Source organism: Electrona antarctica, assembly GCF_951216825.1.
Source record: "Electrona antarctica genome assembly, chromosome: 15".
Taxonomy (NCBI): domain Eukaryota; kingdom Metazoa; phylum Chordata; class Actinopteri; order Myctophiformes; family Myctophidae; genus Electrona; species Electrona antarctica.
The window spans coordinates 42,340,537-42,478,245 of record NC_136796.1 but is presented as its reverse complement, the minus strand read 5'-3'; the positions used below and the strand labels follow the sequence as shown (position 1 = coordinate 42,478,245).

The following is a 137,709-nucleotide window of genomic DNA, read 5'->3' as shown; positions in this document are numbered from 1 at the left end:
TACCTCAGTGAACATTTTCATAAATATTTCATATTTTCAGTCGCTAGTTTAATGTCTTCTTTCAATTATCATGATGGGGTTTTTTTTGTAAATTAAAATTTACAAATTATTCCTGAGTGCACCTCAAGTACAGAAACTGACATTTGAATATATCCATATTTGTCCAGTTATTTTTGGTCCTCCAATTGAAAGTAAAAGTCGATGCTGTATAGTCGTCGACACCGTCATGCGATGGGTTATAATTTAACCACTTAAACCCTACACACTTTATTGGCTGGGGTCCACCATGAGGGTCTATATTCTTGGACCCCTCCCGTTTCACCTCTAAATCTCTTTGACAAGTACAAAGTACAATCGACAAAATCACAATACAATGCTTTGTGAGTTTGGAAAATGGACTGTAGATCGCCCCTTGCCTATATATCTTCACTGAAAGTTTGCCTGGTATGACACGGCCAGAATAGACAGTAGAGTTAAAGGAGAATTCCATGCTAGAAGGATTTCTCACCTTTATTTGTAGTTGTTACGTCCTCACCAAAGAGGTCCAGGTGTTATTTTGTGCAAAAGTGCATTATTGGCTATTTCCCTTAATATAAGCCCTCAATGGGTTTTGGGTTTTTGTGCTAAATCGCTTATTTCCAATCGAAATGAGTAGTAGGCTAAAGTGTGCCGCTTGGGATACTATTTACATTATGAAGAGAGGATATATACAAAAAAAAGATTTTTGAGCGATGGAAATAAGCGAATTAGCACAACACCCCAATGCCCCATTCAATTCAATGCAATTAAATTCATTGAGGCTTATGGTAGGGGAAATAGCCAATAATGCGCTTTTGCACAAAATAACACCTGGACCTCTTTGGTGGGGACGTAACAACTACAAATAAAGGTAAGAAAGCCTTCTAGCATGGAATTCTCCTTTAATGTGGTTAAAGCATATATAGAGAGATTGGAACAGCCATGGAGACAGTGTGTGAAGACCAAGGAACGCAGAGAGGAGGAGGAGGGAATCAACGGCAGCTTTATGATCCTTTGGATTTGTTTAAAATACGTTACGAGAAAGAGCTTGTAACAGTTTTAAAGAGCCGATAAGTGCATGCACTTTGTGTGATCGATTAATTTCTTTTGGAGGGGGTTGCGGGAGATCGTCAGCAAAATTCTTAAGACAATTTTTTACATTTAATTTAATTATATTTTTTTGTTATATTTTGCTACAGTCTGTGTAGTCATGAAAAGGGGCAAACTTTGGCAAGTCCTTCCCTTTTATCAAAACAACAACAAAACTAAACAAAAACAACAAAAAATTATGAAATTTGTTCTCAGGCTTTTTGGTTATTATAGGTCCCAAACGTAAACACATGGAGGGCAAATTAAATCTGCCAAACAAAGCAATGTACATAATTATCAAAATGCTTCTTTTCAAAGTGTTCGGATGTTTCCAGAGAGAGATTCTTGAGATGCATCATCTCCCCCGTGGCTTTGTGTCTGATATTTACTACAAGTGATGTGTTTTTTGTTTGTTTGTTTTTTTGTTGTTTCCTCATTATACGGGCATCATACTATTATTGCTGTTGGCCGCAAACTTTGTATGTCCAAAACCGTTTCAGCATCCATTTTCAGGAAATGGAAAAAGAACACACATGTGTTCCAATGCAATGTCAAATTAGTCACAAGCTCAAGGAAATCATTTTCATTGGTTGAAAATGTGTAAAGCCCACAAGTCAGAATTAACAACTTTTACTTAACATTAAAACAAAACAAAAAACATTCCGCTACTCCTGCGTGACACTATTGTACGCCAAAGTAGGGCATTACAAAAAAGAAAAGAAAAACAATGTTTAAATATGGAGATACAAGGTTGCTGCCATCGTTATTAAGTTTGAGCCGGAACGCAAACCTGAGCAATTCTGGACACCATTTTAGTTGATTAGTCCATTTTAATGCCTATTAAACCAGAGAACACATGCAGCAACATGCGGCCTAGATAAGACAGCAGACAGCTGATTTTACCAGACTTGAGACAATATTTTCGTAGTCACCAAACTCTACATAACAGGACTGACATAATGTGACCAATTTATAAACGTTTCTTGGGGGTTGTAAATGTTTCTTTTAGATTTGTATTCTTTCAACAACAACAAAAAAACACTGAAGCAGAATGGACCTTTGACTTACACTGGAGTTACCCTTGAAAACTGCAAAGAGATTATTATCCATTTGTAAATCCTATCCGTCAAAATTCAAATAATGTTTATATATAACATAATAAAAGAAAACGTAATAATCTTGATTGGATCTTTACAGGACTAAAGAATCCATTTCAGTTTTCACGACACAAATAGGCTTCCAACCTTAATATCGGGAATCTACATGTGCACATACTGTACCTCAGTGAGTCGCGTATTATTCAGGCAAATGGCCAAATGCCAGCCGGCCTCGACAGGAATAATAATGCTTAATGTCAGAGATAAGCATTGTTTCATTTGTGAAACCCCATAGCTGGGCTTATCTGAACACACCGACTGTACAATATCGATAACACACTTTGGAATAAAGAGGCCTATACTATATCCACGGACGAGATGCCGATGTTTTTTCACATGTTAGCATATATACGTATGTGCCTTTTGAGAAACATTGACGGTTTCTATGTAAGCAGGCACGTTGCGTTGACTCCTACAGTTGGAGGCCATCGATATTGTCCTTTTCTTTTTTGCTGAGGTTTGCGTGATCTGCGCAAAACCCCTTTGTGTTTTAAACATTATGTTATAATTTAGCTATTGAAAAATAGCAGATCTACAAGCTCATAGCGTGCCACCGAGTGGCGCGCTACGAGCTTGTAGGTCTGCTATTTTTGAAAAATCGTGAAAATATTTATTTCAGAAATTAATTTTGAGGTCAGGCCTAAATGGGTCAAATGATAAGGGACAATATCGGTGGCACCCAACTGTATAGCAGCAGATCTGTTTTAGCCACTTAAACCCTCATGTCTTAGTGAAATGGACCTGAGTTACAACTGTAGGCATATATAGACTTTCTTGGGGTTATTTTTTTCCAGATACACCCGTTTGCCCCTCTCAGAAAAGGGATGCCGGGGTTCAAGCAGATAGTGTGTGTGTGCTAAATGTATACATGCAGCCAAATCCACGTCCACGCAAAGTTACAAGTACATGAGGATGTAAACAAAACAAAACAATAATACAACACCTAACATCTATACCATCTATCTAGCGAGGAGGACCAGCATGACTTTGTGTGATAGGGTAATGTAACGACATCATTTTTGTTTTGGGGGGGAGCGATGATCGGGTGGGGCATTCAAAAGCTTTTATTTTGCCTTTTGTCGGGCTATAGGGGTTGGGGTGGGGGGGGGGGGGGGGGTAGTACCATATAGAAGTAACTGCCTACGTTGTCAACGGTGGCTATAACCACATTCCCCCCCCACACCACCCACCTCCCTGTTCTGCTCAACCAGTAAAACTCTCAGAGACATGTTTATTTCCTCGGTGGAATGTATTAGCCATATCATGTCGGGATTTCTGTAAACGGGGAATAAGCAAACGAATGAGCTCATTTGTGCGTCGTGATGAGCGGCAAGTCAAATTGCGTCGTTTTTCAGGGCAGCCGGAAGACGCGTTTGTCGTGCTGAGAGAGAGAGAGAGGGTCTTTGCCGTACTGATGGCCTGTCATCCCTCGCTCATTCCCAGACGGTGCCACGGAAGAGAACCATACATCGTCCGTGTCAGGCGTGCGACATTTTATAGTTTTGTGTCATCTCCAAGACTCCATTAAACCAAGCATACAGTACGTCGCTGCTTCTCATGTGATGTCTGGGGGCCCACCCAGGGGTTGCAAATGGACCCTTACAGGGTCTGTAACTCCGAGTGTACAGACCTGTAAGGGTTCAATTAATGTTCCATTTTGTACACTCTCAGAGCTAATATTAACAGTAAGGACTGTGCAGAGATTAAAGTAATGTGGTAAAGTGATACGTTGAATAGTTCTTTGTTCTATTATGATAGTAATAGATTGTTCAGTAACAGGGGTCTCCGTGTTTTCAGCTCTTTAGAAGACAGACAATACATTTTCCGGTTGGGATACCAATTGTATCAAATCAGGTGATCATACAGGGTAAACTAAGTGTCCAACGTGAAAATGTACATCATAATTGTTATTTGTTTATTAAAGAGCAGGAGATACAGAGACCCCTGTTACTTAACATTCTAGTATAGTCTATACTATAGTAAATAGAATAAAAAGAGCTTTTAACTTTTTGTTTTAACCCAAAAATATCACTTTACACCTTAATAGTTAAAACCAGCTAAATTGACGATGTAGTTTATAGGAACCAAATGCAGGACCCTTGTGGGCCTGTAACTCTGAGAGCATACACATGGAACGAAATGGGGGGGGGGGGGGGGTTTGTGGCCTGTTGCATATCAAACTGAGGGTCCTTGAAATTAAAATGTCGGAGAACTACTGGCCCGTTACAAGTCATACTACTGGGGGTCCTTGAAAAAATAATTAAGAATCAGTGCTGCAGACGAACTTGATTTCAATTCGGAGGGTTGTACTGGCAATCATTCCCTCATGCATTTCTCATTTCCATGGCGTTTGGCCTCCGGGGATACAGTTAAAATATTCCCATGCTGTCCATCTCTGTCAACAGCGCCCTACTATTCCCACAGCAGGGATCAAGGAGACACATATTGCACTACTATCTGTGTAAGACAATACGCTACTGAAGGCTGCATAAGGTTTATGATTTCATAATTCAATTTCTGTACAAAAAAACAAAAGAAAAGTAAATGCATCCGTTGCAATATAGGTTCTTCTTTAATCTTCTCTAAATGAACAAAACAAACACACGTCCTATGTTTCTTTGGTATAGCGGGTGAAAAAATCAGCTCGATACCCTTTCTGTCGAACCGTTTGGCGTTTTCCGTCAACGGAATAAAACGTTGAACTCCCCTGATGTTCGCGCGCAGTGGGCGACAGCTGGCAAAGTGTCGGTTGGGTTTCTTTGTGCTGAAGATGATTGTGGAGGATCGTTTTCCAAAGTGTAAACCAGTGGTTCTCAAAGTAGGGTCCAGAGACCCTCATCCCTCACCCCCCCCCCCCCCAAAAAAAATTTAATAAATAGCACCGACATCCACTTTAAACCCATATATAAACTACAAGCTCACAACTCGTCGCGATGCCAATGCACTGTGAGCTTGTAGATCTGCCATTTAAAAAAATATATTTGAGAATCTTTTTGAAACGTTTTAACAACACAAATCTTGTATGGGGGAGGGGGGGGGGGGTCTTTGGCACAACATATTTTGAGATGGGGGGGGGGGTCTGTGGCCAAAATAATGCATACTAATTTGAGTGTCCTTGTCCTTGACATGAAACCGTTTGAGAACTACTGGTGTAAGCAAACATTCTACATTTGTATGATTTTGTTTTATTTTTTTTCCCGTTTGTTTTGTCTGTTCTGTTCTGTTAGATTTTGTTTGTTTGTTTGTGTGTTTGTTTGTGTGTGCATGGTTTGGTGTGGCTGACTCTCTGGCTCGTGTGAGCAGGATGATGATGTCATGATTACACACTTGAATAAAAAGGAAAAAAAACAAAACAACAGCTGATCCTCCTTCCAACACGACCTGCTAAATCCTTTCTTCTGCTGCTTCCTTCCAAGTCTACACAGTGCTTAATTCCTAAATTCTTAGGTGCCGGAGCTCGGGTGCGTGCACGCACGCATGCACGCACGCACGCACACGTGCACGCACATGCACGTGCAAAATTCGTTTTTTTTAATCCCTGATGTTTTTGCCTTTTTTTAGCACAACCAACGGCCAGCCCACCCATCAGAACACAATAGAGTAGGCATATAGACGTTTTTATATGTCTTTAGTTTAAATGTGCTGATGAATTGAAAATGGAGGACCCTGAAGTAACAAGTCTTAAAGGTATATTCAGTGATTTGACTTAATTCAAATATCACTTATTTTTTATTTTTTTTCTGGATAATCCTCCCTACTATAGAGTGTGCTGACCATATAAGGAGTTCCTCCCTGTCCCCAGTGAGCCCCTGGGGTCAAAAAACCCTAGTTTCAGTTTTGGTGGCGGGTGGCAAAACCGTCATCCAATCAGGATGAGAGGGGCCTACCTCCAATCATGATCGAGTGGGGGCGGGCCTTGGTGCACATGCTGTTGGCCTGTTGCACTTCACCCCACTGTAGAGCGTGCATGTGCATATTTTGTTACCGGGCGGACTGGGTGGTTTTCCAAATCACCCAAATCACTGAATGCTCCTTTAAGCTTTTTCTGGTTTTATACTCGTAGCAGTCAGATTTTGTATTGACCTGTGTAGGCTACCGGTACTTTGGTTTGAACTGTACCCATTCTACAAACGGAATAAAATGTCCAATCAATCAATCAATAACATTTGCAGCAGCTGTTTACACAGGGGCCCGCCGGCTCACAACACACAACTACAGTAGGCATTTGCAGTTCAGTTGGCACAGCGGCTCAACGTCACTGTCTACACCAAATCTATACATACGTGTCATGGTAAATGCCACACATTGTGAGCTTGTAGATCTGCTATCATTGCTTCCGTTTTTAATCTCGCTCCTCCTGACTATACCCCCACATTGCAATTTAAAAACTAAAACTAATACCTAAACGAACCGATCAAACAAAAAAGAAAAAAGTAAAACTAGGCCTGACGTCGAAATTAAAAAAACGTTCGCTCTGAAAGAATATATACCTATATTCAAAGATGTGTGCCGCATTGTTACGATTTTTCAAAAATAGCAGACCTACAAGTTCATAGCGCGCCACTCGGTGGCGCGCTATGTCGTTATCAATGTTTGATAACGACATGGGGCTGTATTTTGCGTGTCTTAAGTACCAGGTCTTATTACTTAACTTAAGACCTGGAGGCGTGATCAATGCCATTTGGCTATTCTGAGTGGCCAAACAGCATTGACCACGCCTCTAGGACTTAAGTTAAGTAATAAGACCTGGTACTTAAGACACGCAAAATACAGCCCCATGATGGTGTCTTAAAAGGTGGTTCTCTTACAACAAAATAACTTTTCCTGCCTTTAGGAGGATGACATGAGAGAGTGAGTCTTCACCGATTAATATAGGAGAGAGACCGATTAGATATGGAGCCTCCAGGCATGAATTAGAACACAGTAAAATCGAATCTTTAGAGAGAAGAGGGGGAAAGGTGACAGAGTCCTGTGGGACTTTTCATCACATCATCAGTGCAAGTCTGTGGAGTAGAACGATTCACAGAGCCAGTACGCAGCTGTAATATATCCTGTATAATGGTGCAACAGTTGATGGAACCAATCAATTATATTGATTATATAATATCCAGTGATTTAATAAAATAATATATTGATACTTGATTCCCATTTTGGGCATGCAGTACAGGTGAAAGGTTTTCGTTGATATTTTAAAAAAAAAAATAGATAGATAGAATAATTGCTAAAGAAAATATCAATAGTCGCATCGGCCAGCCCCTACTTTAGAATGCCTTGTACGAGTTAATTACTAAATTAAACCATGACATTATACAGAAAACTGCATATGGTATAGAGGTCTTGTGGGTGCAGAGCAAGGACTTTGACAGACAAACTCAGTCACTCCTGCCCGCCTTGCCAGTGCCTGCCCTATAGCTGCATCTCTGCCTCATCGGCACCCCAAAGCTTGTGTTGCAGCTGCTGGGATGCGAGGCGATGTGAGCCGCACGACATCGCTTTTCATCGCTACCCACACCTCGGTAATTATACTGTCAGCCATGAACGTCATGGGATCGCAGAGAAGGGCGACACAATAAGAACAGAGAGCGAAGAGGCGTGCGTTCAGGCCCCTCTCACGGCGTCAAAGCCTGTAATTTCACATCTTAAATGATCATGTAAGCGGAGCCAAGTTGTTCTGTTGCGGGACTGTATTCTTCAACACGCACCCAGTGATATAATGGAGCTTTGCAATAAGCAGGTGTCGGCGTTGCACTCTACTCCATTTTTTGGGGGGGTGGAGGGGGGGGGGGGGGGGGGTGATAGAAGGAACCACGGGGGTTGGGGGATGAGATTGAGGAGAGTTGATGAGGTCTGACTGTCAAATGAAAGATGGAGCTACTTAAAGGGAAGCAATGCAACGAGGAAAAAAAAGATTAAGATCTGCTATAAATCAACCCATAGATATAGACTAGAGAAGTCGGATCTGGATAGGAATGAGCTGATGCTATAGATATAATCAAAATGCTAAAATAATATATATGGGGGGGGGGGGTTCAAGTCCATAAAGCTGGCTGCTATCCAGAACTTATTTCAATTTTAGCGAATAAAACTTTGATTTAACCAATCTGTACATGGTAGAGTATAGCATGTCTGCAGAATGCAGTGGTTGGAGCCGGCCTCTTTAATAATTTACAAATGTAGACCCTGTTGTCAAGTAGGCCTGTACAGTACAGTACACACTCTAAGGACATTTGCATAGATTCCGTATTGAATGCACCTTTGAAGTAAGTACTTTTACCCCACTACATCATTCTCAGAGGAAACATTTTTACTTTTTACTCCAACTACTTCGCAGATACAGTAGATTATAACAAAACATAGGCCTGCTCATGCCTGCATTAACCAATTAAACCCTATTGTATGGGCTATTCAAAAATAGATCTACAAGCTCACAACGTGTGACAAGGCAAGCTTAAGTTGGACATTTTTATGTTTGAAAGATTGTGAAAAATGTTTGAATTTGACTTTGGGATGCAATATGTACAGGAGGCTATATATGCACGTATGTTTTGATGCCTTTTTTGTACTTTTACTCAACTAAAATACAGAACTACTAGAGTACATTGTGGTATTGTATATTGCTAGAAAAAATAATCTCTTCCACCATGTTAGTATGACGACATTTTGATTGTAACTTTGCATATTTACATAGAAGTATGAATCTGGAAACTACAATACAGTTGGAGGCCATCGATATTGTCCTTTTCTTTTTGCTGAGGTTTGCGTGATCTGCGCAAAACCCCTTTTGGTGTTTTAAACATTATGTTATAATTTAGCTATTGAAAAATAGCAGATCTACAAGCTCATAGCGCGCCACCGACGCTACGAGTTTGTAGGTCTGCTATTTTCTTTAAATCGTGAAAATATTTATTTCAGAAAACTGGAGGATTTAGAAGGATTTTTTTAAATGTTGAGGTCGGGCCTAAATGGGTCAAATAATAAGGGACAATATCGGTGGCACCCAACTGTACATCGCTGTCAGGTGGAAACCTCCTATGAGGTAAAATAGTGAAAATAGCCGGTATGCTATAGATTGCATGGCCTGACTGTTATTTTCACTGCCTTTGCGCTATACTTGAAATAATGGAGATGCAAGACTTCAGCCAGACGGCAATATTGTATGCAGCATCTTGACTCTTGATGCAGACTGCGTATATATAGTCTTGCAACATCCGACTCGATTAGATACACTGCGGGTCGTAATAGAAAATGTATTATTTATTATCGTTATCATACCTTGAAGGCAGCGCGCCATATTGATCTGTTTCAACAAAAGAATAATGGAAACGCGTGCAGCCTGGCTCGCAGCTTTGATTTGCACAGATCCATAGTCTAGCCATATACAAAATCCATTTCAGAGAGTTAAGATAAAGCTTTGTTGCCTCTGTATAACTATACAGTACCTTGACAGCTACAGAGGCTGTGGTCTGCCATACTGATGATGATGATGGTGAGTCTGTATAGGCTGCCTGCCGCCACGCTGTGGAGGCGTCTCTGGCTCCATCTAGTGGCGAAACAACAAAACATAACAAGACTCAATGTTATTAGGCTATTTTTAGCCAAAGCAAAAGGCCATGCAATTGATTTACAGTGGTGGAAGAAGTTGCCTACTCAGACGTTTTGCTCGGAAGCTAAATCACAATATAAAAATGCTCTGTTGCAAGTAAAAGTACAAAAGTATTGGTAATGCGTTACAGTACTCTTCATCCCTTTCTTACTTTGTTCATGAGATGTATGTATGTTGTATAATGAAAAGAGCGCCCCTCACTTCACACGGGTGTGATTTTTGTATACACAAAAGGGGCTGAAGTGGGCTCTGTAGTAAATTAACCCATTTTGGGCGGGAACCCCTTTTGGTGTTAGCATTATGTTATGCTTTAGCTATTGAAAAATAGCAGATCTACAAGCTCGTAGCGCGCCACCGAGTGGCGCGCTATGAGCTTGTAGGTCTGCTATTTTTTGAAAAATCGAAGAACCACTGACCTAGAAACATAGCTTTTTCAGACAACTGTCAGGATGTAGAAGACATTTTTAGAATCTGAGATGTGGTGGAGTCAAGACTAGTAGTAGTAGGCTACTTGAGGAAATTAGTTACTTTCCGCCCCTGAATTGTATTACCACGAGTCCATGAATTTAGAACAACAGTGGTGGGAACAGTGAAGGTATACGGCCTACGGGCAGTGGGGTGCACAGATAGACACTAGGGGGTGCTAGAGCACCCCCTGCCCTTTTGGCAATGTGCCCTTTTGAAAAAAAAAGAAAAAAAAACTTTTTTTTTCTTCTTTTTTTTTGATTTTTAAAAAATAGCAGACCTACAAGTTCATAGCGCGCCACTCGGTGGCGCGCTATGAGCTTGTAGATCTGCTATTTTTCAATAGCTAAAGCATAACATAATTCTAACACCAAAAGGGGTTCCCGCCCAAAATGGATTAAGGCAACCGGCCGGTTCCACGCGCTGCACAAGGTGCCCTTTTTTAACTTGAGCACCTGCCCCTCTAAATGTCTGTGCACGCCACTGCCTACGGGGCATGCATAGCATACGCCAGCTGCTTCTAAACTGGATTGGAGATCAATGGAGATCACCCTTCTGCACGGTGACCAGGTGACCCTAATCTCTTTAATTACCTTAGGCTGCTAAAACCTTCCAGTGTGCAATGTGTCCCTGCCTGGCATTGACAGAAAGGGCAGGTGATAGTAGGAGCGCAACGTGGAGAAGAAAAACAAACATTCTTCCCTGCAAGCAGGGAGCAATACAAACATGATGCAACAAAGAATCAAGCAAGAAGTCTTTGCCAAACCGGTGAGTGTTATCTAGACTATAGGTTTTCGACCCTTTTCATATCGAGGCCCATTATTTGAGCCACGGACCACCATTTTTTTTTAAAACATATGTTTATTGAATTTTCATAGTACATAGTAACATAGTAATTTCAAAGGAATTATTGACATATATTCCCCAACCCACATCCCCATGGCAGCAAATACAAAACAAAATCTTCGAAGAAATATCAGGAAATGTCCATAATTACAGAACAAATTAAAAAATAATAATCACGGACCACCATTTAATGAGATTTAGCCTCTCAGATCCACTTTTCCATGCTGTATTGATGTTGGTGCCATTAGGAGAGACAACAGGCAAATGATCAAAATAACAATTCTTCTACATTCTGTAATTGTGTAGACTTCTTGTAAATTAACTAATGGAGCAGATATTTAACAATAATGTGATTTTACGCTCTCAAGAGTCAAAGATCTATAAGAGTCCATTTGTGTTAAACGTTCCATCATTTAGATGGGGACCACCTGGAACCCCGTCAAGGACCAGCAGTGGTTCCCAAAACCTTTTAGCTGGAAGCAGTGTTGTTTTTGGCAGCAAATTTCTATTTTAGTTTTAGTCATAGTCTCTTGAATAGTCACATTTTAGTCACCTGGAATGTTTTAGTGTTAGTCTAGTTTTAGTCGACTAAATATCATAAGATTTTAGTCGACTAAATCTACAGTTGATTTAGTCAACTAAAATGTATTTTGGCGGGCCTTGATGCCGTCGTAATGGCAGTTTTTACACTTGCTAACAATAGCAGATCCAGCTTGTAGATCGGCTATTTTCAGCATGCAGCCAATTGTAAAATGACTTATATTGGATCTCTTGTCCACTATTGTCGCTTCCTAACATTTTAGTTTTTATTTGTTGACAAAATCAACAGTATATTTAGTCATAGTTTTAGTCATCATGGCTTAGTTTTTATTTAGTTTTTTCAGTGAAAAAAGGTAGTCGACGAACATTTTTCGTCATAGTATTAGTCGACGAAAACAACACTGGCTGGAAGACCAAAAAAAGAAATGAAACGTTTGCCTGTGGGACCAAAACTATAGGGGAAATAGCAGAAGCTTGTAGATCTGCTATTTGCAATCGAACCTTAGTGTATTATATCCTTTGTCACTGGGTCTGAGAGTTGATGCTAATGTGATTGAGAGTGCCCAGTGAAAGTTAACTTGCTTCCCACGCTAAAGGTGTTGATTGGAGAATATCAATGCTGTCGGGCAGAAACCTCTCAACTTTATCAGTGGTGGAAAAAAGTAGTCAAAAGTTAAACTTAAGTTTACCTATAAGTAAAAGTATCAATACTGCAATGTAGAACTACTACCGTTAGGAAATGTAAAAGTCCGGAATTCAAAATGAAATTGAGTACAAAAGTATCGGCATCAAAATGTACTTAAGAGTACCAAAAGTAAAAGTACTCATTATGCAGGATGTTCCATTTCAAGTTTTACTTGAAAGTAGCAGATCTACAAGCTCACAATTTTCCGCATCGCAACACATTGTGAGCTTGTATTGTGAGCTTGTAGATCGCCTATTTTCATGGCTGAAATGTATATTGGGCGTAAGTGGTTAATATATGTTTTGTAATAATAATCAAAATTAACAAAGTAACTCAAATAAATGTAGTGGAGTAAAAGTACAATACTTGCCTCTGAGATGTAGTGGAAAAGTACTGGAAATTATACTCCAGTAAAGTACAAATACCTCAAAAATTTACTTACATATACAGTACTTAAGTAAATGTACTTGGTTACTTTCCACCACTGATATCTATAACAATATTTTTACCTTTTTGTGTTTATCATACTACAGTGTTACACATAAGTATAAAAGTAGCAGATCTGCAAGCTCAAAAAACCTCGAAGGGACGGTTTTGAGCTGTCGATCCGATACTCCGAAATGTTAGTATTGAATTTGAATCCTGAAGAGTAACAGTTTTGGACATAATGTGTGAGACTTCTACCAATAGTCTGTATGGGTCTTCTGATACTGTATGTTTAGACTGTGAATAGCTATTCAGGACATAATAATAATACAGTAACTGTTTACAATACAGTGCAGCATACAGGAGTTTAAGGTATATTCTCATCTCCATTGAAGCAGCAGACTTCAGAGATGTTGCGATTGCTGAACACATTTTCAGATAAAACCTGTAATGAATAAATAAAATCGCAAAAAAAACATTTCAATGTAACTATCTCACCTTGAGGCACCATTTATTTGGTCTACTGAAATAAGATTTATGGGGTTCCTTGAAATAAAAAAAAAGGTTTTGAGAACCACTCGTATTTAAGCAATATTACACTCGAGGGTGTGGGTTAACGTGATTATTGCCACGACAGGGATGCGGTGAGGAACGAGACGAAGTCGAGTTCCGCAAGCATCACTGAAGTGGCAATAATCACGTTAACCCACACCCTCGAGTGTAATATTGCAATTATACAACAGTTACCCTTAAAACTAAGAAAATCGCTGAAAGAATATATTTTTTTAATGACAGATGTAGTCACTACGACCACAAATGTCCCAAGAAACTAGCTAGCCTAGCCACCGAGTTTGCTAGCGCTCTGGGAAAACAGAGCAGCTGAATTTTGTTTTGATTAGGTGGTGAATGGTGCTGGTTTAACCCACGGCTAGAAGGCTGTTTCAACCAATCAGATTGCTTCCTCGAAATGACCTGTGGTATAATGGGCTATAATTGTCATTGCAATGCCAAGTATGTTTCTTTGATGTAACTGAACTTGGAACTTTGAACTGAAGCACGTCGTCTCTTTTGTTTCAGCTGGGGGCGCCTCGGCCAGACGAGCTGCCCTCCCCCCACATTAAAAATACCCCCGCCTGTCTCAACGGTCAGCACTTCCGGCTCACGCCTAAAAGTGGCCACAATCCAAAAGCACCTGGCGCCCGTCTGTCAGCCGCGCCGCACCGGGACGAGGCCGAGGCTCGTCTTACGCCGGCATTCCCGACCCTTGAGTGCGCGTCACAGATGCCTCTCAGGTAGGTGTCGTGGGAATTCTGGATCAATCGATGAGGCAATAGGAGTCGAGAGAGATGATATTCTAGTTGGTGATATGGTTGATTTAATGTACAAGACAGCATGGGGAGAAGTACAACACTGGGTGGGGGTACTGGTACGGTAGTTCTGCCAAAGAGCACAGGTCTCAAACCAAACATACTGTACAGTAGGCTGTACCCAAAACAATAGCTATCAGGCTTAGTGGATTGATTGATTGATTGATTGATTGATTGATTGATTGATTTAAATATTTATTAACAGTTTTACAGTACAATTCAAGCACAACTCAATACAAAGACTGTTAGCTGTGCATGGACGACCCAATAAAGCATTACACTTGTTTACAAGAGGGTCCACCATGTTCGAGACATCTAGGCTCTTACAAGCTACAGAAGCCTACAATAATAAGTGATGGCAAAAATATAAAGGTTAGATTTAAACCATGATAACAATATACTATAATTAATCATTCTTCTGCTTAGGCCTGTCACAACTACATATCTGTCTTGTTTGTTTCCTCAACTATTGTAGCCACTTCCTTCTAAAAGCTTCTATTATATTAATTCATTGATACTGATCGCCATTATTTGAGATCATTGCAATTATTTTGCATCTGTGTGCCTACATTCTGAAAGTATGCAATATTGAAATGCATGGCCTGTTTTGGCCACAGCACGTCATTGAATTTTGAATATTGCTAGCGATCATCATCAGCCATTTCTTCGTATATTGTATAGTTTGCGTCAACAGAAATGTCATGATCGTGACTTTCTCTCTGCTCAGGTTCCCCGTGCCCGACTCCGAGAACCTGCCTCCGCGACGCCCGCTGAAGCTGGCGCCGCTGGAGCTGCCGGAGGTGGTGAGGGAATCTCAGAGGGAGAAAACCCGAGGCCTCCCGCAGGAAGCCACGATCAAGGCCGTGTCCCGGAAACTGGACACGGGAGGGAACGGGCCGTGTCCCCGCAAGGTGAAGGCCTGCGCTCGAAAGGGTCCGGTCAAGGCCCCCGCGTGCCCGTCACTGATGTCTTCCGAGCCGGTCAAAGGCCTGCCGCCACCGCAGCAGCAAGGGGCGGCGGCTCCGCGGGCCCGGCTGGCGCGAGCACGACCGGTGGAGCTGTCCGCAGATCACCTGGAGGCCGTGGTGTGCAGGGGGACCCCGGCCCCCAGCAAGCCTGCCCCGCCCTCTCTTTTCCCCAGCGTCAACGCCAACGCGAGGACCTCCGCTGGCCGCGCCGCAGAGGGCACGTGCCGGAATGCCAGCGTGCTGTATCAGCAGCAGGAGCAGCAGCAGCAGGAGGTTGGCAGGAGGCGACTGCGTCTCAGAAGGGCTGAACGGCTGGAAGAGGATCAGGGCAAATCAAACACGTCAACAGGGGGATTATCTGCAGATGAAAGCAAGGTGGCCCAAGGGCTCCAGCAACGCAGAGGGCAGCAGCAGCAGCGGACAGAGCTAGGGACTCTGAGGCTTCTGGAGAAGCCATCAAAGAGAAACCCGGTGCCCCAGCAGCCTGGGAATATGATGGAGGTGTCAGGGAGAGCACTCAGGAGGATTGCAGTCGGCAATCTGCAGGGTGCAAGTCCTCTCGCTGTGTAACCACCAGCACACTGTGTGAGTTCACGGGGATATATAAGGACTGAGAAATGAACCCGAAAATATATCCCCTCTCGAATAATTGAGAAGCAAGTTTTTCTTTCAACAAATCAACATGAATCGACTACTAAATTGATTAGTGTGATTAACCATGTCGCCCAGTGTCATACTTTTTTGTACTGTACAATGGTGACGGACAAACATCGCGAAAATAGCTCACTACGCATCGCAGGCTTTTGTGGGCTTGTTGTAGATCACCTATATTCACCATATATTCACCACGAAGAGCCCAGGAGGACTGCAGTCAACTCTGACCCCTGTAAAACCACACTTGGAAGTAGTGGGAATGCACTTGACCGCGTTAAGCCGAGTGTGAAAGTGACGCTTCTAACAGGAGATTAGAGAGGAAAAGCCCTGCCCGGGGCCTCTGACAAAAGCATAGCGATGCAGTCCATCAGCCAGGACTCTTGCCATAATTAACAGTAACTCTATCTAGCTAAATAGTGTTAATACACTCGTTTGTCTTGCCAACCCTCACTCTGTAGCCTAGTCACAAACAGGGTTGGAAAGTTTCAATCCGGGACTTATTTGAATTAATACAACATTATTGTAAACCATCAATGTGGTGTGTTTATCCACTTTTAACTATCACATTGGGGGTGTTTGAGAGATGCAATATATGAGCACAATGAAAACATGCCAGTATCGGAGTTGCCTCCGTTACTGCCTAGTCTCGCGTAGGCCAGACAACTATTCCACAATCTCCGAATGCTATATAGAGTCTGGAACTATAGCCCCCATGAGCTGAGTAACGGAAGCTGCCATTTACGTTCACGAATATATATTTTTTGATTTCCTTTTCTGCTAAGCAAAAAGCTATATATGCTTAGATGTTTTCTATTTATATTAGGATAAATGTGCGCGACTGTAAAGACGAAACGGAAGTGGCGAGGAGGCTCCACTTCCGCTGTATCCCATACTCATGAGACCTCTTCCATTGGCCAAAGCAAAGTTACTATATTTACCCAGGGTAACTGGACTAAGCATCAGATACTTGTTTACAGCCAGGCCCTGCTCATAGAACATTTCATGGTAGTGGTTCAATGCCTTGCTCAAGGGCACTTCAGCGGTGGTAATTTTAACGTGCCGAACGGATACGAACTGGCGACCTTCCGGTATCAAGACCGCTCCGCAAACCGCTCGGCCACCGCTGCCACCTTATCACCTGTATGATGTATGATGAAGCGTTTGGAAATCACAGAGGCAACAGTGGTAACGCGAGACTAGTTACTGCCTAAACTGCTAGTATGTCGGCGAGTGTGAATACAGCAGTTCATAGCAGCTGAAGCAGTATGTACAGTGTCGAGTGTCGACAAAAGTGAATAAAGGAAATGATAATCCTCTTTTGAATGTTATTTAAAGTAATCTATTCTTTAAATCCTGAAGTTACCAGTGGTTCCCAACCTTTTGTTCTGTATCAGATCAGGGCTCACTTGAAAATCTTGAAGGTGTTTTCTCCCTATAACCATCTGACCTCGGCTGCTGCTGTGGTCTGATGTGGACTAATAAACCCGTAAGGGTCCATGACAGTGTTGTTTTCGTCGACTAAAACTAAGACGAAAAATGTTCGTCGACTACCTTTTTTCACTGACGCAAAACGAAATGGAAACTAAATGAAAGCTAAGCTACGATGACTAAAACTGAGACTAAATATACTGACAATTTCGTCAACAAATAAAAACTAGACTAAAATGTTAGGAAGGGACTAGTGGACAAGAGATCCAGTATAAGTCATTTTACACTAGGTTGCATGCTGAAAATAGCAGATCTACAAGCTCACTAACTTGTAGATCGGCTATTTTCAGCAAGTGTAAAAACATCAAGGCCCACTAAAATACATTTTAGTTGACTAAATCAACTGTAGATTTAGTCGACTAAAATCTTAACACTAGACTTAACACTAAAACATTCCCAGGTGACTAAAATGTGACTGAAACTAAATGAAAACTATTGAAGAGACTATGACTAAAACTAAAATTTGCTGCCAAAAACAACACTGGTCCATGATCCATTTTGTTCCTTAGTATGGTGACCCCCTGGAACCCCTTTGAGGACTCCCCTTGGGTCCCCGGAGGCCACTGTGAGAACCACTGGGGAGTGGTTGTTGCAATAATGGAAAAAAAAAACTGATGGCAGTTTCTTAATATAACTTTGACTAAAAGTGTTTTCGCCACCAATAAGCCATTGGCATCAAAAGCGTCCGTTCCGTTTAGTAATGATGTTCACCCCAGTGTTATTTAATTAAATCAGATAACAAATAAATTGTATTACAGTGCCAAACCACAACGAGCTGTCTCAAGAATCTTTACATAATGGAGCAGAGACCCGACATCTTCCCCACGCATCCAACAAACATTTGGCGACCATGGCAGGGTTGAGACAATGGAAAATAAATAAATAAAATTAGGTAAAGTAAATTGCATCAAAACACTTGCCAGGAATCCATGTTAGCTGTGCGTCTTGTTGTCCCTTCTCCAGATCAGACGTTTGTACTGATTCAATTAGACAGAGCAGGTGCAGGTGGTGGCATATCAAAAGCAAATTAGTGTTAGAGGGGGTTCGGCCAAGGCATTTAAAGGTGTAGTTAAATGTACGTTTTTCACACCTTTAGACCATATCTGTTGTCATCAATATGGGCATACCTAACAAAGGATGCCAAAAAAAATGGGAAAATTCTCATTTCTGTGTGTTTTTATATCAAAAGTCCATAAAAATATATTTTTGTATTACTTCCTGAAAACGAAAACGTGCTGCGTGATGACGTGTCGAAGCCCACATCTATAAAAGCCCATTGCTTCTTTGTCCTCCTCCACAGCTGGTTTTGATTAAAGAACTATTCCGTTTTTAATCTCATTCAAGATGACATCCAGACAGTGTGTTACTCGTTTTAACTTAATCATCACGCTAAAATATGTATATAGGTTCTGTATAGGTTAGAAATAATCCCCTGGCTTTTCCCCACGTCTTTGTCACTTACTTTGTCTACAAACGTGAGAGGAAGTCAGACTCAGAGACCCCATAGCCTGGAGGGATGCGATGCTCTGATTGGTTCAGAAACTTCAGAGCCAGCGTTTCAAGCGGAAAATTCAAAATAAAATGCCCACCATTTCCGTTTCACTACACCTTTAAACCCCATACATACGACATTGTTGAGCGGAGTCCCTCAGGGCTCTGTACAAGTGTTTTTGCTCAACATTAAATGTTGTATCAAATGTTCTATGTTGTATCATTCCAGCCCTCATAAATGCTGAAAGTTGCGGTGATTCCGACGTATGATAAATGAGGGCCATATAGTGTCTATTTTAAGTCATGATGATGTACTGTACAATGATAAGAGCGCCTCACTTCACACAGGTGTGATTTCTCTTTAACCTTGAAAATGTTGTTTTCATTAGACTGATTATTAACTTAAAAGTATACTACATTGGTTCCATTGATCCAAGTCAGAATCTGACCACTTAATAAGGCAGTGTTAATTTTTAGAACATGTTTATTTTGATCAATGAGCAATTGTGTTCGGGCTTGGATCAATGTAACATGGCTTTAAGTTACTCTTTATTGGTATCACAATGAAAACAAAAATGTCAAGGTTTAACCCATTTAGACCTGAGACCGATTCTACTGAATCGTTCTCAAACATTTTCATGTCAAGGACCCCTAAGAATTATATGTAATTGGCCACGACCCCTATCTGATAATATGTTGTTCCAGGGACCCCCCAGAAGCAAAGATTTGAGTTAAAAATGTTCGCTCTGAAAGAATATATATTCAAAGATTTGAGTTAAAAATGTTCGCTCTGAAAGAATATATATTCAAAGATTTGCGCCACATTTTGCGATATTTCAAAAATAGCAGGCCTACAATCTCGAAGATGTTGGCCTCTCCAGTGTTCATCTAGGGGCCTCTATTGTGTACTATAGTGGCCCCTCAGTGGTTCTCAAACTTTATCATGTCAAGGACACCCAAATTGATATGTATTTGACCGGGGACCCCCATCTGAAAAGGCTTTGTGCCAGGGACCCCGAGAAGAGAAGATGTGTTAAAAATATTATAATAACATTTTTGAATAGCCAAAAGTATTTTGGTTAAAGTGGTTAAAATGATTGTGGTGCTACAATAACTACAATTGCTGGAGACCCCCTGGACCCCTAGCTGGGGGTCCCTGGACCCCACTTTGAGAACCAATGTACTAAATGCTGGGTGTCACAGCATTTAGGTGTGGGGGTGTGCTAGGGTTTCACAGAGAGAAGCAGATAAGAGCAGGGGTGACCTTCGGTGACATTAATCGATTTTGACATGCTTTTTGATTTATGTTTCAAATAAATGAAGAAACCTCTGTCTGTCTGGAACCCCCCCCCCCCCCATTTGGTTCCATTTGTACGCTCTCAGAGTTAAATTAGCATTGATTTTACAAATTGTATAAATCGGGGGTCTAGAAATGTCATTAAATAGGGGACCGTACTAATGCATGTCAAACTAGGGGTCCTTGAAATTAAACCGGTTGAAAATCACTGCTAGAGACATGAAAATCTTCTTTTATTGGGGTCCCTGGCATATCTCTTCAAATAGGGGTCCACGGGGCTAATTCGTGACAATTTGGGGGTCCTTGACATGGAAAAAGTTTTGGAACCACTGGGCCAGATGATTCAGACCTGTCTGGCAGACAGATGACAGCATCACAGTGCAGGAAGGTCTATCTCTCTACTGTATTATCGGTCTCTCCTGCCACGCTGGGCACAGCCTCAGCTCTCTCTCTCTCTCACACACCAGGCGACAGACGGCTCCTTGCACTGACACCATCGCTCATACATATATACTGTAGTGTAGTACATCTGCCCCAGATCATCAGCAGCAGCACACCTCTCATTCACTTCACACTGAGCCTATACATAGCCTCATGCATGGGCCCTGCAGTCCCACAGTCTGTCTACCCTGGCTATACAAACACCCTAGAAATAGGACCGGATGTGACGATGATGATGGCCATTTATGATAAGATTTCAATTCCAACAGCATGGTTTTACAGGAAAACAAAGCGCCTGCGGCTATATTGTCGCCGGGCAGAAACCTCGTATCTCCATATTCTAACGTTTTGTTTGTTGTTCGGAAATTAACGCCCTACTGTACTTGTATGATCATATACTACAGTGTCACTCAAATGCATCAAAAGTAGCAGATCTGCAAGCTCAACACGTGGTATGAAGTGACGCGCTTCGAGCTTGTAAATCTGCTACCTTTGAATTTGAATCCTGAAAAAGGCCCCAGAAACAGACGTTTCCACCAGACAGGTATAAAGTACTACATAAAGCATTACAATTTCTCACTGCTCAGCTTAAAGTATTTTCTTCAAATCCAAACAAAAACATTCTTTAAACCTGGGATTGTTGATATGAATAAAATCCTGAAAACAAGTTCAATAATCTCTTGCAATAAGTAAAAGTAAATTGCGATATGCATTCAATATGCAGCCCTATAGCCCACTCTTCCATTCATTTAGGTCAAGACGGGTGGGCCAATAGTCAACGATTTCTTAACGATAGTCAAATTTCGTATCGTTCTCCACATGACACATGATACAAAGATTAAGTTTGAGAAGTACTACATGTTATATAAATTATACAATTGTCTTTATGTGTCTCTTAAATGTGATACAGTGCAAACGTCAGCTTTAGTGTGGCTGTCGAAATGGGTTTAAGCATTATTTGTGGAAAGTGAGGAACTACAACTAGAGAGAGGTGGGGAAGAGGGAGAGAATGAGAGGATGGAGAGAGGTGAGCGAGAGAGAGAGAGAGAGAGAGAGAGGGGAAACTTGCTGATGCCTCATCATAACTCCATTTTTGAGATTTATTTTGGCATAAATCAGTGCTATTGAGCACCCTTTAAGTCTGTGTGTTGTTTCGAAAATATTGAACCAATGGAAAGTAGTAAAAAGTGCTTTGGACAAAACCTCTTAACTCCATTGGACCCTCAAAATGTCTACTAAAGCAACTAACTCCACCACCTCTCCCCCTCTCATGGAAGCAATTGACAATATATAAAGTTACAACACCAACTTTGATGAGGCAGTATTGCCATGTTTTTAAAAAATATATGGTTTTCTTAATTTCCGGAGTTATGAGGTTTCCTCCCGACAGCAGAGATATACTGTATATGTCATGCATTGTCTGTCTGCCTTGCCTGCCTAATACGGTAAAGTGCAAATTAATGGTTTAAGAAAGTGCTTGCAGAGACACCCTACAATAAGGTAAGTCACCAAAATTAGCGGAACACGATCACAGTGGAAGCAGTATAATAACACGTCACGCGCAGCAGTAATGCCACCTCTCTCCATTGCGTTCCTCTAATCAATTGGCCAACATAAGTACAGCCTTCTCCAGGAGTGTGCAGCCTAGGCATGGTGGCTGGGCCCAGCCCATGCCCGGGGCCCGCCAGAAAAGCCTCAGGGCGGGCGGCGGCTCCGCTGTGGCTATCTCTCTCCAGTGGGCAGGGTTGGACGGCAGAGCGAGGAGGCAGCATGCAGTCGCCAACAAAGCTGTGCCTTTTCTTTCGGAGGGCAACACTTCAGACGGGGGACGGGTGCAGCCATGATGGAAAGGAAAGGAGGGAGGGAGGGAGGGAGGGAAAAAAGTGGAGGGACAGAAATATCCAAGAAAGTTGGTTCTATAATTGGCCTGGTGTCTCAGGCATTTTCTTTCTTTGTGTGTCTGTGCTGTGAGCGGAAACCAAGCCACAGTGGTGGACTTATGTGACAAAGTACATGTACTTGGGTGCAATTTTGAGGTGCTTTTACTTTACTTCAGTGTTTTCCTTTATTTCCACCACACTACATCTAAAATACCTCGCAAATATCTAAGTGTATATTTAGTTACTAGCTAGCGCTTCATTTGAATGATTAATACAAAACACATTTACTTAATTGCCACTACTTTTGTACTTCTATACGGTATTTGTACTGTAAAAAAAACACCACTGAAGCCCAGCAACCAACACACACACACACACACACACACACACACACACACACACACACACACACACACACACACACACACACACACACACACACACACACACACACACACACACACACACACACACACACACACACACACACACACACACACACACACACACACACACACACACACACACACACAGAGAGCAGTGAAAGCTTACACTCTCCCCACTCAGGTCACTCCCACTCCAAACCAACACCATCCAAGACGGCTTCTGAGGTCTCTCACCTCACTTTTCTCAACAAACAGAGCGCCGTGCACTGGGCTTGACACCCCCTGGATTATAACCGTTTACTTGTCTCCCTGATTCAGACTCCTGCATGTCCCCGCCGCCTGCCATAAAGGAGATATTGGATTAATAACACCTGGAGACAAGATGCAGGCCCCTCTCCAATGCTGCTGATCTAGGGACCCCCCCCCCCCCCTCCTGAGTGTATGCGAGGCTGGCTCAGAGGCAGGGTGTCACAGGGAGAAGCAGAGAGGAGCAGAGGTGACCTTCGGTGACATTAATTGATACGTCAGGTAAGGATGGGAATCAACGAGGTGTGTGTGTGTGTGTGTGTGTGTGTGTGTACTGTATAACGAACACCATCTGTGTGAATGGCATGCTTTCTTTGGAAAGAAGAATGTGGAGAAAACGTATACAGTATATTTTGGGTTGTTTTGCAGTTTTGAGGCTGTGAGAATATTGAGAAGTGCTTTGTAGCCACATGCTGTTTGTATACTTAAAGGGATAGTTCAGATTTTTTGAACTTAAGTTGTATGAAATACTTGCCATTAATATAGTGGTTGCAACTGTATTAATTGATTGCCCGAGTCCCATGGTGGGAGTTCTGCTCTGGTTTTGGTCAATATTAAGTAGTTCCGGTCATTTTGTGGGGGGCACTGGGGCCACGCAGTAAAAGTAAATGAATCCACAAAACGAACGTAATTTGTATTGTTGACCTATTTCTAAAATATTAGCGCGACTTTCGTTCAACTTTGACCCCTCTATCACATGGAACTATTTTTTGGGCGTAGTGATATGGACACAAAAAACATAGTTCTGTGTGATAGAGGGGTAAAAAAAGAACGGAAGTTGCACTAATATTTTAGAAATAGGTCAACAATACAAATGACGTTAGTTTTGTGGATTAATTTACTTTTACTGCGTGGCCCCCAGTGCCCCCCACAAAATGACCGGAACTACTTGATATTTCACCAAAACCAGAGCAGAACTCCCACCATGGGACTCAGGCAATCAATTAATACAGTTGCAACCACTATATTAATGGAAAGTATTTCATACAACTTAAGTTCAAAAAATCTGAACTATCCCTTTAAATGAGTTAAATGAACCCTCAGGAATTTTTATAGTGCAGATTGAGGGACTCTTCTGGGTCCCAAATGAACCCTCACCGGGGTTTTACAGTGAATTCGATAGACAGACAGTCCTTGGTCATTTGTTCTCATGTTTTTTGTTTTAGGCTTGCTTTTTGTGTCATTGTTTTTCTTGACCACAAATGTTAAAATTCAATTTACATAGCATGTTACTTACACAGAAGCTAAGTTCATTGTTTACCTGCATGGTATCCTATAGTTTAAATGTACAAATTATTGTTTTGAGAGTATATTGGATTTATACTGATGTAGGTTCTTGGTTTACCTGCAATAATAATTTTCGTAGGCACTAGTCTCTCTGCATTTGATGTATGTGATTATACTTTGCTTATTGTAAGTCGCTTTGGAAGAGCGTTTCCTAAATGGCTAAATTGTATATTGTAAATTGTGCATGCCCCATCATCGTCAGAGGAGAGACGTTTGGATTGCATGTCGGAAACAAACCGCCTCTGTTTTTCCCATTTCGGTGGATGATGAAGGGGGGGGGGGGGGGGTTCTGGTAGAGACATCTAGATTGCAGTCCCAGGTGGTCTACCGTCGAGAGAGAGGAAATGGAAACAGGGCCTGGGGTTCGAGACCTCCACTTTGTAGAGGAGGAAGTGAGACTTAATGCAGCTTTGTTATAAAAAGGCAAAATTTCTACCTTGAATCAAGTACATGTGCACAGTAACAGTACATGATCCTTAAAGGCCCACGCGTACGGTTTTAAGCGATAACCCGACTCACCGCAAAGTGGCTGGGAAAACTACAACATGACGTCACTTAAGCCGCTATGATAAGCGACTCTCACCCCAACACATCTCTCTCTTTAACTAAGGTGCATCACCTAAAAGTGGAGTATGCATCCAGCTTTCAAGTAGTGGAGGAGGCTGAACAAACAGTCAAAAAAGACACGCACATCTATACCTTTTGGCTGGGTGCTCGATCAAAATGAAGTCATATAAGAGATGAAAAAATCGGCACACCAATTTCGGCTCCCAAGTTTCTTTACTTTATTTCCGGTAACGTTTCGGGCCGCAGCCCTGGAAGGTCTGAGGAAGGGCTGCGGCCCGAAACGTTACCGGAAATAAAGTAAAGAAACTTGGGAGCCGAAATTGGTGTGCCGATTTTTTCATCTCTTATATGCATCCAGCTTTCCCCTCTCTCTGCTACAGTATGTGGGTTGGATTCAATTGCAGTCAATGATTACAATGAATGGGCCTTTATCTGGTCGGAAAGTGGAAAGGGAAAACCATTCATTGTATTACCGTAGATTAAAGAGACAAGTGTGACAAGTGTGCTAAGTTGAATAAAAAAAAAGAAACAATCATGCACAAAACTGGTTTCTCTTCAGTTGCATTCAGAGGGGGCAGTGAAGAGGTATTTTCATTGACTTTGTGCCAGAGTGAAAGTGCTTAGATTTAAAAAAGAATAAATGTACTCTCATTATAGGCAATTACAGTCATTCAGCGAGTAGCCCCGTTAATGGCACGGGCGAAACCACGTGGCTAAAATAGCCTGCTGGGATATCAGATAAGGTCACTCGCACGAGGGACAAAGATTACAATTACTACTGAACAAAACACTCTTTTCATTTTTGCAGGCTTCAAATTGTAAAACACATGGTCATCATTCATCCAGCGAAAGCAATGAAAGAGTCAGCCTAAGCGATATGTTTCAGTTATTGAAATTGACATATAATGTCAGGCTTTACAGCTCCTCCTAATACTGTAGCTCAGGGGTTCTCAACGTTTTTGGCCGGGGACCCCCGGAAATGCTTTGGCAATGTCTCGGGACCCCCGCCCCGCCCCCTCCCGACCCCCAATATAAATTGACTGCTACAATAACCTTAAACCATTTTGGGCGGGAACCCCTTTTGGTGTTTTAAGCATTGTTATAATTTAGCTATTGAAAAATAGCAGATCTACAAGCTCATAGCGCGCCACCGAGTGGCGCGCTACGAGCTTGTAGGTCTGCTATTTTTGAAAAATCGTAAAAAAAAAAAAAAAAAAAACTTTTTTTTTTTTTTTTTTTCTAAAATAATTTGGGGACCCCCTAAAATAATTTGGCGACCCCCCGAGGGGTCGCGACCCACGGGTTGAGAACCCCTGCTGTAGCTCAAGGCAGGAGGATGGAGGAATATACTGCATGAAGCCTGGCTCATATAGTTTGTCCCTACGACGGTGCTGCTCGCCAAAAATAGCAGGTCAACAAGCTCAAGATGCACTGCGGTTTCACGTAATTGTGAGCCTGTAGATCTGCTATCTTTGGCGTGTGACAACCTTTGTGCGATGCATATAAGGAAGAGCCTTCATATCTCAATGAAGAACAATCATATACAGTGTAGTCCTGGAATCCTTTGTTTTGTTAGGATATAGTCACGCTAATTCACACAGTCCTCTACTCCAGTGTTTCTCAAATGGGGGTGCGCGTACCCGTGTACCCCCTAGGGCAGGGGTGCCCAAAAGGTAGATTGCGATCTACCAGTAGATCACAAAGGATGAGCAGGTAGATCACATGACATGCCCCTAAAGAGTATTTCATTTAAATATATTGAAGAAAAAAACGATAAAAAAAAAAAAAACATTTCTTTATTTCCCATTCCAAGTGCATTTGTCTTATACTGTACAGAATGTAACACCAACTCTACTATTCCGAAGCCCCCTCAGGTACAATGGTAGCAATGGTATAATAATTGATTTAGTGGGTAGATCTTGCCGAGCTGGTCATTTTGAAAGTAGCTCTCAAAAAGTGTGGGCACGCAGAGGTACTACAGGGGGCGAAAATGGCAAATGGAAACATTGATTTTACCGTTGATAAAACATTGACAAATGTATGTGAACACGCTGCTCTGTAAAGCTTTAAACCAACGTTTTGACTATAGCACAACTGTTACTGAATAGAAAACAATTAGGCTACATTTATTTTCAACATGATTGACATAAAAGTATCAAAAATGTTGTCGTCGATTAAAGGGGGTACTTGGATTCAGTAATCACATCAGGAAAAGGGGGTTCTGTCTGGCCCAAAAAGTTTGAGAACCACTGCTCTACACGCGTGCTGTGAAGCAACCCATTGACAGCGCGACGACTTTATTTGGAAACTAATCCGCGTGGGTTCACGTTCTGAAAATGAACCAGATTCAATTAAATTGTAAATATCAACCGCCATAACACATTTAGGAGGGTGTATAAATGTTTCACATGCTGTGCATAACACAGACTCAGTCTTTGCACCCCACACCACAGACATCTAGTGAGTGTATACAGCAAGCTGTAATTGTAGGACCCGAGGCAGAGAGACAGTATGTTCTGCTTGAGGACGAGTTCCCGTTGTGTCTGTGCTGTGGTCGGTGACACATCCCTCCTAATGCCAAGGCTGCACAACAACCACTACTGTACAATATACAGTGTAATGTGTTTATTTGACCAGGAATTCTCCATCTTTTTCATGTCAATGACAGCCAAATTGATATGTAGCTACTTGGCCGCGGATTTGAAAAGAAATGTGTCAGAGACCCCCAGAATAGAAGATTTGATCCGTTTTTTGAATAACATTGAAAATGTTTGGAAATTGTTGAATCATTTTGATATTTTTTTAACACAGGTCTTCTCTTCTGGGGCTGCCTCATGGGAAAAACATTTTCAGATGGGGGGCCTGCGACAATATCAATTTAGGGGTCCTTGGCACGTAAAAGTTTGAGAACCACTGGCCTAAGCGGTAGTCCTATAGCATTTACTGCAGGTTTCCTGCAATGCATGAAGTGCTTCCTTTGTGTTGGCTTCCTCGCTAGAGAGACATCGTTTGCAATAAAAAAACGTTGTTCCCTTTGCTTTTTTAGAGCATGTGCCAAGAAATGGAGAGGATATCAAACAATTGAGAACACGTTAACTATGTATTCCAACAATATGTCCAACAAAACCGAGAAACCATCTGTGGTATTTTAGCCATATTTTATACTTTGACAATTCAAAATAGCAGATCTGCTATATTTTGAGAAAATGTGTGCAAATGTTAAAGCAAAAAAGGTTTAACTCAAATCTTTGCTTCTGGGGGATCCCTGGATGTTGGGTGGTCGCGGCCAAATACATATCATTTTGGGGGTCCTTGCCATGAAGGAGTTTGAGAACCAGCAGCGTAACCTTTTCGGAAAACAAAAAAAAGGATTCAGCAGACTAGAATCGGCCTCAGGTCTTAAGCTCTGGGGGGGAGATAGTGGCCAATGGGATCGCAGAAGAAACACGGTCAAGTTGACCTGAAATGCATCTGAAATCTGCTTGTGTACGTCGTGGTACAGTAGGTGGGTTTCAAGTGATAAGACAATGGTTATCAACATCAACCTTTAAGCCAATTGTACAGCGCGGTTATAAACTTGACTGAGAACCTGTAACGGTATAAATCACTGATTATGTCCAACGACATCTTCACAGCTTGGAAAACTTGATGGTGGTCGCAGCCTAGAGGGAAAAGGAACTGACCCGAGGCCAAGAAGATGGAAGTACGACTGGGATTTAGGATCAGCCTGGTCTTGATCACTCTGGCCGTAACTCTTTTAGGAGAGAGAGCAGAGGCACAGAGCAGGGCAGGTAAGACCATTGATTCTGCATGAATGAACATTACTGTACACACAGACAAAATAAAGCCCCCCCCCACACACACACACGCACACACACACACACACACACACACACACACACACACACACACACACACACACACACACACACACACACACACACACACACACACACACACACACACACACACACACACACACACACACACACACACACACACACACACCCTATTGACGAGCGTGCCCTGGTATGCTCGTTTCCCCCCTCTACACCTACTCTCTTCGTTTGCTTACTGTATTAAGACATGGCCAACATTGGAATTAACCCTTTCTCTAGAGCCATAATTATGAGGAGCACAATTGAGTACCACAGACGAAAAACAGTCCAAGTCCAAATTTCATTCTGACCCCTCCACGAAAAGGCCTCGTTGTCCTGAACCCTTATCTATCATTTATACATTATGGACCATAGTGTGGACTGTTTTTCGTCTGTGGCATTCAATTTACAAACCATTCACTAAATAACTTGGTTGTTTATGTGCGCTACGTATTTAACCAAAATTCTTAACCACTTGAACCCTATAGCATCCCTATTCTGGATTGAACATAAAGTACAGGGTTTAAGTGGATAAAAAAATATGCCCCTTTCTTTTCTCCAGGGTGTAAAAACGTCCACTACGACTTGGCCTTCATCCTGGACACCTCCTCCAGCGTCGGGAAAGAGAACTTCGAGAAGATCCGGCAGTGGGTTTCCAACCTGGTGGAGTCTTTCGACGTCGCGGCCGACAAGACGCGGGTGGCCGTGGTCCGCTACAGCGACCGGCCCACCACAGAGTTCCAGCTGGGCCGGCACAAGACGCTGGCGGAGGTGAAGCAGGCCGCCCGCAACATACGCTACCTGGGGGGGAACACCATGACCGGGGACGCCATCGGCTACACCGTCACCAACATCTTCACCGAGAGGAACGGCGCCAGGCCCAAGGCGCGGGGCGTCCAGAAGGTGGCCATCCTGCTCACGGACGGCAGGAGCCAGGATTACGTTCTGGAGCCTTCCAAGGCGGCCGCTAAGGCCGGGATCAGGATGTTCGCCGTGGGCATTGGGGAGGCCCTGCGCGTGGAGCTGGAGGAGATCGCCGCCGAGCCCAAGAGCGCGCACGTCTTCCACGTCGCGGACTTCGACGCCATGGACAAGATCCGGGTCCGCCTGAGGAGGAGACTCTGCGAGAGTAAGTGACCCGATCGAGATGACATTCAATTAGCTACAGCGAGTGGTTCTAAAAGTGTGGTCCACGCTCAGGGACGCTCAGGGTTACTTTAGTGTGGTCCAAATGGACACTTACAAGTCTCTAACTCTGAGAGCGTACATTTTGAGTGCAAACAAAAAGGTACTTTTTGTGGCTCGTTCGTCTCGTTCCTTACCGCATCCCTGTCGTGGCAATAATCACGTTAACCCACACCCTCGAGTGTAATATTGCTTAAGTATATGCCTATGCAAATTGCCTGCACTATTAAAACACGAAGCCCGCCAGAACCATAGAAACCATAGATAAGCTTTAGTCTGTCCGCCCGCCAAGACCGTAGACTACGTTAAAAATGTCTTTATATTCTTTAATCCATGTTTTGATACGATCGAGTCGATAGCGGTCTCCCGTTAGCATCCCAGTGTAAAGTGTGACACTGGCCGGCGCCATTTTAAGATCCACTTGCACTCAATGTGCTGCTTTCAATGACCTGTATCTCCAAATCGGCGCAATGAATGTCGTTTCTGGTCAAAACAAGGTTTTTCAACTGCCCACAGCCGGCGCTGTGATACTCGCGGTCAGGCTTTTTCTGCAACTAGCGAGAGAACAACAACCGGTCAAGACACCACACACACCATTACGTCATCGTAACATCCGGTTACGGATATTTGGCTCTTCAAAATAAGGGTTGAAAAAAGGGGGAAAACCTTGGCAATGCGTGATCAATAAATGTATACATTAATCCTGGCGGGGGATGGTTAAAGGGGCATTCCATTCATTTTCAACATTTTACTATGTCATTAATATACCTTAGCTGTGGAAATAATAAAAAAGACCCCCCGATTCTGTGTTTCCTAGAACTAGAGGTCTGAAAAAAAATCATTAACATGGTGAAACACATCTTGATGATGTCATCTAGATTCGTTTCACCATGTTAATGATTTTTTTCATACTTGCAGTTCTAGGAAACACAGAATGGGGGGACTTTTTTATTACACCTCTAAGGTATATTAATGACATAGTAAAATGTTGAAAATGGGTGGTTTTCCCCTTTTAAAAAAAGCTGTGTCATCACAGTATTCATGGCACAGAACATACCCCGATACTGTAGCCGCCACTGCCGAACAAAAACAACAGCGGACCCGGCGACGCCCCTCAAAGAATTGATTGGTGGCATCACTCACAGCTTTGTGTGAAGTGGGCAGATGGCTCAGAGCACACATGTAATTGAGTTTGACTCTTATTTTACCCCTTAACCACCGACCAAGCTTAACCACCAAACCCCACCCCGAAAGACGTGGTGGTGGACTGCACATGCACAGTGGTGGAAAGTAACTAAGTACATTTACTCAAGTACTGTACTTACAGTACAATTACAATTTTGAGGTATTTTTACCTCCTATGCCCCCGCTTTGTGTTGTACCCCCCATAGCGATGATTTGATTGGCTGAGCACGAAATGCAAGGATAAAAAGTGAGGACAGAAAAGTGAGGACGCCAAAAGTGATTGGCGGTAAGGTGATGTATGATGATGTATGATGATAACCCTCACCCCTCACCCCTCACTTCACAAGTGTGATTTTTCAGGGGCGCTAGCCCCTCCAATATTCAGCGATTAGTGTCAATATTCGTCTTACACAAATTCCCATTAACAATGAATGGAGAATTTACGTCATACAGTATGTGTCTGAGCAAATTGGCTTAAGGTGGCCATACACTAGCCGATAATCGGGCATTTTTTGACGCTCGGGGGTGCCCGACTCAATCGATCTGCTCGGGGCCGCTCAAAATGCGATCGGGATCGGCCCGATCAACATCAAGAATGTTTGATATTTGCTCTGCCCCGCTCCGATTATCCTGTAGTGTGTGGTGCTATCAGATTTCATATTGAAAAAAATCGGCTAGTGTAAGGCCACCTTTAGTGTCTATTTTTGTCCTACACAAATTAAATTCCCATTGACAATATGAATTTCATGGACAATTTTACATAATGTCTGAGCAAATCGGTTTAGTGTCTACATTAAATTCCCATTGACAATGATAGGACAATTTTACGTTATAGTGGCTGAGCAAATTGGCTTAGTGTGGATTTTCGTCTTACACAAACATTAAATTCCCATCGACAATGAATGGAGAATTTACGACATATGTGGACAAGCAAATCGACATGTTACGTCATGATGATGTACGATGATGATAAGAGCGCCTGTGTCGACATTTTCAATAGATTTTTATACATTGTATTCATTTGAAAACTTGTGAAACGGGACATTCTGCATAATGAGTACTTTTACTTTTGGTACATTTCGATGCCAATTATACTTTTATAATTTTACTCAATTACATTTTGAATACTTGTCTTGTAACAGTAGTCTGCATTGCAGTATTGCATTTTTTACTTAAGTAAAACATGTGAGTAATTATTTCCACCACTGCACATGCATTAGCGCACACAGGCTTCCATCCTGCCTCGACTGGAGCGTCCATGTTTCCCCGCTGCTCCCATGCTTTGCTGACAAGAGATGAATCGTGAGAGGGTGGTGGGATATGCACACAGTGGCGTGCACAGATAGACACTAGGGGGTGCTAGAGCACCCCCTGCCCTTTTGGCAATGTGCCCTTTAAAAAAAAAAAAAAAAAAAAGATTAGATTTTTCAAAAAAAGCAGACCTACAAGCTCGTAGCGCGCCACTCGGTGGCGCGCTATGAGCTTGTAGATCTGCTATTTTTCAATAGCTAAATCATAACATAATGCTAACACCAAAAGGGGTTCCCGCCCAAAATAGATTAAGGCAACCGGCTGGTTCCACGCGCTGCACAAGGTGCCCTTTTTTAACTTGAGCACCTGCCCCTCTAAATGTCTGTGCATGCCACTGTATGCACACAAGAAAGTGCCTTGTAAATGACAACTCTCTAAACCAGGGACATTTCTGTGGTATATGAGCTTGCCCCTCTATGTCTGGTGCGGAGGTGTGAAACACTGGAAAGCCTTAGTTATACTGTAACCTCAATTCTGTTCTCCCCAGAGCAGAGCACACCAAGAACGTCTCTCAGCACAGAGACACACACACACACACTTACAGAAAAATAATCTAACTGTGCTTTTGTTGGGCCATTACAAGTACTACTAATACATTGGAAATAATAAGCGAACAAAAGACAAACGTGGACTTTTCTGTCCTCAAATAGCGGTGCGGAGAAGTGGCAAAGAGTGTGTGTGTGTGTGTGTGCTAGGGCATTAAGCAACTAGTCGACTAGTTTACTAGTCGACTAGTAAATCCACTAGTCGACCTTGTTGGTACTAGTTGACTAGTTGATGAGAAAAAAACGAAAAAAAAACGTTTATTTTTTTTATTTTTAATTTTTTTCCCGATTTTGTAGGCCTCAAGATCAAGTAGATTATAGTTATAGTCACCATGTACACAGTTTTTCAATGTACAAATATTTATTTCCCAAAAAAAAAATATATATATATTTTATTTTTTACATAATAGGTAGTTAAACAACTAGTCGACTAGTAAACTAGGCAACTAGTCAACTAGTAAAAATGACTAGAAGTGAATGCCCTAGTGTGTGCGTGTGTGTGTACTGTGTGTGTGTGTGTGTGTGTGTGCGCACGCTCTCTCTTGAAGAAGATATAGATGCTCTACACTCCAGCGTTTCGAATTCCTGACTAAAATTAGCCGGACAGAAAAGCAAAGGATGCCTCGCCACTCCTCGCCACAAACACTAAATAAAGCGGAAAGGAGGAAACGACATGATTGCATGGTTTAGTGTATAGATAAGCGGTGACACGCTGTCAACGTGCACTCTGATCTGGCTCTGATGTTCGTTTGACACGGCGGAGGGAAAATGAGTGCGGAGAGAGTTCACATTATTCACAACTGGACTGATAAGCGTCGATCTGATCCACTGAAGAGAGAGTGCACGACTATGATAACCCTCTGATCCACTGGAGAGAGAGAGAGTATATACACACAAAAAACACAAAACTAATTGGGAGGGAGTTCACAACTAGACTGATAACCCACTGACGAAATGGGAGAGACTTCACAACCCGACCAATGTGAGAACCCATCGTCAAAAAAGAAAGGTGCCCTCTTTTCCTTTGAATTTGACAGAGTCAACAGTCTGTCACTACAACCTGACTGACTGTACTGTACCAGTGGAACTCCACGAGGAGCAGATAATGATAAACCACAGTGTCACTTGAGCCCCGCCGGGAGAGGTGCTGTGTATTCATTTGAAAGCCCTTAACCTCTGACCTTGCCCCTTGACACCACAGACTCCGATCCATTCCAATCATAGTACCGAGGGCTCAATAAAAGCAGCCTGTTCATTATTTATAGTGACACGGTGTGTAGAGGAAGCCATTGCACATTAGGGAGCTGTGTTGACAAAGTGGGGGTCCAGGGACCCCCTAGGTATCCTTAGGGTGTTCCAGGCGGTCCCCGGCCGGCCAGCAGCAAAATGAGGAACAGTTAAGCCCTACTTGAGCCTTCTTAAAGACTTGAGCCCTATTATATATTTCAGCTATTGGACTTTATTTTGAACGATCGTGACAAATCTTCCCTGTCCTTGGCACAAAATATTTTCAAATGGGGGTCCACGGCTCTATGCAAGAACTCTAGGGTCCTTGACATGAAAATGTTTGAGATCCACTGGTGTAAAGTTGATCCACGACTTAAAAATATATCTCAAGACAAGACGAAAAAAGCTTCATGGTCATCCAGTGTTTTCCTTCTGTAATCTCTAAGATCACCATGTTTTGAGTGTAATGCTAAGTATACCAGTGGTCAGTGTGACTCTGGCTTGCCAAGCAACGCATTGGTTATTTTTGCCCTGGAAAATTACAGCTCTAATGTTTCAAGTGGGTCTTCTTAACATTCAGCCATCTCCATGTCCATGTTTTAGACGCTCTCACTTTTTAATCAAAAGCTCTTTAACTACAGGCCTCTATTTACTCAGTCCTACGCTTACCGGTGCCATGGAGAGCTAGCTGGCTTAGCATCACAAAACTAGGTCATTAAACGGACATATTTTACCCTATATAACCCAGCAATCTGGCCAGTTCCCACATGCAGCCAGTGCCACAAAAGACGCAGCAATTGTCCAATGCTGACTTCATGCTAAATCAAAGATGGCCTAAAGTTAAAAAAAATTGCTTGCATCAACTTGACATTGAAATGGATGCATTTAATTCAGTCTGACCTGAAGCAGGGACCATTAACATATCGTCTCTGGAAACCTCATTATGTCAAAAAACTTACTTTTTCAGGATTTAAATTCAAACAATAGCAACAGTAGCAGATCGGTAAGGTCAAAACGCGCCGCTTCACACCTCGTTTCGAGCTTTTGTGTGATGCTGTAGTACAGTATATTCAAGTATGGAGATCTGCCTGACAGCAACGATATCCTCCCCCAGCGAAACCGACGCTTGGACCTGTTCTACACATCCAACATGGCTTTACGTTTCTTCCATTTTAACTCTAGGGCACATTCGTAAATTATAGCTTTAGGGCCACAAGAGCAGGGAGTTGCTCAGCTATGCTGCATGCTTTGCTATGTACGTCTCAGTGTTCAGCTATAAGCGACGTCTTTAAAAAGAAAGGAGTGACGCACTCGCACCCATTCACGGAAGTGTAATTTTCGGTGAAACTCTGGCTTTATAAACAATACAAACCAAGAATCCCTACAGTGTTCTTCCCGAGAGCCTGCCATTATCTCTTTTAAAAGACTTTTAAAGTGTTTTTTTTACGCAGACAGAGGAAGAAGGAAAAAAAGCACACCTTCAATTTCAGTTATAAGTAGATGAAACCGGCAGGAACAAATATCACAATAGATCAGATCAGGTCAGACAATGAGATTTTACGGTACGGTACAAAAAGAAAAACACAACATCTCTATCTCTTCACCAAAGTCAGCCTGTGAATACAGATACTTTGAGGCTGCAGTGAAATGCTTGGATTCTCTAGAAATAGACACAGCAGTAGCGTTTGCGTGTCACAGGAAAACAAGCCATATCAACAGAATCTTCCCCATAAAACAGACACCGCAAAGGTTGAAGACTTCAAACTTGACAATTTTACACGCCTGTGATTTATGGAAATTACAGGGTGCACATATTTGGGCAGATACGTGATCCACTACAGCACTTCTGGGTGTCTGAGTATTTGATTTCAACAATAGACACCGTCAACAAAATGTTGTGCGTACATTGAATGAGAATAATGTGAACATACCTATGTATGCTGTACGTGTATACGGTATGTAATGTATACTGTAACGACAGTTGTGTTCAGGTTCTGCGCAGTGGTGGAAAGTACATTTACTTAAGTACTGCACTTATTAAGTACAATTTTGAGGTATCTGTAATTTACTTGAGTATTTCCAATACTTTTACGTCTACTCCACTATACATCTCAGATCCAAATATTGTACTTTTACTCCACTACATTTATTTAAAAACTTTAGTTACTAGTTACTTTGTAGATTTTTTATTATTATTACAAAACATACATTAACCACTACATACATTTCGGCCATTTGAAAACAGCTGATCTACAAGCTCAGCCGTGTCGTGATTTGCGACGGATTTTCAAAAGATTTGTGAAATGAAAACTTGTGAAATACATTCTGTATAAGGAGTAGCCTACTTTCTAATTTTGTGACTTTAAGTACAGTTTGATACCAATACTTTTGTACTTTTACTCAAGTAAATGTTTAATTCTGGTATATATATCCATTGCAGTATTGATAGTTTTACTTAAGTAAAAAGAAAATTGAGTACTTTTCCCACCACTGGTTCTGTGACATCGCCCATCCCACCTTGCACGTGTTAAAATAACCCAAATCATTCTTGTACGTTCAAAAACACAGAAGGCATTGGTTGAAGGGGAACTGAATGACGTGGTTGTACTGCACTTTGTCCATCGTCTTAATTTACTTATTTAACAACATGAACCCTATAGTGTCACAATACTGGGGTGAAAGTTCTGTGAAAAGTGCCATTTGTGACGTGATTTGAGCTTGTAGATCCTGTTACTTTTCGTCCGAAGAGTTGTGCAGGGAAAGTGCAGACCTAATGGACTCTAGCTGTGCATAAGTGTCATGTTTTTTCCGGTTCAAGCCACAGAAACAGTCTGTGCAAAGCTTGAGTCCAAGGTTTTTAGGAGGTGATGGCATATCTGTTTAGTTGTGGCCCACAACTAAACAGATATGCCATCACCTCCTAAAAACCTTGGACTCAAGCTTTGCACAGACTGTTTCTAATTGAAGTTAATAGGCGCCGCACAGTGCTAGCGTAACAATCTCAATCAAAGCCTCTAAGGCTTAAGCAGTTGTTCAAAAGTGTCTTTAGCCATAAACGTGGCAGCTTGACACAAATAGACCCACCAACATAAACTACACAAACTAACATAAAACTGTAGATTTTTGTACTTTTTATTTGGTATTGTAAGTCTGTTTTGATGCCAATACTTTTGCACTTTTTACTCAAGTCAGTTCTTAATAGCAATTGAAGTCTCTCGAAGACTTAAGCAGTTGTTCAAAAGTGTCTTTAGCCAATAAAAGTGGCACCTTGACACAAATAGACAGAAAAGGCGCCGCCAACATAAACTCACCCCACATGGCATCCCATGGTTTTGGCTTTCTCACTGTCACCACCAGCATGGCTTGGGCAGGCCAAGCTTTTGAGCTATGGCTGTGTGGTGATGGACATCTAAAAGTGTTGCCTCCAGGGGTCTGTGCCCTCGACTCCCCAGGGGACATTCTCTCAGTCTGTCTGGGCCTGGGGGCCACGTCGGGTCGGGTCGGATCACATGACACTGCTCCAAGTGGGACACCTGCTTCCTGAAACCATCAAAAACATAGTGTCGCTGTCGGCTGAAAACCTCACATGTCCTGTTCCTTCAAAAACAATGACAATAAAATAGCAGATCTAGAAGCTCACAACATGTCACACTGCGACACGTGAGCGGCTATATTCACTGCTTTTGTGTGACACGCTTGTATGATGACATAAGCATTAATTTAAGAAGAAATCAAAAACAAAAAAGTATATGGAGATACAAGGTTTCTGCCCTGACAGTGATGATAGTCTAACACAGTCAGTCAAACTGCTTGTAAACATTTTCAAGAGCTTGTTTGCTTATTGTAAAACGGTACATAGTCACTGTTATTTATTTCAAAGGCATGTAAAAGCTATAAAGATATAGGCCTAACTACCTCACGTTCGTTCGCCCACTTAAACCCTATACAGCAGCATACTGAACTTCATTGCCTGGCTGGAAGCCCCCCAGGGGGCTAAATTAGGCCCTCCCTTTTTTCCGTCTACACCAAATCTCTGCCGAAATACATTGATTGATTGATTGATTGATTGAAATATTTATTAACAGTTTGCAGAATTACAGTACATTTCAAGCACAAACTCAATACAAAGACTGTTAACTGTGAGTGTACGACCTAACAAAACATTACACTTGTTTACAAGAGGGTCCACCTTGTTCAATTCATCAAAACATTTAGAGACGTACAAATAGACACTTCTATATAGCCAAAGAACAGAACAGGAATTCATCATAAAGGCGGTAAAAAGGGAAAATAAACATATACAGTGAGGGGGAAAAGGGGTGGGTGGTGGGGGGGATTCAGATTTTACGGGGGCCAGTTTCGAATTGCAGCCGTCCGTAGGTGTCCTTTGAGAGCAGTTTTGCAGGAGTCAAGGGATACAAGCTGTGAGATTTTATATCAGATATGTTTGCAGAATGTTTTCTCCAGAATTAGGGATGCTGCTGGGGCTCTGGTGATTAAGAAAGCACGATTCAAAATCCTGCAGCTTATCTTGTTCATTTCCTGACAGATGGATTGCCACTTAGGGCTTGTTTTACTAAACTATTTTCATTTTTTTCCCCCCTCAGATGTGCTGTGTCCAAACATGAAGGTGCAACCGGATCGCTTTAAGCCCAACAGTACGAGTTATGGTCTTGAAGAGGTTCCAGGTATGTGAAAAATGGCCGCTTATTTCTCGAAACATTTCCACAGCCCTCCCCTTTTCCTGCATGCAGAACAACAGCGATACGAATGCTGAGGACAAGCATTCAGAGGCAACACAAACTGAAGCGCAGAGTTACAGATGGTAGACAGGTTATTATTCTTTTGGAGGAAGGGGAAAAAAAGAACACTCAGAAAACCATTACTCGCGGTATCTCCAAATGATTTAAGGAAGCTCAGGTGCATTCATTAAGTTTGTTTAACAGATGTGTCATTGCTGCCACCAGAGAGAAGAAATGCTTGAGTAGTCCTGTAAATGTGTAGGCCTGCAAAATAACTTGCGTAAAACAAGTTGCGGACCTCCTGGGGGGGCGCGATACATCACAAACTAATAAATAGATGCATGGGGATAACCTTTAAAGAGGTAGAGAAATTTGGACACTATAGACCAGGGGTTCTCAACCTTTGTGGCCGGGGACCCCCGGAAATGCTTTGGCAATGTCTCGGGACCCCCGCCCCACCCCTTTTGGTGTTTTAAGCATTGTTATAATTTAGCTATTGAAAAATAGCAGATCTACAAGCTCATAGCGCGCCACCGAGTGGCGCGCTACGAGCTTGTAGGTCTGCTATGTTTGAAAAATCGTGAAAATAAAATGTAATAATTTGGCGACCCCCCCGAGGGGTCGCGACCCACGGGTTGAGAACCCCTGCTATAGACTATAGACCGAAACGTCACTTTATTTCACCATGTCACGATTGTAAGTAAAGGACTATAGTTTTGCATCCAAAAGGCCGCTCACGCCTCAATGTTCATTTTTCAGTGGACGAGGCCGAGCCGTTTTGTTGTTTATGATCCTGAGTGTTAAGGTGGAAAGTGACTACAGTACTTTCACTCAAGCACTGTACTTACTGGAAGTACAGTGTAATTTTGAGGTACATTTACATTCCATTACGTTATACTACTACTCCATCTCAGAGCCAAATGTTGTACTTTTTACTCCACTATGATTATTTGACAACTTTAGTTACTACTTTGCGATTTAAAATAGCCGATCTACAAGCTCACAATAATATTATTTATATTATTTGTATTGTAACTTTTACTTATTCTTGACCCATTAAAACCGGGAAAGCATCCGTGTCATTTTACATTAGCTATTCAAAAATAGCAGATGTACAAGCTCACAGCGCGTCACTTCATCTTGTACATCTGCTATTTTTGAACAATTATGCAAAATCTTTTAAGCGCTGATTTAGAAGCCATTCGTAGAATCAGCCTTTTTCAACCACCTTTTTTAAGACCCAAAAAGGTCCATTTATGCACTCAGGAGATCAGGACTACAGCACACTATGAGCAGATCGATCGATGTAGATGTAATCGTGTCATGACTGTCTTCATGATCGAGTTTCTCAGAAATCTTTAGTAGCACAGCCAGATAGGTAGAATGTTGTCATAAGAATGTCTATGGGGGATGTGGGTTCCTGTCTGTACCGCCCACGCACATTCATCACGCTAAGAGAGAAAACAGACGCACGCACGCATGCACACGCAGAAGTGTGCACACACGCACACGCGCGCGTGTGTGTGTGTGTGTGTGTGTGTGTGTGTGCACGACTCCTCTGCTACTGTATAGGACTTCATAGAATTGACAATGCTCAATACAGTAAATAAAATAATGTTTTACAATGTGCGTGTATATCTCTTCAAGTTAGACTGCACGTTATGCTCACAACGTATTGCTTCATCTGGGTAGTAGAGTCAGTTACATAGCTATGTTGTAGACAGACAGACAGACAGACAGACAGACAGACAGACAGACAGACAGACAGACAGACAGACAGACAGACAGACAGACAGACAGACAGACAGACAGACAGACAGACAGACAGACAGACAGACAGACAGACGGACACAAGGATGTGCAAATTGTTAAATTGATGTTGGTGGCCAAAGGGAAGGTTTTGAGTGTAACACCAGAAACCTAGGGGTTGGGTTTTGATGGTGACATTTTTTCACACCCCAGAATTTGTAGCTACAGATTGAAATGGCTTTGGGTCAAAAGTTAACAACCAGTCCATATAGTGTTGATTTGAAAATATAGCTATTTGGACTAAAGCGGGTGTTTGTTGTGCAGGGAAGACAGAAACCGGTTCCCACTGACGAGACACGATATCACATCGTCTCTGGGCCCAGTGCCAATTACGTGGTCATGATTTAACTCCCGTTAACGGAATAAGGATGAGCCAAGATGAACCACTAAAACCCAACAGTGTTTTTAAAGCAGCCTGAGAACTTTGTCGATTGCGCAGTAAAGACATTTTAATATAGATAAATCATCGTTTCTTTAGTCTAAGCCAGCACAACATCCAAATCCCTTTTCACAGCAAACATAGTTTCACAATAAAAAAAGAGAAAAAGCTTGAGGGATAAAGAAAATTAAATAAGAGATATATTGCCCTTTTTAATGTTTAGCATTCATAGCCTACAGAGATCCTTTAAGTGGCTCTTTGGTCTCCACAAGTTGTACTAAATCTAATCATACCCCTTCTTAATTCTGAGGGCTCAGTCTGAGCTTCACTCGCCATCGCAAAATATTTGAATTAGGCAAATCAAAGACAAGCATTTAAAAGTTAAGATCAGTAATTTGTGGCTGAGAGCTTGGATTTAGTCCCTGTAGTCAGAAGCAAGTGGACACAAAATATTCCTTGTCATTATGAACCCAGCTTCTGAAAGGCTGCAACTCTTTGGCCTGACATTTCTATAAAAGAAATGTCAAGTCTAATTGGACACGATTATATTCTGACAGCCAAGGAAACCAGTGGGCAGAGGCAGACTTGTGATATTGACAAGAGAGAGAGAGAGAGAGAGAGAGAGAGAGAGCCCCATGGTCATTGAGGCTCATAATCTGCACTAGTGGTTGTCTAGGCCATGCAGGGGTTCTCAACCTGGGGGTTGCGACCCCCCAGATTATAAAAAAAGAAAAGAAAAAGATGTATATATATATTATATATTATTTTCTTTTTTTTTCTTCTTTTTTTTACCGACCCCCAGGTTGAGAACCTTAAGAGAACGACTAACTTTAAACCACTTTTTTGCAACATAATGGCTGGAAAATCGAAATTAAGAGTTTACATAGTACACAATACACATAGTACATGCATAAACTTTCCTTAATAGGCCCATTATATCTGGTTTCAGTATTTATTTATGATGTATTTTCTCTATTATTAAGGTTATTGTAGCGGCAAATTTGTATTGGGGGGTGTAGAGGGCAGGCAGGGGTTGCAAGAAAGGCGTAGTTAGGGTTAGACCCAATAGACCCACAGAAGCAAAGATTTGGGTGTACTGTATGTAATATAGATAGATACTGGAGAGAGAGAGAGAGAGAGAGAGAGAGAGAGAGAGAGAGAGAGAGAGAGAGAGAGAGAGAGAGACAGACAGAGATTTGCACAAAGTTTCATGATTTTTCAAAAAATAGCAGATCTACAGTACAAGCTCATACTGTATAGCGCAGCACGAAGTAGCACACTATGATCTTGTAGATCTGTTATTTTTGAACAGCCAAAACATATATGGTTAAAATGATTGTGATGCAATCACTTGACACCCTGGTATTAAACACTTATATTATTGTATTTTCTCTTTTTTCTTCTTTTCTTTTGTGGGGGGGGCTATAGCCTATCACACTACAATTTGGCCCCCTTTTAGTAACTCTGAGGACCCCCTAGGGTGTCCCGGGTGTGCTGTTATAGGATTCTGGATAGAGATATCCCGATACTGTATCGGTAAAGTATCGGATCGGCCCCTATTTGGTCGTATCGGTTCATATCGGTATCGGCAAATATGCCAGTCTAACCACAGATCCGACACAGGGGTAAGGGGTTGACACTATGGCAAGGTAAATAAAATGTTGGGGCATGTGGAGTTTGCTTTGGAGTTGCCCAAACCGCAAGTGCACGTTTGAGTGAGGAGTCTGCTATAAACACAACACATATGTCTATATAGCTAGATAGCTATAAACACTATTCCCGGTCGGGAATAGTGTTTTTTTCTTTTTGTATTATTATAAATATTATTCTCTGTTATCGGTATTCGGTATCGGTATCGGCTAACAACAACAAAAGTGTATCGGGACATCCCTAATTCTGGGATAGATGTTAGAGAGCTCTGTCCCCACAGTGAGTTGGTGGCTGCAGCCATATCTTAGCTGCTTAGCAGGCCGATCTGCATCATGAGGGTACACACATGCTGCCAGCTGTCCCCATCAAAAGAATGCACCGTGTATATACGCTTATTTTGCCTTTTTCCCAGTCAGTGAACTCATCTGGATTTTCCCACAGATCGCCCCTTTGGTCGTTTTTGGTCGTTCCAAAATAACTTTTTTTTTTCTGGTTGATTATACATTATCCCTCGCCAGGAGCGAAATTACAGGTCTGTGCTTTCAGATTGTCGCAAACAGCCACAGACACAGCGTTGGGGTGGGGGGGGGTGGGGGGGGGGGGGGGGGGTGAGAGAGAGAGAGAGAGAGAGCATATTTTGCATGGTGACAGAAGGGAACACAGGGCTTATAAAGACACAGCTGGCATGGGGACTTCGACCCATGCAGCCCTCCTCCCGCCCACTGTTGCCAGGTTGTGAGAGAGACAAGCAGACAGGTCTATACAAAAAAACAAGCCCAAAAGAAGCGACTATAGGTTGCGTGTGCACACACACGCACACACACACAAATGCATTGTCAATTTGACAGGAAAATGTTTGAGAACCACTGGTTTAAACAACATTAGACAGCAAGCCCAGTTCTATACCACTTCTTCCGCAGCCATTGTTTCAATATTAATATTTTGCTGATAGTTTAGCCTTTTTTTTTTCAGGCCATGATCGACCCCCCAAAAATAATCATATTTGAACTGGGGACCCCAGTTCCACAGAACAATATTGCGAGAATAGCCAATCTACAAGCTCACAATCGCCTCACAACACAAGGGGTTGTGAGCTTTGTAGATCGGCTGTTTTCACAATATGTTAGCCTCTTTCTTAAATTATTTGACAATTTGGCCAATGTTTGACCAGTTTTTTATAGTGACGATATGGATGAAATGATATGGGGAACCCCTGGGGGTCCCGACCTATACAGGTTGAGAACCACTGCATTAATCCACCACTTGATAATAAGCGGACTTGGCAACCCTGCCTCCCACACGCTTATATAGGATCATGATGAGGGGGTGGGGGGGGGGGGGGGGGGATAACGCGTCACGCGTCAGACCCGAGAAGTGCTGTATCAGTTAACAGCAGGACTATAGAGCTCAGCTGCTCCTCCGGGCAGACTCAATGGTACTTAGCGGCTGATAAGATGGTTGCCGTGCCATTTCTTTTCGTCCTCTCGTATTCCGTTTGTTGTGACGCCATCGTTTCCGGTTGTTATTTTCGACCCTGTTGCTAATGGCATGCAGGGGTAGCCTGCCTGTATACAGCCTACAGTATGTTTTGTCGTCGACGGGCCACCTGTTTCCAGGCTTAGGCCTATTTCCAAAAACACCCACAGTAATAAGCCCTGCATGTGGAGGACTCTCACGTTACCGCCTTCAACATGTGGTGTTTCTTTTTTATATAGTTTTTATCCCACGATTTTTTTGCAACCCATTTTTTTCACCCAGTGTCAATTACCTAATGTAATCCTGGGCGCTACACTTCCTCTGCCAACCTGGGGGGGGGGGGGCAGCAGACTGACCTCATGCTTCCTTCTATGCATGAGGAGTCCAAGCTGCTTCTTTTCACCTGACAGGGGGGAGATTCCCCGGCAGGACGTAGCGCGTGGAAAGAACATGTTATTCCGACCAGTTCCTATCACCTCCATCAGGCACCCCGGCTGGCCAGGGGGAGGTAGTTTAGAGACCAGGATTACTGCATGTTTTTTGTGAGGGTACCTACCCTAGGGGACACGGGGAGAACATGTGAGGGTACCTACCCTAGGGGACACGGGGAGAACATGTGAGGGTACCTAGCCTAGAGGACATGGGGAGGACATGTGAGGGTACCTACCCTAGGGGACACGGGGAGAACATGTGAGGGTACCTACCCTAGGGGACACGGGGAGAACATGTGAGGGTACCTAGCCTAGAGGACATGGGGAGGACATGTGAGGGTACCTACCCTAGGGGACACGGGGAGAACATGTGAGGGTACCTACCCTAGGGGACACGGGGAGAACATGTGAGGGTACCTAGCCTAGAGGACACGGGGAGGACATGCAAACTTCACACAGAAAGGCCCTTTCGCCAACCCCGCCTCGGGTATGGGCACTGATGACGCGGAGGAGAGAACACCCCGCCAGCGCCCACAGCGTCCCCAGTGGGAATCGAACGCAGGACCTTCTAGCTGTGAGGCGACAGCACTACCAACTGTGCCACCGTGACCCCTGCAGTTTGCACTGTTGACAATACTACTGTAACTACAGATGGATGGAAAGTAGCTATAGGCCTACAGCACGCGCCGGAGCCTTCTCATGTATGCACTTTATGCAACTATTACTTGTTTATATAATTTATTTATAATAAAAAAATCACACCCGTGTGAACTGAGTGGTGCAGTGACGTCACACACTAACCATAGCAACCATGCTCACCTGTGCGTGGGGCCACGTACAGGTACCACGTACAGGTACACGGGTACATACACGGGTACAGACAAAGCTGGTTGTTGGAGTGGTTTGCACCACTCAAAAGGTACTTTCAGTTATTGTGAGTACAATTTATTTTATCAATTGACGCCACATTTGCACGATTTTTCAAAAATTTCCAATAGCTAATAAGTATAACATATAATGCTGAAAACACCAAAAGGGGTTCCCGCCCAAAATGGGTTAAAACGGTTTCGTCTCATCACAAACCAAAATTTGGTCTGAACCATGAGGCTTTAAAGTGCAAAAGCAGCACACTATCCAGACGAGTATAAGGGCAGGGACAGTAGTTCAAACTCAAAGGAATTAAGTACCAAACAAGCAACCGCGAGTCCAAGGGAGCAGCTAGGCTGGCAAAAATAATATGATTTAAAAAATATTATATTTATGATGATAATGATCATCATAAATAAATCAGTGATCACTATCCTATAGGGATAACATGCAGGAAAGGTCACAACACACAGCAGGGGACAACAGAACCTGAGGTAACACAGTAGGTTGAGAAGCCAATAAGACCATAAGTGAGCAGAATGAGAGAGAGAGAGAGAGAGAGAGAGAGAGAGGCAGAAAGTCTGTAGCAGATTTAACCTGGCATGGCTAGACTAATATCAGGTATTAGTCTGGAATCTGAGTGGAACCTGCATTTCCACCGCTAGATATACTGGGCCCGGTTTGGTGGGGCCCAGATTTGGTGACCCACAACTTTCGGGGGCAGTGAAATCCAATCACAACCGAGCCGGGCCGGGCCGGGCCAGAACTCAGGTCAGGTTTCCCGGTGGGGGGTAGGGGAGGCTGCCTGATGAGAAAAAAAGCCTAACATCTCCCTCGGCCATGCACAAGGGTTAAATTGTTAGCTTTCCACACGGGAGACACAAGTTTGAATCCTGAGCTTTACATATGGAAAAGATAGCAGGACATGTGTGCAGTGTTTCAGAGTGGTTTAGCAGGAAGGAATGTAGCAGTGGACACTTTAAGGTCAATATATGTACATGTTCCGCCCGATCTCAAAGAAACAAGCTCATGCTGAAAAAAAAGGTGACAAGCTCACAGCACCAACGTGTCCCTCTGGGACGCGCTGTGAGCTTGTAGATGTAGTTATTTTCAGCGAAGATATAATGTAGGTATTCACCATGCAGGAGCCTGGAATGGATGGCTTGGTTCCAGGCTTACAATAATTTATATACACATTTTCAGAAATCTCTACAAACGGGAAAAAAGGATGGGCGTTTCGATGCGTAACACCACAAAATGGCCGCCGCACTGCTATTTTGGTTTAAAGGGGGATATACCACTCATTTTCAACATTGAACTATGTCATTAATATAGACTAGGAATCCACAGAGGGGTGCCCTGGGTGCAGCCATTACTGCGGTGTACCACTCTGGGCACACCTAAGCTTCCATGCGCGGCCAAAAGAAGCTGTCTGCCGACAGCTGGTGGATGGAAATGAAGCTCCACCCACGCGGCAGAATGCCGCTGGGGGGGCAAGCTTTTCCCGGGAATCTGGCCGACGCAGCAATCTGCCGTGTGGGTGCAGGAGCTTCCCTTTCCGTTCTTCCGTTTTGCTTCCGCTATGCTTCGCAAGGAATCTCAGGAAAGCTTGCCAATGCAATCACGCATCGCCTCCCATTGCCTCCATCTTGCCTTCCGTTGAGATACAGACACCCCAGAGCGGCAAGAGGCGTCTATGGAGTACACCTTCGTGATGTCACTGATCACTTAACCTCAAGTTCTAGACGTCCTCAGTGGACTTATTTTCTCCCCCCACACAACAACTAAGGTATATTAATGACATTGTTCAATGTTAAAAATAAATTCCCCTTTAACTTAAGTGGTTAATAATGATATCCGCAACACAACAACACACAGCACAACAGAAGCACCGTGCAGCCTTCATCCTGATGCCAGCATCATCATCATCATCCTCATCGCCATGGCTACCGGTGTGTTTCTTAAACAAAGGCGTGTCCTTTCCTAAATATACAGCAGGCTGTGGTTTGGGGGGCGGGGGCCACTGTAAATCAAATGCTCGCTGTAGCGCATGGATGGACGGTACTCAGGGCTTGACATTCACTTTTTGAGGCACTTGTCCTTTTTTGGACAAGTACATTTCCCATTGACTTGTCCGGATAAAAATCAGACCCGTCTGAACTGAGCGGTGCTGCATGCACGGCACGCACACGCATACCCTACCTCTGAGGTCCATTTGGTTCTTCATTACAAGAATATTTCAGTGTAATTTTTCTTCTCCGATGACAGTAATGTATAAACACATCTGTTGAACAAACTTAATGACTGTTCCCCGACAAGACCCCGACAATGATTTAGAGATACCGTGGGTAAAGTTTTATTTTATTATTATTATTTTTTTTAAGCAGTCTCTATAGTATATTATAGGTATAGAGTCTATACCATCAGTATTGCTGCTGCGGAAATAATATATAGAAATGAAAACCAAAAAAATGTTGTGTGCGTGGACAGTGGTGGAAGAATGGAACATGAGTAAAAGTACAAAAGTATTTTGCCCGAACCACCTAAGCTGGCTCCTTTCCAGGCGAAGGAGCAGCGTCTCTAAGGGAGATGCCAGCCATGACCCGCCGGAGAAAACTCATTTCGGCCGCTTGTATTTGCGACCTTATTATTTCGGTCATCATGACCCACACTTCATGACCAAAGGTGAGAGTATAGGAACGAAGATTGCTCGGTAGAAGTCCACTTCCTCCTCCCCAAAAGCAGCTACCGCGGAGCGGCTAAAGCTGACTTCAACATCGTCTATCTAAGAGTCTTTATGAAGCATTCATATTTTAACCTGCAGGTGGCGATGTGGATGTACGAGATAAAGGCCTAGAAATGCCTCCAGCTTCCTCCTTTGTGTTCGAATCATCATTAATCATCATAATTTTCCGCAAAAACCTTAATTGCCCACAAACAACAACAGAAAAGACACTAGAATATAGAGCCCTGAGGGACTCCGGTCAACCATGTGGGGTTCAAGTGGTTAATTCCACCACAACGTGGGGATGTTCGCCTTTTTAATCCCACATGTTTATAGAGTCCACACCCGACATTAAAGTTCAGAGAGTTTCGTGACAATCTTTTTGGACACCGGCATGTGCACACATGCGCTCTCACACGTGCTCGGGCACACACACACACACACACACACACACACACACACACACACACAGTGTGTTACCAGTGACATAATTGTACAGTGGTATAGCTGTATCTTCTGGCAGCACATCTGAAGAACCATTAAGCGAACCGGCTGGTTTCCATTCAGTAATAGTGTGAGTTTAAGCTTCGCCCAAGAAGCCACAAATACAGCAGGCTGCTGCAGGGTGTGGTAGCGTTCGTTTGACCCAGTTCAGCTCTGGCAGCACCGTGGTGTTTGACACAACCACAACTCAACTCAACTCCACTCCACTCCACACAACTCAACTTCCTGGTGTCATTGCAGCACACAGTTAGACGGGGGTCGGGACTCGGCAGTGGCTCAGGGGTCGAGCTAGCGGGCGCTTTGGGAACCAGAACTTTACCAGTTCAGTTCAATCACGGGCTCACCCAGAGTTATAGTCGAATTAAGTGTCCCTGAGCAAGACGCTAAACGCCCTAATTGCTCCCGATGAGCAGGTTGGTGCCTTGGTTTCCTCCGCCATCGGTGTATGAATGTGTGTGTGAATGTGTGAATGTAATACACAAACTATGTAAAGCGCCTTGGATAAAGGTGCTATATAAATACACCATTTACCACTTAAATAAATATATTTTACAGAGAAACATACAGTAATGCTTTCTGGCTACTGTACAGATAAACATTTCCATTGGGTGTGATACTTGTAGATCTGCTACTTTCATTGAATGTTAACCCAAGACCATGAAGAATAGGGACACTATAGGATCAATTTATGAATGAATCCAAGTCAATGCGATAACCCTAACCCTAACCCCCACTTAAGTGTGCAAAAACAACTGTCTGTTTATGTGTCCTTGTTTGTTAACGGCACAACAGCAATTATGGATGTTTGTGTTCACTGCAGGGTTTGACCTGATGGAATTCTTCAACGTAAGAGACATTTTGGGGACCAGAGTTGACGAAGGACAAAGCGCGTATGTTCGTCTGGGGACCATGCCCATTGTACAGCAAACGGAGTAAGTGACCAGATTAGATTTCCACGCAATCTAATCACTTAATCCTGGCAGAATATGATCGCACAAGGCATTCTAATGCTACAGCCTAGGGCCTCACTCAGACCTTTACAACAGATTGCTGTATGCTTGCTGTATACAAAGGGTGTGACACAGCTTGCCCCAATGCATTTCCAATGGGAGTCACATGGTCTGACACAACACTTGTGTTGTATGAGGGGGAGGGGCGCAGTCGAAACACAGCCGAAAGCCATACAACAGCTTGTAGTCCAAAATGTAGTCCTCAAACCATGTGACTTCCATTGGAAATGCATTGGGCCGGCCATGACACTCACAGCATTCATACAACAAGCATGCAGCAATGCTGCAAAGGTCTGAGTGAGGCCTAAGACCGCAACAAAACAAATACACTAAACTATAGGCCTCCCCAACATTAAAGCTACCAAGCCAAGCTAACATACATGGCTTTTGTAATTTGGAAAGATGTAATGTTCACCGTTTTAAACCGTAATTTAGTCCAAAAGTACACCCTTAAGGTGTACTTACCAGGCCTATATTATACCTTAGGCAATTTACCACTTGTGGAGACTGTTGTACAGACTGAATTGAAGAGGCTAGCGCTAGCTATCAGTACAGCTAGCCCAGTTCACTTGCATCTTGAGTCTGTTCCAGTGGTTCACTTTTTCATGGCAAGGACCCCCAACATGACATGTAGCCTATTTGGTGGGCCCTAAACTGCAAATCTGTTTACCCATTATTGTAAAGTAAAAGTACAAGATTTCATCGCACCCATACAGAATATTGACAAACTAGTAAGAGAAAAAGAAGGGACAACCACCCCTAATGCAACAAACACAAATATCCTACCTCCTGGTGTGGTTGGAGGCTGCATGGTCAACCAGCTTCATAGTCCACAGCCTGGCACTCACAGCACTCACACCAGCTGGTAGTCAATCACTACTCATCACTATTCACTACTGAACCACACACCAATTAAGGGGAGAGACATGCACAAGAAAGACAAAACACAAGGAACTACACCTATCACCCAGGGTCATAACAGTTGTAATATATATATATACTTCAGACACTCCTCCAGAGACTTATCTGAACCCATTTGATTTGGCATTTGGAATTCATTGCAACTGCATGACGTCGACCCTAGGCAGGGTTCAAACCCACAACCTTCCACATGAAAGGCATATGCTCTAACCGCTACACTATAGGCAGCCAATTATAATAATAGTAATAATAATAATAGTAATAATACCGTGAATTTATATAGTGCCTTTCAAGAACTCAAGGACACTTTACATTAACAAAAATACACAAAGGTGCCAAAAAAGCCTGAGTGAACAAGTGTCTCTTCAGTGCTGACTTGAAAGAGTCCAAAGTTGGCGCCTGACCAATCTCCATGGTTGTCTTGTTATGTTGTGTTTTTTATACCGTACGTTGTGTTGTGTTGTGTTGTGTTGTGTTGTGTTGTGTTGTGTCGTGTCGTGTCGTGTCGTGTCGTGTTGTGTTGTCATTTGGCCACGTCATGCCAAAGCAAAATGGACGAACCTCACTAATTAGTGATGAAGATACATCAATGACATGGATATTTCTTTCATTCCACAGAGATGTGTTTCCTCAGGGACTGCCAGATGAATACTCCTTTGTGACGACGTTTAAATTCAGAAAAACGTCCCGGCGTGAAGACTGGTACCTGTGGCAGGTCTTTGACAAATATGGAATCCCACAGGTGAGTAGTATACAGCAAATAACGGGAATACATTCAACCTTTTGTATACAATTTTGGCCAATTAGTCTAGCCTGGCTAAATAGCCAGACTAATATCACACGTAATCCGCCGGCAGGCAATATCTTTTTGCCAACGGCTGATTCGCGTCTGGCTTATTAGCCAGGCTACAATTAGTCCACACTGAACTTGCAGTATAGGGCCTTATATAGTAGCACCTTGATGTTGTGCTGAAAAAGATGTTAAATTATGTTATGATTTTCATAATCTCATTATTTATTCTCACCATTATCTATTTACCCTAAATAGATACAGGACAGGTCAAGTGGAATACATGTTCAATTCATACAATGTTTTATAAGTTAATGCTTTATTAACATGTTGTGTTAATATGTCAATAAAATATGACCTGTAATTAACACAATTGCAGTCTATACCTTCTCTTCCATTGAGAAATGTATATGTTGGGGGGGGGGGGGGTAGGACCACTACTGCTTAACAAGTGGTTCTGCATGAAGTTCAAAATGCAATATATCTTCTTACTAAATAGACTTTACATTATAGAGCAACAATAGAAGTTTTAGCACTCGCATGGGGGACAGAAAAGTCATTTTAAGCTTTTAACCCATTTTGGGCGGGAACCCCTTTTGGTGTTTTAAGCGGCACCAAGTGCCGCGCTATGAGCTTGTAGGTCTGCTATTTTTGAAAAATCGTGAAAATGTGGCACAAATCTTTGAATATATTATTTCACAGCGAACATTTTAACTCAAATCTTTGCTTCCGTCTTTTTCCCCATTCTGTGCCTGTGTGTCACGCCAGGTGTCAATCCGCCTGGACGGCGAGAACAAGGCGGTGGAGTACAACGCCGTAGGGCTGACCAAGGACGCCGTGAGAGCCGTGTTCAAGAACCCGGAGGTGGACAACCTCTTTGACCGCAACTGGCACAAGATCGGCCTCAGCGTGGACTCCAAGGCCGTCTCCCTGTTTCTGGACTGCAAGCTCATCCAGACCCTGCCCATCGAGGACAGGGAGGACATCGACATCCAGGGGAAGACAGTCATTGGGAAGAGGTTGTACGACAGCGTACCGATTGACGTGAGTCTTAAAAAAACAGTAAAAATGTCAAAGCAAAATGTGAAAAGTGTAGCAAAATTCACCAAACGGTGTTAGAGTGTCGTCTTCTAGTACAGACTGAAACGGTCTATCGGCCAGACCAATAACAATACATAATTATATAACTTCGGTATGAGCAATTATATGCAGCCCATGTTTTAACCGCTTTTTACCATTCTAGGCACAACATTATTGGTGACATTTGTTATTTAAGAAAATATTTAAAATTGTCAAATATAGACAGTCTACAAGCTGACAACCCATCGCATCGCAATGTGTTGCGTTGTGAGCTTGCATATTGGCTATTTTCTTTATTTTCTAGTTTTTGAGTGGTGTAAACCACTCCAACAACTGGCTTTGTACCCGTGTACCCGTGTTCGTACCAAAAAAATGAGCATGGTTACTATGGTCACTGACATTACGTCAGACCACAGCTGATCAGGCTATATAAGACCTTGCACCACTCAGTTCACACGGGTGTGATTTTTTTAATTAAAACTAAAATTAAATTATTAGAATTAATTTAGCACTTTTTGAAAAAAGTATTGGTCAAAACATCAGTAAATCGGTGGCTGAGTAATGTGGATTGTAATGTGGGATTGTAGTCAAACCACAAAAGTCTGGCTTCGGTCGTGTGTAGCAAAGTGTAGCAAATGGGGAAAGGCAGTGCCATGATCAAATGGAAGTACGTTCTGTGTCATGATGAAATGGAAGTACACTTCCAGCAAAGAGTCTCATTACTACAGGGTACTCCATGTTCAGCTCATGGTGAGATGTCCTCTCCGCATAAAGTCCAAGGTGATCCTGGTATGTTTGATCAGTTCATGCGGTTGAGTGTGCTCTCTCTCCTCTGCTCCTCCAGTTTGACCTGCAGAGGATGATGATCTATTGCGATTCCAAGCATGCAGAGCTGGAGACCTGCTGTGATCTGCCCACGGGACCGGTGAGTTTGACCCGTGGGATCATCTTTATCAAGTCACAGTGCTATCATGTTCGTCACGTATTCCCAACACATCACTGTGCTTAGTGCCGTTGGTTCTCAAAGTGACCCACAGGGGTCCTTGAGGGACATTCAGCAAAATGTCCCCAGCAAAATGAGTTAATATGGTATTATCAAAGTCAGTTTTACCACTTTAACCCTTTTCTGCAAAAACACATTGGATTGCCGTGTTGTTGAAATGTGATATACAGATAAACTTACCATGCATGCTTTGCCCTATATCGGCTATTTGAAAATAGCGGTTAAAGATGGGCCGCGATGCGTAGATCTGCTATTTTTTCAAATAAAAACATTTGGAATATTTTTGAAACTTTTTGTCATCTTCTATGGCACAAAATAGTTTGTGCGTGCGTGCGTGCGTGCGTGCGTGCGTGCGTGCGTGCGTGCGTGCGTGCGTGGTGGGTAGGTTATTAGCACTTTCCCAAGCCTATGTATTTTTAGTAGGCTAGTATTTTTAGTAGGCTAATCACCCAACAAATTACTTATTTTCTCTCAATTACACACCCCATGAAGCCTTGAATTTGTCGCATTCCTGAGCCAATAATTTGATGACTGGCGAGTGAGTGATAGGGCAGTATTATGCGTGTCTTAAGTACCAGGTCTTATTACTTAACTTAAGACCTGGAGGCGTGATCAATGCCATTTGGCTATTCTGAGTGGCCAAACAGCATTGACCACTCCTCCAGGTCTTAAGTTAAGTCATAAGACCTGGTTCTTAAGGCATGCATAATACTGCCCCTAGTCTCGTATTGACCTGATCATATATTATTGGCTTATAGGTATATGTGACAAAAAATAAATATCCATGAAATTCAAGGCTTCATGTGGTGTGTAATTGATACAAATTATTGTTTTGTTTTGGGTGAAATACTCCTTTAACTTTAAGCCTGTTCATACTATGCCTGATTGTACGGGTGGAACGAAGATGCTATTTAGGAAACCTCCAGCCAGTGGCCTTGTGGCTGCGGAGCCACTTTCCATTAACTTTCCATGTGGCATAATCTGAAACGGTCCGCGGTTGGTGTGACTATACAGCACGGTCACCATGGCATGGCATGCAAAGTTGACATCATGTTCTATATTTTGGCCGTTTCTGCAGTGCCCCAAGAAAGTGGTGACGGAGGCGCCCCCGTTGGAGATCCCCACGCCGACGCCTACAGCGCTGGAGCAACAGAAAGGCCCCGAAATCAACTGCTCCTGTCCCGCCGGAGAGGAGGTGACGTTCTGTTGTACCTCTTCTGTTCACGACTCACTTCCATCGGCTATCCTTCGCCACAATTATGTTGATATCTATATGAGACTATAGATATCGTCTTGATATTTTGGATCGTAATCGACGCGGCATATACAGTTGGGTGCCACCGATATTGTCCCTTATCATTTGACCCATTTATGGCCTGACCTCAAAATTTTAAGAAATCCTTCTAAATCCTATAAATAAATAAATATTTTCACGATTTTTCAAAAATAGCAGACCTACTCGGTGGCGCGCTATGAGCTTGTAGATCTGCTATTTTTCAATAGCTAAATTATAACAATGTTTAAAACACCAAAAGGGGTTCCCGCCCAAAATGGGTTAACTGTCCTTTTGCGCAGATCACGCAAACCTCAGCAAAAAGAAAAGGACAATATCGATGGCCTCCAACTGTATAAGCCTTGTGTGCAGATCAGTGGAAAATGTTTCATTTCACGGCCTTTCCAAAGATGTTCTTATTTCCATTTTCCTATACAGGGAGAGCCCGGCATACCTGGCGTTGCAGGTCCTAAGGGTGAAAAGGTCATCTACCGCTCCTTTTAAGTAATATTGTGTGACATTTCTTTCTGTAATAACAGCTGTTTTTTTTTGTTTTTTTGGAGTCTTTTGCCATGCCTTTGCATTGTGTGACGTGCCTATACCCTTTCTTTAGGGCGACACTGGCATTAAGGGCACCACCGGAGCTGCAGGCCCCAGAGGACTAAAAGGAGAAGTTGTATGGAAAAGTGCTTATTTATTGTAGCGGGACAGTTATATATTTTATCCTGAAGAAATTAGCTATAGCTGCTTATGTATAATCCAGCTTGTCGTTAAATAGTCCTGGGATTTCACATTAATATATGTAGCTACAGATCGTTACGCATTTTCAACCTTATGTTCAATTGGACTTCGCTATTGCTCAGTATAAGACGGCACCATTTCTGTCTCTGACCGACTCAGTGGCCTTGTAGTTAGACTCTAACTACACTCTAACCGTTAGAGTGTCCACCCTGAGACTGGGAGGTCGGAGTTCATACCAAAGACTATAAAAAACGGTACCCAATGCCTCCCTGCTTGGCACTCATAGTATCAAGGGTTGTATTGTGGTTGAAGTCCCTGTGACACATACTAGTATCATGTCAAGCTGTATCAAGCTGTCGCATACTATACGGAAACAGCAGAAAGGCTCCAGAGGACCTACAATATGGGCCACGTGGGAACCGTTGGTTCCCAAGGCTATATACTTCCTCACCATTTCTGTCCACTCGCTTTGCTTCTCACAGGTGGGCTGTCTGTAGCAATGACATCATCGGATGGGATTCCAAGTTAATGGAAACTACAGCCTTTGTATTCCTAGACATTTAGAACGCTGATAGAGGAGAGGCCAGGCAGGTTTCTGAACAGCCCACGTCTGACATGCAGAGAGCGTGTAGACAGAAATTATACCATCACATATTACACATAATGAGCATTAGTGAGGACCAATTTTGAGAAGAAACGGTAGAGTTGGAAATAGGTTTAGTGCTCCTTTAATGCATGCTAGATTATTATGAAAAGCTGTAGATTTTTGATATTATTTTGGAAAAGGTCATATTATATTAATATATACATCTGTAAAGTTATATTATAATGTACAGTACATTATGTGTACTTTTCAGTCATGTCAGAGTGCATGCATGTATTTCCTCTATACAATCCACCCCTGCTTCTTAATCGCGCCTCGATAATAATTGATCCTTGTCGATTGATTATTTGCAGGGCAAAGTCATCTCTGTCAAAGGTGACAGAGGCGAGAAGGTAAGGAAGCCTTTCGCCGGCCGGGGCAAAAGCACTCTCCCCGCTCTCCTCCTGAAAGTGCATGAGCTTAACCCAAATACCTTTTCTGTCTTTTTTTGTGTCTGCATGTACATTTACAATATACATTTAACAGAGACCCTCAGTTGGAAAACACTTAGTTTCAACCTGGCATCCTTATTTTGGGACATCATGTCATCATTTTTGTCATAAATTGTGTTTCGCGAACGATGCCGCGTGTTGCTTGTACAGGCAGATCGAGGTATTTCCTTGCTTATAACTGGCTTAGAAGTGGTTAGCACTACTGTTCCCAAAATAATGAAATGCCAACAGAGCGGAAAACAATACGTTTCGGCCTCAGGGGCCTTCGTCAGGTATACTCACGGTGTGCGGATCTCTTCTTTTCTTTCTCAGTTATCCTTTTTTGATCCTGCACCCGTTGAAATGTGTGGATGTGCGTGCACCTCTTGACCATATAGCACTACTGTTGCCTCACACAGTAAGCGGCCATAACCGAATGGGTAGAGATGGCCCCCCAGGTTCGATTCCCGGCCCCCGGCAATGTGTCGAGGTGTCCCTGAAGCAAGGCACTTAGGGCTCCATTTTCGTCACCGCTAAACCCCATATCCCTAAACTTCTTTGCCTTTTTTTTTACTATTTTGAAAAACATTTTTGAATAGTTCAACTAGCCAATCTACATTGACACGTTGTGAACTTGTAGACTGGCCATTTTAACTATTCAAAAATGTTTTGAAAATAGTAAGAAAAGGCAAAGAAGTTTAGGGATAAGGGGTTTAGCGGTGACGAAAATGGAGCCCTTAATCCCCAAGTGCGTGCTCACATCAAATAAGGATCAAATAGGTCTAAATGCATAGGAAGGTCCCGTGTTCGAACCCTGCCAGGGGGGTCCTTTCTGTGTGGGGTTCGCATGTTCTTGTTTGCGTTGGTCTTCCTTTGGGTGCTCTGGTTTCCTCCGAAACCAAAAGAGATGAATGCCAGATACATATACTCCTACCAGTGCCCTTGACCGCAAGGTACTGGCATTACATCTGGAGTTAAGGTCCCTGAGCGCTGCACTGTGGCTGCTCACTGCTCCTAACGAATGGATTAAAATGCAGAGGGCCAATTCCCCCATGGAGACAATGAAATGAAATGAAATCAAGTGTAAGGGGATAAATATGTTGAGTCGTTAATAGTTTGAGAAAACCAGCGGTGAAAAGAAAAGTACCACAATGTTCGAAAAGTCCTGTTTTCAGATTTTTACTTGAGTACAAAAATGTTGGCATAAGAATATACTCATTGTAGAAAAGTATGCAATTTATTTATACAAAAAAGGCTGATCTTCACAATGCAACAGGTGTGCTTGTAGAGCATTTTCAAATTGATTAATTATAAAATAGGGCTTAATTGGTTAATGTATGTTTTGTGATGATAATAATAATAATAGTGAATCTACAAAGTAACTCGAAACTAACGTTTTCAAATAATTGTGGTGGAGACATTTTATAAAAGTACCTCAAAATTGCACTCAAGTATAAAGTACAGTATACTTTCCACCACTGCAGACTTAAAGCGACTATACAAGAAAAGAAAATGCCGAAAATGGATATCATACTTTGCATTTTCCATATCGTACCCCTCTCTCTCCCCTCTCTCGGTGCGGGGAGTGGCCGACGAGGAGAGGGCGATTATACTTATAGATTCCAGTGTGTCATTGTCAGAATTACAGGACAGGTTTACCACAGAGAGGATGTGTATAGCAGAGAGAGCATGCATGCCCACGCTCACGCCCACCCAGTCTGTTTCAAATCACATACTCTGTGTGCTCCCGTGGCAGTGCCAGCTGGGAGCCTGGCGGTATAATTTCTCCCCCCTCAGACATGGCTGAGGGAAGTAGGGGTGCTGGGGGGGCTGTAGCACCCCATCCCCCCAGGCACAGCCCCCCCTCGAACAGGAGAGAAAGAGAAAAAAAAGAGATTTAAATATGCTGTATCACAGTATTGGCACCTTATCCTGGTTAATTGCCTGTGTCAGTTCGTTCATATATAACTTGCGTGTGGAGAGGGAAAGTAAAGGCCACGTTTGCGCGTGAAAATGTGCGAAAATGCGCGTGCATGATGCGCGTGCATGCGTATTTTTGCGGCGCGCACTGCGCGCGCGCACCCCCAGGTACACGTTCAGCCCCTGCTAGTGTAAAGTACTTCCCGCGGGCCTGCCCTCAGACTAAATCCTGGGCATGCATCATAGCAGCTGTCCAAGAGAAGGACACTTAACGACGGCCACAAGTGGTCTGGGAGACCAGCCTTTTTTCTCTCTCTCTCATTCTCTCTCCCCCCTCTGTTTCACCTTATCCGCTCAGCTTGAAATAGTGGCGAGAAATGCACCTGTAATTTGTGCTATTATTATTGCTTAATAATACGGGTGATTATGCAATAATAGCGTAGTTATAATAATTAGTTGCGGTGTGGACGGTACATGTGCTGTGTGCAGTACTGGCTCATTTTGTTGGCTTTATCCGCTTTTAACCTGGTGTCACAATTTGGGGGGTGTGTCTATAGGAAAAGAAAATGTCTAAAATTGTCCAGATTTTCTAGATTTCACAAAAGTAGCAAAAACAGCAGATCTACAAGCTAGTACTTGGTCGTACTGTTGAAGTATGACGTTGTGGCACTGAAATCAAGTTTATACATAAGTCACCAAACACTCGCATGAGCATCTGCCATGTTGACATGGCAGATGGGGGACTAAAAAAGACATGGCTTTCTATTTCCTCAAGGAAGTTCTCACACTAACAAAAGTGAAATGCCAGTGACTCAAAAGAGTGACACTCATTTCATCCTGCTGTGTTTGCATATTTTTACTTCTCCAAGCTGCGTTACAAAACGTGAAGGTTTTAAACAGTTTTAAAACCTCATGTGCAAAATCATAATTTTGCACATGAGTATCCCCCGTTGCTCTGTTCCGTTTCTATTTCTATATCCCCGCATGAGCCTTCAATCCACCCCCCCACCCACACACCCACCCGGACAGAGAACCCTGTTATTTTTGTCAATGTTTAAACATATTAAACACCGGCCCGGTGCAAAAGCAGCCTGTGTGGTGTGGTTTAAAAAAAATAAAGTTGAGTGTTTGTAGAGTTGTGTGTGTGCACTCCCCCACTCTCACTTTCATCGCCTCTAATTATTTCCTTTAAGAGACAAGCACAAGCATTTCCCTGTGTAATACTAGCGGAGGCTTATTTTTATTTTATTTTGTGTGACAGTGTTTTCATTACAGGGTGCTGCGGGATATAAGGGACCTTTTACTGATCTGCGCAGATGAAATGACGTGCGTTAAAATGATACAAGCCCCTAAAATAATTAGAGGGCCGCATTTGGTGACTTGTAAAGTGGTTTATGAAGCGCGGTGAAGTCTTGCGGCGGTGGGGGGGGGAAACAGACATCGTGGTACTGTGCAATTAAAGCACGACTCCTTGCTTTTTCTCATTTTCGCATTCCAAGAGATTCCTTTGGCGCGGGACATGACATCAGTGTACCAAAAACCGAAACGTGCGACGTTATAGGCAGAGACAATAGAAAGGCATTGTTCCTTGAGTTGTCATTGTTTGAAAGGCGTTTGCGTTTGACCGCCGTGGATCTCGGTGGGCCGTCTCGACAGCATTGTCTGGCTCTCTAACCCTTACTTCCATGTTTTGTTTGTGTGTCGCGTTTCGCCTTTGTGTATAAGAGGCGTTTTGTGTGTGAATTTGACCACTTCAACCCTATACTGTCCCTGACATTTGGCAAAAAAATATAGCCGATCTACAAGCTCACAGCGTGTCGCAGTGCGACATGTTGTGAGCGTGTAGATCTAACTATTTTTTGGCAAGGATTATTGAGAAGGGGGAAAAATGAGGGGGCCAAGTGTAAACCCCTAGGTGGGACACTGCAACAAAGTATAAGTCAGTGTGTCCAGTGAAAATGTCCAAAACTGTTACTTTTCAGGATTCAAATTCAAAAATAGCCAAAATATCAGATCTACAAAGCTCAAACGTGATACGTTTTGAGCTTGTAGATCTGCTATCTTTGCTTTACGACACTGTAGAAGGGCATTCACCCCCTCCCCCCAAAAAAGGTTGAAAACATACATACAAGGTTTTCTGACAGCAACGATATTCGTGTAGGGTTAAAGTGGTTAACTTTCTCTTACTGTCTCATGCCGATACTGTCTGTCGTCTCATGTTTGTAATTTGTCCATTCACCTCTAACCCCATGTCATTGTGTCAATACTCCTTGTGCTGCCATTTGTGATGAAGACGGTACTAATTAGATGAACTTAAACCACATTCTGCCATGTAATTGTATTAGGTATAATAACCGCAGGTTGGCTGAGACGTTCTCACAGCACGTGTCATCATCGCCCGACATCGCCTTCCCGCCATTTACACGTGCATGACATCAATCACCTTAACGACAGGTCTTAACGAGCACGCATCTTTCCTTCTACAGGGCGTCTCGGGCAGCGGAGGGTTGCAAGGCAGCGCCGGACTGAAAGGCGAGAAGGTTGTGGACAACCCCAAGTGGACATGATGAACTAACTGTTGTGTTTTTTTTTATCTGTATATGATGATGACCATGATACTAATAGTTGTGGTCATGTATTTGACAGGGAAACGGTGGTATACCAGGTATTGACGGGCTGCAAGGGGACACAGGAGAGAGCGTAAGACATCAAATCATCCGTGCACAGCACGTTCAGTCTTAAAGAAGTTTGTTTTAATGAATACATCTTTATTTGAAGCAATCTGTGTGGTAGAATATGTAATAACTTAGCAGGTGTGTGCAGTATACGTGGGTGGATGTGGTCTCCCTGCTCTTCCATTGAGACATTACAGTACTGGTGTCGGTCACATAGGACAGTGGTTCTCAAAGTATACCCTTACAAGTCTGTATAACTCTGAGAGTGTACAAGGGTCCATTTGGTTTCACTTGTACCCTCTCACAGTTATAGGGTTCCTTGAAATTAAAATGTTTCAGAACCACTGGGGTTGGGCACCTATTACTGGTGCAACAATAAAAGCAAAATATCTCCCCTAAGCAAGAAAAATAATTCCCTCTTATAGTCCAGCAGTAGATGTGTGGTCTTCCACACGGAAGACCCGGGTTTGAGTCCTCCTGACGAGGAGTCCCTGGAACAACATGTTTTCAGATGGGGGTTGGCGGCCAATTACATATTGTTTTGGGGGGTCCTTGACATGAAATAGTTTGAGAACCACTGACAGGTTTTTCAGAAAACTGTCAGGATTTAGAAGACATTTTATATAATCGAGCTCAGGTCTAAATACAGTAGGTTAAGAGTTGACCTTTTGCATTGTAGATGTTGTAAAACTAAAACTATACACACAACCTAGATGTTGCATCACTCCAACTGGCTTGATTGTCTTTCTTGTTTTTGTTTATTTACCCAGGGTGCAGTAGGAAACCCTGGCGCTTCAGGACTGCCTGGCCTAGGAGGACAGAAGGTGAGCCAATACAACATTGGTCCTCCATTTTTAATCTATTCACAAGCCCACTATAGTGCACATGTGTTTGCCTCTCGCAATATACCTGAGTTTAGAACGCAAGCCACATTCTTTTTTTTGTTTGCTAAAAGGAAAGCTCATTGATTTAATATGCCCTCACGTAATGAATTGAGCTTTCCTTTTTGTAAACTTCACGTTGTCCTTTTGCTCTGTATCAGGCGGTATATTGTTTATTTGAAGATTGTGATTTTGGTTACTGTGCTGTACTCGGTCTTCGTAGGTGGCGAATTATAACAAATCCACTAACTGGAGACAGGGGGAGGGTGGTATGGGGGGGGGGGGGGGGGGGTGACTTTAGTTCATTTATACACATTGTGAAACCAGGAAAAGGAAACAATAAAAATAATAATATTGAAAGTAAAATAAATGGACCATTCCTCTGTCAAACAGAGGAGCTCAGGATTAGAGCGAATGAGCGCCCTCTCATGTTCAAACACAGGAAATACCACACCCTGAAAAGGCTTGCCTTTTTCAGGGTGTGGTACTTCCAGCCATTTTAATAAAGGCCTCTACCACCTTGAGTGCCTGGACCTGGATTGTTTATGCCTTCCTGGCATATTCTTCAAATTATTCCCTCTCTCTTGAACAGGAAATACCATATTGGAGAAATAGGAGGCTTCCATTTCTTATTTAGACAAGTGGTTCTCAAAGTGGGGTCTTGGGACCCCCAGGGGCCACTGAGGGGATTCCATGGGGTCCCTATAGCTAAATTACTCATTTGTAGGAAACAAACGGTCCCTTACAGGTGTGCAAATGGAACCAAATGGACCATTGGGTCCATTTGGTTCCATTTGCACACTGTCAAGAGTCATGGAGGTTTGAGAACCTCCTGTTTAGACAGCGTGCTTTGATACTCAAACTAACGACGAGGCTTAAACCCTGGAGCGACCGCTGTTTGAATGCTAGCAGATGGACGTTCTCCCTCCTAAAAGCAGGGTTTTGCGCGAGAAGAGAGTACAGAGAGTGAGAATGAGTTCAGACTGAGGTCAGAGGTCAAGGTTCTGTGGGGTCAGGGGGGAGGGGGAGGGGGTTCACAGCCCTAATAGCGGATGTCCCCTGCGGTCAGGTGACAGCTGCTGTTGCCCTTTTGGGTCTTTATTGGTTAGTTACTAATACTATAGTTCAACCCTGACACAGCAGCAACGCAAGGTTATAGTGTCATGGTGTGAATCAATAAGGTATAGGACCCAAATGCAGCTGGACAGGGAGGCACAGAGGCAGATATGTCAACTCAAAATGCAGGAGGTTTTATTCACCAAAGTCCAGGAACAAAAGCAACATCACACTTGACATCAAACAATGAACTGACAAGGAACTCAAAAAACCAGGGCGTATAAATACACACAAGGAAAACAGGGCACAGGTGAACATAACTGAAAATCAAGACAGGGATTGGCTAAGAGACCAACAAGACACAGGTGGAGCAAACTAATAATCACAGGTGAGACAAGACAGGTAACAGTAACCACAAAGGAAACCAGGGCACTAAAATACTACAAAATAAAAGAGCACAACCGAACAGTAAAACACTAACGCAAACTAGGAACAAGGAACACTAGAAAACACAGCAGAAAACGTCACGGATCGTGACATATAGCCCCTCAATGCTCTCAATATAGGCAGCATGGACTGTTTGGATTTGAACGGATGTGCATTTGTTAGCCTGTTTTCGGTAACACTTTCCATATGAAGCCATGCATATCTACATGCAAGGAGTGCTATAGTGGCTCGGTGGCCGGTAGAGGATGGCAACCGCAAGGTTCCCAGTTCGATTCCAGGCTAACCCCAAACTCACCGTTTGCAACACAATTTATAATGCATCCTCGTAGGCTATACGTTATAGTTATAAGCACCCAGAATACTTAAAATAAATTCATGAACAATATAATTAACACATTGTAAAGTATTTTAGTGACTCATAAGGTCAAGTAATGCATTATAATGTACCCATAACTCTGTATAATCACCATTAGAAGGACTCAATGCACTCATAATACTTTTTATTGTATTTTATAATTAGTTATAATTATATTTGCTATAACATATATATATAACATATCAAAAATATTGTTTTAATACTACAGAATTGCTGGTCACCCTGATGAAGGGAGTTGTGCTGCAACATGGGTGCATTTTATTCTGCGACACATTAGCCACTTTATTAGGCTTGTTTTACTTTTCTACAAGAGTGCATTAATTGGTCTCATCTTTTTTACAGGGAAAATAGTGTATTGTAATTCTCATAGTTGCAACACATTATAATAAACAGCATGAAAAAGTTATTTTTGCTAAGTTCAGATTTGAACTGATTTGGCGTTTTCGCTCTACAGGGGACCCAAGGAGATGGCGGGCGGTCGGGTGGTCCCGGTCCTAAAGGTGTATCTGTGAGTACCAGTGTTGCTTTTGGCAGCAAATCTTGATTTTAGTTTTAGTCATAGTCTCTTGAATAGTTTTCATTTAGTTTTAGTCATATTTCAGTCACCTGGAATGTTTTAGTGTTAGTCTAATTTCAGTCGACTATAAATATCATAAGATTTTAGTTGACTAAATCTTTCAGTCAGTTATGACACTATAATGCAGTGGTGTGGTTCCCAAACTTTTTAGCCTGTGATCCAAAAGAGACATTTTAAAACATTTTTTAAATATTTGTTTTCTGAATTGTGGATTTTCTTAGATTCTTTTCGTTGATTTATTCATGCAATTACTGAAAATAAATCATAGAATTGAATGCTTTGAAATGGTAATAATTAAATGCAAAATGTAGGAAACAAAAAATAGAGGGACCCAAAAAAATTGGTCTGCAACCCAACCATGGGTCCCGACCCAGTGTTTGGGAACCAAATAATGGATGACACTATAATCTGTGTGTTACGTTGTGTTTTTTCCCCCAGGGTGAGCGTGGAACCAGCGGACAGAATGGACTTCCTGGAACCAGGGTAAATAATATGTCCTTTTTTTGGCTTCACTGGGGTCAGGATATAATGTTCTATTAACTGGTTCAATCTTCATTGAATCGAGCCCTCACATGCTCCTTGAACCCGTGATCCCTAAGGCTGAGCTCACACCTTTCATGCAATTCTCTGTGCTCGTTGGGTGTTGTGTCATGGCCGCCCAGCGGCCCAATGCATTTCCAATGGAGGTCACATGGTTTGACCCAACATTGTGTTGTGTGAGGGGGAGGGGCGCAGTCGTGCGCCCCTCCCCCTCACACAACACAATGTTGGGTCAAACCATGTGACCTCCATTGGAAATACATTGGGCGGCCATGACACAACACAACGAGCATCCAACGAGCACGAGAATTGCATGAAAGGTGTGAGCTCAGCCTAAGGCATCACTCACACGGTCGCTGCAGATTGCTCTGTGCTTGCTGTATACAAAGGGTGTGACACAGCTTGCCCCAATGCATTTCCAATGGGAGTCACATGGTCTGAAACAACACTTGTGTTGTATGAGGGGGAGGGGCGCAGTCGAAACACAGCCGAAAGCCATACAACAGCTTGTAGTCCAAAATGTAGTCCTCAAACCATGTGACTTCCATTGGAAATGCATTGGTGCGGCCATGACACTCACAGCATTCATACAGCAAGCATGCAGCAATGCATTAAAGGTCTGAGTGAGGCCTAATCTGGCCAAAGAGATTTGGTGTATGGGAAAGAGCGGAACAAATACAGACTATAGAGCCAACCACCTGGTCAAGTTTAGTAAGAGCATTGGTTCTCAAAGTGTATGTGTTTGAAACTCAAAGCTTTGCTTCTGGGGGTCCTTGGCACAAAATATTTGTGAGATGGGAGCCAAACCTACATTTGGGGGTCCTTGACATGAAAAAGTTAGAAAACCACTGACTACAAAATGGTTCTCTTTAAAGTGTTCAATCTGCACTGAATGCGTGAACGGAGTGTGCACACGTCAGATGTTAAACTGAAGACAGGGTTAACTGGTATACAGGCCATGTGTTTCAGAGGAGAGGGAGAGCTGCAGGAGAGGCTGTAATGGCACAAACAGATGTGGTTCTTCCTTCATTCACTCTCCAAGCTTCCTGTCTGGGAACCTGTGGGGGCGTTTTTGGACCATAATGCACCTCATTGAAGGCCTGCATGCACCACACAGCTTTTTTTGTTGATGTCTTTCCTCGAGACTTCTAAAAACGATAGTTTCCCTCCGTCCCCATGGGGTCCAGAGTGCAATACGGAGCGACGCGCCACTAAATCAAGACAAGCGTTTTATTTCCCAGCGTTGTTCGATGACCTCTGAGGCGAGGGCGATATTCGATTTTTTTGTCTGATGTGGCTCGCATGTCCATTACATTACCTGGACGGACGAGCAAAACGGAAAGAGTCAAGTCGTTGCAAAGTCTGCTTATTATGAGCGACTTCGGGCTTGTTTTCTGTAAAGTCACGGTACAGAACACACTCACTGGGTTTTTTTTGGGGCTTGTTCCTAAACGTGTAGTCGTTTTTTTGGTTCTTGCGTCCTTAAAGGTTGTTTAAACCATTGGGTTTAAAACATTTATGTCAAAGGCCCCCCAACTTATTAGGCATTTTTCCACAGACGCATATCTGAAAATATGTTGTGCGAACTAGACAGACACACGCACGCACGCACGCACGCACGCACGCACGCACGCACGCACGCACATTAGTTTTGACTATAGATTTGTGTAGGCCTAGTTAAATTCCAAATATTTCACACTTGTTGTTGAACCCCTGCAGTCGCTTCCTTTAGGCTTGCTTTCCGCTTGTTTCTCTCAGAACATCTGGCAACAACACACAGGCAGAGTGTGTCCAAAGTTCTGTCATGAGGACATGTCATGGTGGCTGTGGATGTCCTCCTCGGTTCACCTGCAGATATAAACATCAGCTGCACTGCATGCGGGGATTGGTTTGCCGTATGGCTGCGCAATCTCTCTCTCTCTCTCTCTCTCTCTCTCCCCTGCTGACCCCCGTGTTCTGAAGCGCACTGTGAAAGCAGGAGGTTGGCTTTCCATTACGATAACGTTGTTGTTGTTGTTCTATGGAAACCTTGTATGTTCCCCAAAACTGTGGAATGCACTCCCCGTTGCAGTCAGAACTGCGGCATCACTCCCAATCTTCCGCCGTAGTCTGAAGACCCACTTTCAGACTCCATCATGGCCCATAGCACTTATCCTACCCCCTTAGATAGCACTTTTTAGACTTAGATAGCATTTGAAACAGACTTATAGCATGTCATGTAGACAGCACAATAATAAGCATTGTATATAGTCATCATAGTAGCCTACATATGTATAGCATAGTATAGTATATATGTATAGTTAATATGTATAGTGTCATTATATAGATATGTTCTAGTTACGTTCTTAGCTTACGCATGTTTCTTGATAAATGCATTTTATATATGTGATGTATTCCCATACTTTTGTTCCTGCCTAATGTAAGTCGCTCTGGATTAAGAGCGTCTGCTAAATGCCTAAATTGTAAATTGTTCCCAAATACTATGGGACAGAAGTCCCAAGCTGATTGTGCTCTACTGTCTAATTAATTAAGAGAAGGTGCTTCACTCTTAGTGAAGTCAACTGTCAAGGTGAATTTTCTTTGCGGCATCAGTTATGACTTAATGGACATGCATGTTTGTTCTGCTTACCGGCCTTCAACAGCATTTGAATGCTGAACGAAATGCATTCACTTTTCAGGAAATGGACAAAATAACTAATGTGGTTATTATTTACAAGCTCTTGTTAATACTTTTCATTGGGTACAGGCTACATATTTAAAACCCAGGTATACTTTCAGTTTAGCTTTACTTAAAAAAATAAATTGTTTATTTATTTATTTTTATTTTTATTTATTTAAAAAAAATAGCCAATCTTTAAGCTTGTTGTAGATTGGCCATTTTCACTACTATTGTTGCATGACACACATATGTCATACATACAACAAAGTAGTAGAGCATTACAATTATGAACAAAACATAAAACATAGAAATAATGGGAGATACAAGGTTTCTGCATGGACAGCGATGCTATGATGTGCTGCTGATGCCAGCCAGGCGCTATGGATGGTTTCAGAGCTGTCACGTCACAAGCTTGTCAGTTGACAGGTACTCGTTTGCAGGCAGTTCAGTGAAAGTTTCCTGTCTGTGAAAACACTTTACCTCAGTAAAGGTGAGAGAGGGGAAGTGGTGGTTTTAGCTGAGCCCACGTCCTTGGGAGGGAGGGAGGGGGAGGGGGGGGGGGGAGGGGGGGTGTCAGGATGGGGTCAGCGCGGCTGTCGGGTCGAACGAGACGTGAAGGGAGGAAAGGAAGATGTGCTTGACAGACAGGTGCCACGCGTTCAGCACCTCTGTGCCCGCCAAGGTGACCGCTCTCCAAACAACCCGTCCCACACCTGAACGGGATGTGACTCACAATACGCCACATTGTCTTGACGTCGATGTCGACTGTTTAAACTTTGTTCTGACCTCTGGAGGTTTTTTTGGGACTTTTTATTCTGACCCCCCACACCCTCTCTCTCTCTCTCTCTCTCTCTCTCTCTCTCGGCTTCAAGATGTAATACATCATTTGTTGTACTTTTTGTTTCAAATTGCAGGGGCCGGCAGGCGTGGATGGATTGACTGGGAAAACCGGCACTTCGGGGAAAGATGTACGTTTTGAAGCTCTATACCTGACAGCTAAATGCTGTCAGGCCCTCTGCTTTTGACATCCCCCCCTCTGGTCATTCATTCATACAGCCGGTGGGGGGGATTATGTTTTACCTCATTCTTCTGGTCAGAGTGAATTATTAAATACATGCATTTCCCCTTTTGGGAAATGCAGACTGTGTGTTAAACAAATCAAACCAAATCTGGCGTCCCTATTAGGGGCGAAATCAGTTCAACATTTGTCCATTTAATTTAAAAATCCCAAATTTGCATAAATAGCCGATCTACACGCTCACAACGTGTCGCAGTGCGTTGTGAGCTTAGATGCGATCTTTTAGCTATACGTGCTGTATAGACGTATATAGGAGCTCGACCCCCTATACCCAAAACTAAACTAAAATGATTCCTTTCGTCAAAAATAGTGAACATCAGTGGTGGAAAGTAACTAAGTACTTTTACTTAAGTACTGTACTTAAGTACAATTTTGATGTATTTGTACTTTACTTGAGTATTTCCAATTTCCAGTACTTTTACTTCTACTCCACTATACATCTCAGAGCCAAAATTTGTACTTTTACTTCACTACAATTATTTGATATTTTTAGTTAGTTACGTTACTTTGGAGATTTAAATTTTGATTAGAAAACATACATTAACCACTTCAACGCTATACATTTTGGCAATTTGAAAATAGCCGAACGCGACGCATTGTGAGCTTGTAGATCTGCTATTTTCAATAGATTTTGTAACTTGTGAAATGGCACATTCTGCAAAACGAGTACTTTTACTTTTTAGGTAGTACATTTTGATGCCGATACTTTTGTACTTTTACTCAAGTACATTTTCAATTCCGTACTTTTACTTATAACGAAGTAGTTCTAAATTGCAGTATTGGTACTTTTACGTAAGTAAAACAATTGAGTACTTTTTCCACCACTGTCAAAAATACAAGCTAGTGAACATAGTTTAACTCCTTGAACACCTTGTTAGAATCCCTGTATTTGTATCGTATTGGCTGTATCATACTAATGAATTGAGTACAAAGGACCACAGTGGATACAGATCCTTTTTTGTGCGATCCTCTTAGCATAATCTTTGACTGTACTACCTGTATTGTTAATATAAGCATGTTAATAAAGTATCCGATCAATCAATATGGCTTAAGTGGTTAAGAAAATGCCCCCCATCCATCCCCATCCCCTCTATTTATTTTAATGTTACAAAACGAACCCTCAAAACGAATCTATGCACACCTGCGATTTGTCTGTGATGTTAACAGTCCACATCTTCTCTACTATTCTCAGGGTTTAAAAGGACTGATTGGCACACCTGGGCCCAGTGGGGTCAAAGGAGAACAGGTCAGTGGTGTAAAGTACATTTACTTAAGTACAATTTGGGGGTATTTGTACTTTACTTGAGTATTTCCAATTTCCAATACTTTTACTTCTACTCCAGAACATCTCAGAGCCAAAATATTGTACTTTTTCAATTATTTGAAAACATTACTTACTACAGTAGCTACTTTGATTTTGATTAGAAAACATACGTTCTGCATAATGAGTACTTTTACTTTTGGTACTTTAAGTGCATGTTGAATTCCGGACTTTTTCCAGAGTATTTCTATATTGCAATATTGATACTTTTACTGGTAAGTAAAACATCTGAGTACTTTTTTCCACCACTGGAAAAGATACAGTGTCTGACTGTCTTCGGTGTGTACAGTGTAAACGCTCCCCCGGCACCTTGATACTTCCAGGAAAGACAAACGACTTAATCGTCGCGTTATTAAAGTCGTGCTGTCATAAATCACGGCAAGAAGAAAGACATTATCTTCGGTTCCTAGGCTACTGTCTCTACTTTCCAGACATTCCTCTGTCTCCCCCCCTTCTGCCATCAAAGACGGCCCACTCATTTGCCTGACAAAATAAAAATTATAGCCGAGTTCATTTGCCTGTCTATAATTACTGAGTGACGATGGTTCCAGTGACACGCACGCGCACACGCACACGCACACGCACACACACACACACACACACACACACACACACACACATGCATGCATGTACCACACCCACATGCACATGTGCGTGCGCACGCACGCGCACACACACGCACACACACACACACACACACACACACACACACACACACACACACACACACACACACAAAGGTTTGTATTACTATACGTGAGAGGACATTCTTTCTGAATGCCATTCTTACAAGTATTTGCCAATTTTAAAGCTGAAAATGCCTGAACTACAAGCTCACAATGTGTCCCAGCGTGATGCATTGTGAGCTTGTAGATCTGCTACCTTCGGTGCATGACACACACCTGCAGTACGCAACTAAGCATACATCATACATGACTCCATCCCAGTGTACACCGATGATTTGCAACGCAACTGGTTGCAACTTGCAAACATGCAACAAAAACCTTTGCAACAAGTCCACACCTCCTTAATCTAAATGCGTATAATCCTAACCCTAACATGAACCTTGTCTGGCTTGTCCTATTTGTAATCTTTATTCTTTATTTCTTTATTTCTGAATCATCTCACAGGGAGAGAGGGGACCTGCCGGAATGCCTGGGGATGTTGTGAGTACCAAATATAGATCCAAAAATCACACCTGTGTGAACTGAGTGGTGTAAGGTTTTATATAGCATGATCAGCTGTGGTCTGACGTAATGTCTAAGGTATTATATAAGGTAAGGTATTATATAGCCTCACACCCGGATGTGATTTCACAACTGGCTGTTTTTGTGCAGAAAAAATGAGCATGGTTGCTACGGTCATCCAGTTCACCCGGGTGTGATTTAATTACGTCAGAAATTATTTTGAACATAGCAACCATGCTCATTTTTTTCTGCACACAAAAGCCAGTTGTAGGAGTGGTTTACACCACTCAAAAATACATTGACCAGCTAAAATGTTCAGAAATCACATACAGTAGCTGTTCACATGGAGTTAACGTAAACGTGTTGCTGTTTATTCACGTCATATTGCACTGACTGTTACCTGCATATTGTTGCTTTCATTTCTAGGTTCGGCAAGAGGGCTTAAAAGGAGCAAACGTGAGGAATTATTTAATAATATTTATCAAATATCCTGTACATATACCTACATTTTGTGCCCTTGTATTCTTTCAGAATTGCGACGTGGAGCGCCCCCATGTTAATTGGGTGATTTTTCAACACAAAATATACCCATAGTAGAGTTCAGTCAAGTACCCAGCCTTTTTTTGGACGATTTTTAAAAATAAATGTTTTTTTTCAAGGACGTCTCCAGGCGTCTTTGGGCACCACAGGACATTACTACAAAGACGTGTGGAGACATCTTGAGCACAAAAAGTGTTTTAAGTTGGCCATGATAAACGTCTAACCACATGAACCCGAGCGTCCTTATTCTGGTGGGAACATAGCCGATCTAAAAGCTCACTGGACTTGTATAGATCAGCTATTTTCTGTGAAAATATTTAGCGTAGTGCGAAAGTAGATTTTAGTGTTAGTGTTGGGAACCCGGTCAACTGTTACTGTACTGTTACTGTACAGTACATACGTAGGGTTCATTTGGTTACAAGACAACCAATGAACTTGAACTGTAAAGTGTTAAATATCACAACGCTGCAGTGTTGTTTTTGGCAGCGACTTTTGATTTTAGTTTTAGTCATTAGTCAACTGGAATGTGTTAGTGTTAGTCTAGTTTTAGTCGACTAAATATCATAAGATTTTAGTCGACTAAATCTACAGTTGATTTAGTCGACTAAAATGTATATGAGCGGGCCTTGATGCCGTCGCAATGACTGATTTTACACTTGCTGAAAATAGCCGACCTACAAGCTCACAACACGTCGCGCTGCGACGCTTTGTGAGCTTGTAGATCTGCTATCTTCAGCATGCAACTAATTGTAAAATTACTTATACTGGATCTCTCGTCCAATAGTCCCTTCCTAACATTTGAGTCTAGTTTTTTATCTGTTGACGAAATTGTCAGTATATTGTAGTCTTATAGTTTTAGTCATCATAGCTTAGTTTTTATTTAGTTTCCATTTAGTTTTCGTCAGTGGGAAAAAGGTCGTCGACGAACATTTTTCCTCTTTAGTTTTAGTCGAGGAAACGCTGCATACATGTTTTCCATGTATCTGACCTCTGTGTGACCTCTCCTCCAGGGCCCTCCCGGACCCCACGGGCCTCCAGGGTCCGAAGGACCCGCGGGACCACCTGTAAGCATCTTGATCTATTGCTTCCTGTCCAGACGCTTCCTGTTCTGTGCATGTCTCTTTCTTGGACACGACCTGCACGTCGTCTCGCTTTGTAGAAAAACCACCTGTTCATCTGCATGTTACAACCGAGAGGGTCATCACACAGGCCACGCAGCCATGTGTCCTAAATGCACTGCATGCAAGTAACTACGTACATTTGCTCTGGTAAATTTGGAGGTACTTCCATTTCTTGATACTTTATACTTCCACCCCACTACATCTCTGGGGGCAAATGTACTTTTTACTCATGCTGCATGTACTTGACAGCTTTATAGTTACAGGTTACTTACTTTGTAGATTTTAGGGCTCCGTTTTCGTCACCGCTAAACCCCTTGGGCCCTATTATGCGTGTCTTAAGTACCAGGTCTTATTCCTTAACTTAAGACCTGGAGGCGTGATCAATGCCATTTGGCTATTCTGAGTGGCCAAATGGCATTGACCACGCCTCCAGGTCTTAAGTTAAGGAATAAGACCTGGTACTTAAGACACGCATAATAGGGCCCCTTATCCCTAAACTTCTTTGCCTTTTTTTTTATTTTATTATTTTGCAAAACATTTTTGAAAAGTTAAAATGGCCAGTCTACAAGCTCACAACGTGTCAATGTAGATTGGATAGTTCAACTATTCAAAAATGTTTTTCAAAATAGTAAAAAAAAGACAAAGAAGTTTAGGGATAAGGGGTTTAGTGGTGACGAAAATGGAGCCGGGCCACCTATTAATATTGAATAAAAGTATTGATCACAACTACATTTTTCTTTTTCAATAACATGATTTATGTAATTCTTACTTACAGTACGTACGTACATATGTTATTGAATGCAGTAGTATGGTATGGCTATACTTTTATGTCCAAAATGGAAGCACTTTCTTCTTCCATCATTGGTGGTATGAACTGTGTTTGACTGTGAACATGTTTGTTTGTGCCCCCAGGGACCACCCGGTGCAACAGGTTTACCCGGAGAACCTGGAGAGTTCGGACAGAGGGTAAGATATCCTCATCCTGGTACAACAATATGGTGTCATGGTTCTGTAAGCAATAAGCACGCGTGGCTTCCCTGCAGTGTACGCATGTAGTCAGTTACTGGATACAAAGTACAAGGCGATTCCTGCTCTCCCTCAATCTTTTCTCGGATTACAATTTTAATATACATCACCATCTCCTGTCTCAATTATTGACCCGTCAAACACCTCTCCTTAGGTGGCCTTACACTAGCCGATTTTTTTCAATCTGAAATCTGATAGCACCACACACTACAGGATAATCGGAGCGGGGCAGAGCAAATATCAAACATTCTTGATGTTGATCGGGCCGATCCCGATCGCGCGTTGAGCGGTCGGGCACCCCCGAGCGTCAAAAATGCCCGATTATCGGCTAGTGTAAGGCCACCTTAAGTAATCAGTGACCTGTCGACAGGTCCCCCTGTGAACCCCCCGAATCCCTAAACTAAAGCCTCATTTCCACCAAGTTCCATGTGATCTCTTTTAAAGGAGAAAAAAACAAGACTTATTTTCTATCAATTACTCACCCCATGAAGCCTTGAATTCACAGAGATTTCTTTGTTTTTGTCACATTCCGAAGCCAATCATTTCGGTCATCGGCGGGAGTGTTCAGAGAAGTGGATAATTCACTGCCACGCCATTATCATAAAAGGCCACATGTTCCGTAAAGCTTCTGTTAGCTGGCGCGCTACTTATTAAAGTACTGTGGTCCTAGATTTTACAGCTCAGTACGCAGTAATTGGCATAGCGTCTATAGCCAAAGCTTTGCTATTTTTAGCAGTTTCCAATTATGCAAAGAAACAAATTAGCCTCTTTATTTACTATTTTTAACAACTCTTCTTGATGCTTATAAGACAATAACAGCTGGAGGTCTTTAAGGTTGTGCTTTTTAAATGTCAGAATATTTAGCTGCCTCTTGTTTGTGGGCTTCATCTCCATATTCTCAACATGCGGTCCTAGTACCCCCTGGGGTACTTGGAGGCGGTTCCAGGGGGCCGCCAGCTACATGATGGATATTTGGGAACAAATAATGGTAACTCTGATAGTGTATACAGATGGAACCAGATGCGTAGATTGCGGTCGATCAGAGATGAAAACGGTATTGATTGGGCTTCCTGTGGCCTAATGCAGTGGTTCTCAATTTAACCCATTTTGGGCAGGAACCCCTTTTGGTGTTAGCATTATGTTATGCTTTAGCTATTGAAAAATAGCAGATCTACAAGCTCATAGCTTAACGACTGACATAGAAACATAGCTTTTTCAGAAAACTGTCAGGATGTAGAAGATATTTTTAGAATCGTAGGTAGGGTCCAGCTTAGGACCCCTCAAGGTTCCTTGAGGGGGTTCCAAATGGACCCTTTACAGGTCTGTAACTCTCAGAGTGTACACTTACAGGTCCGTTTGGTTCCATTTGTATACACTCTCATCAGACACGCTCTAATCTAATGCTTATCGAACTGTGGGTCCTTGAAAAGTGTACTGTTAGCGACAAGGTTCAAGTCAGCAACATGCACTGTTCAACTGCTTTAGGCTTCTCAGCTGTGAAACCAATTTCACCATGCAGGAACTTCAGCTCAGCTGACCACAAGTGATGCGGACATACAAGTAGCATACAGTGCCGTACATTATTTTCTTGGAATGAAGATATATATATATAATAGTTTATATTCTCAGAAGCAAACCTTGAGGGCATGCCCCCGCGGACATCAAGTGGATTTTACAGTTTGTAAATGTACAGTGAGTGTGGCTACAGTGTCAGTGTGTTTAGATTAGAAAAACACCCCATTTCCTCTGCGGCGGCGCGTTTGGCCCGGGCCAACCCCCGGTCCGTTCCTCCTCGTCCTTTTGTAGTTTTCACTGGAGGTCTCAGCCTAGCGTTTTATTGCTCCAAAGGGCTTTCCAAGTGAATCCACCACGCTCTGTTGAAGGGGTGAAAAAGAAACAGATGAGCAATGACCTAGATTCTGTATGTTTCTGCTTGTTTTACCACAAGCTCAAACAACTGTTGTGCTCAAGCTTGTTGCTTCACGTTCTGTGTGTGTGTGTGTGTGTGTGTGTGTGTGTGTGTGTGTGTGTGTGTGTGTGTGTGTGTGTGCATGCGTGCGTGCGTGCGTACTTTACAGCCACACACACACACACACACACACACACACACACACACACACACACACACACACACACACACACACACACACACACACACACACCCTCGCAATCTCAGTTGCAGTGCGGGGAGTCTCCAGCAGATGGCAGTGTAGTGTTTCCAACCCTAACCCAACACAGATTTCTTCATTGCTTGCATGTAGCTTGCTGCTACTTCTGACTGTTGTACAAAGAAACAAACAAACAGCTACTTCAAAGGTATATAATTATGTGCAACTTTCTTGTCTTTTAGGGAAAGAAAGGTGAAAGTGGGTTACCTGGAGTGGACGGGCTTCCTGGACCACCTGTAAGAACAACATTTGATTATGCACGCGCACGCACGCACGCACGCACGCACGCACACACACACACACACACACACACACACACACACACACACACACACACACACACACACACACACGCACGCACACACACACACACCCCCCCCTATGTGGCTGCCCTGTGCATGATGGACATGGGAAATTGACCTAATCATGGTCATGTCAGTAGGCAAAATGAATGCAGGCGCGCTGAACTTCCAAATTAGGACAATATCCCCCTCTAGTGGCTTGCTACTGTAATATTGTAGCACAACATTAAGTTAATAATATAAATATCAGTTTAAATAAACTTGCGTTGTTTCACATTTTATTTCATAACATGCCCTGACTCCCCCCTGAAGTTAGAAAGACACTTGTTCAGCCCCCTTTTTATCTGTGATTGGCACTTCAAATTCGACAAATTCGTCCAGAGTCTCAACACAACCATCTATTGATATTTTACAGCACTGTGTGCCTCCGTACATTCATTGACAAGCTTTATGTTGATGCTGATCTTCCTTTTCCAGCAGCGTGTGTTGAGACTCTGGACATGACAAAACACAGTGAGGATTTAGGCCATGTTATCTGCTATGGTGTTGATCCACTGGCAGTGAAAACTTAATACTGGTTTCAACACAGCCATCTTTTTAGAGTACATTGTGCTTCAGTATGTTGACAAGCTTCATGGAGATGCTAATTTTCCTTTCCAGCTCGATTTGGCACCTGCCCACAGAGCCAAAACTACTAGTAACTGGTGTACTTACTACTGACCATGGTATTACTGTGCTTAACTGACCAGCCAACTGGCCTGACCTGAACCCCACACAGAATCTAGGTTGTATTGTCAAGAGACATAAGTCTGAACAATACAAATTAATTTACGGCTGTTATCAAAGCAAACCTGGGCTTCCATAAGACCTCAACAGTGCCACTGGCTGATCACCTCCATGCCACGCCACATTAATGAAATGATTTGTTTAAAAGTAGCCCAGACCAAGTATTAACTGCATGCATACATTAATATACTTTTCAGATGGTCGACATTTCTCGTTTAAAAAATCATTTTTTTAGTGGTCTCGTAAAATATTCATTGGGATAGGATTTTTTTATTTTCATGAGCTGTACGCCATAATAATCAAGATTAAAACAAAAAAAGGTTTTAAATACTTCACTTTATGCACAATGAATTGAGAATATATAAAAGTTTCACTTTTTTAATTATATTACGGAAGAAAATGAACTTTTACAAAATATTCTAATTACATGGAATGGACCTGTACATTAAACTGTACATCATAAAATGTTCACATTAGTCCTTCAGTTAATATTTCTCTTCCTCATTTGTTAGGGCCCCCAGGGGCCTACTGGGCCACAAGGAAATCCAGGACACACTGGACCTCCCGTAAGTAAAACAAAAACTATCTGTATATAAAATATCCAACAAAACACATGCCAATATTATTTAATACTTTCTTTCTTTACCAAGGGTCTCCCTGGTGAGATTGGATTTTCAGGCAAACCAGGAGAGTCGGGAAAGCCTGTGAGTTTGTCCTTTCTCCTCAAATACACGCTTTATTATTTCCATACATTCGTTTAACGAAGTGAATCACGCTGACATGTGCAGTAGTAACATTTATTTACTTTGTTTTCCAAAGGGTATGCCTGGCAAAGACGGCTTGGATGGCCTTTCTGGAAACGATGGATCTACAGTGAGTACAGTAGCACTGCCATTGCAGCCCACGTTATTGGTATTACAGGCGCAGATGCCTGTCGTATGAAATGTGCTATAATATACAGTAAATAAACTTGACTTGACAGGGGACTAGTCTGTAGCTGGGAGCCCTGTCAGTTACCATTGTGTTCTGACCAGCATTACTGCACTGCCAACGGATGCAATTCAGAACTCAACTGATGCAATTCAGAAACTCAACAGTTTTTCCTTTAAAAAAAACATTTTACTTAGTTCACCGAAATTCCCTTGGGCTCTATACTGGGCCCTCTCCTGGTTTAATTCTCTAAATATCTTATAAATATAAAAAAAAATTGCCAATCTACAAACTTCTAGATCAACAATGTTTGCCTCACAATAGGTATGCTAGTGTTGAAGTGGTTAAAGGCCTTTCTACACCAATAATTATAATTACAATGATAACTACGATGAGGAAGCATCCATTCCACACTGATTGGGTCCAATTCAGTGGACCCAAGTGGAGACCAGGGCACAGCTAATGGAGTTCAGGCTGGCGTGAACCTAGACTCTAGCCACTTGATTTAAGTTGACTTGATTGATTGACATAATAAAGGGCCTGTCAGCTCAAACCCATAATAATAATCAAGAGTGTTGCTGCCCACAATTACAAATTAAATACCAGACAACTCTACCTATTCCATTTCTCCCCCTCTATTTCCCATTCCAAGTGCATTTGTCTAGCCAGCGCTGCTATTCCAAAGCCATTTTCAGCAATGGTATTATAATGTTTTCGGTGGGTAGATCTTGTTGAGCTGGTCATTTTGAAAGTAGTTCTCAAGTAAAAAAAAAAGTGTGGGCACTCCTGACCTAGAGAATAAGAAACTAAGATGCAGGCACACTGGAAACATAAACAAACAGAACATTGGAACATTTGACAACCAACTGACAAGCACTCAGGGATATACCGTATATACTATACAGCTGGAGTGTACAGGGACCAGAATTAGCTGCGAAATATGAGAATGGTGTAACAAGCGGACTAGGGGGTGTGACAGGCAAAACACAGGACAGGACTGACAAGGCAAAGACAAGACGGGTGAGTAGGGAAAGTCGGGCCCAGGAGAGGTATGACTATGATAGCATAGGGAAACCCAAACAAATACATTCTCCAAAACCAAACACAAGTACTGTAACTAAATAAATAAGCAAACTTGAATGATTAAGACCATAACGCTATGTAGCCGGGGAGCCACAGGCCCAAAAGCTCCAGGAATAGAGATTAACCTGTGATGTCAATGAGAGGTCTGCTTTGCCGAAAACACAGCGAAAAAATGGCCATTTTTGTATACCACACCATAGACAACCAATATAAGACAAATTTTCATCATACTTTAAGTAGCATGTGACATGTCAAACTAGGGGGTTTTCATCATAGAGTATAAAGAAGGATAGAGACTGAACTGGCGCGAAGCTCCCCCCCCCCCCGCTATTCATGTCAGTGGAAGTTGCTCAGTGGCGTTTTGAAGCACCCGGAAGAGCCTTCTACTTCCGCCTTTTTTTCGATTTGGGCGCCCAAAATGCGGAAGTGCAAACGCTAAAGCCCGGCTTCACGGGGTTTCCCAATCATACTTCCACGGGTCCGCCTGCAGTCCCTCCTCTTACCACTAGGGCCCAGTGCTTCAACGTTGGAAAGCCTCACTGGCCCCTTGGTTTTCATGATTCTGAATCCATTCCAAGCATTAGTCCACAAAAAACACTCCTTGGCCTAAATTCGGCCATATCCACTTGTATCACAAATGTGCTGACCTCATCACATTTGTGATGCCGGCTATGGTCGTTTTTATGCCGAGTACGAGAGTTTTTTCGTGGATTCAGAATCATGAAAAACCCCTAGTTTGACATGTCACATGCTACTTAAAGCATAATGAAATTTGGAAATGTTTGCCATAGGCTGTCTATGGTGTGGTATACAAATGGCCATAACGTGTACACACGTCCTAGCACATTTTCATTGATATCAAACGAGAGTTGGCCTCCAAGCCTCCAAGGCCACCATACTCCTCTCAAATTTTGGCTCCCCGGCTAATGGGACAATTCTTAATGTCCAGAGTCCAGCAACGTGTGCTTCTGAGAGGGCAGAGGAGAGAGAGGGAGAGACACAGCAACTGTCTGTCCTCTCACATATACGCATGTTAAGAGATCAGATTGGGAGATGACAGTGTTACGTTGCTCCTATCACACTGCACTACACAGCCTACAGCTGACAATCAGCGGATGACACTGCCCTGCTCTGTGCCTGCCTGTGTGAGAGGAAATAAATCTATCATACAAGATTCAATACTGTATTGCCATGTCAACAGAGTTGATTGGAATTTGTTTCAGTGCTCTAAAAACAGACATACAAACATCATATGAGAGAGACCAATAAATAAGAAGAATGCAAAACGTTACAATTCATGAGAGAGAGACCAATAAATAGGAAGAATGCAACGTTACAATTCATGGTAAATAAATAGCAATTCCTCGCAGTTCATCCTTCTTACAAAGCAGCTTCATTCACGCTGAGTGAGAAGAGGGTCAGCATTCAGGAGGCGAACATCCTCGGGATAAGTGCTATTCTTAAAGCGGGAGGTATTACACTTAGTATTGACCGTAGTCTTTTACCTGAGGGCAGGGGTGCAAAAAGAGAACTCGCAGGGTGGGAGGGGTCGGCAATCACCTTCTGCATCCTAAGCTTGGTGCGAGTGGAGTAGATAGAGGAGACAGATGGGAGGTCGAGGCCAATAGGCCTATCTCACAGCCCGCTTTCCACGCCCACTTCCGGTAAATAGTGGTGTCATTTAACATTAGCATTTACACGTTTTTTTCTCTGGAGAATCTAAGTACATTTTCTAATGTAAAAATGTGACAGACCAATATTATTATGAAGCAAACAAGATGGTAAATCAGCTCGAACAGATAGAACAAACCTTACCTTGAGAAAACAAAAGTTGTAGACTTCTTAAATTACCTCTGTTAACATGTAGCGTCTATAGAGCGTCGCAGTCCCGCCTCCTACCCGGGACCAGGAAATGAAATCCAATGCATTATTCTCATAGACATTTCGTAAAGTATTTATTTAAAGACGGTTACGCCGCGGACAAAGCCAACTCGAGTCGTGACAACTCATGACAACACAAACAATATTTTGGACCAAACAAATAATTAGAAAGAAGAAAAAAACGGCAGGTTACAACACTTTTTTTGTTGTTTTTCTTCTTTCTAATTATTTGTTTGGTCCAAAATATTGTTTGTGTTGTCATGAGTTGTCACGACTCGAGTTGGCTTTGTCCGCGGCGTAACCGTCTTTAAATAAATACTTTACGAAATGTCTATGAGAATAATGCATTGGATTTCATTTCCTGGTCCCGGGTAGGAGGCGGGACTGCGACGCTCTATGGAGTGACCTCACGCTATCACCACTAACCCCGAAAGGGGGCGTATTAAGGGGGTGGGGAAATTCTGTGAGATAGGCTTATACTGCATGTAGAAGAATGACAAAGGATCTCATCGTATCAGTTGTAGCACACACTCACTCAATCTCACTCCTCCACTCACTCTCTCTCTCTCTCTTTGTGGGCCGTTAGTAGGCTGTTAGCACTGCCCGAGTGAAAACTCACATTAGAGACAGATTATAGGCTACAGTATATACTTTTATTCATAGATGTCCATATCAATTTGATGGTATCCTGAGCTGCCAATTTTCAAAGAGGACATCAGTAAGCTACCACAGTGGTGGAGAGTATTCTAATTATAGTACAGTACTTGAGTAAAAAACTTTTGGTAGGCCTGGGCCATGGCTCAGTGGTCCAGGCACCTTGGCTGGTAATCCAGTCTGGCAGTGTACCGCGGGTTCGACTCCCGATCCCGACGGCCTTTACTGGATGTCTACCCCCCATTTCCTGTCAGCCTACTGTCTGTCCCTCCATAAAAAATATAAAATAAAGGCGAAAGCCACAAAAAAACATTTAAAAAACTTTTGGTACTTTAAATATATTTTGACACCAAGGCTTTTGTACTTTTACTCAAGTAAGATTTGATTACCCAACTTTTACTTGTAGCAGTGTTTTTACATTGCAGTATTGATAATTTTAAGTAAAGAAATGAAGCACTTTTTCCAGCACTGCTACCAAATGTTCTATGCACTTGTGCAAATGGCAATAAAGTCTAGTTTAAATGAACTTCAGAGACCCATGAGGCATGAGCACAAGAGCAATGTGCTGCATGTAACAACCTGCACATTTGAATGGAATTCAATGGCTGTCAGTATTTCTGTCTGTGACCAACTAGTAGTACCAGGACCGACTAGTAGTACCAGGGCAAAGGAAGGGCACGATACAAGGCAGCTTCCTTAAGTTTGTAACTTTATTCCTCCATGTGCAGGGAACATTTTTACACAGGAGAGCTCTCCACTGGCTCTCCACTGTGCAGACAGAGGCGCTCTCTTGAGTGTTTGTGGAGATGACTGATTTATCCTGTTGTGCCTTGATCAGGTCCATGCATAACAGGTGCGCAGACACACCCAGCTCTGAGTCCAGTTCTAGTTTGACTCAGGAACAGGTGTGACTGCTTAAATCAGTCATCCTCCATCTCATTCGCCAAAATCGTTCTGTAGTAACTGATCCCAACGATATTGTTGAACACTGTCGTCTGCCATCCACTTGAGTTAGAGCCACTTTTAAAACAATGGATTTACCGGTATTAGTTATGAATTGTTATATAGTTCTTGATGTGGACAGCCCTTCAATCTTCAGTCACTGTTGCACACATTTAAAGTAAGGAAACAACCAACATCCATGCAGCTTGTCCAGGGGCGGCCTTAGTAATCTGGAGGCCCGTTTCAAGACCAAATATGAGGCCCCCATATACCTATGACATAATTATGTTGTTGATACAGCCGTATTGATACATAGTTTGACTGTTCAATATGCAGCCATTACTCTCGACAATTAAAAACAACAACACCTCTCCTCATCCTGTCGTCCCTTCACAAATTAAAGTGTCTCCCCTTTACCTCCCAATGCTGCACATTTTACCAAGGTTATTTACATAAAATAGGTGTAACTTAACATTGTGGGAGAGAGCAAGGCAGTGAGTGAGCGAGATAGAGAGGGCCAAGAGTGGCGGGGGGGTTGACTGACGCCTGACGTTCAGTTGGAGCTTGGAGGCCCCCCTGAGGGTGGAGGCCCGTTTCAATTGAAACTGGTGAAACATAGCTAAGGCCTCCTATGAGCTTGTCCATAGATAGACCCTCAATCAGGCAAGGATAATAAACTCCCATTAACCCCTTAAAACCGGGAGAGCATCTTAGATTTTAGTGTTGGCGATTCAAAAATAGCAGATATACAAGCTCACAGCGCGGCACTTTGTGCCACGTTGCGAACGGCCAATATTAATTTACCACATGAAACGTGGTAGCCTACAATTCTTAGTTTAAAGGACCACTTCACCACTTTTCAACATCTCTTCATATAATTGGTCCTCACTAATGTTCATGATAAAACACCACAATTTTTTCCCTACTCAGTCTGTGTCTCATAGGAGGGCTTTGGGCAGTTCGGACACCCGTCCACCAGTGACATCATCATTAGGCAGATTTTTTTTAAACAAGATTTGTTTTAAAATATATTTAGATTTGTATTATCGTGAGAACGATGGCTTCAACTTTTGTATTGCAACTTTTCAGGAAAAGAAAGCCTGCCGTTTCTATTAGCTTGGATTCACCAACGATGATGTCACCGGTGGACGGGTTTCTGAACTGCTCACAGCCTTCCTATGAGACACAGAAAAACATTGTGCCATTTTTTCATGATTATTAGTGAGGACCTATTATATGAAGATAGGTTGAAAAGTGGTGAAGTGGTCCTTTAAGGTACAGTGACGTCACACCCTGGCACAGTATACAATATGAATGAATGAATGAATGAATGAATGAATGAATGAATGAATTAATGAATTAATGAATGAATGAATGACTTTATTTAAGTGTCATGCCACCTCGTGGCCCATCCCTCATGGGATTATATGACACCTTTTCATACAGTTACAATAATTCGGATAATACGTGCAAATAGGATTTGCTTGGATTTGGATCTTTTTCGTGGCTCAGGAGATAGAAAAACGAATATTTACACCATCTTCATTTTTCATAATGTTGGTGGTTGCAGGCTCTATGAGGACACAAAAAGATATACAACCTGCACAAACAGAACACAGTGCTACAGAATGATGCCTGGATTTGGCCATGCTCCAAATATGTCTCCAGGAATAAGACGATGACACTGCATGGCAAAACAACAGTGTGCCCATCGTAGTGACTCTGCTTTCAATATCCTTCAGTGGACATCAGTCTTTTCAGTTGAACAGCTTGGAAGCAAACAGTCATCCTCCAATGTCCTTACATGGAAGACAATATTTCAGTAAAAAGAAACAAAGAAAAGAAGAAAAAAAACTACCGGTATTTTCAAATGGTGGGATATGGACAGAACATGCAGTGAAAAATATGTTTGCACACAAGATGTGTGCAGTAAAGTGTCGAAGTTTGAGTGATTTATTTATACTACATTGTACAACAGTGTCGCATGCCGAAAATAGCTGATCTACAACAAGGCGGCGCAGCAAGCGATGCAACATGGTGTGAGCTTGTAGATCGGCTATTTATGGCACGCGACACCATCGTACGACGGGGTATACAATACAGTAAGTTATGCATTACCCCTCCGTTCCTCTCCCTCCAACTGCTGCAGTGACATAATGTGTCGTCCTCCACCCCTCTGGAGAGTTCAGTATAACTGTATATATACACTTAATATTGATATAATTGTTGTGTCTCCAAAGGGACCACCGGGACAGCGTGGAACAGATGGATTTCCTGGCAAAGCTGGCCCTAAGGTATGGTTGGTGACTTGCCCACAGTGAGTGCAGGCACGACGTGCTCCGCATAACAAGTGCGCCTCATCATAAAAGTACACTGTAACTCAACTCCACTCCGTTGTCACGTCAGAGGTTTAGATTCTTGTACACATGAATGCATCATTGGCAGTTTCAAGAAAGGCAGAGAGAGGAAAGCAACAGAAAGTCTTAAAATATCAGATATAGCAGGGTGAAAAACATATAAGATGCATGGTTAATATATGAGTGCGATGAGGCAGTAAAAAAAAGAAGATACAAATTATACAAAAATAAAATAATATCCTGCATCCAAACAGCTTTTAACCCATTTAGACCTGGAACACCAAGACGTTGTTGTTATTATATCTTTCATGACGGGAACACCTCTCTGTGTAATTCTTATACAGTATATACTACTATTATAGCAACGTATTTTTTTTTACTTTTGAATACAAATTAAAGGTTTTTCAGAAGTCAGGAGAAGGCGTTTTAAAGGCCACAGGTGTAAATAAAACTGAGAACGTTGTGTCATTTTAGATTAATGCGTTGGCTATTCAAAAATAGCAGACGTACAAGCTCGCAGCGCTGTGAGCTTGTACGTACATCTGCTATTTTTGAATTGCTGGTTTAGACAGACAGCATTTGTAGAATCGGCCTCAGGTTGAAAGGATGTGGAAGAGAGGTATATTGACTTGCTGGATGCTCTTGTCTTGTTTCCAGGGCGAGGAGGGACCTCCTGGGCCCAGAGGACCTCTAGGGGAGAGAGTGAGTTTGTACTGTCTTTGGTTTGTTCATTCTTTCATAATGTTTTGTCATTATTATATTCACATACCAACATTGTGTGTTACAGGGTGTATCTGGGCCGCCAGGACAACATGGAATTGTTGGAGGAAGAGGAGACAGGGGAATGCCGGTGGGTTGTGTTCTTATCAGTATGTTTTCATTATTATTACCAGCTCGGTGGCCTTGTGGTTAGAGTGTCCGCCCTGAGACTGGGAGGTCGGGGTTCAATCCCCGGCCGGGTCATACCAAAGACTCTAAAAATGGGACACAGTGCCTCCCTGCTTGACACTCAGCATCAAGGGTTGGATTGGGGGTAAGTCCCTACGACATACTAGCGTCATGTCCAGGAGGGGTGTACTTGTACATCAAGCTGCCTCACGGCAGTATTCAGGAGAATTTCCTTTCTCGCCTGAACTTGAATGTAGCATTTTGTGTTGAAAGAATTTGTCCTCTGTGTAGAAATCCATGTTGTACGCTACATCGATCAGTAGCTAAAGAGTGTGGGGTCACGCCCAAAAAATAGCTGATCTATGAGCTCTCAACGTGTCGCAGCGCGAAACGTTGTGTGCTTGTAGATCCGCTATTTTTGCAATCATTTTCTAAAAGTGTCCTTTTAGGGAATTTCAGCTCCTTCCTCTCAAACATTCTTTGCACATCCCTGCAACCAGATATTTTGGCCAAAGGGTGGCGCTAGGATGGAGGTGCCAAAATCAGTAGGGCTTATGCTGCATTCTGTCAATTAGATTATGAGATGTCTTGCACAAAATCTTGTTCTGAGGGTGGCACTAGATGACAGCTCATGGGATCCCTCGAGCATTTAGATCCTCCAGGAAGTTCAATCCTCCGTTCCATGGCCTTCAAGGCTTTAAACGCAGAGTTAATAAACATCTCCTGACCACCCCTCACACTGACTGCTGAGCTGCAGTGAACCGTATGATTGGCCAATGGATACATCATCCTACTTTTATTGTTCACAATTGCATCTAATAAAAAACAAGGGAGCACGATATAGAAGTCCAGAGATCTTGTGTGCATTCAGGCAGTGGTTCTCAAAGTGCTTGAGGGGGGTTCCAAATGGACCGTTACAGGTCTGTAACTCAGATTGTACAAATGGAACCACATTTTGCACACTCAGCGTTATGGGGGGTCCTTGAACATTTCAACCTGGCTTCCCTATCTTATGGTAGCCTGGAAGCCAGACTGGTGTTTTTCCACTATAAAAACAAATCCTGCAGAACGGAACAAATCAAGCGCTGAACGCTGACTACATCTAGGTTCCAGGCTACCTATTTGGGACATGGTTTTATAGGAAAAAAAATAAGACATTTTATAAAGTTTCAATTCTTTCAAAAAGTCGTAAAAAAAGATATTGAAAATAGCAAATAGCTTGTAGAGCGGCTATATTCGCTATTAATTGTGCTACGAATATAGAGCTAAAGTATTTATTCTGAAAACTGCAGAAAATAAATTAACTTTTTTTTTTTTTTTTTACTTTTCTTTTTTTTTTGCATCATTACAGGGAGAAAGAGGCATAAACGGAGCAACCGGGACAAAAGGTGACAAGGGTGACAAGGTAAGAGAGAAATGACTTTATTTAGTAACTAAACACATCAACAAAACCTCTCTCTTATCCCCCTAACCCCCCGACACCCCTGCCCATTATCACCCATACACTATTTTAACCCATTAAAAAAACCTGGGAAAGCATCTGTGTCATTTTAAATTTGTAGTGTTGGCTATTCCAAAAAAAAAAACTGATATACAAGCTCCTTGTAACATCTGCTATTTTTGAACATTTTTTAAAGCTCTTGAAAGTGCAAGAACTACTGATTCTAGAAGGCATTAATTGAGTAGAAACGGCCTCAGGTCTTTGATGGGTTCAGGTGGATTAATTGGAGGAGCATATGCTGCGCTAATGGCAGAACCCGTGTTCATATGCTGCGCTAATGGCAGAACCCGTGTTCCGCATCGTACCGCCGGGTCATTATGCTCCAGACATCATCCTCGCTCATCACTCTGTGACAGTAATGGCCGCCCTGAGGTACACCAGGCTGTAATAAGGTAATTATCATGCAGCGAATGAAACACACTGTTTCTCTTCCCCCTCAGGGTGACGTCGGTGGCAGGGGGGCTCCCGGTGTACCAGGAAATGTGAGTAAAAGTTGCTGCCCTTTCTTGTAATTGTCGCAAATTAATAATGACTGTCATGTCTGTGTGATACTGTATTAGCAGTGGTTCTCAACCTTTTTCAGGCTGCTGTGACCCTGCAAAATAATCATATTTGAACTGGGGACCCTCCACTCTGTCCCTGACAAGCGCTTGGAAATGTAGGAGTTGAGCCATTCCATTTAGTTTGACTCAGTTCCACAGATACATATAAATGGTACAATGGTCTTTTTATTAGATTTTTTAAATGTTTTAAGCCCCTTCACTCATGTTGGGACCCACAGGTTGAGAACCACTCGACCTCAACTAACACTAGAGAGTACACATGTACATTTTTTACACTGTCAGCATTACACTGCATATTTTACAGTGTAGATTAGGGTATAAATGAGGGTCATTGGCCTATTAATGCATATGAAACTGTGGGTCCTTGAAATAAAAATGGTTGAGAGTCGCTGCTGTAATATATCATTATGTATCATTAAAGGTTATCAGGGCCAACTGTTTTGTTTGTATTTTTCTCGTCCTCCTATAGGTGGCCAGTGTTACGCCTGAGCCTGGTGAGCCAGTAAGTATTCAACTTGTTTTTTGTCTCTTGGCCAGTAATAACAACCAGGGATAAACTTTATAAATGGCCCGCTGGCCGGCCTAGAGGTACTATTTAGAGTTTTAGTTGGACTCCCTGGGCCAGCAGAATGTAACGTCCACTTGCCCACTTTGTGCCAGTAAAATGAAATGAATGCCCTGAAAAACAAAAAGCCCCTAACCCTAACACCTCACATTACTTTCCTGTGGTACTGGTGTTTTGTAAGGATTTTTGTAAAATGATCTGGTTAATTTCAGAGCATATCGTTCTATGTGAGCCCATGGCTGAGGGAAGTAGGGGTGCTGGGGGGGCTGGAGCAACCCCTCCCCCCAGGCACAGCCCCCCCTCGGACAGGAGGGGGAAAATAATAATAATTTTAATCAAAACAAAATTCTGTTACTAGGCCTAATAAATATGCTGTATCACAGTATCGGCACCTTATCCTGGTTAATTGCCTGTGTCAGTTTGAGAGGGAAAGTAAAAGCCACTTTTCCGCGTGAAAATGCGTGTGCACGAGGCGCGTGCACGCGCATTTTGCGCTCACGCGCGCGCACCCCCTACTGAACGTTCAGCACCTCCTACTATAAATATCTTCCCGCGGCCATGTGTGAGCCCATATGAGGGTCAATAATTCTTGTTATTTTTCCGATTCAAAAGTAATGTTCCTGGGCCAGTAGCGACAACGGTACGGTCAGTGATTTAGAAAAATCACTGGCCCAGAGGAGCAGCGGCAAATGTTCCTTAATGTCTACCCCTGACAACAACCACAATATCAAAGCCTTTTTTATTCTTCTTTGTCTAAGGCAGTAGATTGAGGTTGAAATGTAGACACAGCATAACAACCTTGAGCGCCATAGCACAAAATAAGAGTTTAAATGTGTGAAATTGAATGGAAGCTTATACTGCAGATTCAGAGGTACACTGACTGTTACAGTTAAAACAAAGGGTGCACCGTGATTTTTCTGTGCAGGTTATTTTTGATGGTTGCTGATATCGGTTGATACCTCGACTCAGTTAATTAATGTTTGTCTCCACCTTCAGGGAAACCCTGGAGAAAATGGAGAGAAGGGAGACGCAGGACGACCTGGGGAAGTGGTGAGTTTTGGCTGATTGTAATTTGTACAGTATGCCAAACTGTCCTTTTAGACCTATGGTCAAAGTTGTAATGTGCTGAAAAGTCCACCAGATGTCAGTAGAGATCCAAATAAACACGCCAAACTGCTTCAACATGGCTGCTAGTAGAATAGGCAGTAGGCGCACGCACACACACACACACACACACACACACACACACACACACACACACGCACACACACACGCAAAGCTCAAAAACAGGACATGTCAACCTCTTTTAATTTCACCCCAAACTGCCTCTGGTGGTGTGAAGGGACCCTGTGGGAGGTAGTGATTATTCCTGTCACAGACCACCTCATACAGGCCTTTCATATGATGTGGATATTATTATGTGTTACTATTATGGTATTATGACTTCATTTTACATTACCATTGCACTGCAATGTGATTGTGATCATACAGTACAGTTGGAGGCCATCGATATTGTCCTTTTCTTTTTGCGTGATCTGCGCAAAAGGACAGTTAACCCATTTTGGGCGGGAACCCCTTTTGGTGTTTTAAACATGTTATAATTTAGCTATTGAAAAATAGCAGATCTACAAGCTCGTAGCGCGCCACCGAGTGGCGCGCTACGAGCTTGTTCTGCTATTGGTCTGCTATTTTTGAAAAATCGTGAAAATATTTATTTATTTAGGATTTAGAAGGATTTTTTTAAATTTTGAGGTCAGGCCTAAATGGGTCAAATGATAAGGGACAATATCGGTGGCACCCAACTGTATACCTCCAAATTACTGCCATTATAGGAGGAGAGAAAATGAGTCCTTTCCACAGTAGAACCGTACACTTTCCACAGTAGAACCGTACACTTTCCACAGTAGAACCGTGCACTCACTGCTGGTGTGTGCCGTGAGTTTCCCAAATATCATGTGATTTTTGTCGACTAAAGAAACAGTTCATTCTGTTGACAAAAATCGCGACGCATTGTGAGCTTGTAATCTGCTATTTTCAAAAGATTTGTTTTTACACATTAGAATTAAAACCTGTGAAATGGGACATTCTGCATAATGATTAGGCTACTTTATACTTTTGGTACATTTTGCTACCAATACTTTTGTTCTTTTACTCGAGTAAATGTTGAATTCCGAACTTTTACCGCAGCTACGTTGCATTATTGATACTTTTACTTAAGTAAACACCTTTTGGACCACTGCTTGTGGCGTGTCTTTGATACAGGGTCAGAGAGGGTTACCTGGCGAACAAGGCTTTAAGGGACTTCCAGGACCTCAGGTAAGGAAGGCTAGCTCGACCCCCGTCGCTCCAGCCCTCAGAATACATATTTTCAATTTGTAAACTGAAATCACACGTTTCCCCCGAAACTCTTAACATTGATGCATGCTTGTTGTATGAATGTTGTAAGTGTCATGGCCGCCCCAATGCATTTCCAATGGAAGTCACATGGTTTGATACAACATTTTGGACTACAAGCTGTTGTATGGCTTTCAACTGTGTTTCGACTGCCCCCCTCCCCCTCATACAACACAAATGTTGTGTCAAACCATGTGACTCCCATTGGAAATGCATTGAGATTACAACAAGCATACATCTCATACAACAAGCATACATCAATCTGTTGCGACCGTGTGAGTCGCCCCTTACAGAATGCGTATTTCTACACTGCATAATATTGCGATTGCTCTCGTTAAAATCAGGGGCCAAAAGGTGACACCGGACCCCAAGGAGAGACGGGACGTGTCGGTGACCCTGTGAGTTGTCACACCTGGTTTCATGAATTGAACACATGTGTTCTGATATACTGGTGTCATCTCAATGAGTCATGTGTTCCTTCTTTTAGGGCCCCCCTGGAGTGACCGGTGCTCAAGGTGGCCGTGGATTGCCAGGCAGTGTGGTAAGTCATTTGTGCCGAGGGATTAATAACAGTGGGGGGGTTACAATTAGAGATGTCCCGATACTGTATCGGTATCGGGAAAAGTATCGGATCGGCCCTTATTTGTCATATCGGGTCATATAGGCCGTGAGCCAGGACCCCAAATCTGGGGTCATCTGTACCGATGGGGTGAATAAGTCTCATAGTGATTTTTGGGAAGGTATACATCCCTAGTGCTAGGAAAAATGTGATAGCATTGCATCTGTGGTAGCTTTCTGTGTGTTATCACTCCATTTATAACCACATGCCAAAACTCAATTTTCAAAATCCGAATGGAGCATTCTACTTCAAACTGATGGTTCTCTCCTATTATTGATCATATATCTTTGAAGAATGGTTGGGATACAGCTCAGACTATATATTTCTCTGAAAAGTTGTTAAAATTAGCACATCTAGAAATGTTATCTATTACAGGAGAGACAACATATAGGGACTATATATTACATGAGACGTACTTCTGTTTTCATGAAAGATGCAGCACAAAGGTTCCCTCTGTAAATAACTGTAAATATTTAAAACCATCTTAGAACATAAATTCTAATGAAATGTTTTATGAAATTCAATAAACTAAATATAGTGTAAGTGTACAGTGTAAGTAATGCATAAGATAACTTTCCGTTCACCATTAGATCACCTTTTAGTCCATTTGACACTTCTATCTGTTCAATACCAAACCTAATAATGCTGTTTCATATTACGTTTTTGTTGTTGATTTGTATTTGGGGACAATTTTAGCTTGGTTGCCCAAACTTTGGTAATTGGCATAATCAAAAAAGGCCTTTATATCAGGTCAATCTCACATGTTAAAGGTCTGGTCAATGAAACAGAAACAACTATTTCTATTTCTATAACAACTTATACTTATACATTTGTAATAATAGCATAAGAAAATATGATAATATTTATCTTTTGCAACTACATTCAATATCTGTAAGCTTCAACTCATAATCAGAAACATAAAATCAACCCACCACATCCCCCTAGCCCTCCTGATTGGCAGCAATATCTTACCCAAATCCTGATCTACCTCATCGTCTCTTTATTATCAACATCACTTCTCATTTGTAGCTTCAACATCTCATCAGGTGTCAGGTCACCCTTAGCAAAATGTGGATCTCCCATCCAAATTGTGTGACATCACCTGAACTTTCAAATTGAGCTTGGTGGTCTGCCACATTCCACTTGTATATGAGTACAACTGTCGTGGTACAACAGCAGCAACAGATTGTTACATTGTGACACCCAACTCACCCAGCACATCAGGGTAGTCTGGGAAGTTCCCTGCCAGCAAAGTATTTTGTGCTCTGATCTTGCCTTTGCACATGGATATGAGGTTGCACATGGGACTGTCCCATTGAAGGTCGTTAATGTCAAGGCAATTATGTTTATGCACTGTCAAATAGGTCTACATCTATTCTATGGTAACATATAGCTGTATAGTCATATTATCCTGCTCATTACTGTGCACAAATGTATACATCTTTGTGTTTGAGCACAAATGCATTTTGAGAACCCCCACATTTTCAGTAAAGCGTGCACGCTGTGCGGCCCCCCACACACCATCATTCTACAGTTCAATCTAGTTGAATACCCCTGCTGTAGGTTACAACAACAAACAGCTGCATATCAATGGTAAGGTGAATACTGTGCATGTCAACCAGTGACCATACTGTATCTGCTGCATGCTTGGACACACCTGCTTATGAGACAGACATTGACCTGACCTTTAGCACATAAGATTGACCTACTTATAAGAAATTGATTTTATGTGACAGTTATTCTGTTCATTTTGTAATTGTAATGTTTTTACATAATGCAGTACAATAGAACATCACTTTGGGTGTGGTATGGACACCATTTTGGATTTGGCAATACATAATTAACTAGTGATGGGAGATTAATCGGCAAACACATCGGTATCGGACGATTTGAGTTGTTTTTAGATTAATCGGCATCGGTTTGATTAATCAGACCGATTACGTTTTTCAATAAACTTTTCCCTACTCCTTTTTCGAACATAGTAACTGCGAGAGTGAGGTCTAGCCAACACCAACTCGGGATTCCTGGATCGCTGCCCTCCACAATGTCCTATCCAACATCAGGTTATTGAGCTCTGCAGTGTTGTTAGCCAAGCTGTCGCGCCGCAGCACGTCTACATAGGTGGTACGCTTCTTTCCCCCCCTTGGCTTTGCCCTGGGTTTGGCTCCCATAGTCAATTTACTTGCCTCAAGTTCTGGGTACCTGACGCAGTGCCCTGCCAGCCTCATCCTTCTCTCTCTGACTTTGTCCGTGACCCGTGGTAGGTCCCCATAGAAGAGGTCCACATTTCTGATGTGACACCTAGTGCCATTCGTAGCATTCTTGTGTAGACTCCATCCAGGGATTTTTCCTGTTGTACTGTGAGGGTCCATGTCTCGACAGTATCTATGAACAGCCGCCTCTTAAGGTCTTCTCCCATGTCTGATTTCCACACTCTCCTCATCCCGTGCAAGGCTTTCCAGGCAAGTGCTCTCCGAACCTTCAGATCCTTTTCAGTTGAGGCAGTCCAGGCCCCGAGGTACTTGAAGTCCTCGACTCGCTCGAGCACCGTCCCGTCTGCAGTGGCAATGGTTTTGTCCTCTGTGTTGACTGTCATTACCTTTGTTTTCTTGGTATTGAGCTTGAGGCCGAACTTGGACCTTGGCTCGAGTCTGGCTGTAGCTTGACTCTATCATCTGGACCAACTTTTCTGGAACTCCGTAGGCACGTAGAATACTCATGAGTTTCCCCCGGTGGATGGTGTCGAAAGCCTTTTGGAAGTCAATGAATGTGATCACCGCTGACAGGTTGCGCTCCCATACCCCTTCCAATATCCTCCTCAGTGCCAGTATCTGCCCGACTTTCGAACATAAACATAAGTTAAGGATTATGAAAGATCCTTATTATTATTTTTGGACGTTTATTTCCTTTGTCTTTTCTCATTTATATTTTAACATGTTTGGAATAAATAAAAAAATGAAAATAATGAAATTAATGAATCGGTCTGTCTTTACAGATAAACAAGCCCAAAGTAACAGTTTGAACAGATCTACAAGCTCACAATATTATAAAGGTATTTAAGTTAGATGTGACTTGCCTAAGCCTGCAGTGCAGACACCCTGTTACATGTATTTTTCAGAATAGACAAAATTATAATCTTTCAATACAGAATGAGATCGACATTGGTAATATTGGTTATCGGCCATAACAGCAATTAATTATATCGGATATCGATATCGGCCAAAATGTCTCATCGGCACATCCCTATAATTAACTGATCACTTTCACTGATTCAGCCACATTCCTTTAGTCCTAAACCCCCAAATAATGATGTTATAGCCATTTTAAGCTCCTGGCAGCCATATTGGACGCCATCTTGAAAATGACGCCTTTCCAGAACATATATTTTCCTATATTTTCAGTATATTCTTAAGCATGCCTAGAGGTACCAGAACCAATTGGAAAAACCTTTTCTATCATTTTTGGGGGGGTGTATTACTATTTTTTTTTTCATATTGATCCATGCAATTTTCGCCTAGTGTTATAAAATAAAATGCATGATAGCACTCATAAAGCTACCACGGGTGCAATGCTATCACATATTTTCTAACTCTAGACATGTATACCTTCACAAAAATCACTATGAGCCTTATTCAGCCAGATGGTACAGACCAACCCCCCTGGCTCACGGACTAATATCGGTATCGGTGAATATACCAGTCTAACCACAGATCCGACACAGGGGTAAGGGGTTGACACTATGGCAGGTAAAAATGTTGGGGCATGTGGAGTTTGCTTTGGAGTTGCCCAAACTGCAAGTGCACATTTGAGTGAGGAGTCTGCTATAAACACAACACGAGATATAGCTATAAACACAACATGAGATCACTACACTGGTATCGTTATTCGGTCTCGGTATCGGCTAACACAGAAATTGAGGTATCGGGATCGGATCGGAAGCGAAAAAAGTGTATCGGGACATCCCTAGTTGCAATGACATGAAAATAGTCTGGTTGGCATATATACAAAGCCGCGTAGAGGCAAACCATTCAGGTAGGACTATAGGTGGTGGGAAGCCAACAAAGGGGATTGTGTCTGACAACTCCATGTGTATGAGTGAGGGCATGTGGTCGGTCATCTACCAAAATGTCACTCCCCAAAAATGCATACTGTGACTTCTTGGGACACATGTGGCCAAACGTCAAACGTTTGACTGGAGAAGTGCAGTACCCTGAGAAGGGGTACCCTGAGAAGTGCAGTACCCTGAGAAGGGGAGTACCCTGAGAAGGGGTACCCTGAGAAGTGCAGTACCCTGAGAAGGGGTACCCTGAGAAGGGATACCCTGAGAAGGGGTACCCTGAGAAGTGCAGTACCCTGAGAAGGGGTACCCTGAGAAGGTGTACCCTGAGAAGTTGTACCCTGAGAAGGTGTACCCTGAGAAAGGGTACCCTGAGAAGGGGTACCCTGAGAAGGGGTACCCTGAGAAGTGCAGTTCTCAAAGCCAAGGCGTAAAAGGATGACAGGTCCACCAATAAACTGTTAAAACGACAGAGGTGCGCCGTCTAAAGCGCAGGCAACGCAGAGTGAGTCGTCAGGTGATCTAGTTGCCGTGCCGAGTGTTACAAAGTCCGCTTGAGTCGTAATCGTAACTCATATCACCCCTCCCCCCCCACCCCCCTCACAGTCAAACTGACTTCTTGGGAGTGAAAGCAGTGACAGAGACTGCAGTATACCCAGGGCGATTGACGACAAATAGATTGAAAAAAAAAACCAAAAAAAAACAAAAACATATGTCAGTCACGACGTCAACCAGCATCATCCCTCCTGAATTGCACCCCCTGCATTTGTTGCTCTTTTTAGCAAAGCTTTGCCCCTTTTACCTTCAAAAAGCCCCCTGGGTCGTGTTGATAGATGGATAACTGCGCCGTGTGTGAACCATGATCGTCTATTGCAAGCGTGACATGACAGTGACTGATGATGACGACCGACAATAACACTGTTCTGTCTTCTTCCAATGCAGGGCATCCCTGGAATCATGGGGCCCCCCGGCCCAGCTGGCCATAGAGGAGACAAGGTCAGTTACCCATCACTTTCATCAAGGCTGAGTGAGGCCATGTTTTGGTATATTGAACAACACATCTGAGACGGCTTTCAATGTGGTTACATCACCGCAGAGAGAGAGAGAGAGAGAGAGAGAGAGAGAGAGAGAGAGAGAGAGAGAGAGAGAGAGAGAGAGAGAGAGAGAGAGAGAGAGAGAGAGAGAGAGAGAGAGAGAGAGAGAGAGAGAGAGAGAGAGAGAGAGAGAGAGAGAGAGAGAGAGAGAGAGAGAGAGATCTTGTGTGTCCTTCAAGGCAGTGCATGCTTATTTGTAGTGCAAGGAAATTAAAAGTAATAGGGAGAGAGTCCAACTTCAATGAAAATGAATGTTTGACTTTGTACGTCCTTCAAGGGAAGGCAGATTTATTGGTTTAGGCTAATTCAAAGTGTTTTGCTCAAAGCTTTACGCACTGAGACATTGAGCCTTCAGGAGAGCTTGTTCTCAAATCTCTTTCAAGCCATAATTTTTGATCAATAGACGTGGCCTTCAGAATGAGATGTGATATTCAATCTTTTGTGTTTTGCTCTTTTCATGAGGTGGTAAAATGTATGAATGTTTTTACCAATACATAATTTTATATCATATAATATTGTCATATTGATTTATTTAGCAGATGCAGTTCTTAAAGGCTGACCCAGCGATGTACTGATGCCCTAATGTACCTAAATAAGCCGATGCCTATGGAGTGTAGACAGACAGACAGACAGGAAGGCAGGCAGGCAGGCAGGCAGGCAGGCAGGCAGGCAGGCAGACAGACAGACAGACAGACAGACAGACAGACAGACAGACAGACAGACAGACAGACAGACAGACAGACAGACAGACAGACAGACAGACAGACAGACAGACAGACAGACAGACAGACAGACAGACAGACAGACAGACAGACAGACTATAGCAAACAAAAGCTTATGATATTCACACGTTTTGTTCAACAAGATAATCTTCATATTTGATGCGTTTGTGAACCACAGATAAATTATACACAGAATGGGGTTTTGTATTGCAGGCCAGTCAATCTAAGATTTGACACAAAATGAATTGAATGAAAAACGTATTGGATACTTGAAAAACACTCCGTGGGCTAAAAACGGCTATAGCCGCCACAAAAAACAAACAAAACAAAAAACTTTTAATATAATGATGTAGGAGGGCATTAGGGCCAATAAAAACTATATCACATTACTATTGCAATGTCTTTTCGGGCCACGCCCCTTTTTAGCTTAGATTGGCTGGCCTATTGGGCCAAGATTCGGTGGCCCCTGTGGGGTGACTCCGAGGACCACCGAAATAATAATAATCTTTATTGTCCCGAAGGATATTCATGTTCACAGGTCTGTTCAACACCCACAGCAAAACAAAACAGCACAGTACAGAATACATTTCACCAAGACAATATGATATAAATGATATATAGAGCTTTAAGTGATTAATGCTATTATTATTTGACCGTGTGATTGGATCTAGGGTGAAGCGGGTAAAGAGGGGAAAGCGGGTCCCTCGGGACCACCTGGAGACCCAGGCGCGACCGGACCTCCTGGACCAACAGGAAAGGGCAAGGATGGACAAAATGTAAGCACGGATAATTCATTTCTATTGCAGTCGATTGAAAATGCCAATACACTTTGACTCATGCAGGCACTGTAGCGTGTTGAGTGGAACGTTGTGTCACCTAGACTGGAGAAATGTGAACGCGTTCGCTTGGCTCACTTCCAATTAGTCAATTAAGGAATAGGCCGCAGTGTTAAGTACGTCTGTCAATTAGCTCTTCCTGGCATTTAGCATTTTGTATTGCTCTAGTCTACGCCCTCCCCATGTGATTCACGTGGATACGTGTCAGGTTAAAGCCTGACTTATGCTTTGGCGGTGAAGTGTCATGTGATGTATCATCAAAAAACGATGTCTTTTCAAGTTTAGAAAAGTGTCTACGGGTGCAATTCTTCCATGCATTTTTAACTTAAAAATACATTTTTGGCCAGTCGCATGACACTCACATGTCACCAAATCTTCCACCTCGGAGGAAAACCTGGTATTCGTTTCAAACTGGCCCGTGTTCAGGCCACGGATACTGACATAAAATGTCCGTGTTAAAAACGGGTGAATGTTAAAAACGGGTGAATTATAAGCGAACATTTCATGTACATTTCATGTACATTTCATGTATGTTTACCTTTCTCCTCCCCAAAATGTCAAATAGCAGATATCAGATCTGCTATTTAGATTTAGATTTATTTTTTAATAGAGTGGTTACATATACCAGACTAGCTCTGTAACCACAATGGAGGCCCAATAAGCGAGCGCAGCTGGCCGTGCCTTCATCGCGTTCACCTGGGCACATGTACTGCAGCTGCTGCTGCACTGCAGTGCAGCGCAACGCGTCTGCTGATCATTCTGAGGCTCAGACATGTGGTGAATGTGCTGACACAGCAAACAGGAAGAACATTGTAAAGACATATCAGCTACACCGCAGAGCTGCGTGCGCTTGTGCGTGCGTGCGTGCGTGCGTGCGTGTGCTTTACTGTTGCCAGGTGCTAGCCCTCAGGCTGCACCATGCAATTATCTGACTACTGTAACATACGTAGTGGGTTCTCAAACTTTTTTAAATTTCAACAACCCCCGCAGCCCCACATGGGGCACGTGAGAAAAAAGTGTAAAATGTAACATGCATTACCATTATGTTTTATGAAATATGACGTCACATTGTAGGCTCTACAGAGCCGAACCAACTTTTATTCGGCTCTAAAATAGGAGTATGAATCGCGCCTAAGGGTCCATTTGGTTGCACATGCACACTCTCAGTAGTCTACGGACCCTCATTTAATGGCATTTCTATCTCTGGGACCCCCAATTTATATTGTAAAATCAATGTTAATTTAACTCTGAGAGTGTACAAATGGAACCCTCTGGAACACTCTCAGAGTTACAGACCCATAAGGGTCCATTTAGTTCCAAAATCATTAGGTGGGGACCCCCTCATGGAACTCCATCAAGGACCCCTGGGGGTCCCCACCGGACCCCACATTGGGAACCACTGCTATAGGGATTTGTGAAAATATTTATATTAATTATTTTAAGCCTGGAACCAAGCCATCCAGGCTCCTGGTGGTTCATGACCATAAAACGTTTCTGTGTCAAACAATATTAAAAGAAAAAGAAAAAAAGTCAAAGTTAGTTACAAGATGATATATGCTCTAGTCTACACTGTAGAATTAGGAGATTGTGGAATAGTGGTCTGGCTATGTGAAACTAGTTCCTAAGTAACTATCAATCATTGGGGACCCCCCATGAAACCCCATCAAGGACCCCTAGGGCCCCCCCCCCCTCCCCCCCAGACATGCAATTATGTGCATTACAGTTAAACCCATACAGAGGTTCAAATGCAATTGATTTATTGTCAGAGGAGCTTATAATACTAATAATAATAATAATAATTCCAGTAGTTAGATGCTGTCATGAATTGATGGATGTCATCTGTGATGCTTCTTACAGGGGGAACCGGGACCTCCAGGAATTCAGGGTCCTCCAGGGCTAAAGGTAATGGGAGTTTTTGTGTGTGTGTGTGTGTGTGTGTGTGTGTGTGTGTGTGTGTGTGTGTGTGTGTGTGTGCGTGCGTGCGTGCGTGCGTGCGTGCGTGCGTGCGTGCGTGCGTGCGTGCGTGCGTGCGTGCGTGCGTGCGTGCGTGCGTGCGTGCGTGCGTGCGTTCAATGGTGGATGTGTTTCTGTAGATGTTTATGTGCTTGCATGTTTGTGCGTGCGTGCGTGCCTGTGTGCGTGCAGTGCGTGTGTGTGTTAACATTGCGTTTGCACACACGTGTGTGATTTTTGTAGGTTTCCTGAGGTGTTTGTCTTTTTTGAGTGGTGTAAACCACTCCTACAACTGGCTTTTGTGTGCAGAAAAAAATGAGCATGGTTGCTATGTTCAAAATAATTTCTGACGTAATTAAATCACACCCGGGTGAACTGGATGACCGTAGCAACCATGCTCATTTTTTCTGCACAAAAAAAGCCAGTTGTGAAATCACATCCGGGTGTGATTTCATTACGTCAGATCAGAGCTGATCAGACTATATAAGACCACAGCTGATCATGCTATATAAAACCTTACACCACTCAGTTCACACGGGTGTGATTTTTTTATCATGCACAGGTGCTTTTTCATCAGTGGGTATACTTTTTCCCACCCACATGGGGTGAATAATTGTTTTCTTTCCCCCCCCCCCCTTTTTTTCGTTGGAGGCACGCACCAAAAGCAATTTCTACGAGCAGCATGCTGTGACCGCTGCATTGATTATAGCCACAGCTTTGTTGTGAAGAGCTTGATCTTGGGGTCATGGGGAAGGAAAGTCAAGACAAAGATTACTTTCTAGATTGATGGTGTTAAATTGTTCAACCTCACAACAACTCTGTACAAATTGATAATAATAAATAATAATAATAATACAAATAATTGTTGCGACTGTAGGTCGCAGATTACTATGAAAACCTGCAAAACCCGTCGCTCCGTCAGTCCATCACGTCTCGTGACATCGCGGCTCGTGACACGTCACGCCTCGTGACATCACACCTTGCGAACACGTCACGCCACCATGTATGGCCGTCAGTCCATCACGCCTCGTGACGCACTCACAATATGGCCGTCTCCATATGAAGATCCCTCAGGGCCCTCATCAAACCCTGTACACTCAAGACACTGCCCCTGCTGCCACCCTTAGAAATCCATATATGGAGCTGACCTGTTCTGACATTCCATATGTTGATCCTTCCCCATCCATCCTTCCTCTTCGATGTCTCCCTTTTGACTGATAGGCTACCTGTCCATTTAAACTCTAGACGGGCCTGCCCCAAAGTTATTCGTGCAGCTGTGCCCGGCAGCCGGCGAAAACTTCTCAACAGGCCCGAAAATGAAGGCCCGGCGCTACCTGGGCCCTCATCAAACCCTGTACACTCAAGACACTGCCCCCGCTGCCACCCCTAGATCTCCATATATGGAGCTGACCTGTTTTGACATAACATAATGTTTGGGAGGGATCCGACAGAATCCCCAACAAATCGATTCTAAGCCAGAGGTGTTTGATAAGTGATATTACTTTTCTGCATTCACCCTGCTGTGCTCAGATGACTTCGGTGATCGATCGGTGTGTCTTTGCTCAGGGACACCCGCATTTAGGCGCCAGCGGGTGACCCGACGGTCGAAACAGTGACCTTCTGATTACCTGACGACCTCTCTAGTACCCACTCACTAGGGCCCCTTAATGTAAACTGTCTGTCCTGTCCTGTCTTCCACAGGGTCAACCAGGATCACAATGTTTTTTGGTTTTTTTTATCCCACGATTTTGCAACCCATTTTTTCACCCAGTGAAAAGGGGGGGGGGGGGGGGGTGGCAGCGGACTGACCTCATGCTCCCTTCTATGCATGATGAGGATTTCAAGCTGCTTCTTTTCACCTGACAGGGGGGGGGGGGGGGGGGGGGGGGGAGTTTCCCCGGTTGGACGTGGCGCGTGGAAGGAACACGTTATTCCAACCAGTTCCCTTTCCCAAGCAACTGAAAATGGGATTAACATTCAAGATTGTACATACAGCTCTGTCATCCATGCCCGTAGTGCCTATAGTTACTTGACTGATTACCTCAAAAAGGTGAGCAATTCACACAGACATAACACTAGAGGGAGTGTGAATAATGATCTGGTGCCACCCATGTTTAGAACAAATATGGGTAAATCCACCTTCCACAGCACAGCCACTCATGTGTGGAACGCCCTGCCCTCTTCCCTCAAAACAAGCAAATCACTGGCTTCCTTTAAAAAAGGTCTGAAAATGCATCTGTCACTGTCATCGGGTCAAAGGGAGAGAATTTATCCCCCCCCCCCCCCCCCCCCCTTTTTTGTTTTCCCTAAGTATTTCTATTCCAACGTGTACCCAGATTTAATTATGTTTGAGATGTATCACTGCTGATGTCATTGTTGTGTTTTGAATGAATGTATGTGTCACGGTGCGACTCAGGAGATGTAGGACACAAATGCAGAACAGACTGGTCAAAGGCAGGAGGTCAAATGCAGAGGGATTTATTCACCCAAAACTCAGGATAACATAGAATACACATAAGACTGGACACACTACTTACAGAACACCATAACAACATCTAAGATCTGGCAGGGGACACAAGGAACTGAGGGTTTAAGTAGACACAGGATAACAATACACAGGTGAACAGACCTAACAATCAACACAGGGATTGGCTGGGAGACTAACAGGACACAGGTGGAGAAAACTAGTAATCACAGGGAGGTGAGACAAGACAGGAAACAGTAACAAGAGAAAACAGGAAACACTAGGACATCACTACATAATAAAAGTGTGCAACAGACTGATATCATGACAGTGATATGGAAACAAGACCGCAAGGTCTTTCTTCGGTGCTATCGTTTTGGACCATTAAGTGCTTGACTGTACCCCTGTACTGTTTGCATTTTTGTCTAATAAAATTATCAATCAATTATCAATACATTCCTATAGATCACAATGTTAACTGTCCTGTCCCGTCTTCTGCAGGGTCAACCAGGATCACAGGGGCTACAGGGGCTGCCCGGCGACCGAGGCCAGCAAGGGGAAGGCAAGATGGGGCTTCCGGTAAGAACTCTCAAATCTAAAACATCATTATCTTTTTACTGCTTTCCTAATTTTGTTAAAAAAGAAAATGTCATGCTGTGCAGCACTTCGTTTTAAATGTGCTTTATGAATGAAATTGACTTGACACATTTTAAGCCCGATTTATACTTTGCGATACAACGGTATTATGCACCGAAAATAGCCCAAAGATATATACATATATATTTTTGAGTGGTGCAAACCACTCCAACAACTGGCTTTGTACCCGTGTTTGTTCGTACCGAAAAAATTTGCATGGTTGCTGTGGTTAGTATGTGACGTCACTGACATCACAGATGCTTTCCTGGTTCTAATGTACAGTAACTATAACAATAAATGTGTAGTTGCACCACTCAGTTCACACGGGTGTGATTTGTATTATTATTATTGTTTTGGTGAGCGATACCATCATACCACGTAGTATAAATGATGCCTGTGGTCTTATGTGTGATCTATGGCATCTCTCTCTCACACACAGGGCGCGCCAGGAGCTGCAGGGAATACTGGACTTGCTGTAAGGCAGCACTTTTACCAAAGATGACATTTTGACAAAACTAGCTGTGTGTTTAAAGTTGATAATATTACTCTAACACCGTGCCTTCTATTTCTGGGCTATTTTCTGCTTCAGGGCCAAAGGGGTCCGGCAGGCATCGCTGGACCTCAGGGTCCCGCTGGACACAATGTGAGTATACAGACAAAGAATACCGTTGCTGTTTATGTTTATTCAACTCAACTTTCAGCATGATCACAGGTTTTAAAAGACAGGTGCCATTAAAATCACTGAATTATTTTGCCGATCACAAATATAAAACTTCATATTTGTGGGGACATATTTGGGGACATATTTGTTGCTGTCGGGCAAAAACCTCTTATCTCCTTGATCATACCACAGCGTGGTCACGATGCGACTCAGATGTATAGGACCCAACATGCAGAACAGACTGGTAAAGGCAAGAGAGGTCAAATGCAGAGGGATTTATTCACACAAAACTCAGGAATACATACAGGACAGGAAACACTACAGAACACCATAACAACAACTATACTCTAGCAGGGAACAAAGGGAACTGAGGGTTTAAGTAGGCAGGGATAACCAGACACAGGTGGTAATCAACATAGGGATTGGCTGGGAGACTAACAGGACACAGGTGGAGAAAACTAGTAATCACAGGTAGGGTGAGACCAAGGGGCCAGTGAGGCTTTCCAACGTTGAAGCACTGGGCCCTAGCGGTAAGAGGAGGGACTGCAGGCGGACCCGTGGAAGTATGACGAGGAAACCCCGTGCAGCTGGGCTTTAACGTTGAGCGCGTTTGCACTTCCGCATTTTGGGCACCACATTTTGGTGCCCAAATCGAAAAAAGGCGGAAGTAGACGGTCCTTCCGGGTGCTTCAAAACGCCACTGAGCAACTTCCACTGACATTAATAGCGGGGGGGGCGGAGCTTCGCGCCAGATCAGTCTCTATCCTTTTATATACTCTATGGTTTAAGTAGGCAGGGATAACCAGACACAGGTGGTAATCAACATAGGGATTGGCTGGGAGACTAACAGGACACAGGTGGAGAAAACTAGTAATCACAGGTAGGGTGAGACAACAGAGGTAACAACTTAGAGTATATATTAATAGAGACGGCACTGGATTTCTCCTCCCATCTACTTGCATTAAGTTGCTCAAAAGCGCATGAGGCGATTTCACTCCTCCTTCCGGGTAGGAACAGAGTGCATTCTGGGATGGAACACATGAACGCGCCGCCGTTGACTATCATTGCACGTGTTCACGTGCGTTCACATATGAAACAGCGTTCACGTGTCATCAGGAACGTGCGCAATGATAGTCAACATCATGTGTTTGGGTCCAAACTGCAATACCAAATTCGGTACAGTATGATGAGCATTTTCCATTATGTTGTACTATATTGTCTTATTATGTTACCTTCATTTAATTAAATTGCATTAGAGGTCTGAAAGGAATTCTAAGCAGTAGTTCCTTAATCTGTTGCATATCACGTCACCATCAATATGGATTTATGAAAACACCACAATCTTGCCCTTGTCCCAAATGAAGGGGTTGGCGGGCAGACCAGGAGAGAAGGGATCGCAAGGAGAGCCTGTAAGTAATGACATGGTCCCTCACTTCTACCTCAAAGCCACGGCCAACTCCTCAAATGTGTCTGGAGGCATGCACCATGCAAATTGAGTCTTCATTTACAAGTACCACTATGATTATCGTGCATTTATTGAAGTACCGTATAATAGCACCAAACAGGCACAAGTGCAAGATTAGAATTATATAGTAGACTATAGGGGTGTAACGATACATTTTAACAACGATACGTATCACGATACATGGTTGACGATACGATACATGGACGATATTGGTTCATTATGGCCATACGATCCGATACGATTCAATGATTTGAAATCGATACACAGTAACTATTTAAAATGTATTGACATTATTAAACTAAGTAATTAATCCCCTCTTTTTCTTTTATCTTGTAAAAATTGCTAAATACCACACACAAACATGTAGTATCGATACAATTGATTATGTGCATAGCAAAACGATTCGATACCGATTATTTGCATTGCAAAACGATATACGATACATAATCAATGTTGCTGTTTTCATTTCGATATACTTCGTTCATGAAAATGACATCGATTTTTCGATGCAGTTACTATATCGTTACTAGACTATCATTCATTCATGAATGAATGAATGAATGAATTCATTCATGAATTAATTAAATAATTAATTAATTAATTAATTAATTAATTAATAATTAATTCATTCATGAATTTATCATTCATGTGTTCATTCATGAATTAATCATTCATGTGTTCATCCATTCATGTTCATCCATTCATGTTCATCCATTCATGTGTTCATCCATTCATGTGTTCATCCATACCTGTTTCTCAGGGAAAAGGAGCGGACCTGTCTGACTTGAACCTCAAGGTAAGGAGCTCTTCCACCCGTTCCTCTCTCTCACAAGCTGATGATAATTATTAATCAGTCATTCAGTTACAGTCATTAGAGTTGACAGTATGATGTCAATAACCCAGCAGGCACCTTACAAGAGAGGACAGTTGTTATTGCTAGTGACTCAACACTCACTCACTGTACAACCAATTCCTACGCATGCCATCAGGACGACGCTATACGATAGCTTACAAAGTTGGGCCCCCTCAAGGAACCCTGAGGGTCCCTGAACCCCACTTTAAGAGCCACTGCAGGCCTAGTACTTTGTGTAAAGTGCCTTGCAGAGTCGAACGTAATCGACGCAAGAATACATACGCAACGGAGGGTGAGAGAAATGTCTCCCCTTGCGTCGCGTCAGTTACGTGATCCGTCTCGATCCGTCCGGTTGCGATCGGATCCCGAGCCAACGCAACCAAATTGCTTGCGTTACGAATAGTAGGATCAAGTATAAGGCATTTATTTGCGGGAAAAAAACAAAAAGTTATTATTGACACTAGTAGCATTATCACCATGCTTCTGCTGCTGTCTTCTAGGATGTGTGTAATGACTGCCCCGCCGGACCACCCGGGTCCCCCGGTCTCCCTGGCATACCGGGGGACAAAGGATTAACCGGAGCGGCAGGGAAAAGCGGACAAGACGGCTACCAAGTACGACAAAAAGGCTGTTAATGACATTAACCCATTCAGGCCTGACGTCGAAATTAAAAAAAATGTTTTCTAAATCATGACAATTTTCTGAAAGATTTGAGGCACATTTTAACGATTTTTCAAAAATAGCAGACCTACAAGTTCATAGCGCGCCACTCGGTGGCGCGCTATGAGCTTGTAGATCTGCTATTTTTCAATAGCTAAATTATAACATAATGTTTAAAACACCAAAAGTTTAACCCAAAAATGGGTTAAACTGCTTGTAATAGGACGGACGCCTGTTTCCTATAGCATAAACCAGAGCCTTCTATTAGAGAGTTGCGTCACCTCCGTTCACTTCATGGGGCCCAGGCATAGTGACAAAGGCGTGAACCGGAAGTTTACGGAATGTCTATGAGCGTTTGTCACTATTTCGAGTTACACAAACCATGTGGACCGGTTGCGTTTTCTGCCCCCTCGTTGACGCAACTTTCTAATAGAAGGCTCTGGCATAAACCACATTTTGAAGGTTTTAAATGTTACTAGAAGCTTTGTCACTGGTCGGAAAAAAACCTGGTCGATGACTAACCAATTAGGAAGTAGACAGGCAAATCCGTCGACCAATGACAAAGCTTCTAGGAAAATCTTTGAATGCAGATTAAAGATTGCGGCCCCTAGATGTGTGACAGAGAGCGGGAGCGTTTTACCCATTGCTGTCTGTCTGAATACCAAAAAAGAAAGAAAAAAAGGGCATTCAAGTTTTGACATATTATTGCTTATAGCTGCTTTAAGTGAAACATTTACCACCACTGTCTGTCACCCTGGTGTGTGTGTGTGTGTGTGTGTGTGTGTGTGTGTGTGTGTGTGTGTGTGTGTGTGTGTGTGTGTGTGTGTGTGTGTGTGTGTGCGTGTGTGTGTGCGTGCGTGCGTGCGTGCGTGCGTGCGTGCGTGCGTGCGTGTGCGTGTGTGTGACGGATCGGAGTGCTCTCTCAGTGTCATTAGGCAGGTGTCCTCCGGGGGCATCGGTGAGCGAGTAGTGACCCGGTGACACTGTTGTTGATTGTAGCGTGTGCTGTGACAGAGACTGATGGCCTTGCTGTGTCATTTTATTACAGGGACCACCCGGGCCGGTCGGACCCTCAGGGCCTACCGGAGCAGAAGGAGCCAAGGTGAGTCCCCAAAAAGACAATTCGACATACTGTACAGCCCGTACAGTATGTCGAAATATTTGTATATTTGTGTGGACAGGGAACACAGGGTGTTGTAGGAAATTGGATACTTTCAATGTACTTGAAATTATTTGTATTTTTTTTTTTTTTTTTTACAAAATGTCTCTTCATTGAAAACAATAAAATGATATTTTCTTGAATACACTAAAAATATATTTTATTGAAAACAATACAATGATTGTCCCTGTTAAGTCCAGCAGTTTGAAATGGTTGCAGTGTCTTATCTATTCCTGGAATAAAACTCACTTACATTTTGCCTCATTTCTCACTGCAGGGCATCAAAGGTGACAGAGGCCCTGGAGGCGGACCTGGAGACAAAGGAGACAAGGTCTGAACATTGATCATTACTGTACTGTAAATATACAGATTCAATTCATGATTATGGAATTTGAAAGTTGTGCTAAATGTCTTCTGGTTTCATGTGTGTTGACAGGGACACCAAGGGCCACCGGGCCACCCAGGAGCTGCTGGCCTGATGGGACAACCTGTAAGTGACATAATTGTCCTCCTGGGCCTATTGTGTGTAGAATATGTCTGTATGTATATTGTGTATTGTATTGTATACTTTTTTTATTGTATACTATTTATGAATCTGTGCTCCATACCATGTGATCATGGTCGTGAGTTAAATAAAATTATGTCGATGATGAAGAACTGTGACCCTTCTGACCCCCTATCCGGCGCCCCTGGTTGTCTGCTAATGTCTGGAACTTTTCACTCCTTTAAAAATACAAAGCGATTAACCGACGTTATTCCATCCATGATTATTTTCCCACTCCTTCCAACGTGATCCACCTTTTCTTTTCTCTCCCTTCAGGGAAATGATGGACAGCCTGGCCCCATGGGGCCCCCGGGATTCCCTGGAGAGAAGGTTAGCCTGTGCACTGTAACCCCAGAGAACACATCATCACCCATATGTGTCATTATTGTCCAGACCTGGCGGTCCCTCTGGTCACGGAGGCCAAGCAGGCTGGGGTAATAGTGGCCATTCAGCATCTGTTGTTGTTGTTGTTGTTTTTGCGCTGATGTCGTGTTTGTTGCTCTGCTTTTCTTTTTTTAACCAGGGCAAGGAGGGTCTCAAGGGAATCCAAGGACCTCCAGGTCTCCCTGGCTTGATGGTATGTGGATTGTGGAGGGAAATGGATCTGATGCACAGATGTAATGCAAATTAAACCGTCACTGTCACAGGCCTCCATTGCTCTGTAGATGTTTTATCAACCTGTTTGCCACTGGGACAGAACCCAGACAGCGCTTCCTTCTTCTGCTCTATAGTATACCTTAATTTCCTTTTGATCTGTATCACAATGAAAACTTTTTTTGTATGCATAAGTACTACTACATAATTAGTAATTACTACTACTTAATTTGCCAGTTATTTGGGGGCCCACCTCTCAGCCCCGCAGGCCGGGAACCACTGAGCTAAAGTGATTGTCTTTGTCCTTCAGGGTCAGCCTGGTAAAATGGGAAAAGATGGCAGAGCCGGAGAACCTGGAGAGTCTGTGAGTAAACTTAACCACTCGCTCAATGACGCTCATTAAGAACTTTAACCCCTCATTAAAGATGGAGTGTTGTGATTTTTTACAGTTTTTCATGTGTCTATGAGGTAGACAGTACTTCATTAGACCCCTTGGTGTGGTTGTTATGTGCAATGGGAAAGTCTTTGGTAAATGGTAAATGGTGCATTTATATAGCGCCTTTATCCAAGGCGCTTTACATAGATTGTGCATTACATTCACCCATTCACACACACATTCATACACCGATTGCGGCGGAAGCCATGCAAGGTACCAACCAGCACATCGGGAGCAATTTGGGGTTCAGTGTCTTGCCCAAGGACACTTCGACATGTAGCCAGGAGGAGCCGGGATTCGAACCGCCGACCCATGGATCATTGGACGACCTGCTCTACCTCTTGAGCCACAGTCGCTCTTGCATTTAGGATTTCTTCCTAAATTGCATTTAGGGTTTCTTCCTGGAGGCTGAAACCTTGACAGTCAAACGTGCCAATGAAAAAAACAGTGATATAGTGACATCACAATATCATCCCCTCCCCTAACCCATTCCCCTTTATCATACAGCAACAGCTGTGGGTGCGGCTTCAGTTCAGGTGGATCACCACCCACCAGGCAAACCAGGCAGACTTAATGAACTGGTGGGCGTGTCCACATAAAAACGTCATTTTAACAAATACTGTACACACCTTTTTGAAAAAAATCTTCCTCCTTATATAATAATAATAGCTGATGATCATGTTTTAGGGTCGAAATAAATCACGGCACTCCATCTTTAAGAACTTGAGCACCAGCCTCCCTATTCCGTCATGAGAACATGCAACAACAATAGCTGATCTACGAGCTCACAACACTTCACAATGCAATGCATTGTAGATCAGAACACTAGGAAATCACAGATCAGAAACAAACACTGTGACATCTTCAAACTAGCAAGTAACACAAAGAACTGAGGTTTTAAATACAAAGGGATAACACAATGGGATAACCAGACACAGGTTATCACAGACACAGTAAGCACAAGTGACGATCAACACAGGGATAGGCTAAAGTACGTAAACAGGACACAGGTGAACAACAATTGCTAAATGCAGGACTGGTGATACAAAACATATAACCGTAACTAAGGCAAACAGGAAACACTTGTTTGTGCAAAGTAAAACCTTATCTAAAGCTAATAGAAACAAGGTATGCAATACTTCACAATGATATAAACAAGGCGATGCAACAGCGATACAGAACATGACACGGATCGTGACAGAGGGTAGTAGTCAGGTTCAGGTTCAGGTTCATTTATTTGTTTGTCCCTGAAGGGCGATTTGGTTTACAGCAAGGCATAACAGGCAGACACATGAATCACATAAAACACAGTAAAAAGAACATGGTACACATAAAAATAAACAGTTCAAGGTTTCAGTGTAGCAAAGGAAATTCATAACGGCGACAAAGTTAAAAAGTTACCTCCTCCTCCTATCGTCATTTAAGGCCTGGATAGACACAGGCACGAAGGAGAATTTATACCTGTTACTTATACCTGTTAGTCGTAGGGTACCAAGTAATGTGACACTGATACAGTATAGTGAACGATGGTCTTAATTGGGTCAAGGACGGTCGACTGCAAGCCCATCCATCCTTAGCTTGGGTGTATCAGTTGATACAGTACTTGTACAGTAGGCAACCAATCACACAATTATGACAATGGAGAAGCTTGTTGATCTGTCAACACAATCTGGCAATCTGGCAAAAAAAACTGCCAGAATCACACATTCTGTAGACATGTAGCCTTATTTCTTATTGATTATGTCCATACTAACTATTTTGGTTTAATAGGCCCTGGACTATCTTCAATTCAGTGTAGTTGAAGGGCCTGTACACTCTCCACGATGTTAGGTGGCCACCAGTGAGGCTTTGTACACACACATATCAGACGAACATGCTCTGTGCTGTCCGTGTTTCATGGCCGCCTCAATGCTTTTCCAATGGAAGTCACGTGGTTTGACTAAACAGTTGTGTGTGATGGGGGGAGGGGGGCAATCAAACACAAGTGTTTGGTCAAACCACGTGACTTCCATTGGAAAAGCATTGGGGCGGCCATGAAACACAGGCAGAGCACAGCACAGTTGTTCTTTATTTGTGTACGAAGCCTGAGCGAGGCAAAAAACAGAGATAGGAAGTTGAGTCGGCATGTTTCAAGGCTGAACAGCAAGTACTTACTGTTCTTGCTTATGTTAGCATAGATGAGTTAGCAACATCATTATACGTTAGTTTTTCTCCAGTTATATGTTCATTGTTGTCCTGAAAGCTCAGTTTATGATTGAAACCAACAACAACCTGCATGGGATATGAAGCCTTATAATATAAAACCCATCACAGTGGATCTGGACCCCTGTGCTCTGATCAGAACCTGAACTAGCAAACAGACCATAAAGGCTCATTCATAGTCTGGATTTTCGGTGGTGAGGTGACCACCGGAGCTGAAATAACGTTGAGCGGTGGTGAGTAAAAACAGAGAGAAGGGCTGGAGCGGTGGCGGTGGTTTGCTCTTCAACCGCGGCTCGTGACGTCATGTTGTAGTTCGGTGGTCACCTCACCACCGGAAATCCAGACTATGTATGAGCCTTAAGTATATCATCGCTGTCTGGCAGAAATAAACCTCGTATCATCTCTCCATTTCAACTTTATGTGTTTTCATAATTGAATGCCCTATTTATTTGTGTCGTGCAAAAGTACTAGAAGCGATACAGTACAGTCCATATCTTCAGAGGTTCACTATTGATTGATTGATTGAAATATGTATTAACAGTTTGCAGAATTACAGTACATGTCAAGCACAAACTCAATACAAAGACTGTTAACTGGTGGAGTGGACGACCCAATTAAGCATTACACTTGTTTACAAGAGGCACCATGTTCAATTCATCATCATCATGTTCAATGCTTATGCTGTCATTTCAGGGCAAGCAGGGAGAGCCTGGCACACAAGGCAACCCTGGACTCAGAGGTCTCCCAGTAAGTACAGTATATATACTCACAAACTCAGTGGCGTGCACATATAGACACTAGGGGGTGCTAGAGCTAGTGCCCTTTTGGCAATGTGCCCTTTTGAAAGAAAAAAAAACGTTTTTTGTTTTTTTTACAGTGTACACTGTACAGTATGTGGACCATGGTGACATTGGTCAATTCTTGATAAAAAGCTTCTAATATATTATTTAGGCCCCACAATCTATAAATGTCACACTATTAAGGCAACCGGCCGGTTCCACGCGCTGCACAAGGTGCCCTTTTTTCACTTGAGCACCTGCCCCTCTAAATGTCTGTGCACGCCACTGCACAAACTGTTCTGATTCAATGCAAATTGAACCGGTGAAAGAAAAATGGATGGAGTGGTAATTATCACTGTGTCCATACAGGGCTTCAAGGGACATAGGGGAGAGCCCGGCCCTCCTGGATCAAAGGTCAGTATATTAATTATAAAGTTACCATCCACAGGTTGTGTATTGTCTGATCTCTCCTGAGAATGTTCGGTTCAGATGTCTGAACTACAATAAAGCAGATTTACTGTATTGTTCAAGGCCAGTGCGCACCACTGTGCAGCCATCTGCTACAGCAGGGTTCCCCAATTAATTTTCCTCAAGGGCCATATTTTGACTAGGGTACCAGGCTGGGGCAGAGTCCGCACGCACGAGGTCGAGGTCTTGACCCCATTTGAAAAGGATGCCCAGTTTGACATGCATAGGCTACTGACCCCCATTTAATGCCATTTATATCTGGGACCCCCCCCCCCCAAAAAAAAAAAAAAAAAAAAAGCTACAGATTGCTTTTTTATTTCTGCCAGGTAAGCCAGACCAGAGCGGAGGATGGTGCGTTTGTCCCTGTATCTGTGTCTGACCGCAGTTCAACATTCAAGATTCAATACTTTATTGCCATGTCAACAGAGTTGATTGGAATTTGTTTCAGTGGCACTCACTGCAGTAACGGGGGATAGAGACAACAATTAGAACTACACAGCTGGCCTCAGCGGTCCAGGCACCTTGGCTGGTAATCCAGTCTGGCAGTGTGCCGCGGGTTCGACTCCCGATCCCGACGGCCTTTACTGCATGTCTTCCCCCCATCTCTCTCCCCATTTTCCTGTCAGCCTACTGTCTGTCCCTCCATAAAAAATATAAAATAAAGGCGAAAGCCACAAAAAAAAAACATAACAAAAAAAATAAAAATAAAGAACTACACAGCTGCAGCCATATTTCGGCGCTGCCCTCAGCTTTCTTGCATCTCGAGACCGCCTCCGGTGAGAGCGAGAGAGCTTATTTCAGTCAGATAAGTTGACTGATGATCAGCATCGTATTTCACGTCCCAATAGGCCATGGAACTTATAACCGAATATGGTTCAAATCTCTCAACGACAATTTGTTTAGGCTTACTGTAAGCTTGTCCTTGTACCATATAGGACCCTCACATACAACAGATTATGTTTTATTAAGGCATGTCCTCTAGTGGAGATGTGAGCTTCATGGAGCTTACAGTACATATGTGACCAGGTCTAGCAAAATGGTCCTCATCTCGCCTATAATGAAAAGGCAGAAAATCTAAAATAAACTTGATTTTTTTGTGATTTTCGTTTTTTTTTTCAGATTAACACAGCTTGAATGTTGAAGAAAGTTTTCATTCGAACAGATTATTGATTTGGGCAAATTAAATGTATACATTTATAAATCAAAGTAGGCTAGCCAGCTCTAGGTGTTGAAATGTTGTGAACATTCAAAGGGGATTTTCTCAGCTTTGGGTAAAACGGCACAATCATTTTAAAATCATATCTCCTTCAAATATTTTCCAATTTCATTGAATGATACATCATATGAAAGCTTACATTCTGTACTTTAATAATCTGTAAAACTGAAAAATTACTCTGGTCGAGATGAGGCCCTATTTGCCAGACCCGGTCACATATGTCTCCAGTAGGATCTAACTTTCTCAATAGAAGAGTAGGTGAGACCACCAACAACCACTGCAAATTACTAGTTATATTGTATTACACAACATACTAGTTAAAATAACACTTTATTCATTAACATGAATCCCACATTGTAGATTTAAGAGCCAATGCAAGAACAGAATCATACACCCATAATGTGTGCATACAGCATCGTGCTTCTAGGCTATATCATCACATGTCAAGATGAAACCGTGTCAAGACGTTTTCAAGACTTACTCTTTGAGAGGCGGCGTCACACCTGCTGGGTTGGTCTGTCCTTCAGCGCACACGCACACACGTGCACAGTACACACACACACACACACGCACGCACGCACGCACGCACGCACGCACGCACACACACACACACACACACCCACCCTCAGGAACCCTCAGGATGTCTGCCACCGCACCATGACCAATAGCACGGCTCATTATTGCCAGCTCTGAGTCACACAACGTGCCAGGCAGCCAGGCAGACAGACACCTCAGCCCTGGAGCGAGGTGCTCTGTGCAACGAGGATGGTTACAGCTCTCTGACAGCGTGGCAAACTTAACTAGAGGAACTAGCTGTGACGTTGAGTTTCTTCTTCTCACCCAAAAACTTGTCTTGTAGATTGTGGCAGAATCCACCTCCGTTCCCCTTTGACGAATTCGATCCAATTAACGTCAATCAAATTGATGCAGTATTCGATTAGATTTAGCGCGTTCACTTTGATTTATGCGGCGGAGATCGTTTTGGCACCGTGTTCGCACTACAACCTTTGACTGTGTGATTGATTTGGTATTGGAAAAAATATTGCCCAAAAGTGTTTTTTTCCCCTTTTTTTCACGCACGCACGCACGCACGCACACACACACACACACACACACACACATGCGCTTTGATAATAGCACGTGCAATATCAATTCATGTGGAATCCTACAGGATATGGGTTTAGGATTTCATTGTGAAATTGAGGGATATGTAATAGTACGTCAAGTCAATCTTTTTATTTTAAATGCTTTGGCCAATTATTTTAGTGCTACCGTAGTTATTTATTTTAATCATTATTAGAGTTTATTCTATTTCATTTCAGTTGTGCTGTTTTTTAACAGAGCCATTGTAACGTAATTTCGTCCCATGCTGTCGAATAAAGAGGAACCTGAACTTTAACTTGAAACTTCTTCACCGAACTCTCTCTCTCTTTTGGTTTTCAAACAGGGTGAAGATGGAAAGCCTGGGTTGCCAGGGCGCGAGGGAAAATCTGGAAAAGAAGTAAGTCCGATCAGTGTTGTTTTTGGCAGCAAATTTTGATTTTGGTTTTAGTCATAGTCTCTTGAATAGTTTTCATTTAGTTTTAGTCACATTTTAGTCACCTGGAATGTTTTAGTGTTAGTTTTAGTCATCATGGCTTAGTTTCCATTTAGTTTCCATTTAGTTTTCATCAGTGAAAAAAGGTAGTCGACGAACATTTTTCGTCTTAGTTTTAGTCGACGAAAACAACACTGTTTTCCACCAGGGTTGAACCGGTTCGGTTATTTTTCCCCCGACTATTATTGAACCAGTTCAGAGTGTTTCCACTGAAAATGAATTGGTTTAATTGGTTAATTGGAACTGGAACCAAAAAATGTCCGCCAGTCCTGTGAAAGCACAAAGGTTCCAAGAATCTAGAATGGAACCAGTTCTAGAACCAAAGTTATTTTGGTGGAAAATGGGGGTCTGGGGGACCCCCAGAGGTCCTTGAGGGAGTTCCAGGGGGTCTGGGGGACCCCCAGAGGTCCTTGAGGGAGTTCCAGGGGGTCTAGGGGACCCCCAGAGGTCCTTGAGGGAGTTCCACGGGGTCCCCAGCAAAATGAGGAACAGTTTACTTTAATCCTATTTCAATACTTCAGCTATTCGGAAATAAGCAATCTCACAACGTCATGACGACGCACCGTGAGCTTGCAGATCGGAACATTTTGAAACTTTTGGAATGATTTTGAAACATTTTAAAACATGTTCTCATATTCTCTTATTAGGGGGGGGGGGGGTGTATACCTGGTACAAAATGTTTTCAGATGGGGGTCTGTGGGTCAAATAGATCCTTGACGTGAAAAAGTTTGAAAACCACTGCAGTAGTATAGAAAGTTTTTTTGCATTTACGTCAAGCAACACATTGTAATGGTTTTGTTTTGTGTTCTTGTGAAGGGCAGTAAGGGTCCTCCAGGGCCTGAGGGGATGAACGGTCCGAGAGGAGAACCGGTGAGTCATGGCATATGACATTTACTACTGAACAGCACATGTCTTAAAGACAGACACATAATGACAGTAAGTAGCACTGATGTCCCATTGAATCTCTCTCTCTCTCTCTCTCTCTCTCTCTCTCTCTCTCTCTCTCTCTCTCTCTCTCGCCCCATCTCCTCAGGGCAAAGCAGGTGAACCGGGGCCAGGAGGAAAGCCAGGCACGGCTGGAGCTCCGGTGAGTCATCTCTCCTTTTGCTTTATTTAGATGGAATTGGAGCTGTCGAGAAGACGGGGGAACGTCTGAGGTTAGAGAGGAGGTGTGGAACGATGGACGTGTGACGATGCAGCTAGGGCGCAGGGCTCGCTACGTCCAGGCCTGGAGGCGTCGTTCAAGCGCGATTAACCCATTTAGGCGTGACGTCGAAATTAAAAAAACGTTCGCTCTGAAAGAATATATATTCAAAGATTTGTGCCGCATTTTTACGATTTTTCAAAAATAGCAGACCTACAAGTTCATAGCGCGCCACTCGGTGGCGCGCTATGAGCTTGTAGATGTGCTATTTTTCAACAGCTAAAGTATAACATAATGCTTAGTTAAAACACCAAAAGGGGTTCCCGCCCAAAATGGGTTAAAATTCTGAAACCGGCAACATGACGCAAGTTATATCTCGCAATATAAATTAGGAATGAATGTCAAGGTGTCATGGTCGCACCTGGAACTAATTATTATTCATGACAATGATGAAAGCAAAAGATCAAAGAGGAACTGAAGGCAGTAGTCAGAAAGAAGAGCGGGTTTACAGCAGGGGGTCTGGAGGCGTAAAGTAACTAAGTACACATTTACTGAGAACTGTACTGAAGTATTTCCAACTTTCAGTACTGTACGTTTACTTCTACTCCACTACATCTCAGAGGCAAATATTGTATGTTTTACTCCACTACAACTACTTGAAAACGTTTGTTAGTTACTACCGGTATAGTTACTTTGTACAAAACATACAGTAACCACTTCAGTCCTACTGTATATACATTTCTAGAGGCTATATAGGCCGGGGGAGTCAATTATATTACATTATACTGTACATTAGATGTACAGTATAATGTGCATAAAATATTAGTCAGTGTTTTGTGTCACTTGAGTGGACGACTGATTTGATCCAGGCGAGCATTAGACAAAATAAGATGTATTGATTCAGGTGTCGTAGCAGCAACATTACATCAGTAAGAGGTACAGGTTAGATTATTAGGGACATAAGATAGAAAGAAATAAAAAGCATAGACTCAGAGACTGACACCAGATATTATTGCTTTTCTATTTTAAGTAAGTGCAATAAAATTAGTATAGGTGTGTTTAGAACTTTCAGTAAAGCAATGTTCTGCTGCTGCATTATGTGCAAACAGGTGGTATTCAGGGTCGTTGCGTGATTAATAGTTTTGCGTATCCAGACAACTATTCCACAATCTCCGAATGCTATATAGAGTCTGGAACTACACCTCCCGAAATCTGAATCTGGTTCAAAATATCCTTAGAGCTTATTTTTTTCATTTCCATTTCTGCTAAGCAGCAAGCTATATGCTTAGATTATTTCTATTCATATTAGATAAATGTGCGCGCCTGTAAAGACGAAGCAGAAGTGGGGAGTGGAAATTGCGAGAGGCAACAGTCTGGCAACGCAAGACTAAGTGATTACCAACGAGCACTTCCAAAGTCCAACACTTCGAAAAATAATCACCTACAAGGAATTTCTTGACAGGAAACATAAACATGTCTACGGTGGATTTTTATGAAACAAACACTTTGCAGATAGAAAGAGGATAATTGGAGCTTTTCATACAGCTGCAATGTTGGTGACTTTGACGTCATTTAATACAATCAGACTTTTCTGTTTGGATGTGTGGTCTGTCAATAGTTGCCACCCTGCCATTAACTTAATGGCAAGATGGAGTCCCTTGCAGTGTACATAATGAATAATCCATCTGCTACAGCTTGGAATGTCCCCACCGCGAGATTATTTTAAGATCTTTTTGATGAGAGAACAGCCAAAATGTTAATCAGTCTCAATCCTAGTGTGTAATGACTGTGGGATTCAGTGTGATGAGCGGCCATGTTGTCTGCTTCCACAACAGGGTCAGTTGGGAACCAAAGGAGAGCCAGGGAGCCCAGGGTTACCTGGCTTCAGTGGACCTAAAGGCCCTTCGGTAAGTCGTTTTTGGCAGCACATTTTGATTTTAGTTTTAGTCATAGTCTCTTGAATAGTTTTCATTTAGTTTTAGTCACATTTTTAGTCACTTGGAATGTTTTAGTGTTAGTCTAGTTTTAGTCGACTAAACATCATAAGATTTTAGTCGACTAAATCTACAGTTGATTTACGGCCTTGATGCCGTCGTAACGACTGTTTTTTTCACTTGCTGAAAATAGCCGATCTACAAACCCACAACGCGTCGCAGCGCGACGCGTTGTGAGCTTGTAGATCGGCTATTTTCAGCATGCAGCTAATTGTAAAATGACTTATAGTGGATCTCTTGTCCATTAGTCCCTTCCTAACATTTTAGTTTGTTGACGAAATTGTGGATATGTCAGTATATTTAGTCTTAGTTTTAGTCACCATAGCTTAGTTTTCATTTAGTTTCCATTTAGTTTTCGTCAGTGAAAAAAGGTAGTCGACGAACATTTCTCGTCTTAGTTTTAGTCGACGAAATCAACACTGGTCCGTTCTCCATCTCCATTCTCCACTTGAGTGTTTATTTCAATCCCCAGGGTCCATCGGGTCCATCCGGTCCAGAGGGAAAGCAGGTGAGCAGCTCCTAGAGTTTTACAGTTCATAGTTTTAATGGATATACAGTACTACTGTTAGACGGATGATAGGGTTTTGGTTTACTTATGAGCCTATAGAGCGTCGCAGTCCCGCCCCCTTGCATGACGACGCCAGGCCCAGGAAATGAATCCCAATGCATTTTTCCCATAGACATTTCAAAACGTATTTATTTAAAGACCCTTTAAGCGTCGTACGAAGCCAACTTGAGTCGTGACAAATCATAACAACAAACACAATATTTTGGACCAAACAAATAATTACAAAGAAGAAAAACAACAAAAAAAGTGTTGTAACCTGCCGTTTTTTTCTACTTTCTAATTCTTTGTTTGGCCCAAAACATTGTGTTTATTGTCATGATTTGTCACGACAAGAATTGGCTTTGTCCGCGGCGTAACCGTCTTTAAATAAATACTTTCTGAAAAGTCTATGAGGAAAATGAACAGGGAATCATTTCCTGGGCCCTGGCAGGGGGCTGGACTGCGACGCGATATAGCCTAGATGACTATTTCTATGTGTTTGATGTACAGTATTACCTTTATTGTGTTGTTCTTGCTTACTGTAAATCGCTCTGGATTAAGAGTGTCTGCTAAATGCCTAAAATGTAAATAAAGTACTAGTGTATAGGCTACAGTACTCAAGTACTGTAAGATGTTGAGGTATTTTTACTTCCAAGTATTTCCAATTTTCAATATTTTACTTATACTCAACTACATCTTAGGGTTAAATACCATACTTTTACTCCACTACAATTATTTGAAAACTTTAGCTACTAGTTGCCTTATAGATTATTATTATTATTACAAAACATACATTAACAACTTCAGCCCTATGCTTCTGCTATTTCAAAATAGCACAGCTTGTAGATCTGCTATTTTTTCTGCATAACGACCATGTTGATACCAATGCTTTTGTAGTTTTACTCAAGTAAATGTAGAATTCCTGACTTTGAGTATTTCTACATTGCAGTATTGATACTACTTGTACTTTATAATAAAGAACTTGAGTACTTTTTTCCACCACTGACAAAGTTGTGAATCCATCCATACATTTAAAACGATGAGTCTCTGTATTTATTTGATTCACACGGTGTGTTTTTCCAGGGGATGTCGGGCAGACCTGGCGACCGGGGCTTCAAAGGAGAAAGGGTGAGTATGTGTGCAGCGTAGAATAGATCCTGGTTCCTCATTATCCTCCAAACAGGGTGAAACAGTTGAAGGTGATTTTGTCATCATGGACGCAAACCAACCATCATCTGGCACGTTACCGTTATATTCTCATCCCACTGCTATAATTGGAAAGCCGTGGCTTGTGCGTGTTCAGTAAAGGGTCTTCATGTCTCTCCGGCATTTAATAAACAGAAAGTACATTTTCAGATGGGTTTGCCAATTTCATCCCAGCAGGAGAGGTGTTGTTATCAACGTTATAGTATTCCAGTTCCAATTTCCGTCTGCTCATCGCTTCCAATTTCATTTTGTTATCCTGTATCCTATATAAATTCTCTCTCCTGACTGGGTAAAATATCCCATCATGTATTTCCTGTTTACTATAAAGAACTGGAGAGACGGGGATAGACTCCAGTAATAGAACAAACATTCTGTAGCAATGATTTCTATCAGAAGAACGTAGAGCTTTTTTTTTTTTACTACCTTTAATATTTTGGTGGTGTGGTCCATGATCGTGAAACTACCTATTTAACCCATTTAGACCTGGGAACGATTCTACAAATGCCTTCATTACACTATGTAATGTTCCTTTATTATTACCAGTAATTTACTTTATTCATCTATGTTTTGTTTTCTTTGTCCCCCCCATTGTACATTGTTGATGTGTTGTAATCTCGGCACCACTGAAAAAGAGGGTCTCAGCCCTCAGTGTGTTCTCCGAGAACTAAATAAAGGTTGAAATGAAATGAAAATCCTGACAGTTTTCTGAAAAACCTCATGTTTCTATGTCAGTGGTTCTCAAACATTTTCATGTCAAGGACCCCAAAAAATATATGTAATTGGCCACCGACCCCCATCTGAAAATATGCTGTTCCAGGGACCTCCCCCAGAAACAAAGTTTTGAGTTAAAAACGCTCGCTCTGAAGCATATATTCAAAGATTTGCCGACAAGCTCGTAGCGCTACGAGCTTGTAGATCTGCTATTTTTCAATAGCTAAAGTATAACGTAATGCTTAAAACACCAAAAGGCGTTCCTGCCTCGGATGAGATCGCCACAGCGATGTTCAACTGGTCACTCACTCACATGTATCTATTTTTCAGGGCGACCACGGAGGAAAGGGCGATAAGGGACAAACGGGAGAGTCCGGTATGCCTGGAAACCCGGGCATGCCCGGCAGGAAGGGCCACACGGGCATGATGGGCATGTCAGGACCCCCGGGAGATATGGGGGCTCCGGGGGGACAGGGGTCTTCTGGAAACCCTGGTCAACCAGGGCCAAGGGTGAGTCACATTAAATTCACACACAGCCAGCATTCATTCTTTCCTTCGTTGTTTTGGAACCATCAGGGTAAGTTACTGTAACTCTGAGAGGGTACAAAATGGAACCAAATGGACCTGTACGTTCAGAGCATAGAGCTCAGAGTTAAATTAACACTGAGGGGCCTATTTTATTAGGCATCTTATAGTTACATTTTTATTATTTGGGAAAACATTTTAAAATAGTGAAAATATTCGTGCACAGTGTGTCGCTGCATTAATTAGACGCTGCACAAAAAAGGTCCCAGAGGAATTTACAGTGTAGATTAGGGTGCTTTTACTCAAACCGGGGCCCTTGAAATAAAAAATAATCACAACAAAAAAATAAAAAATAAACAACTAAATAAATGCAACTATTTTCTGATTCTTATTGTTATAACGAGAGACGAGAGGGATTTATTACAGTTTAGGACAGGAAGCAGAAATGTCCAATAGGGCTTTAAGCAACTAGTCGACTATTGAACTAGTCGACTAAATCTACTAGTCGACCTTGTTGGTACTAGTTGACTAGTACCAACTAGTACTTCCCGATTGTGTAGGCCTCAAGATCAGCTAGATTATAGTTATAGTCCCCAATGCACACAGTTTATAAATGTACAAATATATATATATTTTTTACATAATAGGTAGTTAAACAACTAGTCAACTAGTAAAAATGACTAGAAGTGAAAGCACTAATTGAACTTTGACCTTGTGACCTGCATCACCAACCCTGTGTCTAATTGAACTTTGACCTTGTGACCCCGTAGGGAGAGTCGGTATCACTGGAACAGATGAGGAGGCTCATTCAGGAGGAGCTCTCCAAACAATTAGACGGTAAGAGGAGTCATGTGACCTCCGCCTCATTCAATTATACCTGCACAGTCAGAGCTCATTGTGGTTTGTGACGTCTTGTTATGACGTTTTTATAGAGTGTTATTTGAGGGTCACGGCACGTCTGTTCGCTGTGTGTTCTCTGTGTGCGTGCGTGCGTCTGTGTATGTGTGTGTGTGTGTGTGTGTGTGTGTGTGTGTGTGTGTGTGTGTGTGTGCGTCTGTGTCTGAGTGTGCTTGCGTGCGTGCGTGTGTGTGTGCGTGCGTGCGTGTGTGCGTGCATGCGCGCGTGCGTGCGTGTGTGTGTGTCTGTGCGTGTCTGTGCGTGCGTGTGTGTGTGTGTGCGTGTACTTGTCCCTCACAACTAGAATTTGAGAAATAGACAAAGATACATATGTTTAAAGTTAGGATTACAAATGTGGAAATGATTCAGGGTAGCTTTAGTTTAGGATATTAAGGATTGGACATTTCGAGGTTAGGTTTTCGGGGGTTGGGGGGATCTACTGTAGTGAGTTAGTTGTGCGCTGATATCACACACCAACCTTTTCAATGCTGTCCTAAAATGTCGATGTCCTCATAAGTATAGTGATACAAACGACAAACAAAATAATACTATACCTGCTGGGGCACGTCAGGAGAGAGACTATACCCAAATACAATGCTGGAGCACTCGACTGGTCTGCACGTATTTTGTTATTTTGCAGCGGTGACTTTCTCGTGAAGTCCCCATGTATTATTCTCTCTGATTCAAGTTGTCCCTGTTGAGCATCGATCGACAAAGCCCTTTCCACCTTCAACTGGCTGAAGCACGCTGGACTATTTGTACTGTGTAGTAAACGTGTGTGACTGTGTGTGTGACTATATGTGTGTGTGTGTGCGTGTGTGTGTGTGTGCGTGCGCTGCATCTCATCTCCAGCCAAACTGGCGTACATCATGGCTCAGATCCAGCCGACCCACGTGAAGAGCACAGCGGGAAGGCCGGGGCCGCCCGGGTCATCGGGCAAGGACGGCACCAGCGGGCGACCGGGCCCTCCGGGAGAGCCTGGCATGCCCGGACAGAACGGAGGAGACGGAATCAGAGGACCCATGGGCCCTAAAGGTCAGAGCTGAACCCATTCCAGTCTGGGACAGTGTGGTTTTTGGTTTTTGGTTTTAGTCATAGTCTCTTGAATAGTTTTCATTTAGTTTTAGTCACATTTTAGTCACCTGTAATATTTTAGTGTTAATCTAGTTTTAGTCGACTAAATATCATAAGATTTTAGTCAACTAAATCTATAGTTGATTTAGTCGACTAAAATGTATTTTGGTGGGCGTTGATGCCATCGTAATGAAAATAAAAAGATATATTTTCAGCATGTGTAAAATGATTACACTGGATCTCTTGTCCTTTTTCGTCATAGTATTAGTCGACGAAATCAACACTGGAACCCATTCCGTCTGGGAAAGAGTCATTTTAAATAGTGGTGTCACGATAAAAAAAAAAGCAGATCTATACCAGCTCATAGCACGTCACTTCGTGCTGCGCTATGAGCTTTGTAGATTTGCTATTTTATAAAAAATCTTGAAAATGTTTGCAAATCTTTGAATATATAATGTTTTAAAGCATTTTTCTTTTACTCAAAACTTTGTTTCTGACGGTAACTGGATAAAAATAATTTGAGATGGGGTCCACGGCCAAATACATCGTAGTTTTTTGGGAGCACCACTGATATGCTAGCAACATGTTATTTATGTATTTTTTTTTTTTTTTAACTGTTAGGATTTAGAAGACATTTGTAGAATAGAACAGGCCATCAGTTCTTAATGGGTTCATGTTCATAGATTGTATACAGCTTTCATAGACCTTTCACGATTACATTAGTTAACATTGAACCAAATCGACATCATTTTGCATCACTCATCATGGCTGTCCATCGTTGACACTAATGCAGTAATGCAGACTAGTAATCATAGTGATCATGGTTGGTTTCTTGACTCCTTGCAGGCGAGAAGGGATCCAAGGGAGAGAAGGGAGATGCCGGAGTGGGTGACAGAGGAGAGCAAGGCCCCATTGGTCCCATGGGTAACTTTAACCTTCTTACTGTTCATTCATAGTACTATTCTCTCTTATGTAGACGATGCATTTTCCAATCTACTGCTCTTTGTCCTGGATGCCAAATCCTGTTGGTCAGCTATTAACCTCCGGTAGCTAGCTATGTTGTTGTTGAAGACAGCTGATTTTAGCCAAGTGAACTACAAGATTAATCAGAGCCCAGATCACACTATAGCCTGCATGGAAATTAATCCAGACTGATTTGACTACGTTGAGCAGATGTTATTATTATTTTTCAATGTAATGTGGCAGTGTTTTCCATTATGTAAAACTCGAGTCACTTGCCTACATAATTGGTGACATTTGGAATTACGAGTCAAATAGGAACCTGGCCAGACTGAATAGTGAAGTGAGGAGAGAAAAAAAATGTGCGCGCGTGCGTGCGTGCGTGCGTGCGTGCGTGTGTACAGTTGGAGGCCATCGATATTGTCCTTTTCTTTTTGCTGAGGTTTGCGTGATCTGCGCAAAAGGACAGTTAACCCATTTTGGGCGGGAACCACTTTTGGTGTTTTAAACATTGTTATAATTTAGCTATTGAAAAATTGAAAATAGCAGATCTACAAGCTCATAGCGCGCCACCGAGTGGCGCGCTACGAGCTTGTAGGTCTGCTATTTTTGAAAAATCGTGAAAATATTTATTTCAGAAAACTGGAGGATTTAGAAGGATTTTTTTAAAATTTTGAGGTCAGGCCTAAATGGGTCAAATGATAAGGGACAATATCGGTGGCACCCAACTGTATGTGGTGTTATGTCACTATGTCAGGCTGAGTCTCTCTCCACCCTCTGTGTTGCACCCGCTACAGGTCCCGCTGGCATGCCGGGCTACGGCAAGGACGGGAGCCCGGGACAAGCCGGAGCGCAGGGAGAGGCAGGGAACCAGGGGCCCCACGGGCCCACCGGCCCAACGGGACCCACGGGTCAGTGTGACCCCAGCCAGTGTGCTTACTATGCCAGCCTGGCTTCAAGACCCCACACCAAGAACGTCAAGGGGACTTAAAAAACAAAAGAACCCCACAAGAAACACCCCTCCACTCCACACACAAACACACAACACACACACACACACACACACACACACACACACACACACACACACACACACACACACACACACACACACACACACACACACAGACACAAGGAGGCTTGAAGTCCAGCTATATTTATGAACTTGGACGTGTCACGATGTTGGATCAAGAACTTTGTACTTTGTAAGGATGATAACCTCAATGTGGAATTAGAGGCTGAAGCAATATGAGCTGCCGGACGGTCAGATTATTTCTTTTGTTTTTTGTTTTGTGTATGAAGGTTTGGATGGGCTGGGGAAGGAACACGGTGTGTGTGATCTGTTATGAAGGTTTGGATGGGTTGGGGAAGGAACACGGTGTGTGTGATCTGTTCAAAACGTAATGAGGGGGATTAGCGGGCAGCTATAGATTGGTATTATTCCCCCCCCCCCCCCCCTCCCTCCCTCCGTTCTCGTATTTCCCATAAATAAATTATTGAGAGATTTGTTTAATCATTTTTAGACCACTGAGTCTCAACCTTGTATCATATCAATGACCCCCAGTTTTGTTATGCGTTGATTAAACCACCTTTACCTTATTTAAAAATGGGAAAGTGCACGGTGTCATTTTCGATTTTCGTCGAGTATTCAAAAATAGGAGATCTACAAGCTCACAGCGTGTCACTTCGTGCCGTGCTGCGAGCTTGTGGATCTGCTATTTTGGGAAAAATCTTGAAAAGTGTGATACTGATTTAGAAGGCCTTCGTAGAATTGGCCTCAGGTCTTATTGGGTTTTTAATGTAACTCTATGGAACCACATCAGAGCATATATGGTGCCGTGTGTACACAACCTCAGACTTAAGGCCAATACATAACATACTCCGTCCGACGCCCGAATGCCATCAAAAGGCAAAACGACGTCATTCAGAACTTTGGATGGGTCTCTCAGAACTTTCTTCGGATGCTATTGCATCCCCGACATGTTCTATATCCTGAGGAAGTTCAATGATTGGTCAGAAGTTGGGATGGGCGGTGATTTATTTTCGTTTGGTTTCCACATTCAGCCCATATAAGGCTTTGTTCTCTAGTGAGAGTGGTTCTTTTGAAGAGACATGATTGGCTGCGGAGGAGAGGTACTCATAAGAGTCTCATAAGCCGAACTTCCGGTACAAACAGATTCATTGTTCAGATTACTGGTGTTCAGAACTCACAAGAGTTCGGTGGCAGTATATGTATCTGCATTTTGTCTCTCCCGAAGGTTTTACGGACAGGCCTGGCCGAAATAAGTTCGGACATCGGTCAAACTATTTTCAAGCATACTGTATGTATGGGGCTTTATGGACATGTGGCTCCTAAATATTGATCAATTTGCTGGGGACCCCCTGCAAACCCCCAAAGCACCCCCTGGGGAGGGACCCCATGTTAAGAACCAGTGCTTTTTAGACCAACAATTCCTTCTCAATCCACCCCCCTGGGAGTGAGGATTTGGGTTGGTTGGTTTTGTATCATGTCAGTATTTATTTCAAAGGTAGGCCTACAGTACGTCCCACCAATACCCCCCCCCCCCCTCCCTTTATGTCTCCTGCTGGGGGATTTGTGCATCTTTCCCTGCCTCGAGCTGAGTTTCAGTCGCATCGATAACCGCAAAACGGTCGACCGGTGAGTGTGCTGGTAATTATCCAATCAGGGCAATCCAAATTCGATCGGTCCAGAAGAGAAGAACGGTGAGGAGCATCATTCCCAATCACCCGACAGTGATGGGATGTGCGGTGGAGTGTGTAGAGCAGGGATCCCCAATAGGCGGCCCGCGGGCCATTTGCGGCCCGCGGAGCGCCCCCTTGTGGCCCCTGGAAAAGAAATCGTTTTTTGTTTTGTTTTCGGGGGTGTCCCAGATATAAATGGCATTAAATGGGGGTCAGTAGCCTATGCATGTCAAACTGGGCACCCCCTCAAGGACCACTGGTGGTCCCCGGACCACTGGTTGAGAACAATTTTTAATTAATTAATGAAAAAATAAAAAACCCAATTTTTCGTGCGTGCGGACTCGGCCCCCAGCCTGGTTCCCTAGTCCAAATATGGCCCTTTAGGAAAATTAATTGGGGAACCCTGGTGTAGAGAGATGTGCTGAAAGAATAATTGTGCATTTTTTCTTGTCTTTTGAGTCGAGGACCTGAAATGTCCAGCACAGGACAGGAGTGCGCAGTGTTCAGATGTGTTGCGGTAGCTAACATAATACTGTATTCTTCAATACGGATTTGTTAAAATAACATTTTATTTATTCAAAAAGGTCCCAGATTGCAGCTTTAACGTGATATTGTCACTGCTTTATTCCAGAAAGCAAAGACTGCTTTCTTATTATTATTATTATTATTTTTTTTATCACTACACAAGGCCATGAAACTTTGATCACATTCAGGAGAGTAATCATCTAAAGATAAAAGAAGAGAAACCTATTTCTGTTTGTGTTTAAGTTGTTTTTTTTCTTTTATGCAATTATAAAATGAGTTCATGTTAGCATGCAGCTTTAGCAGCAGAGAACTTAGAGATGTTTTTGAGGGAAAGCGGGGGTATTATCTTTCTGCCTCTGTTCACATTTTAATTTAAAAGGCTCCCTGTTCCAAGCTGCTTTTCTATGGATTTGCCACTTCCTCTCTGGTGTGTGTAGCTCATTAACCAGCAGCCCTGTGACACAGACGGGCTCCGCGCTTTCTTCGCTCTTGGGCATCGCTTTTGTTATTTTGTACCTTGGAGCCGCAAAATTAGAGAGTTCCTTCCCTGAATGCTGATGGAGCGGACCATTGTTGTGTGAAGCATTCTGAACAACGTCTTGCCCTCATGTCCCGCCTGGACCAATTTACTCCCCTCTCCCAAAACCTCAGATGTGCTTGGTTTTTAAACAGAAGAAAGAGGAGCATTTTTTCAGGGAACCCAACCACGGTATTTTTTTTTAAAGGGGCATTTGAGGTTTTACAGTATAGATAAATTGATCGGGGCTTTGTGAGTTTCAGCTTGCAACGGCTTCTGACCTCTAAAACAATACGGAGTGGAGATTAAAAATACATACATTTTTACAGTACATTGTCGCTGTCGGGCAGAAACCGCCTATTTCAACTTTTTGATTTGTTTGTAAATTAATACACTTCTTCGTCATACTACAGTGACTGACCCACAAAAGTAGCAAAAATAGCACACAACTTCGGCAATTTTTATTTAATTTTTTATTATTATTTGAATCCTGAAAAAATAATAGTATGAGGTTTCCACCCGACAGCAACGATATGTACATTCATGATAAACCAGATCTGTTTTTCATGCTTCGTTCTTGAGTGTTATTCTGGAATGTATATGTGTATTCTACAGTAGGCACTGCTCCCACAAGACCTTTGAAGGTTTCACAACGTTAATTTTCATTTATTTTTATTTTTCGTTTTTCTTTTAGGTTTTATGACCTCAATTACATCCAAAAAACCTGAACTTTGAACATTCAGTGGATTTTCTGTGGTCTGGAGTTTTCTCTGGGGTTTGGAAGTCTTTTTGAGTTGCAATGAAAAAAACAGTGACATCTGCTGGCAAATCCCATTGACACATATGGGATTTTCTGTCTCTTACATCACAAACAGCAGGAAACTCTTTGGCCCCATTTACACTGCCAGCCAAATCCAGCCTGAATCAGATCTGAGCCACATCCAGATTGGAATCTGATTTGTTTAAATGAGTCATGTGACCATTTAAACCAATCAGATTTCTATTCTGATGTGGCACAGATCTGATTCAGGCTAGATTTGTCTGCCAGTGTAAATGAGGCCAAAGAGGACCTGTTTGAGCCAGAAAACCCCACACCACAGACAATCTACTGAATGTTAAAAGTTTAGTTGTTTTTTTTGGTGCAATTGAGCTCAGAAAACCTAAACAAAAATTAAGAAACATTACAAAAAAAATAATTGTATGTCACAATCCCTTTAAACGTTTTGTTTAGTTGTTTTGTAAGTTGGTATTATTATTAAACTGTATAAGCAGGAAAGGTAGGGGAACAGCTATGCTATCAGTATCGGGATTCAGAGGAATTCAGACTCTTCGCCAGGAATGGGAGTTGAATTATTGTGGATTACAATGTATTCCATGGTGCTACATGCTATCTAACATGTCCGATAGCTTGTTCTCTGATGTCTATACTGTGTTACATGTTGCACAATCCAACCAAAGCAGTATTGATTTAGCTCGGTCTTGTAAATGCTTATCGTCTCACGACTGGGCTTAAATTGTATCAGATTGGATGTTTTATTTCAGTGTGACTCTCATCATAGATTTCATGGTGTATTTGTACGTATAGGCCGACTATGCCAGATATAGGGTTATGATTTACACTCCTAAATTATTGAAAATTTGAACTGAAATATATTGACTTGACTTGACGCAGACCAGTGTTACCCAGTAGATTGGTGCTTTTCTAAATGAATGCTATATTTGTAATTGGAAAATGATACACTTTGTACTGTACTGTATATTGTAATAAAGACTGGAACAGATTCCATTTTATAGAACAGGGTGTTACTGTTTGAGAGTTAAACATGTACAGTTTGTGGGTTTGGGGGGAAAGTTCAATACACTTCAAACTCCTACACCAGTATGCCAGCCAATTAAAGCATTAGGACACAGCTGGGTTTTCAGGTTGTCATAAAATGGGTTTGAACAATGTTGGCGCTGATAGAAATGACGATGACACAATGCATCAAGCAGTGGCAGGGACAGATTAACCCCCACGAGGGCCCCCATAGCGCGCGTGTGCGTGACTTTTCCGTGTTATCATCTTTTTAACCTAAATTTAACTAAATCAACAGCCAATGAAGGGCCCCATGAGCCCTTTTCAGGGTGTCAAACCTAGTACCTCACGGTCTAATTTCCCCGAAGGGCCCCTGAGAGCCAAGCCACTGGCCCAATGGCTAATTTGTCACTGAGCAGTGGACAAAGACACATGTTCTACCTCTTCACCCAAGTTCAGACCAAATGTTTGCTCTGGGAGTTCTACCTGCTTATCTAGGCCTACCTCAGGTGTACCAGATTAGGCTAACGACAGGCCCCACCCACCAGTGCCAAAATGATTAAAACCACATAATCTAACTCCACCCACTCCCAGCCAGAGAGGGGATTTTATACAAAACACATTAGGCCAACTCATCATTTGCTATTATAGTCTATTTGCCAATTCCTCCCAGTCTCAGACATGTTTAGTAGGCTATGCAAATATACTCTGCTCTGATTAATATTTTGTTTACACACATGCACGCACGCACTCACGCACACGCATGCACGCACGCACGCACACACACACACACACACACACACACACCGCTCCGCACGCACACACACGCACACACACAGACAGAGAGCATCTCTGTACTTTTTCCACAAAACATTTGACTTCCATTGGAAGAATGTGAAAATGTGCATGCTCATTTGTGGGCGTCGGGATGTCCAAAACCGTTTCTTTTAATGAAATTGAAAAAAAGAGAATATGTTCCAATGGATCCAACATATATATTATTTAGTCAAAAGCTCTTGTAAATACTTATTAATATTATTAAGGCCACAGACAGACTATTTTGGACGTGGGATTATAGCCTCGCGTAGCGATACTAAAATCACTGTGTGGATATTAGTCTTGTCCCTCTCAGTATTCGATTTATTTCCTGCAATGTCCCGCCCCATATTTGCATACTGGGCCCTGGTTGGTTATAGCCTGGTTCCAGACGGATCTGGTTGGCTCGTCAACCACTTCGGCCGTGAAGTCCTCCCACAATTGAGAGGGGCCAGACTTAAAGGGCCACTTCACCCCTTTTGCAACCAGATCTTATTTTAATTATGTTTGGGAGACAAGAAACACTTTCCTGGGGTTCTTATGTGGGCAATGTGTGTTTTTAGATATTTCAGTATTTCAAAGTGTCCATGGGCTCCATGATGTCATGGACACTGGGCTCACTTACTTCCTGGACTACATCAAGGACTGTCTAAAGAGGACGAGACGCGAAGACCGTATGGGAGACGCCATGTTGCTTATGGTGCTCCATGGAAGGAAAGAAACATGCGCAGTTGAGACCAGGAAGTTGTACATGCACAAATGTGGGCATGTACAACTTCCTGGTCTAAGTGGTGTGTCTAAGTGGGAGAGGCCGGGTCTTAGTTAAAGGTGAATTAAAATGTAAACATTTCCAAATATCAGATTTGACATTAAACTGGATTAAACTGTTAGTTTTTTGTAGAATAGAATAGTAGAATTGTATAATGGATGCCAGGCCGTGTCACACGACTCACAACAGGCCCCTCTCACAGCACTGAATGGCCGTCATGGACCTGTCACAGAAAGATCCATGACAGGTACCTCAGCAAAATAAACAGAAAAAAAACTTTTAAAAACCTTACAAAGAAATAGTAAAAGCTCACATGCTGCAATGTGAGCTTGTGGGTCGGCTATTTCCGCCCAATGCTGTGCAACACTGTCATACGACAAAGCATAAAATCTTACATTGATTTATGAAAAAAATGAAATACTGTAAGATCTAGAAGAAGATACAAGGTTTTCTGCCTGACAGCGATATATTTTATTGATGCACAACTCACATTTCTTGACTGTGAGCCATGATATGACGTGATCTGACTGCAAGTCGTGGGCGGTACGTGAGCAGCCATTCTAAAGGTTATATTTGCAAAGTGAATGGCATTTGAGTGACGCACGGATGGAGGAGGAGGTGGTGATGTTGACTCTCTCTCTCCATTGTAACCGAGCGACGTTGTAACGCCGTCCCCAACATCCACACTCTCCTTTTCATACCCGCCGGCGGCCGGTGGTTCTCAACCTTGTCTGGGTTATTTAGGGGCCTACTTGGAAATCACAAAGGCTGTGTTGCTGTCGCTCATCCTATACCTCTCTCTACTTTTTTTTTTCCTTTCTTTTATCGTAACTTGCTGAATGTATGACCCTGTATTTGTTTTCAAATAAGTGTAATGTAGGTTTGTGAAAGCGTCTCCTTTCCCCCTTTTCCCTTCAGAGCTGCCCAGATGTTCGTCTTTAGTTTTTTCTTGTTCGTTCTTTTTTTTTTCTTTTTCAGATTTTTTTTTTTTTTTTTTAACTTTTGGTCACCATTGAGAACATATATAAATATAAATAAAGAAATATACCTTTATATATATACGATTGTAATGCACTTGATCTCATGATGTAGTTGTTCATTATGCTTGTACACGATGACCAAAATAAAAACATAATTTAAAAAAAAAAATCAAAATCACAAAGGCTGTTCTCTGCCCACCCATCTGACCACAGCATGTTGTCTGTTGTTTTTGACAGCACATTTTGATTTTAGTTTTAGTCATAGTCTTTTGAATAGTTTTCATTTAAGTTTAAGTCACATTGTAGTCACCTGGAATGTTCTAATGTTAGTCCAGTTTTAGTCGACTAAATGTCGATACGATTTTAGTCAACTAAATCTACAGTTTATTTAGTCGACTAAAATGTGTTTTGACAGGCCTTGGTGTCGTTGTAATGGCAGAGTTTACACTTTGGTTGCATGCTGAAAATAGCAGATCTATTGTGAGCTTGTAGATCTGCTATTTTCAGCATGCAACCTAGCATAAAACTGGATCTCTTGTCCACTAGTCCCTCCCTAACATTTTAGTCTAGTTTTTATTTGTTGACGAAATTGTCAATATATTTAGTCTTAGTTTTAGTCATCATATATTTGCTTTTATTTCGTTTTAATTTCGTTTTAGTCAGTGAAAAAAGGTAGTCGACGAACATTTTTTGTCTTAGTTTTAGTCGACGAAAACAACACTGGACAACAGAAAAGAGCAGTGTGCATTTTTTTCAAGATGAGGATCAAGAAGCCAATCTGGAAACCCATCGGCCAAAAAAATGAAAAACAGCACACTCTGCTGTTTGTTTTCCTTTGAATTTGGCTCTGGAGAGCGGGCCCCAATAGAGCGTCGCAGTCCCACCCCCTACCATGGACCAGGAAATTAATCCCAATGCATTTTTCCCATAGACATTTCAAAAAGTATTTATTTAAAGACGGTTACGCCGCGGACAAAGCCAACTCGAGTCGTGAAAACTCATGACAACACAAACAATATTTTGGACCAAACAAATAATTACAAAGAAGAAAAACAACAAAAAAAGTGTTGTAACCTGCCGTTTTTTTCTTCTTTCTAATTATTTGTTCGGCCCAAAAAATTGTGTTTGTCGTCATGATTTGTCACGACTCGAGTTGGCTTTGTCCGCGGCGTAAACGTCTTTAAATAAATACTTTCTGAAATGTCTATGAGGAAAATGAACGGAGAATCATTTCCTGGTCCATGGTAGGGGGCGGGACTGCGACGCTCTATAGAGGGTATGCGCATGCTTAAAGTGAATGGCACATCGAGTGGAAAATCGAGTGGCAAAGCAACAGGCAAAGTGAGTTTAACATTGTTTAATGTTGTTTAATGCAATCAGATATGACTTCTCTGTGTGGATGCATGGGCTGTCAAGGCCAGAAAGTAGTTTTTTGCCACTCAGTAGGCGTTCCTGCATAACTTCCTGGTTTGATGATGATGTCACGCGCATACCCTCTATAGAGCGTTGCAGTCCCGCCCCCTTTCATGACGACGAGAGACCCGGAAAATAATTCCCCGTTCATTTTCCTCATAGACTTTTCAGAAAGTATTTTATTTAAAGACGTTTACGCCGCGGACAAAGCCAACTGGAGTTGTGACAAATCATGACAACAAACACAATGTTTTGGTTATCCTGCCTTTTTCTTCTTCTTTCTAATTATTTGATCAGCCCAAAACATTGTGTTTATAATTGTCATGATTTGTCACAACTCGAGTTGGCTTTGTCCGCGGCGTAAAACACCTTTAAATAAAAACTTTTTGAAAAGTCTATGAGGAAACGGGGAATTCTTATATCTCTCTATACTATAGAGCGGATGTTGGCTCGTTTGGTCCGCCCACAGCCCTCCTCTTCCTGTGGTGCGCCTATGTTTTCATTCCCTCTATCAACAATGTATACACGTAGTATTGCCACTCCCATTGTGCAACTTCACTTGGTATCATTTAGAGCCACCATGGTTCTTCCTCAGACCTGAGTGGCTGGAAACGTTAAGCTAAATTGTACATCGTTGCTGCCTGTCGGGCAGAAACTTCTTATCTACATGTTTTAACTTTTGGGTGTCTTTTAGTAAAATTAACACCCTACTTGAGCATCACACACAAAAGTATCAAAAGTAAGTAGTGGCGCGTTTTGCTACTTTCGAATTTGAATCCTGAATAGTAAACTGATTTGAACATTTCCACCCGACTAGACTGGAACTCACCTATGCTTTTAATGGCATAGGCAGCTCCCGGCAGGATCCGCCGGGAGAAACTAGGCACAGCTGCAGGACATGAGACTAATTAATTAGAGCGACAGAGAGAGAGAGAGGAGTGTGTGTGTGTACGTGTGTGCGTCAATTTAACAAAGGTGCAGACGATCAGAAGTCAGCAGAGAGAGTGAGCGACGTTTGCGCTACTCTATGCCGAATTGAAGTGGACTCGACCCCAGACTTTTTTTTCTCCCTGGAAATAAAAACGTTGTGGGTTTCCGAGGCTACCACCCGACAGAAACGATATGGTTGCTCAGCAGCAATACTGGTGTAAGTTGTATTCTTGTATAAACATTTCCATTTTCCAAACATAAAATGCTGAAATGTGGAAATACAAGGTTTCTGCAACGATTATGATGATACTCTTATTAGAAACGTGACCTGACCTCATTTGCACACAATGCAACATTTCCAAAACATACCACTTTATTGCATTGTTCAAAAACACCATGAATGTGCCATTTTTGTCAAAACAAAATATACGTTTCTGCTGTAAATCCTCAATCCTGTACAATGTTGGGAAGATATGCAAGGTGCAGTATACATTATCACGATCGTCCGAATGTAAACAATACCACTCTTTTCAAAGGACTGCGTCAAATTGTCTACTGCACTGGTTTAATACATTGACTGCCATGGACGTCCCTCGACGTCACACCAATTCAAACACTTGACTGCCATCGACGTCCGGGGACGTCAATGCCAGTGTTTTCACTGATTACGCTAGAGGGCGCTCTTCGTCAACGTACCGGAAGTGATTTCCTTTTTTACTCCCTCCGCCTCCACGTTATCAGATTTACATTATCTCTGATTATTTTCTCCGATTGCGTTACAAAATGTATTTTCCGGGTGAAAGAAAAGATGACCGTCCGCCACTCACAGACAGCCTGTAATTGTTTACATCCTGGACTGTTGGGACACAGGGAAAATTAATTATTTAATACCCGGCAATCAATGTGTAGTCAAAGGCTAGTTCATACTTCTTCTGAAAGAAACAGCATCAAAGCGATGTTATTATTTCACAGCACAGCTGCACAGTACGAGCGATAACGAGTGAGTTTCTCTGTGAGCTTGTTCAAGGAATCAGACAGTACATGCATCAAAAGAAATGTGCCTTTTTAATACTTTACAACATGTTCATATTTTGTATTTTTCTTTTTACTGAACATTTTCCAACGCCCAACCATTATAATGTGTGACTGGACAAGTCATGGGCCCGTCGGCCTCTCGTCAGCTGAGATTATTTGTTGCATGTTTTGACATCAAGCAGCATGCAGCTGTCTTTCTATACGCAGTGTTTCCCAAACTGTGGATCCGGATCCCCAAAAGATTCTTTTTTTAAATGAACAAAAAATGTTTTTGTGAAAATAGACACTCTACATACAAGCTCAGAACACATCCCATTTGCTATTTTTCCACTATTGAAATAGGCCTTAACCCATTCTGGGCGGGAACCCCTTTTGGTGTTTTACTTTAGCTATTGAAAAATAGCAGATCTACAAGCTCATAGCGCGCCACCGAGTGGCGCGCTACGAGCTTGTAGGTCTGCTATTTTTGAAAAATCTATATCTATATATACTCAAAGATTTGAGGCACATTTTCACGATTTTTCAAAAAATAGCAGATCTACAAGTTCATAGCGCGGCACTCGGTGCCGCGCTATGAGCTTGTAGATCTGCTATTTTTCAATAGCTAAAGCATAACATAATGCTTAAAACACCAAAAGGGGTTCCCGTCCAGAATGGGTTAAGTGATTCATTCATTCATACAGCATTTTTGTACGAGAAGACACTGAATTTAACTTTTGGGTCTCGAGTGAGAAAGTTTGGGGAACACTGCTTTATACTGTACAACATGCCAGATTAGCTCTGTCTAAAGGTCGTATACAAGTTAAAAGGTTTTTTTTAAAACATCTATACATTATTCTACAAATTGTGCCTTGGCTCTGTTTTCCCTTTGTGTCCGTTTGTTCCAAGACCCCCCCTCCAGAGATCACCAGTCCTGGACTCTCAACACGCCTGCTCACTCACTCAATGAAGCTTCACATCCTGGTAAA

The 137,709-nt window shown here is 42.6% G+C and overlaps 2 protein-coding genes across 2 annotated transcripts; both read left to right on the top strand.

Annotated features, from left to right (window-relative positions):
* Positions 1 to 10,966: 10,966 nt before the first annotated feature.
* Positions 10,967 to 15,790, top strand: LOC306938248 (uncharacterized protein). Its single transcript, XM_079522322.1, has 3 exons — positions 10,967 to 11,100; positions 13,907 to 14,121; positions 14,924 to 15,790. Exons 1-3 carry the CDS (start codon positions 11,059 to 11,061, stop codon positions 15,732 to 15,734), a joined length of 1,068 nt encoding a protein of 355 aa, XP_079378448.1. The 5' UTR covers positions 10,967 to 11,058; the 3' UTR covers positions 15,735 to 15,790.
* Positions 15,791 to 23,183: 7,393 nt separating this feature from the next.
* On the top strand, positions 23,184 to 126,270 carry col22a1 (collagen, type XXII, alpha 1). The gene is made up of 65 exons (XM_079521831.1): positions 23,184 to 23,329; positions 28,597 to 28,752; positions 29,402 to 29,968; positions 38,900 to 38,980; positions 49,696 to 49,807; positions 51,425 to 51,548; positions 52,365 to 52,640; positions 53,521 to 53,601; positions 54,758 to 54,874; positions 55,391 to 55,435; positions 55,566 to 55,628; positions 56,651 to 56,689; positions 61,174 to 61,227; positions 61,334 to 61,387; positions 62,133 to 62,186; positions 64,577 to 64,630; positions 65,138 to 65,182; positions 68,813 to 68,866; positions 70,169 to 70,222; positions 71,428 to 71,463; positions 71,911 to 71,940; positions 73,035 to 73,088; positions 74,058 to 74,111; positions 76,522 to 76,575; positions 77,940 to 77,993; positions 78,078 to 78,131; positions 78,247 to 78,300; positions 85,158 to 85,211; positions 85,932 to 85,976; positions 86,062 to 86,124; positions 87,514 to 87,567; positions 88,104 to 88,145; positions 88,696 to 88,728; positions 89,788 to 89,841; positions 91,054 to 91,107; positions 91,530 to 91,583; positions 91,673 to 91,726; positions 96,804 to 96,857; positions 98,349 to 98,453; positions 100,371 to 100,415; positions 103,432 to 103,509; positions 104,006 to 104,041; positions 104,156 to 104,209; positions 105,592 to 105,636; positions 106,453 to 106,488; positions 107,046 to 107,159; positions 108,254 to 108,307; positions 108,642 to 108,695; positions 108,801 to 108,854; positions 109,185 to 109,238; positions 109,432 to 109,485; positions 109,813 to 109,866; positions 112,834 to 112,887; positions 113,289 to 113,333; positions 116,051 to 116,104; positions 117,017 to 117,070; positions 117,234 to 117,287; positions 119,180 to 119,251; positions 119,811 to 119,846; positions 120,969 to 121,013; positions 122,133 to 122,312; positions 123,098 to 123,164; positions 124,077 to 124,259; positions 125,145 to 125,222; positions 126,056 to 126,270. Exons 2-65 carry the CDS (start codon positions 28,659 to 28,661, stop codon positions 126,247 to 126,249), a joined length of 4,872 nt encoding a protein of 1,623 aa, XP_079377957.1. The 5' UTR covers positions 23,184 to 23,329; positions 28,597 to 28,658; the 3' UTR covers positions 126,250 to 126,270.
* The last annotated feature ends 11,439 nt before the right edge of the window (positions 126,271 to 137,709 follow it).

Coding starts and splice junctions, on each gene's coding strand:
- LOC306938248 (XM_079522322.1), top strand. CDS start 11,059: ATGATGCAACAAAGAATCAAGCAAGAAGTCTTTGCCAAACCG. Junction 11,101..13,906: donor AAGAAGTCTTTGCCAAACCG/GTGAGTGTTATC, acceptor CTTTTGTTTCAG/CTGGGGGCGCCTCGGCCAGA. Junction 14,122..14,923: donor GCGTCACAGATGCCTCTCAG/GTAGGTGTCGTG, acceptor CTCTCTGCTCAG/GTTCCCCGTGCCCGACTCCG.
- col22a1 (XM_079521831.1), top strand. CDS start 28,659: ATGGAAGTACGACTGGGATTTAGGATCAGCCTGGTCTTGATCACTCTG. Junction 62,187..64,576: donor CTGGCCTAGGAGGACAGAAG/GTGAGCCAATAC, acceptor TTCGCTCTACAG/GGGACCCAAGGAGATGGCGG. Junction 76,576..77,939: donor ACGGGCTTCCTGGACCACCT/GTAAGAACAACA, acceptor CTCATTTGTTAG/GGCCCCCAGGGGCCTACTGG.